The 144,179-nt window shown below is 38.2% G+C and overlaps 4 protein-coding genes across 4 annotated transcripts in view; 3 read left to right on the top strand and 1 right to left on the bottom strand.

The window, feature by feature from the left end:
• The first annotated feature begins 15,565 nt into the window (after nucleotides 1–15,565).
• On the top strand, nucleotides 15,566–27,936 carry LOC107535676 (alcohol dehydrogenase 6). The gene is made up of 8 exons (XM_087824866.1): nucleotides 15,566–15,607; nucleotides 16,537–16,638; nucleotides 18,672–18,804; nucleotides 21,826–21,913; nucleotides 22,026–22,242; nucleotides 23,363–23,623; nucleotides 25,244–25,379; nucleotides 27,794–27,936. The coding sequence occupies exons 1-8, from the start codon at nucleotides 15,566–15,568 to the stop codon at nucleotides 27,934–27,936; spliced, it is 1,122 nt and encodes a 373-aa protein (XP_087680992.1).
• A 10,461-nt stretch (nucleotides 27,937–38,397) lies between these two features.
• LOC107535675 (all-trans-retinol dehydrogenase [NAD(+)] ADH4) lies at nucleotides 38,398–56,805 on the top strand. Its single transcript, XM_016211198.2, has 9 exons — nucleotides 38,398–38,484; nucleotides 40,074–40,175; nucleotides 41,236–41,377; nucleotides 42,797–42,884; nucleotides 46,093–46,324; nucleotides 49,827–50,087; nucleotides 53,581–53,716; nucleotides 54,196–54,334; nucleotides 56,472–56,805. Exons 1-9 carry the CDS (start codon nucleotides 38,467–38,469, stop codon nucleotides 56,494–56,496), a joined length of 1,143 nt encoding a protein of 380 aa, XP_016066684.1. The 5' UTR covers nucleotides 38,398–38,466; the 3' UTR covers nucleotides 56,497–56,805.
• A 10,507-nt stretch (nucleotides 56,806–67,312) lies between these two features.
• On the top strand, nucleotides 67,313–80,128 carry LOC107535684 (alcohol dehydrogenase class-3). The gene is made up of 9 exons (XM_087826476.1): nucleotides 67,313–67,339; nucleotides 70,384–70,485; nucleotides 72,338–72,479; nucleotides 73,124–73,211; nucleotides 76,278–76,497; nucleotides 76,647–76,907; nucleotides 77,677–77,812; nucleotides 79,554–79,692; nucleotides 79,840–80,128. The coding sequence occupies exons 1-9, from the start codon at nucleotides 67,328–67,330 to the stop codon at nucleotides 79,862–79,864; spliced, it is 1,125 nt and encodes a 374-aa protein (XP_087682602.1). The 5' UTR covers nucleotides 67,313–67,327; the 3' UTR covers nucleotides 79,865–80,128.
• A 7,352-nt stretch (nucleotides 80,129–87,480) lies between these two features.
• Nucleotides 87,481–144,179, bottom strand: part of METAP1 (methionyl aminopeptidase 1) — a 62,732-nt gene continuing 6,033 nt past the window's right edge. Inside the window, exons 2-11 of the mRNA XM_016211197.2 lie at nucleotides 118,092–118,143; nucleotides 113,104–113,216; nucleotides 111,664–111,724; nucleotides 107,473–107,564; nucleotides 106,347–106,430; nucleotides 104,309–104,447; nucleotides 102,534–102,665; nucleotides 99,077–99,220; nucleotides 94,202–94,267; nucleotides 87,481–92,634 (exon numbers count right to left, since the gene is read on the bottom strand). Of these exons, the coding sequence (XP_016066683.1) occupies nucleotides 92,471–92,634; nucleotides 94,202–94,267; nucleotides 99,077–99,220; nucleotides 102,534–102,665; nucleotides 104,309–104,447; nucleotides 106,347–106,430; nucleotides 107,473–107,564; nucleotides 111,664–111,724; nucleotides 113,104–113,216; nucleotides 118,092–118,143 (1,047 nt within the window). The 3' untranslated portion in view covers nucleotides 87,481–92,470. The remainder of the gene's footprint in view (nucleotides 92,635–94,201; nucleotides 94,268–99,076; nucleotides 99,221–102,533; nucleotides 102,666–104,308; nucleotides 104,448–106,346; nucleotides 106,431–107,472; nucleotides 107,565–111,663; nucleotides 111,725–113,103; nucleotides 113,217–118,091; nucleotides 118,144–144,179) is intronic.

Below are 144,179 nucleotides of genomic sequence, written 5' to 3' on the forward strand. Positions count from 1 at the left end.
TTTCATCCCAAAGCAGCAGAATATACATTCTTCTTAAGTGCACATGGAACATTCTCAAAAATAGACCACATGTTAGGGCACAAAACAAGTCTCTACAAGTTCAAGAAGATTGAAATCATATGAAGCATCTTCTCAGATCACAATGGCATGAAACTAGAAATCAACCACTATAAAAAAACCTCAAAAATATTCAAACATATGGAGGCTAAATAGCATGTTATTAAACAATGAATGGGTACCAATGAGATCAAAGAAGAAATCAAACACTTCCTGGAAAAAAAAGAAAATGAATAGACAACAACCCCAAATCTATGGGACACAGTAAAAGCAGTCCTGAGAGGAAAGTTCATAGCATTACAGGTATACTTCAAGAAACAAGAAAAAGCTCTACTAAACCTGCTAACACAACAACTAAAAGTATTAGAAAGAGACCAGAAAGTAAAGCCCGAGGAAGTAGAAGGAAGGAAATAATAAAGATCAGAGCAGAAATTAATGACAGAGAGACTAAGAAAACTATACAAAAAAATCAATGAAACCAAGAACTGGCTCTTTGAAAAGATAAACAAGATTGATGAACCTGTAGCCAGACTCACCAAGAAACAAAGAGAGAGGATCCAAATAAATAAAATCAGAAATGAAAGAGGTGATATAACAACTAACCCAATAGAAATACAAGGGATTGTAAGAAAACACCAAGAGCAACTATCTGCCAACAAATTGAACAACCTGGGTGAAATGGACAAATCCCTAGAAGCAAATTCCTAGAAGCAATCTTCCCAAAGCTGACTCAGTAAGAATCCAAAAAACTGAATAGGCCAATAACAACGAATGAAATTGAAGCAGTAATCAAAAAACTCCCAGCAAACAAAATTCCCGGACCAGATGGATTTACAGGCAACTTTTACCAAACATTCAAAGAAGAATTAACACCTATCCTCCTCAAACTATTTCAAAAGATCCAAGAGGAAGGAACACTTCCAAACTCTTTTTACAAGGCCAGCATTAGCCTAATTCCAAAACCAGATAAAGACACTACAAAGAAAGAGAATTACAGGCCAATATCCCTGATGAACAAAGATGCTAAAATCCTCAATAAAATACTAGCAAACCAGATCCAGCAATACATTAAAAAGATCATACACCACGACCAAGTGGGATTTTTTCCAGGGATGCAAGGCTGGTATAATATTCAGAAATGAATACATGTGATACACCACACAGACAAAATGAAGGACAAAAATCATATGTTCACATCAATAGATGCAGGAAAAGCATTTGACAAAATCCAGCACCCATTTTTGATAAAAACTCTCAGTAAAGTGGAAAAGGGGCACATACCTCAATGTAATAAAGGATATATACAACAAACCTACAGCCAACATCATACTCAATGGTCAAAAACTAAAACCATTTCCCTTAAAAACAGGAACAAGACAGGGACAGGGTTGTCTGCTTTCACCACTCTTATTCAATGTAGTACTGGAAGCCCTTGCCACAGCCATCAGACAGGAAGAAAACATAAAAGGTAGCCAAATTGTAAAGGAGGAAGTAAAACTGTCATTATTTGCAGATGGCATGATATTGTACATAGAAATCCTAAAGACTCCACCAAAGTACTCCTGGATTTGATAAATGAATTTGGCAAGGTAGCTGAATACAAAATTAACATCTGAAAACAACGGTATTTTTATGCACCAAACTCTCAGAGAAACTAAAAAAGCAATACCACTTACCATTGCAACTAAAAAAAATAAGATACTTAGGAATAAACTTAATCAAGGAGGTAAAAGACCTATACTCGGGAAACTACAGGACACTGAGAAAAGAAATAGAGGAAGATATAAACAAATGGAAGAACATACCATGTTAATGGATTGGAAGAATTAATATCATTAAAATGCCCATACTACCCAAAGCAATCTATAGATCCAACGCAATTCCTATTAAAATACCAACAGTATGTTTCACAGAGCTAGAACAAATATTCCAAAAATTTAAATGGAAGTGAAAAAGACTCTGAATAGCCTCAGCAATCCTGAGAAAGAAGAACAGAGGTGGAGGGATCACTTTACCAGATATCAAACTATACTACAAAGCCATCATAATCAAAACAGCCTGGTATTGGTACAACAATGGACATGTAGATCAATGGAACAGAACAGAGACCCCAGAAATAGACCCATGCCATTATGGTCAGTTAATATTTGACAAAGGAGGCAAGAGTATCCAATGGAGTAAAGACAGTCTCTTCAGTAAGTGGTGCTGGGAAAACTGGACAGAAACATGCAAAAAAATGAAACTAGATCACCAAGTTACTCCATACACAAGAATAAATTCAATGTGGATAAAAGACTGAAATGTAAGTTGTGAAACCATAAAAATCCTGGAAGAAAACAGGCTCTAAAGTCACGGACATCTCACGTAGTGGAATTTTCACTGATACATCCCCTAAAGCAAGAGAAACTAAAGAAAAAATAAATGGGACTACATCAAACTAAAAAGCTTCTGCACAGCAAAAGAAAACAGCCTCAAACTACAAAGTAACCCCGCGATATGGGAGAACATATTTGCCAAGGATGCATCTGATAAGGGGCTAATTTCCAAAGTGTACAAAAACACATACAACTCAACAAGAGGAAGACAAAAAATCTAAGTAAAGAGTAAGCAAAAGCCCTAAATAGGCCTCCAAAGAGGACATACAGATGGTCAAGAGACATGAAAAAATGCTCAGCGTCGCTAATCATCAGAGATATGCAAATTAAAACCACAATGAGGTATCACTTCACACCTGTCAGAATGGCACCATCAACTAATCAACAAATGACATGTGCTGGGGAGGGTGTGGAGAAAGGGGAACCCTGGTACACTGCTGGTGGGAATGCAGACTGTTGCAGCCACTATGGAAAACAGTATGCAGGTTCCTCAAAAAATTAGAAATGGAACTGCCTTTTGACCCATTGATCCCCCTTCTAGGAATATATCCTAAGAATTCTGAAAGACTAATCAGAAAGAATATATGCACCCCTATGTTCATAGCATCACAATTTACAATAGCTGAGATCTGGAAACAGCCCAAGTGCCCATTAGTAGATGAGTGGATAAAAAAGCTGTGGGACATTTACACCATGGGATACTATGCTGCTATAAGAAGGACCTCGTACCATTGGGACAGTATGGATGGACCTGGAGAAAATTATACTAGCGAAATAGGCCAGGCAGAGAAAGACAAATATCACATGATCTCACTTATATGTGGAATCTAAAGAACATAATAAACTGATGAACAAAATAGATTGAGTGACATAGAAGCATGGAACAGACTGACGAATCTCAGAGGGAAGTTGGAGGGAGTGGGTGGGGAGAGATTAACCAAAGAATTTATAAGCATATATGCATAACCCATGGACACAGACAATAGTGTGGTGAAGGCCTGGGGTGAGGAGTGGGTGTGGGATTGAAGGGGTCAATGGGGAAAAAGGGGACATCTGTAATATTTTGAACAATAAATAATAAATAAATAAAATGGCCTTTTTAATGAAAATAATGACATATTCTATTAAAAGTTGATAATGACTTTTTACTTAAATAAAATACACAGTAGTATCAAAGGGATGGTGAAATAGGCACTGTTATTTATGTCAATGCTTTTGAAAAATAATTTGCAGTATACATCAGGACATCAGGATACTTAAAATGTTTTCTTTTATTCTTGCAGATAGTGACATTTTTAGCAAATTTATTAAGATATCTTTGAGATCTAAAAATTGTACATATTTATGGAATATAACGATGTTTTGAGATATATATATATATATATATAGTCAAAAGATCACCACAAGTTAAATAACATATTCATCACTTCTATGTGGTTACTATGGTGTGTGTGTGTTTGTGTGTGTGTTGAGATTTAACTTAAGATTTATCCTCGTAGCTAATTTCAATATAATATTGTTAACTATAATTACCATGCTGTACATTAGATTTGCAGAACTTATTCATCTTGCATAACCAAAACTTTGTACCCTACTTAAGAATATTTTGACATTTTCACCCTATAATTCCATATTTTAAAATCTACTTTAATAAAATGCTAAATTCAGAAAAATTCTAATATAGATTAGAAATCATCATAGCACTATTTATAAAGGGAAATATGTAAACAATATGTGCAAACAAATATGTAAATAATAATAGAGAAATGATTAAATAAACTGTGGTAAATCTCAATGTAATATAGTAAGTGTTGTAGGTCTAATTTAACATATATTTATGCCTAATTCAGAGTCAGCAGTTATAATTACTAATTCTCATCATAAAAACAAATTAAATCCACCAGGTAAAAGCCCCACCAGTCATTCAGGCTTGAGTGTGAGCCATTGTTTTAGCTGCAAACACTGAAGAAACCAGGCATGTCTTGCAGGTATCATCACACAAAGTTAAGCAGGTGTGGACAAAACGGGCATTCTGAGTCTCAGCCTTCAAACCAAAGAAACCAAACTTTATCTCAGCAATGAAAGGTTGTTTACTCATGAACAAAGGAAAGGAATACCAACATGGGTGGTGCCAGTTCAAATACAAAAATACTCATTTGGTAAACTCCCTCTTAAGGCCTTGGCACAACCTTGTAACATATTAATCTAAAAAAACAAAATTTTATTTTAAAAAGTGTTATTGAGTGAGGTTTAATGTCTGCATAATCTTTATGGTCCTAATCCCTTCTCCAGGAGAACTGATTGGATGATAAAATGTCAAAAACTGCAACGTGGAAGGTAACCTATTTTTTTAAAAAGTTGAGCTGAAAGAGTTCACAGTAGGCTTGGGTAATATAGCACATCAGTCCTAATTTGAGGTTTGGAGAAGCTGCAGCTAACTCTCTGCTGCAAATCTTTTCACAGTGTTTTTATGAAATTCTGGGGCCAAATATTTCAGGGTCCTGAATCTCTTAAATGCTGTGAGCTTGGTCAACTCCAAAAGTTTCCAAGAGCCTCCAAGAAAACATGCATATCTCTAAGTACCCATGCAACTCTAATTTTTTCAGGATAGAATACACCAAAAAGAACTTTGAGAGTCTCCTGCAGGAGTAAGGGCTTTGGTGTCAGATACACCTAGTTCAGGACCTGGAGCCTTGGGGGCAAATGCAAGATTTCAGCTACCACATTTGTAAAATGGAAATAACCATCAATAAGTTGCACACATGTCCTGCGGATCAGTGGTAAGGATCTTAAGGCACTTCTATACAGCCTGGATCATAATAATAGCAAATAGGCCCGGCCTGTGTGGCTCAGCCATTGAGCATCGAACTATGATCCAGGAGACTGAGGTTCGATTCCCAGTCAGGGCATATGCCTGGGCTGCCGACTTGATCCCCAGTAAGGGATGTGCACTGATATGCAGCCAATCAATGACTCTCTCATCACTGATGTTTCTGTCACTCTCCCTCTCCCTTCCTCTTTCTGAAATCAGTGAAGATTTTTTTTTTTAATAGTAGCAAATAGGATTATTATCAATTTGGTTCCCATTGGTAACCAAAAGTTTACATTTTTAAAATACTTAAAATGTAACTACGTGGAACAAAATGACCTGGAGTCCAGGTTCAGTAAAACTGTCTTGCTGAAATCAACTGTGCGGACCCAGAAGCCTCCGCTGAGAGCTTGGAGCTCAGAATCTTCTCCTTCTGGAGGTGCTACCAGATATTCAGGTGGAATCAAGGGGGCAGAATATGATCCACATGTGTGTTTGCCCAGGACTGAGGGGGTTCTTAGGATACAGGAAAGTTGGTGCTAACCCCAGGAGAGTCCCAGGCAAATGAGGGCTGTCATCTGTGCACACTCTGAATCACCTCAAGTCTGTGAGTGTGTGGGGTCCACGAGGTCATGTCAGCTTCCGAGCGTCAGCCCTCCTCTCTAACAGCCCTTCAGTGACAGCCTTCTGTCATGGGCACAATTCTGATCCCCCCCCCCCCCCCCCCCCCCAGTCTCAGAGGACAGCAGGAAAGAGAAAATGGCTATTGCAGTCAGAAGTAGGTGAAATACCAGCTCCAGCAGAGACTGGTAAGTGCTGTGGCAACACACTCAATGCTCTGAACTTCACAACTGCAAGGCATGTCTTGAGCCTGAGGTCATGTGTGGAAGTGTTTATTAACTGTCAAACACTCAAAAAACAAAAATCACAGTAAGTGATATCTCTAAGACTGAGCGAATAAGAAAAGGGCCATTGTGTGCACGGGGAAATGGCCCCTAGTTTTTTGCTGAATCATTCTTACTAGCAGAAATAGTTATGCAATTTTAACACTGAGCAGCACAAAACTGGTAGTCACCAGGAATCACCACGAACACTAACTTTTGCTCTGCCTTAGCCAACGCCAAACATTCTGGGTGAGGTTTCATTTGTTCCTAAAGTTTTCCCTCGCCAACACTTCAACACAGGTGGCTGCAGGCTGGAACCCATCCTTTGATCCTTGAGCTCTGCCAAGCCCTGTGAGAACCAGGCCTCGCTGGAAAGCAGGGTCAGGTGGGGATTCCGCAGCTCTGCCCAAATTTGGCAAATCCTTTCCAGGCTCATTGGGCCAGCTCTCAGCACTGCTGTGTGAGATGGTGCTGGGCAGTCTCAGAAATTTTCTTCTTCATGCACGCGTGCCCATGAAAAGAATCCAACGCAGATTTTTCATAAGGCAAGGGCTGCACCTCTGCTCCACATGAACTCTCCATTGTTCTGAGCTCACCAACGAACTACGCTGGCTGACCAGAGTTTCCATTCAAGATTAGGAATTGTGCAAAAGTATCAATAAATAAATGAAAAAGCCCACAGAGAAATCGGTTGTGCCAAGTGTCTGGCTGAGTACAACAGGAAAATAAGTCAGGGCACCAAGGCCTGGCCATCCTTCACTACACAGAGGAGCCCAGGGGCTGTTCCTCACAGAGACGGTCAGGCCACAAACTGTCCCAGCAACTGGAAGCGAGTGTGGCTGAGAACTGGAAGCAGAGGCCTCGGGGGGAAGGCAGGCATGGCTCCGGAAGGCACTGCGTGCACAGTCAAGTTCAGGGATTTGTTCTCTCTCGGCATCTATATCCAGAGCTCCCCACAGGGCTTCTCAGTAAACACAGGATTCTAGAATGTCAGCTCCAGAAGTGGCTGCAGACCTTCTCCACTGCAGAGTCCACTGCAGACGTCCCGGGGGCCAGGGCAGGCCGGCGAGGAGGCTCATCAGCCTCATGCCATCTCAACTCCCAGAGTCTTGCTTTAACCTGTTTTGTATTGGCAAGCCTGTGGGGAAAAGTTTTCTCTGGGCCTGTGTGGAAGGGGGAAAGAACTGTCTTGTGTTTTCTGCAGCACAGAAGTAGAAACATGGATGAAACTTTTAAAATTACTTGGCCTCAGTCTAAGGAAGAATTTTCCAATATTTAATGGGTTAACTAACTAAGTTTTTGAGCTGCTCACCGTTAAAAGGGCAGAGAGATCTGCAAGTAAGAGTACAGAGCAAACTCCTGCATTGTTCGGGAGGTCAGACTAGCCTTAGTATCATCTAAGACAGGAACATACGAACTGATCATGGGAAAGGCAAGGACCAGAAGAGACAGCACACTCACGGGTGTGAGCCCATGGAGGTCACTGTGAACTCCTTCCTTCGCTCAATGCACTGCTGTTTCTGCTGCTGGAAATGGGAAGCCAAGCCTGAGTCAACATATCTCAGCAGGTAAACTTCAGGGTCCTTGGGGTCTAAGTCTTATAAAACAATCATATAATGTTAACCTTGAAATGTAGGCTTGTCTGCAAGGAGGGGTGAGGAAAGTGAAAGGGAGGAAGAGAGGATACACAAAGACTTAAATTGTATAAAAACCATAGTGTATTTTTTTTATCTTAACACTCTTAACTTCTCAACTGTTTTTTCCATCTACCTGAATCAATGAAAGCTTTTGCAGACACAATGGGAATGCTGCTCTCACAGTGAATCAGCTATTTCTGTGTGTGCTGCTCCATCCAGACCCTCTTTGTGTGTTATATCATCTTTAGATGGTTAGAGAGTAGATCCAGGATAATGTTGAATCCCAGCTACATGGGATTCTGTAATAGGATGAGGTTATCTGGCGTCTAGAAATGTCTCTGCTTTGCAAGTTCAAGAACTTAATTTTATGAGTATGCCTAAATTTGATTAGATCCTGAAGGCTGATTCACATGCATCACACTCATGAAAAATTGATATGCTAGATACCAATTTATTAATTTATAATTTACTAATTAATAATGCTTGGCACTATAACTTTGAACAGTCTACACAAGGATCATGATGGACAGGTGTAATATTCAAAATATTTATCATGGGCACCTACTAATGAGAATGGATCCACAATCCATTATACTAGATGCCAGTTGGCTTGCAATTTCAGGTCACATTAAAAAGATGTCAGTTCTAGAAACGGGGGCAAGAGTTAATATTGAGTAACCCTACTACCTGCCAGACACTAAAATAGTATTCTCAAGTTAATTTGTGGTGATGTTTGCAAATATCTGTGAATGTACAAAATAATTGAATGGTATCCTTTAAATGAATGAATTGCATGGTAGGTGAATTATATATCAATAAAGCTGTTTTAAAGACAGAAATTGGCATAGTGTATTTTTTTTAATTTATCTTTATTGTTGAAAGTATTACAGATATCTCCTTTTTTTTCCCCCACTGACCCCCTCCACCCTGCATTCCCCTCCCCCCCAGGCCTTCACCACACTATTGTTTGTGTTCATGGGCTATGTATATATGCATGTAAGTTCTCTGATTAATCTCGCCCCACCCACTCCCCCAACCCCACCTTCCCACTGAGATTTACATTCTGTTCCATGCTTCTATGTCTCTGGATCTATTCTGTTCCTCAGTCTACTCTGTTTATGAGGTTCCACATAAGAGTGATATCATGTAAACCTGAATCAGGGGGACTCAGAAAACCTGAATAGGCTAATAAAAACTGATGAAATCAAAGCAGTAATAAAATAAAATAAAGTCCCAGCAAATGAAAGCCCTGGTCTGGATGTTGTCACAGGGGAGCTTTCTAATTCTTTAAGTTATAGGGTTAGATAGTTTATTAAAAATTTTTCTTCCTTTTTCCCGGCCGGGCGTGGCTCGGCGGTTGAGCGTCGACCTAGGATCGGGCGATCGGGGTTCGATTCCCGGTCAGGGCACATGCCCAGGTTGTGGGCTCGATCAGTGACTCTCTCATGGTTGATGTTTCTGTCTCTCTCTCTCCCTCTCCGTTCCCCTCTCTGAGATCAATGGGGATGTGTTTGAAAAAAAAAAAAAGTAAAATTTTTTCTTCCTTTTTGAGGTAGGCCTGCAGTGCTATGAACTTCCCTCTCAGGACTGCTTTCGCTATGTCCTACAGATTTTGGGTGGTTGTGTGTTCATTTTCATTTGTTTCCAGGAAGTTTTTTATTTTTTTCTTGATCTTATTGGTAGCCCATTCATTGTTTAATAACATGCTATTTAGCTCCCATGTGTTGGAATGTTTTTGAGTGTTTTTACTGTAGTTGATTTCTAATTTCATGCCATTGTGATCTGACATGCTTGATATGATTTCAATCTTCTTGAACTTGTAGAGACTTGTTTTGTGTCCTAACATGTGGTCTGTCTTTGAGCATGACCCATGTGCACTTGAGAGGAATGTATATTCTGCAGCTCTGGGATGAAATGGTCTGTAAATGTCAATTAAATCCATGTGATTTAGTGTGCTATTTAGAGTCACTGTTTCTGTAATGGCTTTTTGTCTGGAAAGTCTATCCAGGGAAGTCATTGGGGTGTTAAAGTCCCCAACTATGACTGTATTGCTGTTGACCTCTCCCTTAAAGTCCTTTAGGTTATTATTGATAGGTCCTTATTTATTGCCATTTTAATTCTTCATGCCTATGTTTCTCTCTCTCTTTCTTCTTATTACAGCAGTCCCTTTAACATTTCCTGCAATGCTGGTTTGGTGATGATAAATTCTTTTAGCCTTTTTTTTGTCTGGGAAGCTCTTTATTTCCCCATCTATTTTGACTGATAGCCTTGCTGGATAGAGTAGTCTTGGTTTCAGATCCTTGCTTTGCATTACCTTGAATACTTCATGCCATTCCTTTCTGGTCTGTAGAGTTTCTGATAAGAAATCCGCTGACAGCCTTATGGGACCTCCTTTGTAGGTAACAGATTGCTTTTCTCTTGCTGACTTTAAGATTCTCTCTTTGTCTTGAATTTTTGGCATTTTAATTATGATGTGTCTGGGCATGGGCCTCTTTGGATTCTTCTTGCTTGGGACTCTCTGTGCCTCCTGAACTTGTGTGATTTTTCTCCTTGACCAGGTTAGGGAAGTTTCCTGACATTATTTCTTCAAACAAATTCTCTATCCTTTGCTTATTCTCTTCCCATTCTGGAACTCTCATAATGCAAATATTGTTACATTTCATGTTTCACAGCCCCATTTGACTGTCCTGCTGTTTTTTTAATTTTTTCTTTTTGGATCTCTGGATTTCTGGTTGATTTTTTCTTCCCTGTCTTCTAATTTGCTGATCCAATCCTCAGCTTTCTCTAATCTGCTGTTTATTCCTTCCAATGTATTCTTCATTTCCTCTGTGTCTTTCTTCATTTCTGACTGGTCATTTTTCATAGTTTCTATCTCTTTTCTCATGCTGTTGAACATCCTTACAATCAGTATTCTGAACTCTGTATCTGATAGGTTGCTTATCTCCATTCCATTTAGCTCTTTTTCTGGAGACTTCTCTTGGTCTTTCATTTGCGGCTTGTTTTTGTCTCCCCATTTTGGCTGCCTATTTGGTTTGTTTCTATGTATTAGGTGGATCTGCTAGGACTCTGTCTTTTTGGAGGGTCTCTGGTGCAGGCCAATCTCAGACACTCTTTATGACTGGCCTTGAGTACCCTGTTTGGAGCTATCAACAACCCATGGCTTGTAGTTCGCTCTGCTGGGCTGGCTTATTGTTTCTTCTGCTGGGGCTGGGTGCATTTGGACAGGACCAAAATGCACAGCAAAGTCTGCTTTTCCAAGGCCTGAGTCCATAAGCAGATCCGGCAAAGACTCAAAGCTCTCAGAAGTCCACCTCAGACTGCAGGCTGATTGATCTTATTCTCTTAATGAGCCTCAGGCTGTAGACCATAGCAAGGCATAAACTCCACAGGGTGGGGTGAGAGGTTTTCCAGTGGGTGGGGCAATTGCTTCCCCCCAGGCAAAAGCTGCCTGGCTCAAAAAGGTCTGACTGTGAAAGGTCCCCTCTGCAGTATGGGAGAATGACTCAGCACAGGAATCCAGATGGCTGCGCTATGAGCTCCACCTCCAGAGTTGAAACCCCAGATTCTTCTCACACTGTTGTAATTCACTGTGCCTTCTCTCTGCCACACAGTGAGTGTGTATTGGCCCTTTAAGAGGATGCCTGCATTTCCAGCCATCTCTCCCTGGCAGAAAGAAACCCAGGTGCTTTTCACAGCCAGATGTTATGTGGGTACCTTTCTCAGTTCTGGTGCTCTGGGCTGGGAAGCCCTACTTGAGGCTTAGTCCCCAGAGTTCTCAGTGGGAGCCTCCCACAGCTGAGATATCCCTCTGGACCTTCAGTTGCTGCCTGTGGGAGCCCAGCCAGCCTCTTGTGCCTCTGTACTTCCTACCAGTCTCTATGTGGTCTCTACTTTTCATCCTTGGTTATGAGGGTGCTCTCCAGCTCGTCTTCTGTTGATTATTCAGGATGGTTTTTCTCTATTCTAGTTGTAATTCCAGTTTGGTCCTGGGAGAGTGTCAGTGTAGCTTCCACTCAATCCGTCACCATCTTGGAATACAAATTTTTCAGCAGAGTGTACTTAAAACCATGATTCATTGTACATTGTCTATGAGAAACTCACTGTGTATATAGACATACAAATATTAATCAAAAGAAAACAGGAGCGGCTATGTTAATATTGGAAAAAGTGTACTGAGGAGAAAATAGTTATTAGAGACAAAGAGGAACATTATATAGGGTGGGGCAATGGTAGATTTATAGTTGTGAGTACACAAAACACAGAATTTATTCATTATTATTTATTAATTATTGTATTATTTTCCACACGAACAATTGTAAACCTACTTTTGCCCCACCCTGCATAATGATAAAAGGGCAAACTACCAAAAAGAGACAGCAATCCTAAATGTGCATGCACCAGGGCTGCAAGCTTGTGAGGCAAACCCTGATGGGACTAGAAGAAATAAACAGACAAATTCACAGTTTTATTTAAAGACTGCAACATCTCTTTTGGAAAAGAAGAAAAATTAGACAGAAAGAAAGTCAAGGTATAGAAGAATTCACAACACCATCAACTAAAGGGATCTAAGAGTCATTTTTGAACACTCTGCCCAAAGGCAGCAGAACACACATTCATTTCAAGCACCCACAAAACATATCCCAAGATATCCTGAGCCGTGAAACAAATCTCAACAAATGTAAAATAATTTAAATCATACAGAGTGTGTTATCCGACCACAATAGAAATGAACTGGAAATCAGTATGAGAAGTTGAACTAGAAATCAGTAACACATAAAAGGAAAATCTCTAAACACATGGAAGCCAAACAACATACAAATAATCCATAGTTCAAAGAAGACTCAAGGGAAATTTTTAAAAATACATTGAACTGAGTGAAAATGAAAAAACAATGTATTGAAATTTGTGTGACACAGCTTAAAGCCACACTGAATCCGATATTTGTAGCACTAAAAGTTTACATCAAAATGGAGGAAAAGTTTCAAATCAATAATCCATGCTCACACTGCATTATCGCAGAAATAAAAGAGTCAAAACAAACAGAAGGAAGAAAAGAAAATAATAGCAGAAATCAAAGAAATTAAAAAGAGAAAAATAGAAAACAATCAATGGGATAGAACTGGTTCTTTGAAAAGATCAATAAAATTAACAAACCTCTGGCAATATTGACAAAGAAAAACAGAAAGAAGACAGAAATTACCAGCATCAGGAATAAAACAGAGAATAGCACGACTACACTGCAGATATCAAAAGAATAATAAGGAATACTATTAACAACTTTACACACAAACTTGACAACTGAGATGAAATGGACTAATTCCTCAAAACTCACAAACGACGACAACTTACCAAAAACGAAATCGATCACTTATATAGCCCTATAAATATTAAGGTAATTGAATGCGTAATTTAAAACATCCCAAAAAAGAAATCTGTAGATCCAGATGGTTTTACTGGGGAATTCTACCAAACGTTTAAAGAATTAACACCAATTCTACACAGTCTCTTCCAGAAAACAGAAGTGGAGGGACCGATTTTATGAAATTAGTATGATTATGACACCAAAATCAAAGACAGCGCAAAGAAAGAAAACTAACACAAATAACTCTTATGAATATAGACACAGAAATCGTTAACAAAAATTAGCAAAATGAATCTGGCAAAATGTAAAAGGAATTATACACCAAGTGGGATTATTCCAGATACATTAAGGCTGGTTCAATATTTGGAAATTAGTCAATATGATCCATCATATCAACATGCTAAGAAGAAAAATTATATGATCCAGATAGAGCAGTTGACCCAGAAAGAGCATTTATTCTTCTCTTCCCTTCTAGCTAAAACCTGCCCACTGGTGTTGCCATTCATTGGAAATGTATTTCCTTGTCCCCACTGTTCACCAGGGTCCTGGGTCTTGGTCAGGACTCTTAGTTCACATAAAGAGATTTTCTCAAATCCAAATCCTGATTGTGAGGCTCCTTATGCAAACTGGCTCCACTTTCTCTGAGTAACCAGCTCAGCATACCCAGACGTGAGGAGTTTATGCTAAACTACCAGATTAAACCGTTTAGTAACATCCTAATTTCTCAATGAAACACACCTTTGGAAAATAAAAAGGATTACTCAAGTGTAGAGACAAAGATGATCATATCCACATTTAAAAAATAAGATAAAAGAAACAATTTTATGCACTCTACTAGAAATTTTAACCCTGTACATTTAAAAGACCAAATTTAAAACTCAACAGAGAAGCCTGGCTGGGCGTGGCTCAGTGGTCAAGCATCAACCTAGGATCCAGGCGATCAGGGTTCGAATCCCGCTCAGGGCACATGCCTGGATTGTGGGCTTGGTCCCCAGTCGGGGGCATGCAGGAGGCAGCCAATCAATGACAATTCTCTTATCATTGATGTTTCTCTCTCTCTCTGCTTTCCTCTCTGTGAAATCAATAGAGAGATTTTTTTTAAAAAAAAGCTTAACAGAGAACATACTAACACTAATGATTGTTAGAAGGTTCAGTCCAGTTCCTCTGCACCTGAGGAAAAAAAAAATCATTGTTAAATGTATGCCATATGAAGGCTCCCGAACCCCAACCCACCTTTTCTTGTATTATCAGTCTTTGTATTCAAATTAGTTTTGCGATACTAATTATATTTTACATGATTGAAAGAAAAAAGATTTTGCAAAATGTCACTTTTTGTGCACTTTCACTGAGCTAAATTTGTTTCAGATAAGAAACAAGACAGTGGAGTTTCAGGTATATCATTTACCAGGTCACACAAAGAGCAAAGGACCCAGCCTTTTGATCAACCAGTGACCTGTGTACTCTTGAACTTCCCACGGGGAAAGTTGTAACTAGAATCTCCCTTTCTCAATATATTCATTTGTGGCAAGAAGAACACGAAGAAAGTCAGCATGAATACCACAGGGAAAGTAAGTACAGTTTTCTTTATGTCATGTCACAGTTTTGTCAGTTTGTGTGCTTCTCTATTTAATAACACCTCATCACCCAGCTAGTCTCTGTACTCCTAAAGGTGAGAGGCTGTCTTAATCTTAGTTCCTCTCCTCCTTTCCCTTTTCTTTTACTCCCTTTATGTGTTTGCCTTTCCGTAGTGTTTTTAGTCCTTCAGTAAGAAATATATCAAGTCCTAGATCAAACTTTCCAGAATTGAAGACACATCCCCTCCTTCAAAGATCTCACAGAGACAGAGTAATTATAAAAGACTGTGCAAGTGTTTTTTACAGCAACATCCTGGAGAACTTGTTACTGGTGCCCCCCAGAGTAACTAAGCTTGGGGGTAGGGCCCAATAATTTGCATTTCTGACAAGTACACAAATATTGACGCTACTGGTTTGGGACCATATCCTGCTTATTTTGCTAAGACTTCAAAGACATTTCTTTGTTAAACCAGCAGAGGGCAACAGGTATAAAATGTATCTTCTAAAAATAAACTGCCTTATGCTACTTTAAAAAAAAAAAGTATGCAGGGGTAGAAAAGAAAGAAGAAGTGCTGGCTAGAAATCTGGCTAGACTTCCCACAGAAGGGGCCACTTAGCATGAGGGAGAAACATAGGAAGAAAACAATATCCCATATGAGAAACTCCAAAACATTTTTTGTGCCAGGAGGGTAAAGTCAGAGGCAAAATGTGACCAGGAATAAGGCTAGAGAGACAGATAGGGAGAAGCTCATGGAGAGTCTTAAAGACCATGTCAATAGATCCTGATAAGCAACAGGTAGCCATATCATTTTTAGGTAGGGGATTAGCATAATCAAGATTATAGTTCAGATGGCAATGATATAGAGGATGGATTTGAAGGTGAAGAGCCCAAGCCAGGTAAAAGCCAAGGTAAGGACCTGGACCACACAGTAGCAGCAGGAATGGAGAAGAGGGGACAGATTCCAGAGGTGAAGAGATAAAAATTAAGACTACTTCCCAGGTTTCTTTCTTTCTTGAGTGAATAGGTTACTTGGCCACTTGGAATAGAGAAAGCAGAGGGAGGGTCAGGTTGTTTTGTAATGTCCACCACTGGCAGGGAGGGGTGGGGACAGGAGAAAGAAATGATGATGTAATCATGTTTTAACGTGTTGAGTTTAAGATACCTGAGGATATTCAAATAGCAGATGAATAAATTAGTCTAAAGCTTAGGGACAAGTCTGTCCATAGATACAAATTGTCAAAGTCACCTGCATAAAGGTACTTGTGGAATCTATAAAAATAGGTGAGACCATATAGGAAGAGAGTTTACAGTGAGAACAGTGGCGGGCTGAAATCAGAACCCCTAAGAACTACCTTGCCACCAACAACTTCTCCAACCTCAACCTGCCTATGACCACCATTTGATGAATTGCCACAACTAGATGTTCTCCATTCCCTGCTCCATAACATACCTCTCCACCCCAAAACTGATTCTAAGATCACACACCTAGGATCACAAATAACTCCCACACTGCAATGCCATTCCCATCCTGAAACAGCCACTGGACAACTTCAAGATCAAAAGTATGACATCTATCCTCCTGATTATGTGGCATTATATAAATATATAAATATAATTAGTATTGCAAAACTAATTTGAATGAAGAGACTGATAGTAAAAGACAAGTTGGACTAGGGTCCAAGAAGCTACACAGGGAATATATTTAAGCAATGACTTTTTTTTGGAGTGGGGGCTTGAGTGTGGAAGAACTGGACTAAACTTTCTAATAATCATTAATATGGGAATCCATCTCCCAAGTTTAAAGAGTTTCCCTTTCTGCCCATATTCCCTTTCCCAGGTTATCAAGTGCAGAGCAGCCGTGCTCTGGAAGGCAGGTGCACCATTTTCCATTGAGGAGGTAGAAGTGGCCCCACCAAAAGCAAAGGAAGTTCGCATAAAGGTAAAGAGAAAAAATACACATTTCCACACCAAAAAATCAGACCTGTTCACTGTAAGTTATACATTCTTTTCACAATGTTAAATTCTGAAAGAAAACTACATACTCTTCTATTTCTTTTTCATTAAACATCCATCTGTCTTTAAATTCTGCCAAAGAAAAAATTAGGGTGGTATAGTGTGGGCTAAATGCCCAAAGGATATGTATTCACAGCTGTAGTGTTAAATACTAATCAAAGGAAGTTTCTATCCCTGAACCATATTTTAATCTGTACTTTTAAATTTATTGATGATATTCTTCATGATATTTAAGTTATCTTGAAATTTGATATATGAAAAATTTGTTTGATTACAGATAAATCAAGTCTAAGTCCTAGAAGGTCAGGTTAGGAATACCTGATATTTTATAGATGAGAAGATTTAAATCCACTGGGGTGAAGTGACTGGTCACACAGCTAAGTAGAGTAAGAACACAGATGTCAACAACTTTTCTCAAACTTAGTTACACATTTGGAAGCACCTGGGCACTTTGAAAAATGCTAATAACTGGTTCCCACCCTCAGACAGTCTGAATTTGTTATGTAATTGGTCTGGGGTATACTCTGGTCAGGAGAATTTTTAAATCTCCCCCCAAGTAATTCTAACAGGGGACCACCAGACCAGAACATTGTTCACCTGACTTCACTGTTATTATTTAATTTTAATAATGATGAATAAGTACTCTTTGTAATGGATTACAAAGAAGTGGTCCTTTTCCAGTCACCTGTGCAATCCATGCCCTCTTCTCAGAGCCTCCTAAGGCAGTCATCCCATGCAGAGTGCACAAGAGGCCATGTGGCTGTCTCCATTCCCTCCTACCCGCAGGGTCGCCACTCACGACAAGCTACAAATATGAATCTCTCACACATGGATTTGCACAAGATACAGAGACTGAGTAAAGCAGGAGATGGTGCGCACTGGGGAGGCTGGAAGGACTCAGAGCTGGTAGCCATTTCTAACCATATGATCATGAGAAATAAGAAAAAGCCCGCCCAGCCGGGCGTGGCTCAACGGTTGAGCATCGACCTAGGATCCAGATCTCGGTTCGATTCCCAGTCGGCGCACATGCCCGGATTGCAGTCTCGATCCCTAGTGGGGGGCGTGCAGGAGGCAGCTCTCTCATCATTGATGGTTCTGTCTCTCTCCCTTCCTCTCTCTGAAATCAATAAAGATATATTTTAAAAAGAAGAAAAAGCCCATCTTCAGAAAATAGTAAGAAAATTCAGCTTTGCACATGTTGAATCAGAGTACAGAGATGAAGACAAAGTCTGCTGGATGGATTTCTAGACCCACGAAGTCTGACTGCACTTCTACAGTTGGGTTGTAAGCAATTGTACAGTATTCTTCCAATAATCTCTTGACATGTGTGGGTGTGCAAGCACACCAACCTCATACCAATTTAGAGATGAAGAAACTGAGACTCATGAAGAATAATTTACCCCCAGGTCACACAGCGAAGAAGGGCAAGGCCAGGACTGCAGCCTTTCTGAACCTCTGCTCTGGATGCCTCCATTTCAAACTGTCTGGCTGATTTACAACAAAAAGTGGGATTATGACTTCTACCAATAATACAACTATACAGCCCTTGCGTGAAATAATTTAAGGCTTCAACTATAATAGAAGATAGAATCCTTCCTCCTTGTGTTCCAATTCCTTCATTTCTAAAATTGGTCTTTCTCTTCCACACTCCCACCTGCAAGCTCCAATGAAGAACAAAGATCTTTGATGTCACACTGTGGTTTTACAACTGTCTCTGCTGAACCCGCTCTGACCTCCCCAGTAAGCTTTAAAATCATCATTTTGATTCTGAAATTAACTAGTGAAAAATATTGCTTTGCTTTAAGCAAATTATTTACACTCATCTAGAAATAAAACTAAGAAATGAGTGCATTGTTAATGTAGCATATCAACCTAGTGAAATGATTTAAAGCATTAACAATTCTAAAACACCTTTATTTGAGACAAAGGAAACTATATTACTCCTTGCCTCCCATACAGATCGTGGCCACGGGGCTCTGTGGTACAGAGATTAAAATGTTGGAGAATCAAGTGCCTTATCCCATCATTATGGGCCATGAAGGGGCTGGAATAGTCGAGAGTGTGGGAGAAGGAGTGAGCACTGTGAAACCAGGTATGAACTGGCACCTAGAGTTAGGAAACAGCAGCAACTTCGAACCTACATCAGGAAAATATGAGATCAAGTGAATAAAAGGTGAAACGTTGACCATTTCTTAGAAAAGGAATAATTATGTTATACACAAAGGTTAAACGTATTACGTTCTTTGTATTTATTTTTTATATTAATAAGAACTAGAAATAGAATTTACTGAAACAGGATCTGAAAGTGTAAATAAGACAAAAATTTACAAAAAGAGGTAAACTGTTGAAGAATTTATTTCAATAAGGCATATGATAAATAGTCAAACACATTAGTGGAACTAAACAGAGGAGCCCAGAACTGGGTCAAATATATATAGGAATTAAATGTACAATTAGGTCTGCCTTTCAAATTTGAGGAGAAAAACATAATTATTCAATAAATGACATTGAAACAACTTGATAGGCATCTTGGGGGGGGGAGGTTGAGTTGCTATTACATTCTTTATATAAAATAAAAATGCTATATGAATCTAGGAATTAAATGTGAAAAGTGAAAGCATAGAAGTGTATAAAAACCATAAGAGAATATTGTATTATTTCAAAGGAGAAAAGGAAATTTTAATCAGTAAAAAAACCTAGAAGATGTAAATAATATATAAAGTTGATAACATAAAAAGTTTTTAAAATTTTGTTTATAAAAAATACCCTCCCAGCCTTAGCTGAGTGGCTCAGTTGGTTTGAGTGTCGTCCCACACACCAAAAGGCTGCAGGTTCAATTCCCAGTCAGGGCACATAGCTAGGTTTTGGGTTTGATCCCTGGTCGAGGCGCATACTGGAAGAAACCAATCAGTGTTTCTCTCTCACATTGATGTTTCCTGCTCTCTCTTGTTTCCTCTCTCTCTAAAAATCAATAAGAACATATCTCCCAGTGAGGATTAAAAGATAAAAATACCCTCCCCAAATCAACAAACAAATAAGACAATGGGCAAATTTCTTTCATATATAAAGAATTTTTTAAAAACATTTTTTTTAAAAAAAACAGCCCAGCAGAATAATGGGCAAAGGAAATACACATCTAGTTTGGAGGGGGAAAAATACATACATATGTATGTGTGTGTGTGTGTGTGTGTGTATACATATATATATATACATATATATATATATATATGTTGCTTTGAAGATTCACAAATGCTTTGAAGCATGTGAAAAGGAGCCCAACCTCAAACATATTAAATAAACAAAAATTTTTAATACAGTGGTAAAACACTTTACTTAACTGATTAGAAAAGATTTAAAAGTTTAATAATATATAAGGTAGACAAGACTGTACGCAACCAACTCCTTCATACCTTATTATTTAAAAAGTAAATTTGAAAAACTTTAAATTGAAAAATATGTGACATCATTTATATACACCTGTTATGGACCCAATACTTCCAATTCTAGAAACTTGTTCCATAGATATATATACCCATATCTTAGCTTTCTATTGCTAATGTAAAAAAAAATCACCACAAAGTTAGCAGCTTAAAACAAAATAAATTTATTATCTCTATTACTGTAGGTCAGAAGTCTGCTTAGGGTCTCACAAGATCAAAATCAAAGCGTTGGCCAGCTGGGTTCTTATCTGGACACTCTGGAGAATCCAATTACTTGAGGTTGTAGGACTGACCAGCTGTCAGCTGGGGCTGCCCTCAGCTCCCTGAAGCTGCTCACATTCCTTCCTGTGAGGTCCCTCCACCCCCTTACAGCCTCAAAGCAACAATAGCACATCAAATCCTTCCCATGCTTGGAATTGCTTTGTCTTTCTCTTCTGCTTTCCTCTGGTCTCCTTTCAAGGACTCATGTGATTACATTGATTCTGCTTAAATAATCCAGGATACTCCCTATTTTAATGTCAATTGATTAGTAACCTTAATTTTATCTTCAAAGGCCCCTTTTCCATGTAACATACTCACTGGCATGGTAACAACAAATTCAGTTTCTGGGGATTAGGACGGGATGTCTTTGGGGGGCCATTTTAGAAATTCTGCCTACCATAACCCACATGTGCACAAAATATTCATTGCACTGTTATTTCTCATCTCAGGAAAAAATAAAACAACACAAAGTTTTAAAGGCAGGAAATAACTTAAATGTCTATCAATGTCCAGGGGACTGGTTAAATAAATTATGACATATCTAACAACATAATACTACATAACTATTAAACAAAATGATAGAGTGCTATATGTACTAAAATAAGAAATCTGCAAGTAAAAAACCAAAGGTAAATAGTATGCTACTCTTTGTATTTTTAAAGGAGTTATATCTCTGAAAATACCGTGGACACTGAGAAGAGTAATTATCTCCAGGGTGGAGAAAGGGGAACTGGAAACTAGGGAGCTAATCTTCATATTTATGCATTTAAGTTCTTACCATATGTCTGTAACTTTTTAAAAACTAGAAATAATTAAAACAAAAGAACTGTCATCCTACAAAGGTTTTTTAACTAAAAATATGAAATAAATTGCTCGTTTACAGTGGTAGACAATGGGGCAGTCAGAAAGTCCATCACAGGCAAGTTATTCTGATCTTCTCCTTATACATTGAACAATCCTAGAAAAATCTACCTACCTTTGGTCTCCACAGCCAAGGAGAAAGAACTGATGTGAAGTACACAGAACAGCATATAGGCAATCCTTTCTCCCTAATCCAGAAGCTCATATTGTGAGCATGTGGTATCCATGCTACTTTAAATACAACTCCCAACAGCAGAAGTTAGTGTGGAGAATGAAAGATAAGATGTGGCTTAATGGCTACATGATAAAATCATTTGAAACTTCAAATGGAACTTACAAAGAAGGCAAATCTGGGGCCAGCTCCTTGGGATTCAGCCGCTGAGTCCAGGGGACTCTTAGTAAGTATTTCACATTCTCCATAGTATTAACACAGTTAAATGTGGAAGTTGCTCTCAGTACTCATATTTTCTTGGGTGCCTTGCTGTTTAGGTCTTGAGAAACAGCTATCTCTTTACTTTAAAAGATAACATTAAATGATTTTGTTCTCATAGGTGATAAAGTGATCACACTCTTTCTACCACAGTGCGGAGAGTGTGCCTCTTGCCTTAATTCTGAGGACAATTATTGTATACAATTAAAGTAAGTTTTTACTAATATTTTCTTTTTGAAAAGTTAATTCAATGTCCTTGGGAAGACTCTAAGCTTTGTAATTTAAAATAAAATAATTCTGTTTGTTGTTTGATCTATAAAGACAGTCGCATACCAGCCTGATGACTGATGGTACCAGTAGGTTTACCTGCAAGGGAAAACCAATATATCACTTTGCCAATACGAGCACCTTCTCTGAATACACAGTGATTAGAGAAATCTCAGTAGCCAAGATTGATTCAGTGGCTCCTCTGGAGAAAGTATGTCTCATTAGCTGTGGTTTTTCCACTGGGTACGGTGCTGCGATCAATACTGCCAAGGTGAGAAGCATTTATACTCATTATGAATGGAATTCTTGGTATGTGGTGTTGACAGGCCTCATGCACCTGGGTCATGTCTGATCATACAACCTGAGGAAGATTCACAAACCTTCCTCTAAACATCCTTGAGTTCTTTACTATCTGTCTAGTCATCCCATACCCTCTTCAACATCTTTCCCATTCCCTTCAGCCAATAATGACAAATTATATCTGGATTCCACTCACAAGTGAAGACATCAGGAATTCCTGGGAGTTAAACAAAACACAGTCACAAAATGACTATGTGTCCTTCCACATTGTAGTTCATTCTTTTTTTCATTCAACAAACATTTATGGAGTCATTCACTGTTCCAGGTGAGGAGATTCAGCAGCTAACAAAACTCATCGAGTTTCTATTCTGTTGTATAATGCATCAGGTGGTGATCAGTGCTCATAAAAAGAAAAGGACAGTAGAAAGACCAACTGACAAAAGGGGTGTTGCTCTATAAAACAGATTGGTCAGTAACCCCACTCTGATTGAGTGGATTACTGTCATACATCTGTTTTGGAACCTCACCCAATCCTGCCCAGCTCCATTCTTTAATTGGCTGTTGAATTTTAGTTCTTTATTTTTCCCAATTTCCATTAGTCCCAATACTATACAGAGAGATAGGGTATAAGGTGTTCCATTTAAATTAGTCTCAGCTGGGACTCAATAAAAAATAAGCCCTTGCCTTCATAAGGCATTGACATTGTAAACAATGCAAAGTTTACAGATATTCACAAGAGAAAGAAAAAAGGGTTGTAGGAAGATGAGATGGTTTTAAAGATCTCAAAAATATCTGAAGCTAAATAAATACTGTGCCAAATAAGTCTTAAGATTCAATGAAAGTTCATTAAATTGCTTCTACCCATGCTAATTCCTGGGTTGAAACACTCTCTTTGCAGGTAATTTTTTGCTCTTCTGGTAAAAAGTATCCCACATTTAGAAATACCTTGAGAAACTACAAATTTAGTTATGTGTTTTATTTGAAAATATCCTTTGTTTTATGTCTCAAAAAAGTATATACAGACTTCGTCTTTCCAACTGAATAAATCTCTGTGTTCTCCTTGCTTCTGTTTTATGCTTTTATGTGCTCAGGTGACCCCAGGCTCCACCTGTGCAGTGTTTGGCCTTGGAGGAGTCGGCCTGTCTGTTGTCATGGGCTGTAAAGCGGCTGGAGCGGCCAGGATCATTGGGGTAGACGTCAACAAAGACAAATTTGAGAAGGCGAAGGAAGTGGGTGCCACTGAGTGCATCAGCCCACAGGATTTCAAGAAACCTATCCATGAAGTTTTAGTTGAAATGACAGGAACTGGTGTAGAATTTTGCTTTGAGGTCATTGGAAATCCAGAAATGGTGGTATGTGAGCCTCTGGAATGAAAATTACCAGTATTTCTACCAGTCATCATTGTAGATTTTACTTGAATGAAAATTCTAAAATTTCTTCCACATTCCTCTAGTTAATTTTCCTGTGCCCCGTGACATCTTACCCGTTACCCTCTGTCTGCTCCTACAAATCTGTTCATTACCCCAGACACTGAACTCCCATACTGAGTTTTCTCCTCCCTCTGTTCCATCATGCCATTCCTTCAAATAAGCACAAAACCTCCAACAGGCAGAACAAAAAGGCTCTGTAAAGAATTCTCACTGGATTGTTTCATAACAAGCAAAACCCAGTAACTTAAGTTCTAACCCAGAAGATTTCGGCAGGGTAAGGACAATATTGGATTAATGATCCTATAAAGCGATGAGCTTTGCACTTTCAGCAAAGTCTTTTCAGGTTGGATGTGAGATGTTTCCAAGATAAATATTTACCAATCTTGATTAAATAGAATCATTCCAAAAAAAAAAAAAGTTGTTACTTTTCTGGCTAAACATGGTTTACATAAGAGAATATGAATGGAGAAAATGTTACTTCACAATTTGAGACCTGCTTTCCTGGGGGATTTGTAGAAACGTATTATTGGGTTACATGGCTCCATCTTCTAGTCAGCTGAATGGAAACCCAAGAACTATCTCTTCTAGCTGAGGTCCTTTCTTTAGCTTACAAAATCTTTTCATTCCTCACTACACATACGTTTCCTCTTCTGTTAAAAGATATAGGAAAACGTTTCTCACAGTCTTTCCCACAGACAGTCTGGCTCTGAGAAATAGCTTTTAAAAATAACTAATGGGAACATTAGTTTATCTCTTTGCTAATTCATGATGCTATACAAATATCCAATTGTACTCTTTGATGTTTAAAAGAAAATGTCAACTCTAACCATTAGTATCAGTAATGGTTCTTAATTAGAAGTAGAAAGAAGGAACTCTTACCCTTTGAGACAGCATTGAGGGACCTGGAGACTTCTAAGCTGAACAAAATAAGATGGTCAGAGAAAGACAAATATCACGTGATCTCACTTATATATGGAATCTAAAGAACAAAATAAACTGATGAACGAAATAGGACCAGAAGCATGGATAAATGGAACATAATGACAGATCTCAGAGGGGAGGAGGGTAAGGAGGAGAGGAAGAGATCAACCAAAGAATATATATGCATATATGCATAGCCCATGGACACAGACAATAGTGTGGGAAAGGCCTAGGAAGGGTGGCAGCAGGGTGGAGGGAGGCAAAGGCGGGGGAAATGGGGGGCATCTGTAATAGAGTCAACAATAAAAAAATTATTAGTAGTAGCCATAGTAGTAGTAGTAGCTACAGTAGTATTACTACCATGGGTACCTTTAGTATTTTCATTTTTTAATTTCTATCTGTTGAATCTAAAATGCCAGATACTATATATACTTGGCAGTACACAATGCCTTATTTATGTTTCAGCATTTCCTTATAAGATAAATGTTATTTCAGAGGACAGAGAAAACCAGAAAAGAAGGCCACAGCCCACTCAGCAGTCAAGTTGAGGTTTAGACTTAGGTTCCTACCTCTGAGGCACATCTTTTAACCCCTGCATTGTCTTGCATTGTTTTACAACAGGCAGCTGCCCTGGCCTCCTGCCACGAGAGCCATGGGGTCTGTGTGATTGTTGGGCTCTTGGATTATGGTGTCCAGCTCAACATCAATGGCTACTTGTTCTTCTCAGGACGATCTTTGAAGGGATCTGTTTTTGGAGGTATGGAAGAGTGGAAATCTGTGGGGGTTAAAAGGGGGGGTAATAGAAAAACGTATCATAAATGCTTGAGGAGACACATAAAACAAGAGCTTTAGACTACAGTTTTTGTTTCAACACATAAATATCCGAGATAAGGGGATGGATATTAGATGTCTACAGTGGCTTCTTGGTAAGCTTTTTCTCATGCAAAGAGAGAGAAGAGACTTAAAACTTGGTGAAGAAACCAGTGTCCAAAGTTTAATGCAAATTCTAAATTGTAAAGAAAAGGCAATTCTGCAATCAACAACTGTATTTCCCTTGAGTTATACACCTGCCAACTAGGGTTCTTTGGAGGATATATTGAACCATTAGTAGTCATTGTTCCACAGTGTAAATTTTATCTGAAACTGAATTGTCATTATACCAACGCAAACACAATGGATTCATGACTGAAAAGAAATACTACTGATAAAAAGCAAATGAGATTTATGTTTTTGAGGGAGAAAAATCATAAAATAATTTGTTTTAGAAATATTTTTATAGATGTTAGAAGTCTTTTATTAAAAAGTATAAAAAAGCTAAATTAAATAAATCTGCTTAGGATCCTGGGCATATAAGCAAGTAATCTGATATTTAAGAAGAAATGTATTTAGCTAGCAATTTGGGGCAATCTGAATTCCTGGGCAAGAGAGATGAGAATTAGGAGCTATCTGCATTATGTGAACCAGTGAGCTCACTGTGGTCTCCAAATTAGCTATGGTGGTGTATGCCTACAGGTACTAGGATCTTACCCTATTCATTTACAAAAAGTAGATAAATGACAGAGCCAGGGAAAAAAAGTAATAATTCAGTTTAGACTGTAATTTTAATTCCTTCATTTCATTCCAAATACAAATATTCAGCTAACTCTTATAAAATAAGATCACCAATATTTTAAATAATCCTAATAAAGAAACTATTTCACACGCCACTTAAACATTCATGTAATGATCATTAAGTTAATTCCTTTCTCTAGTTCAATAGTTTTCAATTAAGGATAGCACTGACTGCGTGTTGAACAGGCCTGCTAAACTTCCTACAACGTACACAGTGAAGAATTTTCCCACCCAAAATGCCATTACTGCTCTTGTTAAGAAACACTGCCTAGCCTAGTCTGTGGTCCTGGAGCCTTCCTTTTTAGATTGTTTGGCTGAAAGAAGAAACAAGAAACAAGTGCAAGTGTTTCTTATATAGATATGAAAATGCTTTATTAAATCACCAATCAAAAAATAAAAACAAACAGATCTTAAGAGTTGCCATCACAAGAAAAAAATTTGTAACTATGTGTGATGATGAATGTTAACTAAACTTAGTTTAACAGTAATCATTTCACAATATAGACATACATCAAATCATGATGCTGTGTACTGAAAACTGATACCATGTTATATGTCAATGATATCTCAATTTTTGGAAAAAAGATAAAAACAAACAGAAAAATATACTAGCCCTTCATGTCATGACATACAGCATGTTAGAATTCTTGATTACACATAACAGAAACCAACTTAAATGCAAAATATTGGGATAGTTTTAGGTAACTTTGAGAATAAGAGGGAAGCATGAAGAACGTGGCCCAGGCTGCAACCAAGAAAAGCAAGTAATGGCCAAGATCCTGTCACAGAATAAGCTGCTTAGGACACTGCTATCTCCTTGCCCAATTACACCACACACACCCTCTCCAGAAACAAGCAGGCCCCCACTTCTGTGTGGTGACTTGCTGGGTATGTCACTTTGCACAGTCGTAAACATAAAAGTATTTCTTGAAAATTATGAAAACAGAGAAAATACAATGCTAAGTTTCTGTTCCCTTGGCTGACCCCATCTTTCCCTGTGCAATTCTTACTTCCAGAAGGTACATTTCATTCTTACCTTGCTTTTGTCCAAAGCTGTCACTGAGATCACTGCCATGGCAAAAACTCTTCCTTTAAGATATTTGGCTCTTTCATGAAACTGCAGATCAAAACACACACATGCACACACACAGACATACAGACACACAGACACACACACATATATGAAATGTCCTATTTCTCACCTTTGAAATGCTTCCTTTCATGGTTCCCAAGACTTGGCCCTTGGTTATACATTACATGTGGGTTTACAGCTCTCAGACAGTGCGACTTAACACCAAGATCATCTAAAACAAGGTCCACAGTATACTTGCTTTAAGTAAATTCTCTATTGTACCAGAGGTCTCAAGATGTTCAGGAAAACAGCCTGCTATACAGGGTATATGTTTGGGACAGGCATGCTCCTGAGGACTGACACAAGTGAATGGGGAATCCTTAGATTTCCTCAGTCAAAGCCAACACCTCTAGCAACTGACCTGAATGGCCCTTCTTGTAGAGTGAGCCTAATGAATAAAATCTGTTGTTAATTTGTTGTATTTCCAGGCTGGAAAAGCAGACAGAACGTCTCTAAACTGGTTTCTGATTATATGGCAAAGAAGTTTAATTTAGATCCACTAATTACCCATACTATGAATCTTGATAAAATCAATGAAGCAGTTGGATTCATGAAAACCGGAAAATGGTAAGTTCCTGCAATAATGTTTATGTCTGAGTGTTTGCGGCCAAGAGAAAGGGCGTGTGGAAGTTGGGGAGGCAGGGGAAAGGAAGCCACAGCTGGCAAAGCCACACGCAGACAACTGAAGAAGTTTTCAGCAATTTGTAAACATCTCCTCCCCCTCTTTATTTCATTTCCAGTTTACAAAAAGAAAAATGTTATCCTGAAAATATTTAAGTGATAGTCTACCCCTACCATTAGCATTTTATTTCCAATTTGGCATTTTTATATGAAACATTAACTAATGAGGCTGGCAAATAAAATTTTAGCTCAAGTTTAAGTTCATAGTTTATGAAGAGGCCATTGTTGTTCTATTTCAAAGAAATTATCCCTAGAATTTCAAATTCTGACACCTGTCTTTGGCCCACAAACTGAACACCAGCCATAAACTGGACACTGGCAACCCCACAAGGGTACAGGTCTGCACACATATTCCTCACCCTTGGAACTCCATGTAATTTTGAAAAATCTCACCACTGATTTAATCTGCCCATTTTTCACATAACATGAAACTTACTGGTCCAGAAAGTGAAAATGTGAAACCCAAAACACAAATGTTGTTTTGGAAATTTTTCCATTTATTTTTTTTTTTTCTTTCTTTTTTTAGTATCCGCTGTGTCCTGTTACTTTAAGTACAATGCGATGAACGCAAGATCTGCAGCATATTTCACCAACTAAATTGCATCCTGTACAATTTCCATGACTTAGAAGAATTATCCACTGTTTCTATTTTCTTGCCTCTGATTCATTCAGTAGGGGGCTCATATCTGACTTCTGCTCTCACCACCTCATCAAAATTGGTCTTATGTGACCCATTCTCACCCAGGAACATCCTCCCTGTTAGGGGTAGATTAAGGTTGATTTGAATCACCCAATTCCAAACCCTTCAAACAAATAGTCACCCCAAGATACTCCCATTTTCACAGTTGCCTCTAACTCTGGGCCCCTGTTTCTTTGCACACTATGTCTCTCATCCCCATGAAGCTCTGCTCATTTCACACGAAAGAAAAAAAACTCAGCATTCATGAGTTTATTGAACATTCAGGTTGAAGCAAGCTGATTGGGGAAGGGGACTTTATTACATCAACTTAAATAAATCCTATTAAACATTAAATATTTCATTCTTAATATTACCCCAGAAACATCTACTGGCATTACACCTCATATAACCCAGCCTCAGACCATCACTTATAATATCTCAAAGGCATTCACCTCTTCTTTCATGGATTGCCAAAGAGACTTCAAGTTCTTCTTTAATTGGCCAGGACAGTTTAGCTCTCGGCAGTTCATATTACCTGGCTTCGTAACCAAGACACCTAGAATTCAGCAGAAAGGAAAAAGGGCTTGAGGGGGAGTCGTATTAATTACCAGGATTCATGCTCCCTAGGAGGCAGCTGTGGTATTAAGCAACAAAACTGGCTTTTATTCCACTCTCCAAGGAAAGAGAATAGTTGTGTAGTTCATTACTAATGTATGTCATAGATTCTTTCCTCCAGGAAGTGGATGAGAGAAAGACAAGATCCACTCTCTACCCATGCCCCCCCTCTCTGCCCTAATCCTTCTTAATTCTCCTAGAACCTGGGTTAAGACTGAGCCCTCTTGGGATATGACTTCGTCTCTATCCCTTAGACACAGTCCCTTTCTAACTCTCTCCCCCAGTACACTCACCAGGAGCTCACTTCCTAAAGTCTCTTGTGCTCCACCTTGGGCTCCCCTAGGTCTCGAGCCACTGGATCAGACAGGGGTCCCCGTGGGTCAGCAGACCTTGGCAGACCTTGGGAGACCAGGAAATGGGAGGTCATATTTTTACCTAAGACCAGTACCTTCATGATATAAGATCAGCCAGAAAGGTGAGCTACATTCCCCAGCCTGTCTCTGTCATCATGGCCACCACATGTGTCAAAGGGCTCTCCTGAGACTCTGATTCCCAAACTGAAAAGAAGCATCATGAGGAGGGCATCCTGTCCTTCCTTCAGGATGTCTGCCTCCTACAAATAGGGGGATAGATGCTCCTGAACATATTCTTTCCCTTCCAAACTGTGCCACCAGTGGGAGCAGGAGCTCTCCTTCAGTGGGTTCAACCCTTAGCCTCCAGCAGAAAGCTTCAAGTCCTAATGAGAGAATGGATAACCGTGCAAGGAAAAAATGATTAACTTCAATGCCAACTAATAAATTGTTTTTGCATTTGATGTGCTGTTGACTCTCAACACTTTGTACAAACACAGTGGTCCTTAGGCCCTTTACCCCTGCCACCTAGAAATAGAAAATGGCTTGTATATTGGTTTTATTCAACCTGTTGTCTGCATTAGAATCAGAGAAGGGGCCTGGGTCCTCGTGGACTGCCCCTGTGGGCTGCCTCCTCTCCGATCATCATAAAGAGTATTTGGGCAGACAGAGGGCTCGGAATAGGGCATGCTTTATCAGGGATGCTTCTGCCAACAAGGAAGAGGCTCTTTCCTTCTCCATCTTCCCAAGTCCAAGCTGGAATTTCCAACCCTGCTCTGCTTTTCTATTCCCTGAGGGTCACCTAGGCGTGTTCCTGCTCTGCTTCATGAATTAACCTTACTAACAGTGAGAACTTGGATAAGTATTCAGGTCTTGGGAGGTCTGTCTGTCCAAAAATATTTTGCTGTAAACAGCACCTACACTCTGCTCCAATAAAGCCCAATGCTTTAAGCTACTTCAAATGTCTCTTGATGTTATAGCTCATTGCAAAACTCTCTCTAATCCAATCACAGACGCAGGCTTTTTCTCCTTTCTGTTGATACATGGCCAAAAACTTTACACAAGTACCGGTGACTACTCACATCATTGTATACCTACCCACTGTGATTGCTGGCCACATTTAAGTGTCCTGTTCCAACCACAAACCAAAATCCTTCTCTCTATTCCCGGGCACTGCACTGCCCTGGACTGTCACTCACAGGGGCAGTGTTTGGCCTCCAGCAGGGCTCACCTCATCCCCAGACCCACAGTAGGAGCCCCGCCTCCAGGGAGAACTACAGTCCACATCCCTTGCCTGCAAAATGACAAGCTTTTAAGTATTTTCAGATTTTTACCTGAAAACAAGAATAATTACATCTGGGCTATCACTTAAATAAAATAAAGTGTGTCTATACAATATAGAAGCCATCAATTAACCCGTGGTATGCATCCTGATGCCTGCTTATAGCACTGTTGATAGTTAACGTTTCCTGATAATGCACAAGTGATACCATGATCTCCTGCACACTCACAAGGAAGCCTTCATATTGGTGTTGGCCCCAGCTGCTGAAAATGTGTCTATATCCTATTCACACACATACACCTCAATTTCCTATTAAATGTTATAAGTTAACACTAGCAGTGAAATTTTGAATTGGCCTACACTATAATTTCAAAAGAACTTTTATTGCTCCTACTTATTTCACTCTAACATCATTCATATGCCAGGTGGCCAGCTATTAGAATGACTGACAGGATCCTGAAGAAGTTCACCAGTTTTTCATGGCCTTTTTGATGAGCTTTGGTGGTCAGTCACTTAACTAATCACTTATTCACTCAGGAAAGATTTACTGAGTAAAAATGTATAGGGAGTGGGAGATCCAGAAATGCCTGGTACAGCCCAACATCCAGGAAGAGAGACAGATGTGCTAATAATTAAAACAATATAATAATCAATATGGGAAAGGCAAAACCAACCAGTAAACAGGAGGAAAAAATTAGCCCAGCCTTCAGAGAGATGAGAGAAAACGTCAGGGATGTTTGAGCTGAGCCTCAATGATGCATTGAAATCTGCCACATGGATAAAGAGTATTGAGAGCCTAGAAAACAGCATGAGCCAAAGCTCAAGGTGGTGAGAGAGTACAGTCGATCGTAGTGTCTATGAGAAGGTGGGGAGAGAGGTATGGCTGGGCCTAATAGTGAAGAGGAGGCCATGTTACTTGGGTAAGTGATTGGTAAAGTAACTGACTGTCAAATTCTACACACCAGGTTTTCAAGGAAAGGATTGGCATGTTTATTTTTATTTTTATTTTTTTCTAAAGAGAGCTTTTCTTTTTTTCTTTTTTTTAAATATATCTTTATTGATTTCAGAGAGAGGAAAGGAGAGGGAGAGAGAGAGATAGAAACATCAATGATGAGAGAGCCATTGATCGAGCCCACAACCCAGGCATGTGCCCTGACCGGGAATTAAACCCGATCGCCTGGATCCTAGGTCGACGCTCAACTGCTGAGCCACGCCCGGCCGGGCTAGCATGTTTAAATCTGTGTTTCAGAAAAACATGACTTTGGCAGCATTGTGGCCGATAGCGCAGAGAGGAGAGAGACTGGAAGCAGAAAGAACATTTGAGAATTTGTGTGTTAAGATGGATTAGAGAAAAACCTTGGAACTAAAACCAATGGGTGTGATCATGATTGGAACTAAAACCAATGGGAGTGATCACGATTGGAATTAAAACCAATGGGTGTGATCATAATTGACATGATCATGATAGACATGATAGGGGGTGGCTGGGGCCTCATACGTATCCCCAGGACCTTACCACTTCCCCTGTTGGCTTCTGGCCGTCAGCGTCAGTATTCCCCTGCCAGTGGGTTTTTGCAAGAACAACAGAATGTTGCCCTGCCTGCCCTTGGTTAAGAAGTTGTACTTTCCAGGGAAGTTACCTCTCTCAAGCAGCCATCAACCAAGGACTGACAGAAGTTGCTATAAAACAGGCAATCCGCAGAGTGTCCTTATGGAATCAAACTCCAGTTGCCCACTATGGTAGCTGGCTTTAAAAATGGCTCTTACATCCATGTTTGTGGCAGCACTATTCACAACAGACAAAGGTGAGAGCAACCCAAGTGTCCACGGACAGATAGATAAATGGATTTTTTAAATGTGGTATAAACATACAATGTAAAATTGTTCAGCTTTAAAATGGAAGAAAATGCTGACACATGCTACAACATGGGTGAACCTTGAAGACATTATGCTAGCTGAAACAGCCAGTGAAGAAATTACAAATAATAACTGATTTCACTTATATGAGGTACCTAGTCAAATTCATAGAGATAGAAAGTAGAATGGTGCCAGGGACTGAGAGCTGGGAGAAGTAGGAAGTTAGTATTGAATAGGTAAGCAGTTTCAGTTTGGGAAGAGAAAAACAGTTCTGTGAGAGGATAGTGGAAATGGAAAGGTGGAAAAATAAGGGAAACAGTGTAACCTGTGAAAATAGCCATCAACTCATCAGCTGCGCTGACTTGACCAGGTTCAGGATGCTAAAGCTACTTTCATTCTATTTTATCACCTTTTGTGGCGTCAAACTTAGCTCAAGCTCCAGTGCTTATAAGCATTATTGGGCATAGTCAAAGCACACAAGTTAACCAGCCCAAAGTCCTGGCCTTTGGCCTTTGCTATATTTCAGTGAGGATTCAGTCAGGAGACAGAAATCATAATAGTTCATATGAGGAATTGTTAGGTAACAAAGTTGTTAACGAGGCAACTCAAAATGCAAGAAGAGAAGACTAAGATGTCATTAAGGTAGCAGCTAGAATAAGCTGCTACAAGCCTTAGTGCTGAGAGAACAAAAGGACAATGCTGGGATTATTAAAATTTAGAAGCTTGAGAGAAGGGCCCAGCAGAACTGAAAATCAGACCTCTGAGGAAGGGGCTCTGGGTAGCTGGTGGCCCTCGGGGTGCATGATGGGCTACTTTTGCAAGGACTGGAAAAGCTTCTAAGTGAATGTAGCTACTACTATAGAAAGACACCACTGTCACTGGGGTGAAGAAATGATGCTGGGGGAATAATCACAGGAACTGCAAGTATCTAAGAATAAAACGAAACTCACAGGACAAAACAGGAAAGAGAAAGCCCTCCTTCCTGAACTTGGCCTCTGTCCTTGGCCTGCTTAGACCAGTTTTAGCAAGAATCCTGCCACCTCAGTTTAGCAAAAGTCTCCCTCCCTTGATATATGATCAAACTCCTCATCCCCAACCCTCCACAGCTTATCACTCTTGCCTGGCCTCAGCAAGGAGCCAGTTAAGTCCTTGAGTCGATCTAGCAAGAGTCCAAATCTTAAAGTTTTCTCTTAGTAATTTTCCTTCCACAGACCCCCACCCTGCTCCTTGGTTATAAATCTCCACTTGTCCCTGATGTATTCAGAGGTAAGCCCAAACTTTCTCCCTAATTGCAAAGCCCACACTGCAGTCATCCCTCTTGAATAAAGTCTTCTTTACCAGCATTGGCAAGTGTCTGAATCATTTTTTTTAACAGAAGTCAACTGCAACTGAGAGCTGTTAGAAAGTGAAGGCATCCCAAGAAAGTGCCTGTGTATTTTCATTGAATCTTCAAAATATTCTGAATTCTAAATAACATGAAATATCAAAAAGTTGGTTGGACTTAAATTCATAATTTAAAGAGAAATTAAGACAAGAATTAATGGCATGTGACTCTTCAAAAATGTCAGTGTCATGAAAGAAAAAGAAATCCTAAGAAACTGTTCACAATTAAAAGAGACAAGTGAGATATGACAACCAGGAGCAATACATGATCCTAGTCTGGATCTTGTAGTACTCATGGGGAAAACAGGCTATATATATATATATATATATATAATGTATACACATACAGAGTTTCCCACAAAACACTCTGAATAATTATAAAGGCAGTATTTATTAAAATACATTTCATTTTCAAAATGTAAAAGACAGAGAGAGTAGAAAGAAATAGCATTCACTCTTGATTTCCCACTAGCCAACTGAATTGTCTAAACTCTGAATTCTGCCATGGCCAGTTTGGCTCAATGGTTACAGCACTGGCCCACTGATTGAAGGGTCTTGGGTTCCATTCCAGCCAAGGGCACGGACCATCCGGCCGGGCGTGGCTCAGCGGTTGAGTGTCGACCTAGGATCCAGGCGATCGGGGTTCGATATCTGGTCAGGGCACATACCCGGGTTGCGGGCTTGATCAATGACTCTCTCATTATAGGTGTTTCTATCTCTCTCTCCCTCTCCTTTCCTCTCTCTGAAATCAATAAAGATATATTTAAAAAAAACAAAACAGGGCACGTACCTTGGTTGCAGGCTCTATCCCTGGCCCTGGTCTGGGTGAGGGAGGCAACCAACCGACGTGTCGCTCTCACATCTATGTTTCTCTCCCTCTTCTTCCTTCCTTTCTCTCTGAAAAGCAATGGAAAAAATATCCTTAGGTGAGAATTAAAAAATTAATAAATAAATAAACTCTGAATTCTAATCTGAGTTTCATAAATGGGCCTACCAATCAGCAGAAGGCCAATACCAAGCATTCAGAAGAGTGTGTTAATGGCTATAGTATTTCCAAGGTAAATATTCAATTTAATCAGCATTAATAACTATCTAGTAGTTTTTAGGTCTTGGAGGCACACTCCGCAGGATTTGGAATGTAAATAAAATGCAATCATTACAGTTAAGGAGTCTGTGGGAAAGGTGTCCAAAAAGGACACAAAAAATAGAACATGAAACAGAATGAGTTTTCTTTAGGAGGTCTATGTATGTGTGAGCAGTAAGAGGAGGGGTACAAATATAGTGAGTGCTATGCGGATTCAAGGAGGGAGAAGATCTCATCTGAAGAGAAGGACTGGAAAAGGCAAAACAGGTACCTGGAGATGGACTTCAAGCATATGTTAGAATTCAGAGGGAACAGATGGCAGCAGTAGGCGTTTCAGTCAGAGCAAACAGTTTGAATAAAAGCATGGAGGCTTCAGGAAGACGTGCAGTGCATCTGAGAAAGGTCTACCTACCTTGGGTTGAGACAAAAAGAATAATTGGGAAACCTGGAAGGAAAGCCTTGAAATATAGGTTGGGTTGTAGGTAAAGTGTCTTAAATGCCACAGTAAGAGTTTTTTGTTTAATCCAGTAGGAATTAGAGTTTTTGGTGGTTTTAGACTGATATGATAAAAACGATTCAGTATACTAATCTAGCACCACTTTGAAACATGAACTGGCAGAGGGAACTCTGAAAACAGGGAATCAGGAGGAGAGCTACTATGATAGTACAAGCAAGAACCAATCAGAATTACTGCAGTGTATAATAAAAATGGAAAGAAAGAAATGAAAGGCACATGACAGGTAGAATACACAGAGCTTGTAAACAACATAGAAAATAAGATCAAGGCAGGTTTCAGAACAATAAGGAAAATGGAGGTGCTAGTGTCAAACAGGGGAGCCCAAGATAGGAGTCTGGAGCCGTGAAAGAAGATAAGGTTGTTCCATGAACAGGAATACTGTTAAAATAGAGATGTCTAGCAGAGACAGAAACTCCATTCTAATGTTCATACCAAAGGGAAAGAATTCATAAAAATATGATAAGAAAAGCTAAAAAAAAGTAAATGCCACAGAGAAATTTTTTATTTATTTCAGAGAGAGGAGAGGAGAGAGAAAGAGAGAAACATTGATGTGAGAGAGAAACATCGAACCGTTGCCTCCCACACATGCCCTGACCAAGGATGGAACCCGCAACTGGGATATGTGCCCTGACTGGGAATCTAACCTGCCACATTTTGGTGTACAGGATCACACGACAACCAACTGAGCCACCTTAGCCAGGGCTACAAAGACATTTTTTTAGTATGTTTTTAATGATGTTTTGAGAGAGAGGAAGGGAGAAGGAGAGAGAAAAACATCGACATCAACATCAATCAGCTGCCTCCTGCATGCCCCATGCTGGGGATCAAGCCCTAAACCCGACATGTGCCATGACTCAGAATTGAACCAGAACCCAATGAGGCATAGGTTGACACTTAACTGCTAAGCCACACTAGCTGGGCTACAAAGAAATTTTTAAAGGTCATTTTTTAAAAATGAGTTCACTAACGACATTCAAGAGAACCGTTTTAATTGAGAAATAGAGATGGAACGGAGAGAAGAGTGTGGGAGTGAGAAAGTAGAAGCAAAGAGTATAAATTCTACCTCCAAAAAGTATAAAAGAACAACTTAATTAGTCTACAATAATATATTAAACTCTGGAAGAAATAGAATACTATGGTAACATTAAAAGAAATGCTTTAAAGAAAACATACTGACAGAGAAAGATGGCAAAATACATTGTTAAACTCTTAAAATACATACAACAAAGGATACTTGCATGCCTCAAAGTATGTAAAGCAAAAAGTAAGAAATGTAAGAAATGACCAGATTTATATAATAATGATATTTAAACATCTCTCAGCAGTTAACATAATAAGCAGGCCAAAAATCAGTATGACCTGGCTCTGGTACACCACTGGTGCTTATTCTCATTAATAATCACAGAACTACAAATTAAAAACAATTACTTATCATTCCACACCACAGATCATCAAAAATTGTAAAGCCTGGCCATTCCAAGCATTGGCGATGATGCCGCCCAGGGCAAAGTCCGATACTTTGTTGCTGGAAGGTGAAGCCATGTTGCAAAACACTTTGACCTTGTCTATCAAAATTGAAGACTCAGCAATTCCAGCCTAGTCAAAATGTTTAGCGACCTATAGGACACTGTTTCCCACATCAGCCATGCAAGTGTGATTCCAGGGGAGCTCTGGCCCACAGCATCTGTGGTCACAGCCCCAGAAGGCTAGATGCAGCACCGGGTTCTTGCCACCGGCATCCCGGGACCACTCTGAACTGTGCACACCCAGAGACCCAGAAGCAACAGGAGGTGCACGATGAGCCTACACAGCCACTGGGCCAGCGTGCTGCTCAGCAGTGATGAAAAGGTCTCCCCAGGGCTGCAACAGAGTTGAAACGGACTGGATTTTACCAGCTGCAACAAAAGTATTTCCATTTTGACTGTTGGCATCACGGTAATAGTGCATACTGGTTGTGTATTAGTCCTGAATTTTCCCAAGGAAACTTTTCAATGCAACCACTGATTCACCATAAGAAGAAAAGCAAAAAGCAAAAGACAAAAAGCAAAAAGCAAAAAGCAAAGCAAAGAAGAAAAGAGAAAAGAAGGAAGTTAAATGATAATGAAAACAAACAGTTTCAAGCAATGTGGCTGAAAGAAACATGGAGTTGAGAGAAAAGACATGAAGGAATACATACACTAAGATTTCATTCATATAAAGTTTTAAATAAACTTACATAGGAACATAAATCATAAAGAAATGCAAGGAAGTAATTATTAGGGTTGTGAAGGGGAAGGGTGGGTACAGGAAGGATTCTGGAGCAGTGGAAATGTCCTTTATAATTTTGTGTTAACTCATATGTATATGTTTCATAAACTTCTATTATCACCTTATACTTTGCAATAAAAAGAAAGAAAGTAAACAAAAATCTCCAAGTAATGACTGGGAGCAAAGGCTGCTGGCAGCTGAAATACGATACCACAAATGATGTGGTGAAATATGGGCAGAGATGTGGATCACAGCAACAAAAAGGAAAGTGATTGGATAATAAAAGAGCGGGGATGGTATTTATGCAACGACAGTTCAATCCAGAGAGAGAGAAAGCATCCCGGACAGAAGTGGAAGAACTTCTTAAATCAGAAAGAAGCTTCCAAGGCGAGTTTCCCAAAGAAAAATGGGCACTACAGGCAAAGTAAGCAAATGTACTTTTTCTTTGTTCAAGTCTTCTTTTTGTATACACTTGCTAAAAGAAGCTTGAATTTAAGCCACTCTCAGAAAGAAATTCATGTAAAGTTGATCAAAATATCCCCCATGCTAGAAATTTACTCTAAGAAAATTACTGTGGATTTGCCATAATGCTTACCACAAGGGTGTTAAATTAAATGTTATTTATAATGGACAAAAAAAAGAGATTTGGGTAGCTACATTATAACTATAAAATAGAATGCATATTTGTTAAAAGTAGTGTTAGAGAACATTATGGAAAGTATTCATAATATATAATAAGTAGAGAAAAGTAGATTAAAACTATCACATACAATAAGATCCCATTTGGCGATGGCTCAAAGGACTTACCTCATAAATTACAGGCGATTTTATTTCTTCTGTTTTTATTTGTATTTTCAAACTTCCCATAATTAATATATATTGCATTTGTAAATAAAACATTTTTAAATATAACTCAAAATTACATAACAAATATCAAAAAATATGTATTCATGTTGTCAAAGGCTGGGAAAATCACATCAAGAACAAAACTAGTAGCATTAGAATGGAGAATTATAGGTGTGTTTCTTTCTAGTTTCTTTCAATGTTACTTATATTTAAAACTAAAAATATGTGAAGAGGCTGAATAAAATTTTAATTATATAATCCTGCTTAATTAATAAAATTAATTTATAGACTCCTGCTTAATTTCTTTTTATACATTTTTAACCAAATTCTTGCAGAGACCAATTTTTTTAAATTTATATTCTACTGATAAATTTACTAATTATTTAAGCCTCACTTCTCAAACTTTCATGTGCATATGAATCGCCTGAAGCTTGTTCAAACGAAGATTCTAATTTAGGGAATCTGGGACAGGGCTTGTAGCTCTATCACTTACCCTAGTGATGTCAGTAACTTCTGGTCCAAGCAACAATCATACTACAAACTTGTAAAAAACACATCTATGCTCTAGCAATAAGGACTCAGGTAATTCAGAGCTGATAACAAATCATTCAGTCAACAAATACTTATTGGACACCTACCCTGTCCAGACCCTATAATGTCTCCTCTCTGTTGCTGAGGGGGAGAAATATCAAGGCCTTTTATTAAGGTAAACTGTAATGCACTTGTTCCTTTCAAAAATTAAAAGACTGCCCTGGCCAGTGTGGCTCATTTGGGTGGGCGTCATAACGTACACCGAAGGGCTGCCTGTTCGATTCCTGGAGGGGGGACCTGCGGGAGGCAGCCGATCATTCTCGCATCAATAGCTCTCTCCCTTCCAATCTCTAAATATCAATAAAATACTATTTTTTAAAAATTAAAATGCAAGCACTACAATGTAGATTATCTTCATATTTTCAATGAACACACCTTTTCTTTAAAATAATATAATTATATATAACATCCAGCCACAAACGCCATAACTCCTTTTCATGAAATTATGTATCAATATGTTTTTTAATTTTTCCAATAATATTCTCTCTTTCCATCTCCCTCCCTCCCATCTCCCCTCCCCACACCTCTCCTTGCCCTCTCCTCTTCTCTCCCTCACTCTCCCTCCCTCTCTCCCAGGTTATTAAATGCAAAGCAGCCATCGCCTGGGAAGCAGGCAAGCCCCTTTGTATAGAAGAAGTTGAGGTAGCTCCCCCGAAGGCACATGAAGTTCGAATTAAGGTGAGTGGGGACTCTCCCTGGGCAGGACAGACAGGCACTAAGGTCAGACTTGGATTCTGCCAGGTCAAGCCTATGTGAGTTGACTGGGAGGCCCTGGAGTTCTCAGAGAGGGAATCATATCTTAGCTTCAGATAAGAACAGGCCTTATCCCAGCAGGGCTAATGATTAATTTTTTTCTCACTAGTTATTGATAATGGCCTTTAAATTTAACTAAAGTACCTTAAAATTAATCATAAACCTTAGGAATCAGATTAAGGAATTCATATTCAATTAGAATTAGTTATGCTTTCTTTTTGTTTTGCAGTTGCCAATTAAAAGAGAGCATTATTAAAAGGAAGATAGAGAATTTGCTTAAAAACAAGGGGAAACACTGAAGTGCTGCCCAGGGCCGCATAGGGTCTGGGTGCCCAGATGAAGGGGCAGGAGTGGCTGAGCAGGGAGAAGAGCCCACACTGAGTAGACAGATCATACAAGGCAAACTGGGATCCTTTCTCCATTTTCCCCAGAGCTGGCTGGCCCGGCTTATGTTTTCCCTCCAACCCCCACAGGAAGGGTTTCTACATGAGAATGAATGCAATAGCCTCATGAGCAGAATCTTGAAAAATAAATAATATAAAGACACAACAACAATTTAGACAAACTTTTACCTGATATCTCACTTTTAACTATAAAGTTTTTATTACCTCTATTTCATTTCGTGTCATTTCAACAAAATTTGAACAAAGCCTATAATCCTGTGACCTCTCCATTCCCTCTGCCTATTAGACTTTGTTTAAATTTTCCCTATTACCTTTGATTTCTCCTTCCCTGGAGACAGTAACTGCCAATTTTATCTCTTTTCATTATTTTTCCAATAACAGTAAAAGGCAGAAAACAAAGGTATAAGAGGAAAAGAATATATCCTAATATATATTTGGTGTTTTTCAAAGTATTATTTTTTTATTGAGTTCTAAGAGTGTTGTTAAGTCTCAAAGTGACATTGAAATTATCCTAAAATTATCCACTTAACAACCTCAGTGATATATTTACAGAAATAACTCAAGTATTCGTTGCTTTGTAGATAATCGCCACTGGCCTATGCCACAGTGATGCCCATATCCTCAATCCTAAATTCACGAACACTCTGTTCCCAGTGATCCTTGGCCATGAGGCGGCAGGAATTGTGGAAAGTGTTGGGCCAGGAGTGACCAGCTGCAAACCAGGTATTTTATTTTCTGATTCCAATTAAGTGGAAATGTCAGGATATTTCAGGGATAATTCCTGATAGATTCCTTTGCATGCTATATATTTGATCTCTGTTTACATAAGGGGGCCCTCTTTAACAAAGCAAAAGTGAGAACCACAATCTATCACAGTCCAAAAATGAGACTGAATGCTTGAAATCAGAATCATCTAGTACACTCTGGGGGCTATGGTCACTTTATTTACATAAAGCACTAAGAAATTGCCCTATGAAGCTAAGCAACAAAGTTAAATTAAACTGAAGCATCCATGGAGCACAAATGACAACTAATAACAACCTCCTCTAAATAAACAGAAAACTAATTTAATATTATAAAGAATTCAAAGAATGAGGTAGCTCATTCTGTAGGTAGCTTAAGTGAGAAATGTTATACATATGCCAGTGTTAGCTTAAGGGCCTTTCTGGAAGTTTGAAAACTAAAAATAACATGTAAATGAAACATGCCAATGACTGAGACTGTTAACTTCAGATTTCATAACAGATCCACAAAATACGGAATATAGGCCATGAATCCTCACTTGTCAGACAGGATGGCCATTTCATTCTTTCTTCCTTTAATAAGAATGCTCCAAACCTTGAGGTATATTAGTATCTTTCCATTCCAAACAAGATCATAAAAACAATCACTTCTGAAAAGTTTGCATCCATGAAGGAATCTAGTGGTCCCAGCTCTGCCACTTACTGGCACTGTGACCTTAGCCAGGTAAGTCACTTTTCTGTGACTCAGACTTCTGTTTTCTAAAGTGGGGACAATAATACTACCCATCTCAAATGGTTGTCCTGAGAATTAGATGAGACAATACAAGGAAGCAGTTAGAATGGTGTATGGCACATACTAAATGTTGAACAAATGTTCATTATGACTGGACTTTGGTAATCAGAGGATAGAAGCCATTTTTATATCAAAATTGAATAAAAAGTAGAAAATGTGGTATCTGAGAGTAAAACAAATGGTGAAACACGGTTTTGGTGTGAAAATTACTCTCCGTATCTAGCCTGTCACTCTCCACCTCTCCTATTATATAAGGATGTTCTATTCCACACAGCAGTTTAGAAATATAATAAATAATAGTTATGAAGTAGAGAGCTGCAAGGACAGCAGTCTCAGGTAGGACTCTTCACCGGATGCTAACAATACAGATTTGTTCCTTGACTGCCTAGCAGGGGAAAAAGAAAGAAAAAGTGTAGGTAATACTTGGGGAAATCAGCAATCTTCTAGAGTAACAAAATGTTGTAGCCGCCTATACTTTCTGCTGAACATAAATGTATACCATAAAGAATGGTGTTTTCCACTGATTCATCTGGTAGAAATTATTTATAGGTCACATTTATAATTAACACTTATAGGCACCATCTAACATACGGCTTTTCTTTCTAGGTGACAAAGTAATTCCACTCTACATGCCTCAATGTAAAAAATGCAAGTTCTGTTTGAGTCCACTCACAAATTTCTGTGCAAAACTCAGGTAAGCTCTATATATACTGTTAGTAAGATTATAAATTGGCACAGGTATTTTGAGCAGTACATTGGCTAAACCTAATGAAGTTGAACATGGGCATACTTTCTACCCACCAATTCTACTCAGGTGCGTTCAAGGAACTCTTGCAAAATCACCCAAGGAGACATGCGCTACAATGTCCATTGCAACATTGTTTATAGGAGCAAACAACTGAAAAGGCACAAATGTCCATCAACAAGAGAATAGATTAACACACCCATTTTCAACCTTTTTCATCTCATGGCACACATAAACTAATAACTAAATCTGCAGCACACCAAAAAATATATTTCTTGCCAATCCAAAAAAAAAATAGGTATAATTTTGATTCATTCACACAGATAGCTATTGTTGTGTTTGTCTGTTGCCATTTTTCTATTTGACAATCTAAGGGAGAAGAGGTCAGTGCCCTGGACTAAATAGCTAGGTATTGCATATTTTAAAAATTCTTGCAGCACACCAGTTTGTCAAGGCACACAGGTTGAAAATCACTGGATTAACAAATTGCTATGCAACAACACAACAGAATCCTATGTGGCTATGAAAATGGCTAAACTTGATCTACATATATCAACATAGATTACAGTTTTCCCCCTTAACTATGGTTTCACTTTCCAAGGTTTCCATAACCCATGGTAAACTGTGGTCTGAAAATATTAAATGGAAAATTCCAGAAATAAACAATTCAGTTTTAAATTGCACGCCATTCTGAGTAGTGGGGTGAAATCTCACTTCATCCTACCCCAAAAGTGCATCATTTCTTTGACCGGCATATATACTCCCTGACTGTTAGTCACGTAGTAACCATCTTAGTTATTAAATCAACTATCACAGTATCTCAGTGCTTGTGTTCAAGTAACCCTTATTTTACTTAATAATGGTCCCAAAGAATAGTGATGCAGGCAATTCAGATACACCAAAGAAAATCCTGAAATGCTTCCTTTAAGTGAAAAGGTATGTACGTATAGGAAAAATCATAGTATATACAGGGTTCAGTCCTATCCAAGGTTTCAGCCATCCACTGGGGGCCTTGGAACGTATCCCACAATAAGGGGGGACCACTGTGATCTCACACAAACAATGTTAAGGGAAAGAAGCAAGTTGCTGACAAATATGTTCAGTAATGTGTCACATACAAAAGCAATATCATACATTGTTTATGGTTACATGTGTATTAGTAAAGGTATAAATACATCACTGGAATGATAAATGCCAAGTTCGGAATAGCAGCTACTTCTAAAGGAGAGGAGAGAGGAATGCAATGAGACACAGTAAAGTAATTTATTCCACCGCCACATAGATATGTCTTAGAGCTAAATTTTGTTGTTGTCTTTTGTTTTGTTTGTTTTTAAAAAACATATCTTTATTGATTTCAAAGAGAGACAGTAACATCAATGATGAGAGAGTCATTAATTGAGCCCGCAACCCAGGCATGTGCCCTGACAGGGAATCAAACCCCGATCACCTGGATCCTAGGTCAACGCTCAACCGCTGAGCCATGCCCAGCCAGGCTAGAGCTAAATTCTGAATCCAGGCCATAAGTTCCAGAGTCCAAAATCTTTTCTTTTTCCTTAAAGATTTTGTATGGATTTTTAGAGAGAGGACAGGAAGAGAGCACAGGGAAAAACATCCACTCGAAAGTGAAACATCAATGGGCTGCCTCCCACATACCTGAAACCCAGGGGACTGAGCCTGAAACCCAGGAATGTGCCCTGACCCAGACTCAAGCTTGCAACCCTTAGGTGGCCGGGATAACCCCAGCCAACCGAGCTACATCAGCGAGCCCAAAGCTGAATCACTTTATTCCTTACTTTACTGAAACTATAGAAAGATCTATTTGTCCTTAATGGTTACTAAAACTAGTGGTCCTACACTTACATTTATTCCTCTGCCTCAATCTCCTCATCTATGAAATGGGGATAATAATAAGGCCTATTTCACAGGGTTGTTGTAGATGTTCAAAGAATTAATACAGCCTTTTGCAAACATTTAATGAAATAACAGATTTGGACAATGACCATCAATTCTTCCTGACATCACAAAAAGGCAGATGAGGCATTATGTGCCTCCAGATGAAAATACACACCACCACCTTTGAAGTAAGCCTACAAAAATATAAAACCCAAATCAGGTCAAGCATTTAGATAAAACATACTAGAGGAAATTCAGGGATGGAGAAACATGTTAAACCAGATTATAGCGATGCAATCAAAAAATCCAGAATGAGGAAAACTACAGGACCAATGACTCTTCAAAAAATAAACTGCAAGAAAAAGAGGGGGGAGAGGTGAAAATCTGGAAATTAAAAGGGATTTAAGAGATATATCAACCAAATGCAATCTGTGGACTTACACAAAATTTTTTATCTTTTAGAGATATATACTGAAATACAGTGTTTCTCCCAAAAATGTGTACACACTTTGAATGATAATAAAGTCAGTGTTTATTAACATACAGCTCATTTTCAAAATTAAGTGAGCTGTTAAAGTGTGCACACATTTTTCAGGCACATCCTGTATTTATGATGAAATAGTGATTTCCTTCAAGATAGTCCAAAATGGGGAGAGGGTAGTTGGTGGTGTGGGGGATGGAGGTGGGTAATGGATGAAACCAGATCAGCCATGAGTTGCTAATTGCTGAAGATGCGAGATGCTTACATGGGGATTCATTGTGCTATTCTTTGTATATTTATATTTGTTTGAATTTTCCATAATAACAATTTTTAAGAATACATGTAAAGCCCTTAAAAGGGCTTCTGGCACATAAAAAGTATTCAATAAAATGTTTACTATTCTCATCATTATCATCTTTAGATGACTCCTACTACATATAATATATTGTGTATTATATTATACACATTATTTACATATTTTATACATTTTTACATTATGTTTTTACTCTACATTATAGTATATTATATATAATAATTATATAAGATTACATGTTATTTAAATGATATTTAATTACAAATTTTATTATATATAAATATGTGTGTGTGTGTGTGTGTGTGTGTGTGTGTGTGTGTTTGGACAAAAAGTCTCAAGACATTTTCTCTATGTCTCCATATCACAAAACTGTCATAACTAATACATAATGCTTAACTTTTTTTTTTTCAGGAAAGTAATCAGTGATCCATTACTTTCTCTTTTTTGTATATATTTTTTTAACTCTCTAGTCCATTCAAAAATCCTCTGGTTCAGCAAGAAGTAATGGAAGACAAAACCAGCAGGTTTACCTGCAAAGGAAAACCAGTTTACCATTTCTTAGGGGCCAGTACCTTCTCTCAGTACACTGTCGTATCAGATGCTAATCTTGCAAAAATAGACGATGATGCAGATTTAGAGAGAGTCTGTCTGCTTGGATGTGGGTTTTCAACTGGCTATGGAGCTGCAATCAACAATGCCAAGGTAAAATGGTTAACCACCAGCTTCTATAAAATAGAAGTTATTAGGAGGCAGCGTGATAAAGCAGCTAGCATTGACTTCAAACCCTGGCTCTGCCTTTTATCACCTCTGTGATTTTAGGCAAGTTATTTAACCTCTCTACTCCTATCTCTCTATAATAATATCTACTACAAATTACTGTGGGAATAATTAAATCATATTACATATGTAAGACATCTGGTCCAGTGCCTGTCATAGATTTGGCAACCAATTCATGTTAATTTATTTTTCTATACTAGTACGTTATATTACAGACTGTCCCTAATTTAAATACAGCCTGCTTAAATATGTCCCCTAAATATGAATTCTCATCCTGGGACAGCAGACCCAGTCAAGAGACAACAGAAACTATAGAGACCCACCCATCTGCATATGCCCACTCCTACCTTCTCCCTGATGGGACAGATTCCTCTCCCTAAACTGCAGTAAGTCATCTCTGCTTCTCACCCTATCCTTTTGTGGCTCCAATGGAGGGTCTCAGATGGCAGCCTTAAAGGTGACAAGATATGCCCCTGGAATCCCATATTAGAGTTTATAAGCTTTTCAAAGCTGTTTAAGAGACTAGAGAGATATCAGTATCCCTCAAATAATTTCCTTATTTAAATCTCCTTGACATCAGTCTTCATCCCTTGACTCACAATTGCAAAATGCAACTAAAATTGGTCTTTCTAAACAACATATCTGCCTATTTCACTCCCCTTTCATTACTCCTCTTTTCCTTAACTGGTTCTCCTTACTTCTCCTTGCCCAGGCTCACTGTTCCCCCAGCCTTGCCTCCAGTCACTGGGGCCTCTGGGTTTTGCACACCTTGCTCCCATCAACATGCCTGGAAAGCAACCCCACCTCTCTGGCTGACTTTTTGTATTTGTCAGTTCCTGTTGGAAAATTATTCCAGCCTTTTAGGCATGCATTAGGTGCCCTCCCAGTTTTCTCCAAAGTACCTGTGTTTATTCCTGTCTACCTTCTTATTACACTATAGAGAGACTTCCCATTATTTCTCCTTCCTATGAGACTATTTGTTCCTTGAAGGCAAGAACTCTCTCCTGTTCATTGTGCTATCTCTGGAGCCTAGCCCTATGCCTGGCACATAGTAGGAATGTGACAACTTTTCAGGGAATGAATGAACAAAGCTAGGTTCATATGCAACCCTCAAAACATTGGGGTGGGGTTTGGTCCTCAGTTTTGTGACAAAAATTCCATTTTATCAAGTTGCCTGCAGTTGTTCGGTGTCAAGGAAGCAAAGTCGGCCTAATGAAAATAAGAGGTTGATCTAGTAGCCAGAATATCAAGGCATGACTTTTCATTGAGAATTATATTGGCCAAGTACACAAGGATGATACTCTTGACCATCAGCATATCATCTACCTCCAAAACATCATTTGTTCATCATTCATTCACTCACTCATTAATAAAAATTAAAAGGTGTATGGGAAGCCACACTACAATCTGAAGGCTCCTGGAGGAAAGGTGTTAGTGGGGTGGATTAACAGCCCATGTGACTTGGGCAGTCAGGGCACATTCTCCTGTAGATAGCGCTGGAGTCCCAGGGAAGAGCTATTGCTCTTTGGGCTACACACATCCCCTTTTCTGGACTCCATGCAGACTCTCACCTTCTACTACTATAATCTTTCTTCGGGAATACTAACACTAGAGCTTCAGCTACTGTTTTCTTTTAAATCTACTCAAAGTTGATCTAAATTCCCAGGACATGTTCCTCTTGCTGCTGAGGAACAGCTAAACCACCTCAGGGTCAGAAGCAGCTCTAGAAGAAAAATAACTCCTAGAACCAAGTAAACAGAAGTGAAGTAGCAATAATTCTAGACAAAAGGCAAGACGCTTAATAAAGTTTAATTTACTTCTCGGAAGAAAAGTGATGCAACAACTCTGTATAATTATTGGGGACCTCCCACAGCAGCACCAGAACCCGGGTTCATTTTAATTTGCTCATATCCTTGATGGCCAAATTAATCACATTTCACAGAGATCTTTGGAAGTATGCAAATGTCCTGAAACAGTGTTGTGTGCAGATAGAAAATCAAATGGGGAGGGCGTATTTTATAGTGACCACCCCAGTACTGCAATCTAAAGCGCTTTTACACATTGGGGTCTGGCTATATGATACAACTAGTGCAGTGTATTCAATTTGTACACTGTTGTGAGCTGGCCTGAGAATCCAACTACTGCACACAACATTGCTGCAGTGGGAAAAACGCATTTCCACTCTCGATGAGACGGGCAAGCTTCTTAGCACACTCTCTGCAGAAATATACACAGTGTCCCAAAAAAATGTATAAACACTTTAACAGCTCATAGCTCAATTTTGAAAATAAAATGCATTTTAATAAACATTGCCTTTATAATTACTCAAAGTGTGTGCATACATTTTGGGGAGATACCCTATATTTGGAAATAAACTAAACACATGCCACAATAATACAGTAAATAGTACAGTGTATATAAAACATTATTCTGAATATTTACACATATATTTTTATTCCCCCTAAATAGCATACCCAATATCATGCATAAAGTAAAAGCGCATTCTATTTCTTAGCAATTCTGTTTCCGATACTTCTGGAGGGCACATATTTTTCTTTCCCTTTTGTTTATGCTTTAATTTAAATAGTTTCTCTTCATCATTAGAAAATATTAATTAAGCATCTCTCTATGCAGCATTTTTTTTTTTTTTGCCACTACCTCACTCTACAGAGTAACATATTCAAGTTGGCACTACTTTTTGATTGAAGAACCAAGGAAAGTTTGTGGGGAGAGTGTTATTTACGTCAAGCCAAAAATATAGATTATACTCTTATTAAAGGAATTAAGGCGAAAAGTACAGCAGGCTGAAGGAACAGCATGAACTAAGACATGAGGAAAAGAAAGTGTGACAGTTTGTTTTGGCTATAGTACTGAGAATATCACGGAGATAAAATCGGAAGGTGATAGGGGTCAGATAGTAAAAAGCCTCCAATGCCATGCAGCCATGCAAGGAAATGTGGATCTCATTACATTTAAATAAACTGATCATTGGGATGACTGAGTTAATTCACATTTAGAGAAATATTAGTGGTCATTCAAAACTGTGACATTAACACAACCAAATAAGGCCCATTAAAAATACAGAAATCAAATTACTTCTCATCTATTTAAAAGGACAAACAATAAAGCCTTTGTAATCTGTGAACTTTCTAATTTTGTTGTGATAACACTAAAAAAGAAAAACAAGGAAATGATTTCCACTTGGGCTTGTTCCTTATAAATTGATGATCCTAATGGCCCTCAAACGATTCTCCAAATTTAGTCAGTGACTCATTCATTTTCCCATGATACATTTCCCAAGTGTGGCTACATCACTTAGTCTTAGTCTTAGTCTTAGTCTTAGAATATTCCTGTGCCCACCTCACCCTGCACCTTTAAAAAATGTGGGACCAGCTGCTTTAAGTTAACATGATTTTCCTGTATGCAGGTTACCCCAGGTTCTACTTGTGCCGTCTTTGGCCTGGGAGGCGTCGGCCTTTCTGCTTTAATTGGTTGTAAAGCAGCAGGAGCTTCCAGAATCATAGCTGTTGATATCAACAGTGAGAAGTTTGCAAAGGCCAAAGCCCTGGGAGCCACTGACTGCCTCAATCCTAAAGACCTACAGAAACCCATCCAGGAGGTCATCATTGAAATGACCAATGGGGGTGTGGATTTTGCACTTGACTGTGCAGGTGGATCTGAAGTCATGGTATGTATATTTGTATAATACTACATAAGAAATAATATTTATTAACATCAATCAACATTGATAGTATGTATTAATGTATTTATTCATTTCATATTTAATATTAATATATTTATAGGTCTATAAATTATGTTTATATATTAAACAATGTTTATTAATAATATATTAGCTATTGTGTAGTGTATTATAATTGGTATTTCTCTATTAATAATTATTACTGATTACTACTCATATGTTATTATTAATAAATATTTATTTATTAATATGTTATTAATATTTATTTTTCCACATGAAATTCAGAGAAAATTTAGAAATGAAATTTGTTAAAGAATTGTGCCTGGAAGAAGTGAGCAAAAAAATGATAAAAGGATAGGCAGATTTTAAGGAGGAGTAAGAGAAAGGACCTCTGTCACCCTAACAGCAGAAGGTACCCCCTCCCATCAAAAGCAGAGCAGGGAGAGGCCAGCAACCTACACACAATCCAGTTCTGTCCATTGGACTCAATAAATGGGCTGCAAAATTAGGTCCAAATTACTTATTCTAATTTTCAACATACTAAATACACACACACTGCAAAACTAAAAACTCAGTCTTTTCTTCCTAAACACTACAATTTTGTATCACTCAGATTTCTTCTCTTAGGACAGGCTCCCTGACTTGCAGGGCCCGTGAAGCTACCCCCGTCTATTCTATTCTAACCTGGAAAGCGGAAAGAGCCAACCTCAGGGGCAGCAGATAGAAAAGTTAACTTGCCAGAGTGTCTAGGCTTTTATTTACACTTTCGTTCAGCATGGCTCCTAACACCCTCCTCTAGGGAAGGTATAAAAATAAAATTCTGTACTTCAATCAGGAGCTGGTGAGGTCCCAGAACAGAGCGAGGACCAGGAAGAGCTGCTGAGAGCAGCAGGCTGCCATTCCTGATCTTTCCTCCCAGAATGGTTTCATTGTAATAATATAACTGGTTGAAGGAGGATGTGGAAGGTAATAAGCACTCAGTAAATGTTAGCTCTTACTGACAATTCATGCATTAAGAGCTCCTGTCCTGCACTGCTCCCTGGGTTCAGAGATTCAGGGCCTGTCCTTGGCACGTGCAGCTTGCAATGTGCCACATCCATTCCTCCACTTTTCACAGCTCAAATTTCTTATAAACATTGAAATTCAGCCTATTTCCCTTATTTCCGTAGTACAGATATTCTCAACACTGGCTATACTTTTTAAGTGCCTGGGGAGTTGTTGTTTTTTAGAATCGGTGAATGGACACACCTTAGATACTCTCTAGAGTTGGGGGCCTAGGTGCCAGTATTTTTTACAAGTTTCTCAAGGTGGGAACCACAGACCTAAAACTTCACTAGTTCTATTATAAATAGATTTATTATACCAAGAAATGTATCATAATTCTGGAATAAAATTACACTAGAGAAAGCAAATTTTGAAACATGTAGGTGATTTAATCACAAAAAGATGAGCTAGTTACCTATCCTTTCACCAAAAGTTTCCATAACAAAAAAAAGTTTAATTTCTGGGTTATAGAGGATATTACACTAATGGCTATGAACTTGATTTAAATGATCTCTCATGCTCTAAAGTAGCCTAAAGAACGCAAGAGAAAAATAGAAAGTTACAATAATTGACAATATTATAAGATTGTGAGAATTCAAAATAATTCTCATCAAAAATTATCAGAGGCTACTAAATCAAAACCTGAATTTGCATATAATACCCATTTAAGTCATTATGGAGGTTAATTCCTTGCTTGGAGCAAAACTCAGAAATGTAGAAAAAGCAATAGGAAAAACATTTAGAAACAAAACAGAAATCAATGTAAGTGACCCAATCTGGTTTGGCTTGGGGTTAGAGGGTTGGCCCTGGGACTGAAGGGTCCCGGGTTCAATTCCAGTCACCGAAGGTACCTTGGTTGCAGGCTCAACCCCGGCACCGGTAGGCACACGTGCGGGAGGTGACCAACTGACGTTTCTCTCTCTCTTTCTCCCTTCCACTCTCTCTGAAAAGCAATGGGAAAAGTATCCTCGGATGAGCATTAAAAGAAAAAGAAATCAATGTAAGCAGCTACCTTAAGGTGACCAGTATTACCTGTGGTCTTTTCCCCTCAACATGAATCTATGTTGTTACATAAACAAAAATGGTTCTGCCATATAAAAATTGCAAAAGGTGGGAGTTTCTATTTAGAAATATTACAAATTCTCAAAACAATAAACAAACACATAATCAAATAAAAATTTCAATATATAGTCTTAAAGCTCTAGAGCACTATCTTCTGTCATTAGCATGACACAGAGAGAGAAGAAGGAAAGAATTTACTGGACTTCAAATTCCTTGTTGCACATAATGATCAGTGATGAAAAGGAACTCTACTTCCTACTGGAACTTCTGCAAAAGTAAAACTGCCCCCACAGGTCAGAGTCTAGCTGCCTGCTGACTACGGCAACGGATGGGGGACAAAGTCTACATTCCTCTTCTACAACACTAGTCTCAAAACATTCTAACTGTTTATTTACCATAGGACTCTTAAGTGGAATGGCCCTCCACAGGTTGTCTTCTTAAATTTATTTACACTTCCAGTCTTCAGAGTTTTATCTTCATCCCAAACAGGCAGCAGGCTAAGATAACAATGTTTTCTCTTTCTCTCATGCAAAGCTCAATGCAACTCCCCCAGGCCACTGTGTTCTATGTGGTGAGCCACCAATCAAGGAAGTTCAAATTTGTGGCTTCACCATCTCAACATGAGGTCCTCCTGGTTGTTACATAGGAGAAGGGACAGGTGGCAGGATGTACACTAGCTGTTCTGTTTTGGCTATGAAATGACACATCACTTCTGCCGAAGCACATTGGCCAGAACAGGTCATACAACTCCACCTAACTGCAAGAAAGCATTAAAAAAATGGAGGGAAGCAGATGAAATGTTTCATGAGAAGCCAGTGTCATTTTAACTGTTTTGCCCTCTATTTTAAATGGCATTTATTTTCATTTATCCTACATTGAGATCCACTAAATTTACAGAATATGCCTCATCTTAGATTCTTTTGAATAATCACCATCTCTCCATGACTTTAAAGATTTTGATTCTATGTCCCCGGAAATTGCAAAATTTTACAATACCTTGTCAAATACCAGGTCAAAACCTTGTCGACTTGATTTTGCAATATCGTCTATTGATCTTTCTTAATTTCATATATGTGTATATTTCTTGATATACAATGATATGAATTCAGCATAACTATGGCATTACACAGGCTGAAATCATATGTTCTGTTTCTTTCTAACATCGTTTTTGATGAAGCTCAAAATTTTATTGAATGCTCTGTGTGAAACAAAGCCTCAAGCCTCAGTCTACAACATTATGACCTCATGAGACTGACTCCCATGATCTCATATGCAGAGTTGTTTAAATTTTCCCTAAAACACAGTACATATGCACACTAAAGGTATGTTCTACTTGTCTATTTATTCAGCTAGCCTTTTTTGTTTCACTTTCCAGAAAGCAGCCCTGGATTGCACAACAGTAGGTTGGGGATCCTGTACTCTCATTGGAGTAGGCGTTGATGACAAAGGATTGACTGTTTCTCCAATGGACATACTAATGGGCCGTACTATCAATGGATCAGCTTTCGGTGGTCAGTTGTTTTTTCCTTTTAATTTTCTCCATACTGGTACTCAAATTGTTATAGCAAAGGTTATCGAATAAAAAGTAAAATAACTTGCTTAAATATTGAGTCCCAAGAATAAATCTAAAGACTACACAAAAGCTATTCTATTAATTACTTGAAAGTAAAGACTTTGACCAGAAGGATAACTAAAATTTGCAAACTGAAGTTCTATTTGCACGAAAATGAACAAACATAGAGGAACAAAAGGCAAACTTGGACCAAGTAGACATAAATTCTTATCTAGAAATAAAAAATAATCTTAACTTTTTCCTATGAAGAAAATTTTAAAGTAGGTAAAATTATAGAAAATTAAAAATGATAGGGGTTTTCATCTCTTTGGAGCAAGCTAAATCTGACCAAGTAATTTCATTCATTCAACAAACACTGATAAACTACCTGTTCATGTCCAGCACCATGTGTTTATTTGGACTTTTGGCCAAATACAGGTTGGAAAGGCAGAGATTCTATTCCAAAGCTGGTTACTGATTACAAGAATAAGAAATTCAACCTGGATGCATTGGTGACCCATACCTTGCCTTTTGAAAAAATCAATGAGGCATTTGACCTAATGCACCAAGGAAAAAGGTAAATTACCAAACAGAAGGGTAAGTGGTTTCAAAAGCCTTTATAATGACTCTATTTTTATCTGATTTTAAAAACTAATCAGTTTCTTTTCTGACATTTTCCACATCATCAGACAAACCAGAGGTGTTTAAAAAATGAAACAGTGGCCATTTGGGGTGGGGGACCACTTCCTAGGTTCCTACTCTGTTTCCATAATGAACACTGCCATACACTGTTCCAACATCAAAGGGTGGTGTAAACGGACACATATTTTCCTTTCACAAACAATCACTTAGTTGAGGCCGCTCCTTAGAGAGGTTTCTATATTATACCATCAGGGCAGTCAGTGCAACATAGTCATGACTTGAATCATTACATTCTACAATTTGACAAAGAGTGCACACTGTAGGCCCTTCTTTACTAGAATCAAGTGAAAACCATAGAGATGTGAGGAGTGAGTGGCAGGTATCAGATGCTTAAAGGATGTCCCAACTCTCTCATTACCTTGCTTTGTCATAGGTCTCCTGTAACATACATCTCATCCACAAGTTTAGCTCTGTTGTGCTCCCTTGGCATGGACCCTGAGAACTAATTTATCAAAATGTCCCAAGTGGGGGATCCCTAGCAACTGAGGAGTAAGACTAGGATCAGTGATTTTGGTTAAAATGATGGAACAGAGCCTTGATCAATAGAAATAAAGGGCAAGACACCAGAAACAATGTTGCACAGAGGAGATGCAGGACAAAAACTCAAAGAAAAGAGAATACTTTAGAAAAGAAGGGGAGAGAGGGGAATCCTAAAGTGAAATGACAGGAGTTTGAAATAGAGAAGCAATGTGACAAACGAAGAAAATAGGTCCATGGTGTAAGGACCTAGGCTACTTCATGGAGTAGAAACCTGAGAAAATGTCCCTACTGACTGATATGAACTCCCTAATTTGAAACATGTTAGCTACAACATATCAAAAAGATGTTCAATGAAAAGAAAAGAAATCAACATTATTTTTTAAGCTACACTAAGTGACTTAGTGTAAAAGCTCAGAAATATCTTGCACCATCTCAAAATCCCTGTATTCCTCAAATTAGGAGTTGGGTTGGGTTTGGGGCCTTGGACCTTGGCACTTATAGTTCTTCCACCAAAACCCATTTGCCTCTAGCGTTCTCAGTCATGGATATACCCAACAAGGAATGCTAAGCGGCAGCCAAAGGGAAAATGTTGCATTGCTTTAGTAATAACTGGTCAAGTCTCCCATACTCTTAAAATAGGTCTGGTAATCACTGGTAGAATGGAGACCTAGGGGAAACACCTGAATGAGGCCTCCTGCTCTCCCTCTGGCCCACTGAGAAGACCACCTGACTGCCCACACAGATGGAAAGGTGGCAACAGGCAAGGCAGAGGGTGGGCCTTCCCACGTGTGCTTACCAGATGGGTACAGGTAACACAATTGAGGACAGGCCCTCTTGTCATACAAACTGCACAGTAGCAAGGAAGTGGAGGAGAGGAGATAGGATACAACAATGGACTGGTCTGTTAAGGTGCAGTGACGCTGACTCATGGTGAGGAAAGGACACAGAGGTTCTCCCTCCACAGGGAGGTGGAGCTTCCAGTCCCTGAGTGAAGAAAACACTTATGCATGGCAACCCACAGCTCCAGCAGTAAGGTCCAAAGGAAGGAATTCCTTATCCTTCAGGTTATTCCCCATTTTGCTACTACATGTAGAAGGACTTAATCAGGGGGAGGAATTTGGTTTCTCAGAAAGTAGCTTCCCAACATACCAACCACCTCCTCTTTTATGCCCAATGTGCCTTGGGCTACAGAAGAGCCAAGAGCAGGGACTATTCCAAGACAAAATAGTCACTACCACATGGCTATGCTCTACTTCTCCACAGCACCACTAGGCAACAACACCACAAAGTCCTCCACTGGGGCCAAGTGAGGGTCCCCAATTCTCACCCAGCTTATGGGTACTATATATAAAGTATTATCAATGCCAGAAATAAAAGAGTATAACAAGAGAAAAGAAATTAGGCTTACCAAATTGTGTGTCTATAAAGAAAGATTAAATCAACTCCTGAAATGAAAACACTAAAATTATTTGTGAATTTTGGTTAAATTTATGATGAAAATTATACATAATTTTCAATATAATTGTTGACAGCATTCGGACAGTCCTGATCTTCTGAAGAACCCAGGAACAATTTGGAAGACTATCTGACTGAATCTGAACCTGTCTTCTTAATTTATCATCTGATATGATGAACCAAGGATCACCATGAATTTAAACAAATATTTACAGTTAACATCTCAATATCAAATAGCTATAAAGATTACAGCATTTTAATAAAACACATTCATATTTCCTGTGTTAAATAACTATGAGAACTGGTGTGTTTATGAATAGAATCATATGATGTTTGGGAATTGTTAAAAATTAGTTCTGGAGAAGAGGGAGTAAAGAATAAAGGGGTAATAAAAAAACTACATTGCCTACATAGTCACAATTTTTTAGGGTGGGTGATACATATATGGGGCTTCAGTATACTGTCTACTTTTGTATATGTTTAAAATTTCCCATAACATGCCCGGCCGGGCATGGCTCAGCGGTTGAACATCGACCTAGGATCCAGGCGATCAGGGTTCGATTCCCAGTCAGGGCACATGCCCGGGTTGTGGGCTGCAGCCGATCAATGGTTCTCTCATCATTGATGTTTCTATCTCTCTCTCCCTCTCCCTTCCTCTCTCTGAAATCAATAAAGATATATATTTAAAAAATAAAATAAAATTTCCCATAACAAAAAATTTTACTAGAAAACATCACATATAGTGCAAAACATACATATATCTTTAAAATATGTATCACATATATATAATGCTGTTATGTAATTTCTGAGTTCCAATAAACTACAAGCTACTCTTTGTTAATGAGCTGCTAAGTACTTTCCTTTCTAACATCTGTTCGTTTCTTTTCACTTAGCCCCATTTTACCTCCGTGAACTATAATCACAAGTACTAGGATATCAGAAGTTATACAAGTAAGTAATATGAAACTGAAGACTTTTAAAAAGAAAATACACCTCTATACTCTCAAATTTCCATCTTTATTAGATAATTGCCCTTTTCATCTGTGATCATTTTTATAGCATATGTTTAGAGGTTTACAGAGTTTAATGATCTGTAATTGCCACTAAGTAATCTATTTTCTATGGCCAACTAAAAGTGAAAAAAAGCAATGTACTTAAAGTAATGTAAACAGGATATTTATAGCTACAAGATTTAACAGATAATAAGATTTATATGAAAAACAAAATGAGAGTTTTCAAATGATTACACTCATAGATTGCACATGACCAGTTTAAGGATAAAACAAATGATAATTTGGGCCAAGAAACAAAGACTAGTCCTCAGCTTAGCATAATCTCTGAAACCCACCAGTTTTTAAAAAAATGTTTACCACATATTGACTTCTGAGAGAAGATAAACTTCCCCCAAAGCTTTGGGGGAGGAGGGTGATATAGCAGGCAGTTAGACAAACATAAGCAGAGTAGGAACAATGGGCCAGGTTGAGAAGGTCCCCAGGGCAGATAGCCCCAGGTGCCTAGCAACAGGCAAAACTGAGCAGGGACCTCACCCTCAGGGTAACCTTTCCTCCAATAGCGATCATGTGGTTTAGACATCCTGACCTTTCATATCACTGGTCATACCCTCCCCCGACCTTTCCTCCCCCACCTTTCCTCCCCTGCCATGTCACTAGTCATGTGGTGTACCTCTTAAAGGAGAAACCGGTGGGGAGGGGCAGGATAATAGCCTCATTTGACTCTGGTACTAGCCCTTGCACAACCACTGCCTTAAGCATTAAGCCCTAAGGACAATGAGGTTCTGGCCCACATCAAATAATCTTAGGAACAAAGCCTCAGGTCTGTTGACCACAGAGACCAGGAGTTGGTCCAACTAGAGATAACATCTAGGCCTCAGCTGTGTTTCAGCTCCAGGCCCAGAACAGCAGTAAGGCCAGGGCTGAAATCAGGACCAGCTGCATTGACTAATGATCCCCCTGCCCTGACTCTGACCAATCAGTGGAGAACATGACCCTGAGAGGACACACCTGGAAAGCTCAATATTCTCTTGAGATCCCCCACCAAACTCTCCAGAAAAAAAGCTCTTCAGAGGAAGGACCCAGCCTGGCTCTTGCTCTCTCTCCCTCCCTCCAAGCATGCCCATGCCTTTCTTCCCTCTCTCTTCCGTCAAGGCATGTATCTTTGCTTTCTTTCCTCTGAGTTCTAAGTGCCCTTCTTTTGCTGCTGTCACTTGTTTCATGAGTCCATGCAGCTCTCCTGGTTCACTTCTTCACAGCTCACTTCTTCTACCACTGTGATATTCTAAATAAACTTTTGCTTGTATCTGAGTCTTGCCTCTGAATTTTTTCTTAGCCAAAAGTCAATGACCGAGGTCTAACATCTGGTGCCATTCGCCGTTAACAGGTAGTAATATCTCAAAGTAGAAATTTATATTCCTGCTCATTTAAGATCCTCTTTCATTAGGATTGGAAGCACCTAATCCATTTGTAAATGCTTCCTTTGTTAACATTGTGGTGAACGGAACCCATCCCGAAGATGGTTGGCCTTCCTCAGTCTTCCCCAGGTCCACCTTAAGACCCACATCCTTTTCAGATCTTGGCAGCTACAAGGCTGTTTTCCTTCTCTGATCTCCTTTGGCTCTGAGTATCTTTATCGAACTTTTCACACATGCTGTGTCCACAAAACTGGAATAAGACTTGACCCCTCCAAATGGGAGAAAATAGTTATTTTAAAGGGTTGGTTTCTCTAACATAAGATATACAGAGTTGGGGGGGGGGGGAGGGTGTTCTGTGTGTTGTTTGTTGTTTGTTTTTTTTTAATGATTTCTTTGGTCTGAAATCATTGCACATCTTTAAGAATGCCAGTTAATAGGGTGAACAATACTTGACTTTAAATGGCAATACAATCACAATAAATTCTTCTAAGAAGAAAAAATATGCAGTTGTAAGATATATTAACTGTCCTTTCAAACATCTTAGACTCAGTTTTCTAAATGCTACTGCAGCGCCCTCTGGTGGTTTTTTATTTAACATTTTCCATCTCCTAGATCCTACCTGAGAATAAGAATTCAGGAAGAGAGTAACAACTTTCATTTACACCATAAAGTTTTAAAAGTACTTTCATGTGCATTATTTTGTCTGATTCTCTAGATTTTTCACTTGACCTCTGCTCCTTGTGGGAAAGGCCATTTTTTATATTCTTTGAGTGCCTTACAGATAGCAGGCCTTCCAACAATGCAGCCAGTGAGGTAGGCAGGGCCGAATTTATTAACTTCAATGAATGAATCCTATGTTACAGGGCAGAAAGACACTATTTATGATATTTTTCATAAGCAAGTCAGAAAAATCTTCAAGCTGAACATTATTACCTTAATGATGGATTGTAACAGTTAGGAAATGTCCTTGTTCTTAGGAGATACTTGCTGAAGAAGTTAAGGATGAATTTTATGAAATTTGAAACTTCCTTTCATATAGCTCATCCAAAGTGTGTCTGTGTGTGTGTGTGAGAGAGAGAGAGAGAGTAAACATGACAAAAAATATTAATTGGTTCATTTGGTGATGGACATAGAAGTATTTATTGTCCTGACTTTTCAAATTTTAAAATAAAATGTTGGGTTAATAAAAGATGAATTGTTTTCAATCCCAAATTCAATAAATAAATTCTTTTTTGAAATATAATTGGTCAACCATGGGTTAAACACCTTCACAGGTCACCTTTTTCCTTATGGTTAAGGTTAAAGGGTGCCCCCCCCCCCACCGTCTACTCTCTGAAGCATCACAGAGTAAGTTCAGTCCCTCTGATAGTTGAGGACAACTAGCATATCTCTTTCTCCCTACCACCATATCTTCTTTATTCCTAATTAAATATTTCTAAGTATACTTAAACTCAATATTCCACATGTAGTCGGAGTAATGTACCTATTCAGAATAATATGCCAGTAAATGTAGGCTATATTTATATATTTTAATTGTTCAAAATATTACAGATGTCCCTTTTTCTCCCCATTGACCCATTCCACCCTGCCACACACCCCTCCCCAGTTTCTAACCTCACCATTGTCTGTGTCCTTGGGTTATGCATATGCATATAAATTCTTGGGTTAATCTCTCCCCCTCCACCTACCCATTCTTTAGTCAGTCATCTTCATTGTCGAAACATATTGAGTTGTATAAAATGCCTAAATATTTCCTCTCTGGAATGCTAATCCAGAATGCTCCTATTCTATCACTTTAACCCAAAGATAGACCATCAGTCTTTTCTTAAGTCTCAAGGTATTTTGAGATGGAAATTATAAGAAAGTAAGGCATTTAATAATATAAAAGAAAAACTACAGCCTTCTTATTTTATTGCTATTTTATCCCTTTCTCCATTTCTGCCAATAAAATTTTGTTCTATAGGCTTGCTTATAATATAGCTAATGAAACTGCAGAACCTGACCTTAAAAATGAAAATCTTAATAATTAAATGAAAGAGTCTGAGACAGAGATGAAAGACATGTCCCTTCTTGCAGCTATAAAGAGAAATAAAAATCTACATCATAAGCTACTTTTAAAATCCTGATTGATAAGGTTTTAAATTAAGAATGCTCCCAAGAATATCATTTGTTCTCCTTAGCACAATGGAGACATGTGTGAATAGTCATAACTGTTACTAGAATGTCTTTTGTTTATTGTTCAAAAGAAATCCATTCTCTGTTAATATGTTTTTTAATTCAAAAGGTTTTTTATGGCTCCAAAGGCTTTACGAAGTGTTGCCTTGTCCCGTGAAAATAACCTCCAAGAGGAATCTGCAATTCTGGCTGCCTTATTGATAAGGTTTTGACCTGATAAGAATATTGTAAATGACCTCTCTGTATTCCTAAGTAGTCTTTTAATTATTCTGACAAATTAAAAGAGAATCATTAGCACTTTCCTTTTCTCCAACGTGCACAATGTGGGATTAACTGTTCCATAATAGTGGAATAATTAAAAGCCTATGCCTTTGCTGTAATTACTTTTTTAAAATCTGAGAATCTGAATCTATGTTTCATTTATATTAATAAACCCATGGATGATGACACAAGTGGAAGCATGACAGATAGGGAAAACAATTCTAGACCCAGGATAAGAATTCATCCCAGTGAGAATAATGAGGGGGACCCATATAATCAGTCATAGAGGGGCTGTCTGGTCCCCCTTAGGTATTGTACCATACTGGGGACCTAGGGGCGGGTGCTATCAGTCTGGGTGTTCAGCAATGGCACAGCCAGGAAAGCCTTGGTAGGGAACATCTGTGCTCTTGGGCCCACGCTCACCTCTATGGCCACTACATTTATAAAAACACCAAGCAAGCACATGGAGGGCTGCTGAACAACATCCCTAGGATAGATCACCTTGTTCACCTGATTACTGACAATCTCCTCCAAAATCAGACCTTTTGGTGAGATTCACACGGAACATAAATTTCCTCACACAGTGCCTGTTATGAAAGTTCCATCCCCATATCTTTTCTAGTCTTCCTTATTACCAATCTTACAACCTCATTCCTTCAAAGACCCTCATCATCTGGCCAAATCGTTAATTACTGCCTCTTAATCTATGTAGATCCATACTTCAGACCATGTCATTCTTGTCAAAGAGGACTCAAAGAGATTTAATACTTAAAGGTTCTGTACCCTGGGAAGATTTCCCAAGTCTACCCCTACCAGCTGCCAAAATATTATGTAGAGCGCTGTAAATCAAGCTGAAATTCTCTTCCTCCTCTCCAAACTTATCATAGGAAATCTCTCTGAGGGGTGGAAGTGCAATAGGAGTGTGAGTCAATTGCTGAAGCAATTTACTCTGCCCTCAGAATCTTTGGTCCAGTCCTACATCGATTACCTCCACTTGATAATGCTGTCCTCCTGAGCATGTCCAGTCTTATAATTCTGGGGATCATGGTGAGAAATTCAGGTAGCATGATCACCTAGTGTCTCATGCCCAGGCATTTTTTAAAAATATGTTTTTATTGACTTTAGAGAGAGAGGAAGGGAGAGGGGGAGAGAGAGAGAGAAACTGATCTGTTGCCTCCCTCCCATAAGCATGGGACCAAACCCGCAACCTGGGCATGTGCCATGACTGGGAATCGAACCAGCAACCCTTTGGTGCACGGGATGATACTCAACCAACTGAGCACACTACAACTATACCCAAAGAGCATCAATACCTGATTGTAATTTTAATCAAAACCAAGAATGAAGCAAGCATGACTTGCTCTAAAACTTTAGGTTTTCCATGATTCTTGTATTGGAGCTTGCAATAGACTCCATACAACATTCTGCCAAAGACCCTTAAAAACCATTCAGTCCATAAAAGGAAAGCATCAGAGTTGTTCTCATAGCAATCTAGACCAGCTGGACTTCTCTTGCTCTAGGTACTCTGCCTTAGCTCCAGAAGTTAAACCATGATTTGTCTAATCCCATTCCCATTTGGGGTTGACACATGACTCAATGCTGGTGAGTGAGACATTAAGGGACATCTGCTGGAGGAAGAGGGGGTGAGAGTGATTCCCCTCTTGATTAAAAAAAAAACAAAAAACAGTGGGGGAGGGTAAAAAGAACACCCTTTCCTTCCTGCTTCTGGATGTCATGTGAGGACATGGCAGACTGGAGCTACAGCTGCCATCTTGCAACCATGATGAGAAAGACAAGAGAGTGGCGGAGCAGCTGAACTAGAGCTCTGACATCAATGAGCAGCAGAATTCACCCTTCTCTTTCATTAAGCAGTCCGGAACTTTTAGAAGCAAACATCTACCCTCACAGGATTTGAATGAAATGCACTTTAATACTCTTCTATGGCAAAATCTTGTGGTTCCCAAGGCTCTGCCTTCAGTACTTTTCACTCCAGGAAATAAGAGTTGACTTTTTATTAACTGTTCCACCCCTGCATACCTAGAGATACTCTACTTAGAGTCAACTGAATTTTCACTGCTTTCAGCCTCAACCAGGTCAGATAGTTAATTCCAGATTGACCCATTTCCCTGGTGGTCTATTTTCTTTCAAAATTCCTACTACTGTTTTTGATAGATTTCATTGCAAGTCATAGAAATCAATTCTTACTCACTTAAAATAATAAAGAATGAATTAAAAGGATATTGGGTAGGTCTTAGAATTATCAAGAGGACTAGAAAATACTTTCAGAAATAAACAGCTTGATATTATGTCCAAACCTTGCAGCAGAACTGATCTGGTCACCATTTTCCTTGCCCTCAGGCCATAGACGCTGCAAACTGAACCACCAATACTACCCCTGGACACAGGACACCACCACTGGCTTGGCTGCCAGTGGTGCCACAGGAAATTAAATCCACAGTAAGGAAGGAAGGAGAGCTTTGCTTATTCTCCCTCCCATGTTCCGTTTCTCCCACCATTTGCAAGCTACTGCTTCATGCCCCCCTCCATTGTCCAGCCTAGAAGGGAAGGGATATTTAGAGGAAAAGACTACACACTACATGACCAGTATTATTGCAATCAGATAATGCTCTTTGGGTACAGCATCTTTGAAATACTGGATTCCTTCCTGATTGGGGAATTTCTGCGGGTTTCACAAAGAACCCTCTGCCTCATTAGGAATCTCCTACCTCCAATTTGTTTATAGGGACGATTCTATCCACAACAGGCCAGCTAAGCCTCTGCCTTCAGCCCTTGGCCTCCACCAGTTACCTTACCTCTCCAGGTGGGTCCCTTTGGTAAAGTTCCTTTTAAGACAACCTAAAACTGCTTCCCTTTGCAAGGTCCACATTTGGTCCATGGAAAACACATTTGTGCCCTTGTCTCCACTAAACCCTGCTCTACTTCATTCTGTTACCACACAGGCTGTTCTACATGCCTCTGGCCATAAATTTCTTTTCCTTATTTCAGATACCAGACCTTGAGTCCTCCAGGTTCCAGACAAAACATCTGAAGCTTTCTGAGTGGTTTTCTTTCTTGGCTTCATATGAGAAGGAGTACTTCCATCATCCTCACCAGGAGGTAGGTTGGGAGACCTTCCCTCCCAACCATTTACACCTTTCCCCAAGGGTTCTTTGCCCTTCCTTACAAATAGATGAGCTAATGAGGGCAGATGAAATTTTGTGTGTATTACCATGTCCTACATATAGGGTAGTCTAGTACTCAGCCTTAGAACGTGGGGCTAATTTTGGCACCCATATTGCTTGGCCCTGGAATTCTTAGCCAAAATTGAGACAATGTGAAAAGTCCCCTTTGAATTTCCTGTTACATTTAATCATGGAATTATACCTTGTACTCCTCCAGCCTGTCAGGTTCTCCAGAGGCTTTGGAGTCCCTGTAAGGAAAAGATATGCTCAGGTTACTTACAATAATGAATAACTCAGAATGTATTATTGCCTACAAAAAATACAAGGAAAATTTACTTCTTCAGGATCACAGAACCACCCTGAGGGAGTCTCTGACTCCCAATTCCGTGATCTGTGTTTACCTTGAAAAGTAGCAGGAAAAACTGCACAACACAATTGAGATCTGCAGCTGCAAACTAGATGGCCACCAGCTCTGTATGCCATGTGTATGAAAGAGAAAGGATTTGACAGGTAGCTTTGGAACCTCAGTATTGAACAGAATTGGTACCAACCACTTCTGTCTCCATCCTATTTGACCCATTAGGGGCTTTCTTCAGTTCAGACAGTTTTCTGTTACAATTCATGGGGGCTATAGCAAGGTCTGTCTTAACCTGTCTAATGAAGTATGTACCCAAGCAATGCCTACTAGAGCTGGGGGAGGGGCGCAGTTTCCCTCAAAATGTAGCAGACATTTATGGCTTCAGGGACTGATCCAAGTTCACTTCAAATAGCCTTATACTGCTTCACCGGTAGGAAGCAGTATAGTGCTATTATTGTATTACCTTACAATAATAACATATTCCTAATTCCTCCTTCCCATCCTTTGTAGCACTGCTGTCACTCATTTCACTTACATGTTCAGTACTTATTTTCCTTTCTTGTGAGCTCTAAAAAATATGCTTCAACTTTTTTGAAATCTGCTTGACTATGACAACTGTACTCTTACTTGCCTGTTACAAAGTCTAAAATGACGGTCCTTCTTACCTATTAAGTCCTTCAGTTCAAAATAAACTGAACTCTTTTCTTTTTTAAAAAAATGGTACATCTTATAATTGACAATATCTTTTTGTTTTAATATATCTTTATTGATTTCAGAGAGAGGAAGGGAGAGGGAGAGAGAGAGAGAAACATCAACGATGAGAGAGTCATTGATCAGCTGCCTCCTGCACGCCCCCGACTGGGGATCGAGCCCGCAACCCGGGCATGTGCCCTGACCGGGGTTGATCGCCTGGACCCTAGGTCGACACTGAGCCACGCCCTGCCAGGCTGAACTCTTTTCTTAAGAGTCAGAATTAAGTAAAAGTTAGCACTGTCACTCGTTTCCTCTCTTCTGCGGGCAGAAATGGAGCACAAGGTTGGTCAAGAAATTTACAGATTCTGCTTCCAAATGATACAAGAGCATTGAGGTTCTCCAACTCTCTCTCTTCCCCTCCTTCCCTTCTTTTGGCTCTCCCTAGAAGTCAACGGGAAAAATGTCCTCAGGTGAGGATTAACAACCACCACCAAAAAAAAAAAATCAATGGGAAAAGAATATCCTCAGGTCCTTAACAAAGAACAAACAGAACCGAAGAAAATGGCCAACACTTAAGGTATGTACTGAGGACACGGAGCCACGAAAAAGACTGAGAAGCAGAGAAAAGGGTGGTTTCTCTGCTAGAGCTGAAGTACAGCACCCCATCTTCAACCCTTACAACCGCTACTTTAAGATAAACAAGAGCAACAAAATTTATTAAGTAGAAGCAATGAGCTCCTCTCCTTTCCCCGCGCTGTGTAAAGGACTGCAGCCCACAAAATTCCACAGGACAGCTGACTGTAGAAAGTGAATGGACGCTTATCTTAGCTTCTGTCTCCCGCTTCGCTCGGTCCACCACCTGTGTCCCCCTGACCGAACCGCTCCCCCTTCGCCAAACAGAATGTAGTTTGTATGTTTTTCCTGCCTTTATATTCTCCCTACAAAAACTGTTGGGGCTGCGAGTTTGTTTAGGGCATGAGCCCATTCGCAGCTGCCGCCGCCAGCTAAATAAATGTCCAAGCGCTCAATTTGGTCTCTGTGTGAATTAGTCTCGAGTAACCTGGGTATAACAGAGCTATTTTAATAAAATTCAGCACCCACAACCACCAAAGTTCAACAGTCCACTGACAAACACTCCACTCTCCCTCTCTCTCAACTCTGCGCCCCACTCTTCAAACGCATCCAACGCAGCCTCACGCCTGAGACCTTTCACTCCCCACTTCTCCCCCAGGCCAACGCCTCTCCCCCCTTCTACTGGCCACCAAACCCCTCACCTTCCAGGAGCAGCTGGAATAGGAGCCTGGGAAGTTTCCCCAACGGGTCCCCCTTTGCGTCCCCTTTCCTCATTCTCACGCTGTTTCCCCCTCCACGGAATATCCTGAGGGGCTGTCTGTATCTTCCTCACCCTGCATCCTCACAGGAAAGAGCACGAAGACTACGCAGTCCGCCCAGTTTCTCACGTGCTTCCGAAGAAATTCCCGGTCCCTCACCTTCCCCATCTCTCCTGACACACGGTTTGCAGCCCGGCGTCAGGATGCCCACGGAGCCGAGCCATCCAGCCTCGTCCACGCCCCCTCCGACCTCGGCTCGAAACCACCATTACCGCTGGAGCGCGCCGCGCGCCTCGCCTCAGGCCCCGCCCACCGCTCCAAGCCTTCGCAAACCCCGCCTCCACGCCCTGCGCGCGGCGCCCGAGGAGGCGGGACCGCGCCGAGCGCAAGCTCCACCCACGCCGCACCGCGCCACGCCCCCTGCGTAGGACTCACGCCCCGCCCACGTCCCCGAGGGTGCCGCACGCCCCGCGCGCCCGCCCAACGCTGACCCGAACCGGAGGGCATGGCGAGCCAGGTATCGCGGGGCCCTGTGGCGGGCCCGGGTCCGAGGATGCGAGGAAGGGCAAGCGTAGGGTGGAAACTGGCCGCTGGGTGCCCGAGCTGGACCCGGGCCTCGGGGCAGCGGTTCAGCGGGAAGAAAGCTTTGTTTCGTCTCCTCGGGAGGGTTTTGCTGCTTCTGGGCCGCTGGAGCGCGGTGGGGAGAAGTGGACGGGAGGGGGGCCAGGGGGCCCGGTGCGTATTCCGGTGGGAATGGCTCAGGGAGAGTCAGGCTTTGCCTACTCAAAAATAAGCACAACAGGTTCTTTTGTTCAAGGTTATTTCACTAATAAAGTTGATGAGATGCGGTAGGAACTTAGCTGTTGTTTATGTTAATTAGCATATGGTAAAATTGGTTTCCTTATACCTCATTTTGCGTAAAGTCACAGAACCTATCCAGGGCTTACTGTGACTTGCCCAGGGTCATACTTGCAGGTGGAAAATTATAATTCCTGTTATAGTTCAAATGTCCAAGTAGGGAAATTGCTTGTGATTTAGAGTGGGGCTTTGTTTTGGTTAGAATTGTCATTGGAAGTAGGAGTTTAAACTCCATTCAAACATTCTTTAAAAGTGGAGGGGAAGACAGCATATTATGGATTAATTCTTTATCCTTGTTGCTTCAGATCTGTAGTGTACAACATGACTTCCTTGTTAATATTCTGAATTTGAACTTTGAGGTTTACGGTACATTGAGGTGAGAAAGGATTCCAGTGCAGTGTCTGAATTTTTTGTACCATCAGATTTAATATCTACATTTTAATTTTAAAAGCAAAATTTCTGGCCTCACCAATTTACACAAGCCACTCATCTCTCTATATAGTTAAACTCTCCTTTCCCTCCACTCTTTAGTTTACTGCTGCTAATAGCTGCTAACTTATTTTTGCAAAGCTACCCTGTGCCAAACACTGTATTAGGGGCTTCATATTCATTCTCATTCACTTGTCACAATCACCCTCTGTGTGGGTGTTTTATCCCCATTTGTAACTCTTCCTCCTTCAGTATCCTAGGTAAAAGTGGTGCTTTCTCAAACTCACCACCAAAGTTACACTCTCTCCACTTTTTGCCTCTCCCTTTAAATCACACTTTTTGTAATTATTGACTTTCCAGTCTGTCTCTTGTAAACCCAGTGGTTTTCAACCTTTATTCTGTCAATTTGTTTCATAACCATTATGTAAATTGACCAAAATCTTCCTCATTACACTTGATTCTCTGATAATGGAGGAGTGTACTGACTAGAATCTCTAAGGCAACATTATACTATAGAACTATAATACAATTCACATATGTAATTTTAACTTTTCTATTAGCCATATTAAAAATGGCATTAAAATTGGGTTAAAATTTAATCCAGTATATTCAAAATACAGTGGTACCTCAATTTTCTAATGTCTCTGTTGACGAACATTTCGGTTTACAAACGCCATAAACCCGGAAGGAAATGCTTTGGTTTTCGAACATGCCTGGGAAGTTGAACGTGCCCCACGGCTCCCGCTGAGGGCAAGGTCCTGAGACCCAGCTGTCGGCTCTGGATCCCTCAGTTTTTGAACATTTCAGAACTCAAGTGGTCTTCCGGAATGGATTACATTAGAAAACCCAGGTACCACTATATTATCTCAACGTGTAATCAATATTTTATTATTATTTTTATTTTATTATTTTATTTATTTTATTTTATTAATCCTCACCCGAGGATATTTTTCCATTGCTTTTCAGAGAGAGTGGAAGGGAGCAAGAGAGAAAGAAACACTGATGTGAGAGAGAAGCACATCTGTTGGTTGCCTCCCCCACACGCCCTTACCAGGGCTGGGGATGGAGCCTGCAACCAAGGTACGTGCCCTTGGCTGGAATCAAACCTGGGACTCTTCAGTCCTTGGGCCAATGCTCTAACCACTGAGCCAAACCAGCCAAGGCTGTAATCAATATTTTTAAAATAGTATTGAAATATTCTTACCTTTTTGTGTACTAGTCTTCAAAATCTTATAGCTTAACTCAGTTCAGACTAGCCACAGGTGGCAAATGGATACTGTATTGGATGGCACAGTTAAAAAGGATAGGTATAGTTTTTTGTGTTGTTTTTTTTTTTTAATCCTCACCCGAAGATATGTTTTTCATTTATTTTAGAGGGAGGGGAAGGGAGAGAGAGAAACATCAATTGGTTGCCTCCCTAGGTGTCCAAACCGGGATCAAACCTGCAACCTAGGTATGTGCCCTGATGGAGATGTGCTCTGCAACCTAGGTATGTGCCCTTTTGGTATACAGGACGATGCTCCAACCAACTGAGCCATACCAGCCAGGGCTATAGATATAGTTTTTTAAAGTTGCCTCATTCTGATGTTCCTTACACTCCTTCCCATCCTACAGTTTTATACCAATGTTACTAGTACCAACCTGAGCAAAAGAATTTCCTAGGGTACGTATTAAGCATTCAGATTCCTTGGGCCCTATGTCAGACCTACTGAGTCAGATTCTCTTAGACCTGTATTCTTTTTTTTTTTTTTTTTTTTTTTTAGCTACGTCTTTTATTGATTGCAGAGAGAGGAAGGGAGAGGAACAGAGAGAGAAACATCAATGATAAGAGAGTCATTGATCGGCTGCCTCCTGCATGCCCCCTACGGGGGATCGATACTGCAACGTGAGCATGTGCCCTGACCAGGAATTGAACCTCGATCTCTTGGATCATAGGTTGATGTTCAACCACTGAGCCACACCAGCTGGTCCTAGACCTGTATTCTTAAGCTGCTCCTGTAGAGGGTCATTAAATATTCGATGGATAAAACTTCTCAACCAGAAGAGGCTTTTATATCTGACCATGTGGTCATCTAAATTAAATATTTTTATGAATATTATTTGTATGAAATCTAAAAACAGGCAAAACAATTCTCCATATCACTTAGAGGTACATGTTTCTTTGTGAATCTGTGATATACTTTCTAAGGTTAGTATTCATCAGTATTTAAATTAACTAATAAGCAGTTTATTATTTGTTCAGGTGAATAAACAACTTTTTTCCCCCCATTTCAGGTGATCAAGTGTAAGGCTGCGGTTGCCTGGGAGGCTGGAAAGCCTCTTTCCATAGAAGAGGTAGAGGTGGCACCCCCAAAGGCTCATGAAGTTCGAATTAAGGTAATGTTACATCCAAGGCAATGGAAAAAGATTTACAATTAGGTCTCTGGATAGATTACTATTCTGAGTTCTGCAGAGCATAAATCCCAAAAGAGAGTGTCAAGAGCAAGGTATTGGAAGTCATCCAACCATAGAATCACAACCTCCTCTTATTTCATCTCTCTCACCTTTGCAGCACTCCTCTCCATCTTTTAGCTTTGATGTTGGGCTGAGCAGCCTTCCCCAGGGATCACTGGATTGCTGTAGTTTATTTGTGTAGCCTAGGTTTAAGGATGTTCCCCTTTCTGCTGACCCCATAACTTAAAATGTATGGTGACACATTAGAAAAAAGAAAATGAAATGGTACTTCAGTTTTGTTAGGTGAGACTTCCAGTAAAGTTTAGGAAGAGGCTCCTGATCAACTGGAGTAACAACCAAGTGAAGTCAGCTTGAATAGAGAGCTTTAAATATTGACCCTTGCAGACAGGGCCCGAGTTCAGGGGATGCATTCATTATTTCACTGTTTTTTAACCTCTGCTATGGCAGAGAAATACAGTTTTCCCAGGAGAGAGGCAGATTGCACAAGGCAACCAGCTGGATGTTTTTAGCATTCTCTGTATTTGTTTTGATGTAAAATTAATCATTTAAAGTAGTGACCTTTGCCCTGGCCAGTGTGGCCTAGTTGATTGGGCATCATCCCAAGTACCAGGAGGTCACTGGTTCAATTCCCAGTCAGGGCGCATGCCCAGGTTTCAGGCTCAATCCCAGGTAATGGGTATGCAGAAAGCAGCTGATCAATGTTACACTCTCATATCAATATTTCTCTCTCTCGCCCCTCCCTTCCTCTCTCTCTAAAAATCAATAAAAATATTTTTAAAAATAAAGTAGTGACCTTTAAATAAAACTAACATTCTAGAAAAATCAGTTCATTTTGCTGTTAATGGGAGTAACCATCCCCAGTCCCACCTCCAAACAGACAGCACATAAATACGTACTGGCTTGTGCTCCCAGGGATCACACATATCAGGTCAAGAAGCGCAGGGCCAAGTAACTTTTCAAGGTCCTTTTCAACCCAGACCCAGGAATCTGAAATATTTTAATAGTTAAGTTCAGAAATTAACCTAATTGTGATTTTGCCACTGAAAAAGAAAATGTTTGTCATGAATGTACTGTTTGGGGCACACTGAGTTCAGCTGTCTTCCCTGGCAAACTGCTAACAAATAGCAAAGAATGTTATATTGTAAGTGAGTATGTAGGTGAGAAGCAGAGATGCATAAATCCACTCCAAGATTTTTTCTTTCTGTGCTTTTTTGGTGGTTTGGAAAGATAACAGATACTTGAAAGTGAGAGAGAGAGAGGGATAAAGGGCTTATTTAAATTTCTGTGTGCTGCTAAAAGCTCTGAGTTTTGTCGCAGACCAAGCAGGCTGGCATATTTCAGAAATAGTCCAAACCTTTTTAGAAATCACATTTCCCAACAGTCATGCGGAGGCCAGCAGTGAGATGGCTTAGCACCCAGGTGCTGTTCCTTTTCACACCTGAAGACACAGGTGCTCATATAGTCACCTTATTCACACTTTGTCTTGCTAATATGCACTGAAAAGGAGAATAGATGTACCATCTTTCATTGCATATAAATACACTAGTTCTTTTGTTATGTACTAATAAAAAAAATGGGCTGCCAATTCTGATTCTTAAAGTGTCATCTATTTATAAGCACATACTGATTTTAGAGAGGTTAAAGTTTGAAAGAAATGTATCTTAGAATCAGTGAAATATGGTATTAAAGTAAAAGGGCCTTTCCTTTGACCAGTGCCTCACTCTGAATTACATGCGCACACAATGAAAAGCTCTTCACCTTAATATCCTGATAGATTATTGCTACTGCCGTGTGCCACACTGACGCCTATACCCTGAGTGGGGCTGATCCTGAAGGAAGTTTTCCAGTGATCTTGGGACACGAAGGTGCCGGAATTGTGGAAAGTGTTGGTGAAGGAGTTACTAGGCTAAAAGCAGGTAAGAGGGTATTTGAACCACTTATTTTATAATTTTGCCTTATTTCTATACGGAAATAACATTTCTGATAAACTACACATTATTTATGAACCCAAGAAAGCTGTGAAGATTGATTTTATTCTTCACCCAGGAAGCAGATACAGGGTGAGCAAAAGTAGGTTTTACAGTTGTTCATATGGAAAATAAAACAAAAATTTATAAATGACAAGACAAGAATAAACTTTATGTTTCTCATACTCACAACTGTAAACCTACCTTTGCCCACTCCATGTTTGATGGTTTTTTCCTCTGATTTTGCAGACTGCTGTTCATCTGAAACTGTTCAAAACATTGCCCAAAGCCAATTTTGCCCAATTAAGCAAGAAGTTTTAAAGATGCATCAGTGAGTCAGTATTTTGAGGCGCATGACTCCTTTTTCTCCAGTTACTGTTTTTAAAAGTTTCCTTTAATAAAAACTTTGAAAACTTGTACTTTTTGCAGAGTTGAGGCAGTGTCTGAACGTTATGTAGGTAAAGTTCTAAGCCTTGAAGTTGTTAACTTTCCAAAGTCAAATGCGCTGACAGGAATGGGAGTTTGCAGGGGCTGATACGTTCATTAGAAACAGATGCTACCTATCCAAGATAATGACTGCGCTTGTTTTCCAGGTGACACTGTCATCCCACTTTACATCCCCCAGTGTGGAGAATGCAAATTTTGTCTAAATCCTAAAACAAACCTTTGCCAGAAGATAAGGTTAGTATCATTTTATTCTTAAAACAGGAGGTCATCTTAATAATTACAATAATAAGTATGTGGCAATTTATACAGAGCTACATTAATTACTCCATTCCACCTTTATAGCAAGCTTACCATCATCATTAATACCCCAATTTTCATACACGAGAAAGTTAAGACCCAGAAATTAAGTGGTTTGCCCAGTATCATCAGCTATTAAGGGCAAAAAGGAAATTTCCTGAACTCATTCTCTTTCCGTAGCACTAGGCTAAATTTGCCAACATGTGTAACAAGGAGGGAGATGTTTATGAAATTCAATGAAATCATTTTTATGTCCATTTCATTGTCCATGAAATCAAAGTAAGAGAGAACATAACTCCTTAACACAGAAAAGGTAGTTACTTTATCCTAAGGTAACAGCTCTTAAAGAGCTACTTCTTTGAGGCAGTTTACGGTCCTCTTATATTTGTTTGATTTCTTTTTTATTGAGGTAGAAAAGACATAAAGTACTTAAAGCATACAAATCTTATGTGTATAGCTCAATGAATTTTTATGTATATACATACCCAATGGTTATAACCATAACCCAGTTCAAGGTTAGAGAACCCTTCCAACACCCTGCAAAGTCCTTCATGTCCCTTCCAAGTCAACACCTGCCTCCCTCAAAGGTAACCACTATTCTTATTTCTTTCACTGTAGAACTTCATATAAATAGAGTTACATATTATGTGTCTTTTGTCTGGTTTCTTTCATTCACAATGTCTGGGAGACATATCCAAGTTGCTCTGTCATTCCAAGTACCACTACTGTACTGTCTCTTTGGTATTTTCCTAGGATTGGAATGCTGAGTCATAGGATACACTCCCACGAGCAGCAGTACATTGGAGATCCGTTTGTTCTTGCATTTGTTTTCTAATGCCACTGACAAAATTGGTTTATATTTTTAGAAAACAAGACTCCATTTGTTTTATAACATACATTCAATTACTTTTGGCAAAGCTAAAACAAAACAAAACAAAAAATTGTTTTTCAAAGGGAATTTCAAACAGCCTGAAAATTTTTGTAACGCGTCAAGTATAGATAGTAGTGGGCTTTCTGTGGCTATCTGATACCTTTTCGAGGGACAAGTCCTTTCAGAGCTTAAAATGTATCCTATATCACCTTTGTCTGACTCCTCTGGGAAGACGTGGTTACTCATTAAGGAGGGCTAAATAAGCAAGTTGTTCTCATAAAGATAGAACAGTCGTTTATGGTGGAGCTTTGTCACCTGTTTGCTCTTTGCTTCTCATCATATTTTTGTTTTTCTCTTCAATCCAGAGGCAATCCATTCTCTTCATATATTTGTTTATTCATATGTATTCCAAAGAATTTATCTAAAAGTATAATCATATTGTTACTGGATGAGGTCTGGGCCCAGAGCAGGTCTGCCTCTGGCTGGCCCAGTAGTGTGTGGGTTTTTTACTTCGTGCAGGAAAGATTTCACAACACAAGTGCAGGTGACTTTGAGAGTATGTTTATTAAAGCTGGGGACAGTGAAAGGAAAGAAGGGCTTAGAGTAGAAGAAGTAACAGGAGACAGCCTACTCGGAGCTGCTTTGACTCGCTGAGAAATAGAAGTCACAGTGAAAGAGCCAAGGTAGGGCTGCTGTTAGCTCACTGAAAAGTCAGAGACAAAGGAGGCTTTGGAGACAGGTTCAGGAGGTAAGCCCAGGACAAGCTGCCACTGCCTGCTGCTCCCTTGGTTGTAAGTCTAGTGGAGCCCTTAAAGTTTACGAGAAAGAGAGCAGAGATACAAGGCGTGGGTGTGCTCTAGCGAGAGCATGTAGTGGGCCCTTTAACTTGAGACTTTTTATCTCCTTTGGCCAGTGGGAATCCTAGGGGAGGTCTTAGGGGATGTTCTTAACAGAACATTCATAGGCTTTCCAGGTGTGTCCTTAGATATGTTGATTCATCAAAATGTACCTGTAGAGGGGTCAGGGTTATCTTCCGGTTTCATTTTCAAAGAACGTCATCGAACAGGGAGTGGGACCGAGGCCAGTCTGCCAGAGGATGGTCTGGAATGTGTAAACCATTTGTTCCTAAGTGCCCTTGGTTAGGGAAGATAAAACCTTGTGATTCATTTGCTGGCTGTAAATTGCTCAAATTGTTTGACCTTGTTTAATTATTTTGTCTCAGTTTCCCTTATTCCACTTGTCAAGGAATTTCCGTACTTCTTACTATCCTGCCTCAAAATTATTGTGTTTATTTTTTATTGAAAATAACAAATATTTATTAAGCACTCTGTGCCAGGCACAGTACTAATGCTTTACATAACATTTCATTTTTTTTTAGCAATCTTTGAGAAAGATACAATTGTTCTGTATTTTCTAGTGAGGAAACTAAGGCACAAAGGTTAATTAACTTCCCCAACATCACACAGGATTTGAACCCAAGTGTTTCTGACTTTAGGGCTCATCCTCCTAAATAAGACATTATATCACCTATATGTATTTAGAATATAAAATAATTTTTGTTACCATATATCATATTGGTTGCCTTTGTGAGTTTGTTCTCCCGCCCCCATCCCCTTTGCTGTAACCAGCTACATAGGCAAAAAGTAAGGGAAGAGAGAAAGTAACTTGAATCCTTGAAGATTTCTGAAATATCTAAATTAGCCAGTTTGGCCATCTGTTTTCCTCAGCTGAATGGATCATTGCATGTGGTCTCTGCTTGTGTAGATGCTGGACTTGGCTCTATGCTTTATGAAGTTACATTTGCTCACAGAGTTTTATGATGGAATTTTAAAATAATTTCATTTGATCCATAAGTTGTATCTGTTAAAAATTATTTCAATACTCTGGCAGTAAGATCCAGAAGGATATGGAACCTTGGAAAAGATATTTGAGGTCATAAATCTCTTATAAGTTTCCCTAATAAGACATTGCTGAAAGATGCTAAATTATTAATACATACATTAGAAATTGGACTTATAGTCTTAGCAGACTTTTATAACTATTAGTCATAATTTTTTAAACTAAATTCTTTTTCTTATGGGTTTTAGGAAACCTAATTCTACCCTTCCTTTTCCCCTTTTTGTTTTCTTTAGAGTCACTCAAGGGAAAGGATTAATGCCAGATGGTACCAGCAGATTTACTTGCAAAGGAAAGACAATTTTACATTACATGGGAACCAGCACGTTCTCTGAATACACAGTTGTGGCTGACATTTCTGTTGCTAAAATTGATCCTTTAGCACCTTTGGATAAAGTCTGCCTCCTGGGTTGTGGCATTTCAACTGGTTATGGTGCTGTTGTGAACACTGCCAAGGTAAGTGTTGGTATGGCTTTTAGCTTCCACCTTCTAATTTGATACGACAAAGCATTGCTGGAATAATGAAAATGGCCCCATCTATAAGAAACCTAGTGATTTTCTTGACTCTTGTGGAAGCAGTACCTCATAGACTGTCTTACTATTAGGTGGAGCCTGGCTCTACTTGTGCCGTCTTTGGCTTAGGAGGAGTTGGATTGGCGGTTATCATGGGCTGTAAGGTGTCTGGTGCATCCCGGATCATTGGTGTGGATATCAATAAAGATAAATTCCCAAGGGCCAAGGAGTTTGGAGCCTCTGAGTGTATCAACCCCCAGGACTTCAGTAAACCCATCCAGGAAGTGCTTATTGAGGTGACTGATGGAGGAGTGGACTATTCCTTTGAGTGTATTGGTAACGTGAAGGTCATGGTAAGTATGCTTGACTTCAGTCCTTGCTGTGTGTGTAACTGCTTTTTTAATGCATTTTTCTTAATTAGGATTTAAAATTGTTTTGTTTTTGGAAAGGGAAATTCTCTTGATAAGAATTATTCTGATAGAAGGAAGGAAAAATAATGATTTGAACTACAAATGGGAAATGACACGAGTGACTCGGGGAAGGATGAAGAAAAATGTTTCTTTGCCTGATTTCATTGTATGCTGAATCTTAGAGTATGTTTGTTTAAATAAAAAGGCAGAATGGCACAGTTGTAGAGAGCATGAGCTTTGAAATTAGATAAACATCCACGTACTAAATCAGTGACCGTGAGCAAGGAGGTAATTTCTCTAAACCTCAGTTTCCTCATGTGTAAAATACAGACAGACAGTAGCAGCACCTACTTGACACAAAGTAGGCATTCAGCAAAAGTGTTAGTATTACTTCTCTGCCTGCTTCTTTTATTATAAAAGTCTTTAGAATTTTGAGCTAGTATTTACTTTTAAAAATGGACAGCAAGTAAAAGCTCTAAATTCTTGCCGTTTGTGTTACTATTTAGCCAAGTTAGTAAATTTGTTTAAAGACCTGTTAAAATAAAATTGTTCAATAAAATTAAATTTACTAAGCATTCCATTTTATCATTTTGCTGCCATATTTTTAGAAAGCTTTCTGAAACCACCTTCTCCCTCCCCGAGTTTCTGGGGAAGCAGATATTCTCAGCAAAATGCTCTGACTGCTATGATTTGGTCATATTTCTGCCCACAGAGAGCTGCGCTGGAGGCCTGCCACAAAGGCTGGGGCGTCAGCGTGGTGGTTGGAGTAGCTGCTGCAGGTGAAGAAATCGCCACTAGGCCCTTCCAGCTGGTAACAGGCCGCACGTGGAAAGGTACCGCCTTCGGAGGTAATTGTTGGGTACATTTTCCCTCTCATTTCCATTGGCAGACTTTTAATTCCAGTCCAGTTTTCTTGTTTTAACAATAATGTTCATGGGCTGCCTTCTCATCTTGAATTGTTGCATACCAAGTTATTTTAATAGAAGGGTTTCTCACTCAATCAGTATTTCCTCCTGAAGCTCAAGGCCACATTTTACACACAAAAAAAAGAAAATATTCCATTAATGAGGCCATAGTTAGGGGTAGGGCAGGCATGAGAAATTGGTTGTAAGGTAAGCAAACAACATTGCCATCCATAGTGTCACTTGTGGAGTTAAAAGGGTTATATGCATTTTTTACTCATTTTTCCAGAGAGTGTAGTGATCACTGGGTGCAGTCAAACCTCTGTCTGAAGAGGGCTGATTTCAGCAGTAACCAATACTGAATCTCAATTTGAAAATGTTAAATTAGAATCTTATAACAAAACTGAAAAGCTGCCAGCCTGATTATTTTTCCCTTATATGATCCTAAAAAGTACATGGTTGTTAGGGGTTGCCTACGTTTTGATAGGTTTTTTAAAAAATATATTCTCACTATCCTCTTACGAAAAAGATCACATAGCATGAGTTTTGAATGACTTGTGTTTAACAAGTATCTGTTAACATCCCCTACCTGATAATTATGCCAGCTTTTTTGAAAGTCAGAAAAAGAAATTACAAAAGTATGCTAAACGAGGAGTTTGGCCAGTTTTCCTTCTTTATGCTACCGATACTGCTTAGAGAAATGTCAAGCTGACTGAACCCTCCTTTCCAAAGCCCTGGATATATGCCAAACCTCAGTATCTTAGAACAGACTTTTAAAGCCACGCGTGCAATGCAGAGGCATCATCTCAGGACCCACAGTTGGATTTGAAAGGGCTTCTAAGCCCACGTGACTGAGCCAGGGTGGCTGGTAGGAACCTCTGACTGAAGCCGCATCCTAGCACAGTGCCGTTTGGGAAATTAGCTTGAGCATTGGATTCCCATGGGTATTGCTAAACTGTATAAATAGAAGTTGTCTAGAATTTAAGTCTCAGTTAACGGGAGTTTTAAAGGAGAAAGAAAAAGCCCTCCATTTGTAGAGGGAAAAATAATTGATAGAGGATTTAATGAGGGAGATTTGGAAAAAGCTCAAAAGAGGTTTGAAATATGGTCCAAAGCATCTCAGCTTTCACAAGTAGGAGGGGTGTTTTGTTGACTTACTGCTTCTTTCAATAACAAGTGAAAAATTGAAGCGTCTGATTTCCTACTTTGTTTTCAATTTCAGTTTTGTATTCAGGTGCTATCCCTACTCGTTATTGATTTAAAAACCAAAGAAATTAGCCACGTATCACGTTATTGATTTAAAAACCAAAGAAATTAGCCACGTATCACGTCAATGTTTTTCTTCCTTGAATTTCATTACTATAGGAATCTCTGCTGTTGTGGACCTAATAAATAAGCTTGTTCTAAGACTTAAGAGTTCTGTCCTGGGTAGTCTAAGTCTCAATTGAGACTTAATGAGATTTTAGTTAATCAATACAGAAAAAGGAAAATACTAAAAAGTCAATTACTTTTTTCTTAACTAATGATGTGCACTGAATTCTCTCTTATTCTGATTTTGAACGTTTTTTATTCCTCTGTAATGAAAACATTTATTTTCTTAAACACCTTTGTTTAACCCACAAGGTAATTAGCATACTGTAGGGATTTGTGGAAAAAAATTAATGAAGAGATGTATGATTTCTTTTAGGATGGAAGAGTGTAGAAAGCGTCCCAAAGTTGGTGTCTGAATATATGTCCAAAAAGATAAAAGTTGATGAATTTGTGACTCACAATCTGTCTTTCAAGGAAATTAACAAAGCCTTTGAACTGCTGCATGCAGGGAAGAGGTAAGCTGTCTCTTTGGTTATGTATTATGGGATGGAGGAGTGATGTGTGGTTTATAGAGGAAGAAGGCTTAAAAAAATACAATTTTAATGTTCTTAAAAGAAAAGATACCATTCAAAACCTACACTTATTGTTTCTTTCTCTTGCAGCATCCGAACTGTTGTAAAGTTTTAAATTCAAAAGAAGAAAATATGTCCATCCTTATAACTGAGTCATGTGATCTGATTGGAGCAGCCAGACAGGCAAGGAGAAGCTCTTCCAAGTTCACAGCCTCTTAGATGTCTGTTTAGTAACCTACTCTAGGGAATAATGTTTTCTGTATCTCCAATCAGGGTTAAGGCTAATACAGTCATTAATCTCTTCTCTGGACTCCTTTACATGAATAATTGCTGGCTTATTAAGGAATTTTTTAACATAATAAAAGTAATTTCTGCATAAGTGTTTATCTCTGTTTTATGCTGAATTTATTCTCACAGTTCTTTCCCTGTTATCTTCATTCTTTAAAGGAAAGACGAAGGAAGCAGGGCAATAGTGGATTTTGAACCTTGTCTGCTGCTCTCTCAGTAACTTTGGTTTAAGGATCTCAGGACCATTTACTAAAGAACAGATTTCCTTAGCCATCAGTGGCAAAGTTCATCAGAACCCAAGTCGGCTCCTGTGAGATTATCTTCTTGAGGGCAGGTGCTGTGCCTCGTTCACACTTGCATCCCCCAGTTCCTAGTATGGTATGTAGCCCACAGTGCACTACAATCCACCGTTGAAACTACCTTCTGTACTTAAGTAGGTGTAAGTGTGCTGTTAGCTCTATGATCTATTTCAAGATTATAAAAATTATATAGTTATTTATGTACTGAATATCCAAGTTCCCAGCATTTACTTTTATCAGATCTTAACATTTTACCACTTACAGACCACATTGCCTTTCCAGAGGCGGTCATCCAGAATTCAGTGTTTCTCACTCTCATGCCTGTTGTTACGCTTTTACTACACAGGCATACAGTAAGTACTTGCTTAATGTCTGTAGGCTCTTGGAAACTGCAACTTTAAGAGAAAGGACACATCACGAAACCAATTTTCCCATAGGCTAACTGATATAAACAACAGTTAAGTTCCTACGGCATATTTCTGGTCACAAAAGCATCACCAAAATTCTAAGACTCAAAACACTTTTATGATTAAACATTGAAATAAATGTGAGCTTTACATACATTTAAGAAAGATTCTTAAAAACAAATCAGATAATGATTTTCTAACCCACTTATTCCAGCTCAGGGTCATGGGTAGCTGGAGCATCTCTGCAGCTCAGGGCACAAGGAGGGACCCGCACCCTGGACAGGAAGCCCTCCCATTGCAGGGAGCACTCACACACACATGCATTCAGACTGAGACAATGTAGACACTATTCACCTCACCACATCTTTGGAATGTGGAAGGAAAACAGTCCCCAGAGAAAACCCACACGTACATGGGGAGAATGTGCCAACTCCACACACACAGTGGCCCCAGCTGGGAATAAAATTTATTTTCTCATCATTACAACGAAATGAAGAAAACAAAGTTATTCATGGACCAGCTATACTTCATTTTATTGTGCTCAGATAATTGGGTTGAGTCGGATTTAAGTTTTTATTGATTTCAGGGAGAGGAAGGGGGAGAGAGAGAAAGAAACATCAGTGATGAGAAAGAATCGATCGGCTGCCTTCTGCATGCCCCCCACTGGGGATCAAGCCCAAAACCTGGGCATGTGCCCTGAACAGGGATTGAACCTCAACCTCTTGGACCATATGTTGATGCTCAACTGCTGAGCCATGCCAGCCAGGCGAGTTTTTGTTTTTGTTTTTGTTTTTTAGTAAATTGAAAGCTTATGGCAACCCTGTGTCTAGCAAGTCTTACCAGTTCCGTTTTCCAACAGCATTTTCTTACATCCTATCACATTTTGGAAATTCTCCCAATATTTCAGATAGTGATTCCTCTAATGGATCTGGGCAAAGTAAGTTGAAAGTTGAAAACCTAGAAAGTATTCACCATTCTAGGTGCCATTAAGAACATTCATGACTCATGTGAAGAGGTTAACATATCAACATAAACAGGAGTTTGGAAGAAGTTGGTTCCAAACCTCATGCATGACTTTGAGGGGTTCAAGGCATCAGGGGAGGAAGTAACTGCAGGTGTGGAAATAGCATGAGAACTAGAATTAGGAGAGCCTGAAGATGTGACAATTTTTGCCGTCTCATGATAAAACTAACAGACGAGTTGAGCAAAGAAAGTGGTCTTGAGGTAGAATCTACTGGGGAAGATGCTATGAAGATTGTTGAAATGTCCACAAAGGATTTAGAACATTACCCAAACCTAGCTGATAAAGCAGCAGCAGGGTTTGAGAAGATTGGCTCCAATTTTGAAGTTCTGTGGGTAAAATGCTATCAAACATCATCAAGTTAAACAGAAACTGTTCATGAAAGAAAGAGTCCATTGATGTGGCAAACTTCATAGTCATCTTATTTTAAGGAATTGCCACCGCCACCCCAACCTTCAGCAACCATCACCCTGATCAGTCAGTGGTCATCAATGAGGTAAGACCCTCCACCAGCAAAATGATTACAATTCATTGAAAGCTCAGATGATGGTTAGCATTTTTAAGCAATATTTTTAATTAAAATATGTACATTGTTTTTTCCAACATAATACTATTGCACTTAGTAGATCATAGTATAATGTAAACATAACTCTTATTTGCACTTGGAAACCAAAAGCTTTGTGTAACTAACTTTACTGCCTTGGTCTAGAACTGAACCTACAATACCTCAGAGGTATACCTGGACATATCCATAAACCCTCTAGTCTTCAGTATTGTTGTACATGTTTTAAACCTGATACTGTCTCATTCTGCAGCTTTCACTTTTCATTCATTGTATGCTTAATCTGTTATTTTATACTTAATCTGTGTTGTATGTGAACCTCTCATTCACTAATTTTAATACTGTGCAGGAATATTCAATTATATGAGCTACCATAATTTATCTGTTCTCCAGCTAATGGCTTAAAGTTCTTTCCAAAGCTGTTTCTGTATTGCTAACAACACTGGTGGAACATTCTTGTACGTTATGCTCAATGTGTCAGTTACTTAGGATAAGCACATTTAAAGTTTACTAGAAATTGCCAAATTGCTTTTAAAAGTTGTTGGCATTCTTTGCAAATCACATGGGTGTGAAATGGTATTGAAACCAGACACAATGGGTCCGAGGCTGCCTGTCACTACTTGAGCCAGATTAAGCAGAGACAGGGTTGAATCACATATGAGCTTTTATTCCAATAATGCTGGCACAATAGGGAGAGCAGTCAGTCGCCCTGGAAATTCTGCTCTGACCCCCCTCGCTAGCTGGCTAATCATATACCAGCGAGGGTGAAGATAACTACATGCAGCTGTGAGCTACAAGTGTAACAGGGAAAGCGGAGGGGAGGGTCTGCAGTTGACCTTCAGAAGCTCAAAATCCGATACCAAGGTGGCTAATCTATGATGTCACAAACAGCTCAGCCCATTCCTGGGACTGGAGAATGGTCAGCATTCCTGAGGCAAACTCCCAGAGGGGGTCAGGGTCCAGGCACAGCAACCAAATCAAAGCATGTCCTGTCCTTGGTCTGTTCTCAAAATGTGTTTCTTTTATGAGTAATGGACCCATTGAAGCATCGTGTCTTTTTTTTACTGCCTTGTTTCATCCCCCAGTTTCCCAAGGTCTGTAAGAAAACCTCTGTATAGATAGTAAGGTGAATACTTATTGAACAACTATGGCTCTTTTATTATGTGCCCTTCATCAGTATTTCTTCATAACTTTAGTTTTCATTTCTCTGAATTACTAAATTCCTTCATTGTACTGCCCATTTGTATAACCTTTTCTGTGAAGTAGCTGTTCACGTCCTTTGCCAATTTTTTTATTGGATTATCTTTTTCTGACTAATTTTTAGGTCTTTATTTTAGATTCCAATCTTTTGTCAGTTTTAGATTTTAATGTATTTTATGTTATTATTTTAATATAGCCAAATTATCAGTCTTTTTCTGGTGCTGTTAAGTAACACTTAGGGTTTTGTGGTTTTTTAAATCCTGAGCAGTATAAAGAAGAAAACAAAAACGATTGAGTCTTACCATCCAGGTAATCCAATGTTATAAAAATAAACATATGAAAGCAATATACCTATGAGTTAGAAAACTCATATAGTAGAGAAAATCATATGAGAAAGAAAAGCTACACATCCCTCCACCAAGACTATGAAAGAATTCAAAACTGAGAGAAGAGATAGATGCAGAGAGGGAGTTTATTATACTTTCTCCAAAGGAAAAGAGCCAGTGTACTGCTAATGTATCAATATAAGGGCAGAGAACAAAAGGCAAGCTGCTCTTTTAAGCAGGGGCTGTTGCTAGGCGACAAGGAAGCGAGGGGTTTGGGTTGTCTTGAAATTGAGCAGATACAAGGGAGGTTATCTTGAAAAGTTACAGTTTGTTTGTTTTCCAGGAGACAGTCCAGCAGATGTCCTAGGGAGGTGTCTTAGTATTTTTCCCAAGCCTGTAAAACATGCTTAGAGCAAAAGTTATGAAGAGTTCCAAGGGGGCTTGTTTGGGGGGGGGGGGGGGGGACTTTCTAGAGTCTCCTTGATTAAAGTTATCCCTGAGTTGTGAAAACAGCAGGGAGGAGGGGCATGCAAGAATGTATCCTTGAGAGTAGCTGATCTTGTCCCACAGTTTGAACTGAGAAGCCAACAATCTTAGGGTTTGATTACCAGGTGCTTTTCATAAATTGTGAAAGGTCATAGCAAATAAAGAGAGGCCTTTTTCCTGTCCTTACAACCATTGTTAACTATGTATATTCCCAGAAGTTTCTATGCATATAACAGCATTTATACAAGTCCTTTAAAATTACAGAAAGGAATACTATTAGTGCTATTCTGTGCCCTTTTGTTTTACATGCTAGAGTATTTTAGACTGTTCTTTGTATTAGCATATCAGATATGCCATGCACAGATAACCTTTGGTTAGACTGAAACCATGAGCTTTTTTGTTTTAATACTTTTGATTGATGTGGCTTAATTGCTTTTAAAAAGTTATGTTTCTGCCTGGCCGGGCGTGGCTCAGCGGTTAAGCGTAGACCTAGGATCCAGGTGATCAGGGTTCGATTCCCAGTCAGGGCACATGCCCGGGTTGCAGGCTGCAGCCGATCAATGACTCTCTCATCATTGATGTTTCTCTCTCTCTCCCTCTCCTTTCCTCTCTCTGAAATCAATAAAGATATATTAAAAAAAAAAAAAGTTATGTTTCTGAGAGCAAATTTAGTTGGTTGAAAGTGGAAGTATGGTCAGTGTTCCACTTAACTCTTTGGTGCATTTGAAGGGCTAGGCAGTGTAACCTTTACCTAGAGAGCAGGAGACACAGTAGGGGCCCAAGTGACCCTGAACTATTATCCTGGGTGAACTGGAACAAAAGGGGAAGTTAAAACTAGCTTCTACCCCAGCAGTAGGAAGTGTGTTTAATCTGGTTTGGTTTTAGCCCAGCCTTCTAGGAACAAAGTATGTCACTGCCTTGGGCAATTGCGCTAACAAAATGCTCATGTAGGGTAATAATGGAGAGCTAATAATTCTTTAGTTATTTTTTCCATGTTTTTTTTTTCCTACTATAAGGATTCTTGGATTATGGGACTATAGGTAAAAAGATTCCTTGTTTCCCAGCCAGTGTGGCTCAGTTGGTTGAGCGTCATCCCATGAACCAGGAGGTCACAGTTCGATTCCCATTCAGGGAAAATGCCTGGGTTGCTGGCTCAATTCCGAGTGGGGGGTGTGCAGGAAGCAGCCAATCAATGTTTCTCTCTCATTGATGTTTCTCTCTCTCCCCTTCTCTGAAATCAATAAAAACATATTTAAAAAAATTTTAAGTATTTGTTAAGATTCTTTTAATACACCCTCTTGCGTGGCATCTAGAAATGTCATGTATATTGTTGTACCAGTTTATGGAGCAAAGTATAGATACAGCACAGGACTAAAAACCATTCACGATGTGCATGTCAGCAAATCTATCCTGACTGTACAAAATTAGGATTCTACCACCTTAGAAATGTTGGAAATTTTTTGAAAACATCTTGGACCAAAGGTATAAAATTTTAACACATATGGCTGTAACTTCCACTGTATATTTCATGAAAACTAGTAAAATATATTTAAGAATCTAAAATTTTACAATATTAAGAACCTTATGCAGTTTCATTTTTATTTTTTACTGAAAATTTTTCACATACCTAACATTTTTCAAATCTCTGCATTTCCATTTTCAGCACATTGGGCCAATCTGCTTTCTATTTAACCCACTCCATGATGTTCACTGGACAGTCTGTCCATTTACAGGCATGTCCGACTTGGAACAAGTTCTTTATTACAAGCACAGGGAACTAACAACATATAAAATAGAACGTGTAGAATGATGGGTGATTTTTGGAGGTGAGGGAAAAGCTGCATTATGTCCAAAAATTCTGTCACGTGGGACGGGGTAATGTGTGTAAAATACCAAACGAAAACGGCTCTAAAACATACACATAATGCCACTTCCATTTGTCCATTTTGGATGCAAATTATACGTAATTCTCAAAATGTTTTGTTGACTTGGGGGAGGGGGGCATATTTTACATGCACAGAATGCTTCAGAACATTTTCTGCTTGGCTACCAATCTGCAAGTAGGCTCATGAACAAAGTCTAAAAGTAACTTTGGGCCTAAAGACATTTTGCTGACCCTGGGAAAAGACCAACTTTGGACTCAGGCAATTTTGTTTCAATTAACATGCAAGATCAGGTTCTCTGTCAGCAAAGACTTTTAGAAAAAAGTACACCGTGAACACATTTGGAAAACATTTTATTAAGTATATTTCAAGTTATTTAGGTAACAAATGCATAGAACTATACCAAGGAAATCATGTCTTTAGAGAAACAACTACAAAGTGAACAGGATATACAAAGTCCTCCACTCTACCGATTTCTTTCGGTGGAACTTTTCTTTATGGGAACAAAGCAGATGGGGAGGGGAGCTTTTAAGCAGATTGATTGTTACTGAATGAGACACCGCAATGGAATTCCTTGAGATGAGGTAAATATGCACATGCTGCTTCCAAGAAAGGAGTGCTAATCCACAATAGAACTACCTCCAGTGTAGACATGGACTGAAATACCAAAAATAGGGGGGCGGGGGCAGGAAGAGATTAACCAAAGAATTTACATGCATATATGCACAGCCCATGGACACAGACAATAGTGCAGGAGGCGTGGTGGGAGTGGGGGGGCTGGGGGGTGGGGGAAGCCTGATGGAGGGAAGCAAAGGGGGGAAAATGGGCAACGTCTGTAATACTCTCAACAATAAAAAGAATAAAAGAATTTTAAAAAATCAAGCTATGTTAAGGCAAAACAGTGAAAATGTGGATTAAGAATATCTGTTGACCTCCGATACAACTACTAAAATAAAGCAAATTTGCTTTACGGTCACACTGTATCTAGCATAAAACAGTTGCTAAGTTGCAGTATCATCCCACAAAAAGGAGATCAAGTATGACTTGTCCTCCTAGACAAACCACCAGTGAAAGAATCAGAAAAATCAGAGACCTGGTGTCCTGACTGCTGGTCTTTGCTCTTCTCATGACACCAGAGGGCAAATGTGCCTACACGCTTTGGAAAGTGTGGGCATGCATTTGTTGCTGGGGATGGGATGGGAAGGGAAGGCTGCAGTAATGAGAGTAAAAGGGCTAATAACACAGGAGATGGGAGCTTTACAAGAGTAAAAAGCACAGGCGTCCATAGGAAAATAACTAAAATATTTTGAACTGTAACACATATTACTGACAAGTGAAAATCTTTCCAGGAAGCCCTTCTTGAGTGCTCCACATATTGACTTTTTGGCACATTTTATTAAAATATACCAGGGTTGACACATTTAATGTAACCAAAGAATTGCCATATAGATAGTTGTCGCTCACACAGTCTCCAAAATGAAAGGCAGGTAGCAAATGCCATCTTATTACTGCTCTTTTGCAAAATACCAAATGCAAACTACTATTTTTCATTGGCATCCTTTGCACCAAAATGAGGCTGCCACCAAAGACTGCCTGCCCCTCAGAGTTCAAACACTGAGGCCAGAGAATTTCCATGCATGGAGCATGTGCTGCTAAGCTGACCTTTCCTTAGATGTTCATTTTTAAAATGAAGTTAAACACATTCACTTTCAGAATATTATCATAATGCAGCCTACATTGTGAAACAATTTGTTCCTAAAATATTAATGCCCAGATGATTTTTTCCCCTCCTATATTGGGAAATCAGCCACACACATCCACAAGTGGCATAATTTGCTCCTCTTGTAGCTAGAGACCCTGGTAGAAGTCAGACACCATCAAATGCAGACAGAATCTTATCACACTACCTCAAATGGTTCCAATCTTTCGAACTCCCAGACCACTAAAATATCCTCCCCACTCCTACTGGACGTTCTGCCCCAAGGTTCACTGCATTCATTGTTAAAAAGTAGCTCACAGTTTATGAAATTTAGCACACAGTAGGATCGAAATTAACTACTTCAAATAATTCTAAACCAATACTCTGCACACCTTAGTGACATGTTCCGAGAATGAAAAGGATCACAAAGTTTGCACTTAATAACATTATTGTTGGTGATTTTCATGTAGTAATTCTAAAATAATTTTACATCTTATGGGATCAACCAAGTAGTAAATACTGATGTTATTTAAAACTAAAGTTCTCACCATCAGAGAAATAAGATACAGATAGGGAACAGGGAAGGGTGAGGAAGACAGGTGAATGTGAGACCTGAAATGAAAGAATCTGAAGGAACTCATGGTGCATAAACAATGCATTTTCTGGCTCTGTTCCCTGAAAGGGCCTAGAAACAATGACATCCCATTAGCACCCAGATCTTGATTTCCAAATACCATTCCCCAAGGAAAGAATGTAGGCTTTTCCTTGAAGAAATAGCCAATCACCAGTCTGGGGCAGGCAAAGTGTATGATAAATCTAGAATATCTTGCTATAGCAAAAGGGAAGAAAGTGCTCAAAGACTGGTAGGCACAGGTCAAAATAATCCATGAATAAGCTTAAAGGTGTTCTTGCTGACCAAATTTGGAACAATTACAGTAATTTAAATAGAATGTTTAAAAAGAATTGATGAACCCACAGACACTCAAAAAAAAAAAGTAAGAGGTAGGGGAAAAAAGTGCTTCTTTGTAAGAGTGCCAGCTAATAATGCAGATGAAATGCTGGATTCAGCAAGTCCCAACTTGCAGCAACCAATGTACTAAGAGAATGGGTTCTGGCAAGGATTATCAATGAACACTAAAAACACCGAGTGAACAGGATCTCCACTTGGTCTCTATCTCCTTCCAGATTATTTGCTTAAGAAAAACAGTCTTAAAATATAAAGATCTGACAGAAACTCAGTGACAAACTTATGTTGGCAATAATGTGATAATAACATTATGTGCCTCCTGATGAGATGTCACTCAATGAATGGGGCATACCACATGCCATTGTAGTAAATGTTTATCCTGAGCCTGTATGTGAGAAACAATCAGAGAAATACAGAATTCTATAAGCTAACTGGCGTTTGTCAAGTGTCAATTTCATTCTTATTTTTAAAAAGTGAGAGAATTGGTCTAGAGTAAAGAAGGCTACAGATACAGGACAACTGAATGCCGTGGGTTTGGATCCTGGAGTAAAAAAAAGCAAAGCTTTAAAGAGCATTTTTGGGAGAAAGTGAGACTCAAGTTTGAATATGTACAATCCATTAGACCACAGGCCAGCAACTTTCAAATAGTGTGTCACCAGTGGAAAGAATGTTTAAAACACGCAATATATGACTATTTAGTCAGCAGTACTGAATTGTTTTCCCTTAGGCTGTCAAATAAAAAAATGAAAACCACCAACCCAACAAGAGCCGTTCAGTGAGAATGAATCAACTTTATACTTTTTTTGGTCAAATCAGCAAAAAATATATTTTTTGGTGTGCTGCAGAATTTTCGTAATTAATTCTTATGTGCCATGAGATGAAAAAAGTTGAAAATCTCTGCATTAGACAATTCTGTACCAATGTTAAATTCCTGGGGTGTGATAACTGCATTATGATCACGTAGGAAACATCCTTATGCTTTAAGAGACACGCTGTAACAGTAATGAGTGAAGTGCGAAGCCACTTCTTCCAAGTGAAAAGCGTGCTTACATAGAGATTATGGCAAAATAACAATTGTTGAATACAAGAAAAGGATATGTGATTATTTCGTGGTACTGCACTTTCAACTTTTCTGTAAACTTAAACATTTCAAAATAAAAAATCGGAAGTAAAAAAATAAGGGGGGGGAAAAAGCTTACTGATACCATGAGGGTGCTTCTGGGGGCTTTAGCAAAGTGGACCATCCTGCTCTCAAATTTAACCAAACTCAATGAAAAAACAGAAGTGATTATAGAACAAATTGAGAAATCAAGCTAAGATGGCAAACAAATTTCTAAACCTCCTCTTCCTATTAACTTAGACATGTGGGAGGCAAGTGGTATAAAGATGTTGGTAAATGAGTTCTAATGAACCTTAATTCATTTATCAGCAAAAGTTATAAAATAAAATTAAAAGGCTAACATGTTTCTCTTCTTCTAAATTATAATTCCAAAGGGCCATGAAGGGCTGACAGGGAAAGAAAGAGTTATTTTTAAAAGTTAGTACAAAAAATAAAAAGTTAACACAGTGGCTCATTTTGAGAAGTTGGCAGAATGATGAAACTAGATGTTTTCTTATCTAAAACTAATAAGCATTTACAATTAGATATATACAATTAGAATAGGGCCCATATTATTTTAAAATCTCCCAAACCGAGAAAAGCATCATCACCAGTATGGTGTTTTATCTTTTAACAAAAAAACTATCCCACCAAGACCTTTTCCTGAAGCTTATTTTGTAATGATAGACACTGAATCAGCTCACACTTAATTCCATTATCAGTACATAAAATGCTCCCCTAAATATTTAGCATTCTGTGTGTTATTTAACAGCTTTCAAAACCACAGTTGCATCTCAAATGCTGCTGGTAGACTCTGCTGACCTAACTACAGTACTGGAATTTTTATATGGCCACTGAACTTGAAAAAGTATTTTTATTCAAATGGTCATGAGTTTATTTTAGATTATGAAATGAGCCACCCCATTCCCACCATTTCCCTCTGAAATCCCAAAGAGATGCAGCAAAGTTCATGACCACCTGGCAGGATAGTCACTCAAACTTTTTAATCTCCCTTTACACATTATATTAACATTCATATCGCAAGGCATTCCATTCACAAATATTACAGTGTGATAAAAAACTTCCCACACATACCCCCGAAAGTCGATACCAGATTCGGTCACTTGACTAAATCATTAAAATAATAAAATGAAAACATTATCATAATTCTTTTAAAGCAATAAGGTCTGAGGCACTCTGGGAAAGATGTTCTCGTATGAGTATAACATGTCAGTGGTATCAAATTATCTTACAAGAGTCACCTGAAACCCAGTAATCAAGTACACTCTAATGACAACGACTTTCATCTGATATGCCTTCACTGGATACAATCCCATTGGGACTGAACTACTAAAAGGAGCATAGGTATTGGGCAGCTGAGGTCACTTCTAATGAGGCTCCCAGCAATGTAAAGGTGAAGTGTTTTCAGCACCCCGGGGTCGTCTGTATCCCTACTGCAAGGAAACAGTACAATCTTCAGAGGTTCCTTTCTCATCACAACCAGGTTTACTAAATGTTAGGACCTAACATCTCACCTGACTTACTCTGCTCACTGCGGGAGAGATTTCAGAACTGGCTTTCCCCATCAACTTCCACAGTGAACCTCCACCCTTCTCTGAACATCTCCAAGGTGTGCCCTTGAAATAAAAAAAAGTGTGGAAGGGAACTTTTCCCCTCCCATTTTGACCAAATAGAGGTCTGAAATAGCAATGTATCAGAAAATCCTCATGCTCTACGACAGCCAGCTACCACCTGGAACATGGCTATTTTTGCCATAAGCTAGATTTTTTAAAAACCTATTATCTCTTTCCAAAGTGGATTTTGCCACATCCAGTCATTGACAGAGTCGGACCGAGTGCTTCCTTACACACAACTACAAGGGTAAATAATTAGCATGGGGGAGGAGGGAGGCCAATTCCCAGCCGGGAATTAAATCACTGCACACTATGGGTCCATTTATGACAGCATATAATCCTGTCAGAGCAGAATCAACACAAACGCAGGGCACATAGTGTTCAGTAATTACATATATGAAATTTAAAATGTGTACATATATATTTCCTATATAATAAAAAAAATCTGAAGCAACATATGTTGCTGAAGTTTCAAGGATTCTCATCTTCCACATTCATCTATCTGGAAAGCAGCTGGCTCTCGATGGCCCAGTTGTGGCAGTGATAAAAGCAACTAGAAGCAGGTTTAAGTAAAAGTGCTCATAGGGCAAATGAGAAAACAGGGGTGCAGAAATTTGGGGAGTGGGTGGTAGGGGAACACTGAAAGGAGTTGAAAATGTGTCCTTTACTCTTCTCGGCTTTTCCAGACCCAAGGTAAGTTCTTGAGGATACATGTCAAATGCTGTAGTCCCTCCTTTATCTACAGTCAAAACAAAACAAGTAATAAAAAACTTCCTCTTCCATTCTGTAATTTCAATAAAAAGCATGGTACAGCCAGGAGGTGTTACTGAGATGTGCCATCTCGGGGAAATTAAAACTGGGACATGAAGTGAGGCCGCTCGCTATCCAGTCGCCGGGTTAGGATTTCACAGCCAGTGTCCGTGACCAGCAGGGTGTGCTCGAATTGAGCAGACCGCTTCCCGTCTCTCGTCACTGCAGTCCAACCATCTGGCCAGGTTTCATCCTGCCATCCACCTGAAACAACCAGAAACAATTCCTTAATCCAGTCACTCAGTTTTCTAAATAAGCTCTAGGTAAGTGTATTTGTGTATCCTATATCCTTAGATATCCCAGAAAACCAATTAGAAAATTCATTATTAAGAGTCCTATTTACACTTTAAGTTTTACCTAAAGTCGTTGATATTTAAATCTACATAGATGTGTTATAACTTGACATGTTTTATACTTCCCAAATATCAAATCAAGATGGTATTTCCAAAATAAAGGCACTTGGTTTCATTTTAGAAAATATAATGATACCACTCATCACAGAACTATAAGAAAAAAGGCTGAAGGGATGAATTTAACTCTTTCCTGGTATAACCCTGGTATCTGACTGAACTATAGCCAGTGTTAATACAGATCATCCCACTTAATTCTCACAGCAGCCCTGGGGAGGTGGCAGGATACAAATTGTAATTTCCATTACAGAAAAGAAGGCAGCCTCTCAAACAACCTCCAATGCTCCCCTCCGCCACCTGAGTGAGGGCTGGATTTAGAGCCTCACTTCTAAGGAAGACAATTGGAAGGAAGTGATGGGATGTCTCTCCCAAGATTAGGTCATAAAAAAGACTGGAAGGATCCAGAGAGAGAGGTATATCCTTTCACAGGGCCCAGGACACATACCTACCACTACTGCCTCACTCTGCATCTCCTAATCCCAACAAAGAACTGACAGAAAAGGAAGGTGGGGGCTTCATAGAGCAGACCCTAGTTATCACATCTCAGTGAGGAGTGCGAATCATGACTGAGTCTACCTATCATCGTTGCTACATGCCTGCCACAAAGAATAACAGCAGCGAGGACATAAAACTGCAGTGCTAAGTGTGTCTGTGCTGTGCTTTCTCCACAATAGCTGTGTGACACCACCTGATGACATAAGTGCAGACCGTGAAGAGGAGAACAATTTAACCTCTTCAAGGATCAGTTTGCTCTTCTGTATAACGGGGACAGCACTACCTCGTAAGTTGTGGAGAATTAAATCATTTAACTGTGCCTGCCTCAAAGTGAGTGGCTCTACTTCTTTTCTCCTACTCCTACTCTCCACTCCCAACCCCTCCCCCACGTCAAGCAAGAATTTCTATGCAGATTTGATGGAGGCTTCTAATTATTACAATGCAGGTCCTGGCTGGGTAGCTCAGTTGGTTAGAGCATTGCTCCAATATACCAAGGTTGTGGGCTTGATTGCCCGTCAGGACATATACAAGAAGCAACCAATGAATGCAAAAATAAGTGGAACAGCCAACCTCTCTCTCTCCCCCCTCCCCTGTCTCTAAAATCAATCAATAAATAAAAATTAAAAATTACTACAATGCATCCTTTGACAGGATCTTTATGAAAGGGACCAAGATTCAAGTACTTCTGCATCTACTGACAGAAGGACATACTGCTTCCTTGCCAACCCTTTCAATGTTTAGTTCTCTACATGACACTAAACCAAATTCAACATAGGACAGGGAATGGAAATGCTAATCTGTACATCAATAACCAAAAGTAAACAAAAAATTCAATGAAAGAACAATACGGCATCCTTTTTTCTCACCTTCACAAATCATTGGCTCAATTGTAAATACGTGGCCCGCCTTCATCACTCCAACTGCTTTATTTTCTGAAATTAAAGAAAAAAAAAATCTCAGAACATAGCAAAAAACCAAATGTACTGTTGAAAGCTCACTGGAAAGAGTACACAACTACATTCCCATCAGTCATTCTCAATTACCTTGTCCTCTCCCAATTCTCCTTTCTTAAAGTAGATCATTCAACAAATGAAAACCACCTACTCTGGAGCAGATACTGTCCTAGGTGCAGTTCATTTTGCTTATGGTTTTTCTAGGAAAATACACAGATATCTGGTAAGCTGAATTTTAGATGTGGTTATCACTTTTACAAAAGGAACAGTGCCACCATTTATGTTATGGCAGGATTAGAATTGCAATCATAGAACCAAGCAAAATTCCTTACTCATCCAGGTATAACAGTTTAGGGGTGTGTGTGGATGTGGGGTGGGAGTCAGGGCAGAGCCAACAGAAACAGCTACACGATTTTCAAAGTTTTGTAAGTTGTCTTCTTTTACTTATCTTCAAAGGGAAACAAAGCCTATTTTTTTAAATGCTGATAAGGTTATCCCTTTTTATTTGAAATCAGAAATTCCATTTCTCCATCCAAATACTATTTACCTTTCTATCCAAATTCACTAATATAAGAGTATTTTCCAGGACCATCATGAGAAACACAATTATGAGTTAAAGTGTCCAGAACTGCCATTCCTCCACCCACCTAAAATGTCATAATTTAAAAATAGGGATAGTGCCCTGCCCATGTGGCTCAGTGGTTAGAGTGTTGGACCACACACTGAAGGGTCCCTAGTTCGATGCCCAGTGAAGGGCACATACCTGGCTTGCAGGTTCACTCCCCACCCCCAGTCATGGTGTGTGAGGGAGGCAGCCAGTCGATGTGTCTGTCTCACTTCTATGTTTCTCTCCTTCCCCCTCCCTCCCTCCCTCCCTCCCTCCCTCTCTTCCACCCTCTCTGAAAAGCAATGGAAAAAAATATCCTCAGGTGAGGATTAAAAAAAAAAATAATAAAATAAATAAAAATAGGGATAGGCCTTTTTAGACAATCTCAGACAAAAATAGAGAACCAGTTAAATTTCAAATTAAAAAACAACTGATAACAGCCCCAATAAATGAATGCCTGCACTTGCACAGTCAGACCAGCAGATGGCAAAAGCATGGCTTCTGGGGTTTTTTGGTCTGGTTGTTGGTCTTCATCATGGAGCCTTTGGTAATGAATGACACGTGTCCCCTGAGGCTGAATTTACTAAATACCACACTTTCTAGGTATGGTCTAACCTCACCACAGCTTTCCTAGTGAATAGCTCTCATGCTGCTTTCCACTACCTTAGGTATTGCCAAAATCTGAGGAGCAAACATAATTTTGACTTTTTATTTCTAATTTCATGAACTTTCTCTCTCCAACTGACACGCAATTACTATATATAGAGAACTGGTCCTATTCCCGAGGATATCAAAAGGAAACATCGCGAATGTCCGTGTGGTGTCATGGGAAGCAAAAAGGATGGCGAGATCTAGAGCACGCTTCTGACAGTGCGCAGCTACTGAGACTCGGCAGGCGCTTGGTCAGAGTGAGATAAGCGGTGCGAGTAAAACTAGGCCGGTTTCAGAGACAAAAAGAGGACATACTCTCAATAATTTTACATTCATTAAATGCTGAAATGCTAATATTCTGAATGTAAAAGGTTAAATAAACTATGCTATTAAAATTAATTTCACCGATTTCTCTTTCCTCTTTGAATATGATCATGAGAAATTTTTAATTACATATGTGTCTCATCTATTGGACAACACCGATACACAGCATCTGAGTTCCACTCCCATTTTTACCACTGATTCATTATTCTAGAAAAGTTACAACTCCCACTCATCTTGACTCATGGTTTCGGTTTCTCAACATAACTCACTCAACCAATACGTATTATCTGAGTGACTTACACTATTACAGGTGCTAGTGTGCTAAGTACTTTGTAAAAAATTTGTACCTGCTCTATCATCTTATTGTAACATACACTTTAAATGTAGGGTATTATCATCATTGCTTCCCAATCACTAACAACTTAAAGAACTAAACAAACTCTCACCTAACAAGGACTTCTCTTACACAGAAGGGGGTGGAGGGAAGTTGCCCAATTCCTCGGTCCACCCTCAGTTGGTCAGGGACATGGAGTTACAAACCCACGCGGAGATCATTTACATTTCGAAAGGCCTCTCCTTCACTATGGCTCTCAGCAGTTTCCTCTAACACTTCCCTAGAGTGATCACAACATACTCTGACTTATATAAACCAAATTTACACATGACTTTTCATAAACATATCCAATGTACGAAATGAAGCGGACCTAGCTAGTCCTTACCTCTTTTTTCAGATTTTTTAAATTTCAAATTAAATGGTTTTAAAAAACTCAAGTGGCATCTCTTGTGTATCAGTGGCATCGTATTTTGCTGACCCCAACATCATTGACACATATCCCCTTCTCCCAGAAATTTTTTCTTCAATCTCTCTTTGTATAATCCATACCTAAACCTGAGCTTGTCACCTCTGCAAGTGAGGGCACTTTTTTCATTCCCTCCCTGCACACACTCTATTTACACGCACGCACACCACTGCAATCATAATAGCTACTTCCGTTCTGAGAGAATGCACATCGGCTGATTACAGGGCTTACCAGCAAGGAATGAAGTCAGCTACTAATTTTCTGTTCCTAGCTTTTATTTCAAGCACAATTCACAGCTTAAATAAAAAGAACTATGTGGTCTGCTGATAAATGCTTATTGATCTATGTCAAATGCTGTGCTCTAAATGACTTCTTCAGCTCCTCCTGTTAAGTGGTTTCTCGCTCATTTCCCTTCCTCTTCACAAGTACCAATGTCTAGGATTTTAGCACCTCACAACTGGACCACTGCCAGTGCACTGGGCTATTGCACCTCCAACACATTCTAGATACCACTGCCAAATCAGTCTTCCCAAAATAGCAACTTTACCTTGCCATCCCTCTGCTCAAAAATGTTTCTGCAAATCTCTACAAATAAAGTCAAAGTTTCTCGGGCTGGCACTGCCTATTACTAACTAGTTCTTAACACATAATACTAAGCCAAGCTTATATCGTCTGTGCTCAGTCTCAACTGAAGGACTTATTCATGCTTCCCCTCCACCTGGAACACTCATCCCCTTCTTCTCCCCGACACCAAATCACAGCCATTCTTTATTTCTCCTACAGGGCCCAGCGACAAATTACTTCAGTCTTTACTAGGCAGCACAGAGTACAGAAGACTGACTCTAGAAAGCAGACAGAACACAGGTACAAATCCTAGCCCTGGCATTTACTTACTAGGTTGTGTGAAGTTGAGTAAATAAATTACTTCTCTAAGCACAGTTGTGATGATAAAATGAGGTAATGCAACAATTCTCAACCTTTTTCATCTCATGGCACACAAACTAATTACTAAAATTCTGCGGCACACCAAAAAAATATATATATATTTTGCTGATCTGACAAAAAATAGGTATAATTTTGATTGACTTACAAAAATAATAATAATTACCTACCCTTTTTCGCCAGGTGACTTTTTAAAAAATCAGGTGCCTATACTTGTATATAAGAATTTCTGGTACCAATCAGATGCAACCTTATTATGTGATGTGACCAATAAAATGCAACTCTACTTATGTTTAAGACAGGACATTCACACCAGATGGCTATTATTGTGTTGGCTGTTGTCATTTTTTTAATTTGACAATCTAAGGGGAGAGAGGTCAGTGCCCCTGACTGAACAGTCAGGTACTGCATGTTTTAAAAATTCTTGCAGCACAACTGTGTAAGGCGGCACACTGGTTAAAAATCACTGAGATCATGTATATCATCACTACATTAAGTGCTTTCCATGTGATAATATCTCACTTAATCCTAATAATAGTTCTAGGGTAGGTGCCAGCATTCCCTACTATTGTACAAATGAGAAAACTTAAGCACAAGGAGATATATGAAAGTGTCTACGTAGCACATATATAATTGTTAAATTCCTTAGGTCACTTACCAAAAAGAGCTTTCATTTCTAGCACTAAATAACAAGCCTTATTCCTGCATTGTCTTATATCTCCAAGAAAAAGGGTTTCTGGAAAACATTAATTGTCCTACACTTTCTTTGTTATTCTATCAAACAGTACTCAACTTGAAGAAAGGTACTTTGTCTATTCCCCTCATTTATAACAAGAAATAGTACAAAATCTGACATATACTAAGAACTCAAGTCAAATCAAGCTGGACAATTTCATTTAAGGAATCAGAATAGTGATGGCTAGTCATGTAGCAGAGATTGTTGGCTATTGATGAAAATTAGTTTACTTTTCTTCCAGAGTACTCAGCTGGATGACATTTCTAACTTCCCTTACAGTGTAGCTATGTGACTAAATTCCTGCCAATGAAAATAAATGCTAAGTGATTATCCCAATTCTAGGCTGGCTTATTAAAACCTCCCAAGCATAGCCCCCTCCATGCTTTTCCCCTTCCTCCCCAATGTCTACAGATTAGGAGGGTAACTCCCAAAGTGCTCCTGAAAGCTAAAGGTTGAAAATGACAGGGCCTAGGTCACAGAGTAACTGCCCTACTTCCCATAGTGGCCAAACACACGTTTTGGACTGTTACGTGAATAAAATGAACTTGTGTGAACATGTATTGTGTTTGAGCAAACATACATGTTGAGGGGTCTATTAAATCAGATGCAATTTATAACAGCTAATCGATTACTCTAATAAATATGAAATAATAGACCCTGTTAAATGTCTGAATAAATATTTGTTGAATAAATGGTTAGTAAATACCAAATCTTTGGACAGTACTTACTGGCATAGTGGGGTACATTGGGGGCTGTATGAAAAAGCTTATGGATCCCATGCCCACAGTAGCTTCGAACAACTGAAAAGCCATTTGCTTGAGCATGCTTCTGAATAATGTTTCCCAATTCTCTGTATCGAACACCAGGCTTCACTAAAAGGGAAGGAGAAGGCTTATGAAAGAGTAATAATAACTAACATTTTACTAAGCAATTACTATCAATGTGCCAGGAACCATTCTGAATACTTTATAGGCCAACACGCTGAAACTGTCAGATGAGGAAACTGAGGCACAGAGAGGATATTCTGGCAGTAGATGGAAAAGGGGAGATTCCAACCAGTAGCACCTGTACTTCCTCCTTTGATGTGTAAACGGACAATATGCATATAGTGAATGGGGGGAGGCACCTTTGGCTTTCTGAACAAACAAGAATGGAAAACACACTTCTCTTCTCTTCCCCTTCCCTAAGGTCAAGTGTGCTATTCTATTAAAGTGAGCAGAAGAGAGAAGAGGAAAGGATATCAAAGGAGAAAGGAATGTCTAAAAAATAACTTGACTGGTCCTGAGTTTCGTTCTCATCAACTTTTCAAAGAATTACTTCCTCGGGGCTTCTTTATCCCCATGAAAATAGTTCTCAAATTATTCATAGTTGCCCCTGGGGGTAAGGCGTACAAAGGTATCTCACTAGTACATACTTCCTACTTCGTTTAATTTTTATGACTTTTAGGTCTGTTTCAATAAAAACCAAAACAAAAGAAGTGGTTCTCATTGCTGGTAAGGCTCTCCCAGCACTGAGACCCCTGACAATGGGCCTGCCAGACTCCTGGGGAATCCAGCCATGGTTCTGGCAGTCCTCAGACTCTCTAGTCTCCTCCTCAGCCTGGGCTCTAGGTGCTGTGGTATAGCAGGTGTCCCATCACGTGAGATCCAGCTGCACCTTAAACTTGAGCAAGAAGAGCGTGGGTGCAACTAAAACATGGTGAAGACACAGCAGTCATTTGTGCAAAGAGCTCCAACTGAATGTTTTGAAATGTTAAATGTTTCTGAGGCCACTGAAGAGCTCAGAATCCAGAATAAGTCCTACCTGGGGTTTGTCCTCTGTCTTCCCTTCCTGGCCTTGTGTGGTCTCGGTATTATGCTGCCACGAACAGTGCGTTTTATTCAAGTGCAATAATACGAGCTGCACCTTTTTTGGACTCCTGGCCTGTTTTATGTCCTTCATATAAATGTGATTTTTCAGAAGTCGATTTTAAACACTATTCTAATCTGTTCATCTGAACTGTTAATTTTAATTAACATTAAGTGTTAATGACTAAAAAAAAAAAGGATAAAGTGTTCAATGTTTATATTCTTTTTGCTTCTTTCTGACTTCTCAGGATTTCAACCTGAGGTTCAGGTACAACAAACCTTCTCCAGCCAATCAAATTTCTGGGCAAAAAGCTCAGGATTCATTTTAACTAACATTTACTTGCTTTTAGCCAGATGTTCCAACTTGACATTTTTTGGGGGTGTGAGGTTAATGATTTTTAGGAACCAGACTGTCTTCCATAATGATTTTCTTGCATTCCCATTCAAGCCTTCCAATCAGCCCCAGTCAATGGGAAGAAAAGCAATATTTTAATCCATGTTGCACAGTATAAAATAAAGAAAATCCCTGCTCATCAATAATGAGGAAAAATAAAAGGGGAGATTCCTCCCTAATTCTCAAAGCGGAGGCAATTCTGGTCCCAAGGGTGCACTTGGTAATATCTGGAGATATTTTTGGTTGCCACAACTAGGAGTAGTGGTGCAAATGGCATCTACTGGGTAGAGACCAAGGATGCTACCAAGCAACTTACAATGCACAGGGCAGGCCCCTAAAACAAAGAATTATCAAAGTGACATTAATATGTAGGCTGAGAAACCCTATTCCAAAAGGCTAATTTCAACAACTGGTCAAGCTCTCCTGTGCTCTGCACCAGGTGGGTAGCAAAAGTAGTGGAAAATGGGGCAGGAATGATATATATAAAGGCGTTCCACACCTTCCAGAGACTAAACAACTTTTGTTCTTTCCTGGCTATGTTATGAGGACTTTGGTTTCTGGTAGTTTCTGGGCGACTCTTTGTAAAACATTTCAGCTGTCTGGTTACTTCAATCAAGTCAGAAAGAAGCAAAAGGATATAAACATTGAACACATTACCTGGCAGAAACCCTAACAATTTAAAACTAAAGCTTCCACAAATGAGAAACTAAACACTAAAGTTCTCATCTCACAAAACCATCAGTTTAGGACTAAAGTTTCTAAATAACCAATAGTGAATACATAAAAAGAAACCACACAAATACTGATACATGAGACTATCACATGCTTTCATTTTTCATTCCTCCAATTTCATTAAATTAGTAAAAATTTCATCATCTCCCATGAATGTTAAATGAACTAAAAACAATAAAGGCAATGGATCTCAGTTATTAGAGATAACTATATGTTTGCCAATGAATCCTGTCCTGTCCAATACTTTGTTGATGACAGATCAGGGTTATTTTATTTTATTTTATTTTTTTGTGGTGGTGGAGTGGGTGTGGAAAGATGCAGATAAAACACTAATAAAGCTGAAATGCTATGGATTTCAACTGAAAAGTTGTTTGCCCTCAAACTGTCCTGTTTGGGAACAGACTTAACATTTGCAACAAGCCTTTCCTTCTCTCTCCTCATAAACTGTAGCATAAACAAACAAACAAACAAAAAAACCTGGATGAATTGTTTGTATGGGCAAAGAGACCCTGAGAAAAATCCTACAGAAATACACCTCTACACAAAGATATTATTCACTGTAATAGCAAGACAACTAAAAAACATCAAAATCCAACAGGGGAACAGTTGTAGAAATTTTTACATAAGGAATATATAGCCATTAAAAGAATGTGGTAGAACTATGCATGCAGGTACATGTGCTAATTTGGAAAGATCCCTAGGATATTATTAGTTAAAAAGTACCAAATTACAGAATATTACAAATATTATGATTCCATTTATCCTAACATTTAAACATAGTTGTGTGTGTTAATGCATAGGAGAAAAAACCTGGTAAAAGTGAGCATCTCAGGAGAAGAGAGAGATATAAAAAGGAAAGAGAGGAAAGTGTAAAGAAGGATCATTCTTTTCCCTCATAATCTAGCATCTTGTTTTATATTTTTATGAGACGGTAGTATTTATGAAAGAATAAAAAAGTAGGAAAAAAATTACACTCAAGAACTATCTAGAAATTCCTCATTTATCAGCCAAAGAAAGACAGAGAACAGACGAAACAAAGGATGACAAGCCATCGTTTGGCCCATCCTCATCAAGGGACCCCAAGTCATCCTTAAACCATCACTGCGAAAGCCCACCGTTAACTCAGCGAGGGGAGAGGCAAGGCTGGCACGGATAGTCATTCAAGAACCATCAACACAGGCAGTTCCGCGGGTGCCCAGCGTTCAGGCTGACCTGCGTCGATGGCCTGCATCAGGCACTCATACGTGGTCTGCACCAGCTTCCGTGCTCCCTCATCCACATCTCCAACAAAAAACGTCTCGTTCAGGTCCCCGTGATAACCGTTGCGGTAAAGAGTGATGTCCACTGCAAAAGAAGGTGCAAATATAAAGACCACATTGGTGTTTATTTCAAACTTGAAGTAATTCCTCCAACATGAGAGCATCAAGCAGCTTAATGAGAAATGTAACTTTTGCATTCTCAAATTAGACCCCAGTGGGTATACAGTTACTGCCCGATAGACACTCCTTGGCTATAATGCAACTGAACTCACTGTGGACAACAGACATGGTCACGCAGAACAAGCCAGACGGTGGGATTTTAAATATTCTAATTAAGGTCATGTATGGCAGAAGAAAAATTCATTCAGGATACATTCATGCAAGATCAATAACCTGAGTTAACATTAAACGGAAGACTATACTACATTTGACATTAAACAGAAAATACTGCTTTAATTTAGTGTCTTCAACCAGTTTTTCCTCTTCCTGGTGAATCAATAAATAGAAAAACACTATTCTTCACTTATTTTTCAAAAATCTCATTTGTCTTTCACTTATTTGTGAATATTCATCCTTCTCTTGGTCCCTATGTTTAAGAATAAAGATTATTACTACACCACTATAATACACTAAACATATACCAGAGAGCACATTAAATGAGTATTTTTAAACCATGAATTTTCAATCAACTCACAATATCACAGTACAGATGTGTTGGTTCTAGCACAATACACACATTCCTAAAAAACCTCTTGCATTATGCATGTAACAAATAACAGGGTTTATATGGAAAACAGGGTGGGGCAGACCCCTCAAAACCTATGGAATTTTATGAAAAGGTACCCTAACTAAAGCAGTAACAATCCAAATGGAAACAGTGTTTCCACTATCATTCACAGCCAGCATCACCGACAGTGCACTCTCTGCAGCCTTCAACACTTGGGCTCATGCTTCCTCATTTGATATGTAGGTTCCTGGAGATGCCGGATTACTAAAGAGATCAAGTTCATCAACATTAAAAATACCATCTAGCCCGGCCCGGCGTGGCTCAGCGGTGGAGCGTCGACTAGGATCCAGGTGATCGGGGTTCAATTCCCGATCAGGGCACATGCCCGGGTTGCGCGTTCGATCCCTAGTCGGGGGCATGTAGGAGGCACCCGATCAATGACTCTCTCATCATTGATGTTTCTCTCTCTCTCCCTCCCTCTCCTTTCCTCTCTCTGAAATCAATAAAGATGTATTAAAAAAAAAAAAAAGATTTAAAAATACCATCTAGGGGAGTCTGCTTCACCATTTTTGTTATTTTTTAATCACAGAGGAAAATGTCTGGCAGCTTCTTCCTCTGCACTTGGAGCTTCCCAAGACAGCTTAACTTCTTATATCAAGGAAGGCACTTCTGCAGGATTTTTAGCTTTTTTTCTTAAGATCTTCATATATTACTAAGGATTTCTCTTTATCTGTAAGAAAGTCTGCCCTGAGCTCTTCCAAACCATTAGTGGACTAAAAGAAAAAGGGAAAAAAATCCCACTTGAATCAACATTACTTCCACAATTCACTGACACCTTTCACCCATTTACCAATCACATATGATAATCTAGATTTTAAATTTTAAATATGAAAAAGGAAAGACAGGAAGCAAGTAAAGAAAACATAAATCACTATCGGACTCCCCAAACCTAGCTGTTTCTCTGCTCGTGGTGACAAAAGTCACACTTACATATTTCTTACCATTAACAATATCACCTTCTTGCAAGGGCCGTCTGTCTGGAATTCCATGACAGATAACTTCATTCACTGAAGTACAACAAGACTTTGGGAAATTATAATAATTCAAGGGAGAAGGATAGCAGTTTCTTGCAATGCATGCCTATAATAAATTAAAATACAGAGAAAATAATTTGGCATGTGTAAAAGAAAAAAACCTTATGCAATTAATCAGATTTTAAAATTTGAAAACTGTGATAATATCTGTTGCTCTTAATGAAGAATTTGCTTAATATTTTATTTTAGAAATAGCATTAGCTCTTATCTTAACCAGTATACAACAGGGTTTGTGCCTGTCGGACTGTAGGCAAAACCAGTTTACTGACAATAGCAAAGGAAAAGCAAACTTACATATTACAAATATATACAAATATGAACACTCTAGTTTAGAATTAACTACTTTTGAAAAATGTATTATTTCAAGTAAAAACATAATATTTAAAGCAAATATTAACATGCACTTTTAATGTAATTATAATTTCTTATATAGAAACCAGCCTATATCCCTATGACATTTTAATCACTACAATCACATGGAACAACAAAGAAACCTCTAAGAAAACGGTCTGGTTTTCAATAACAAGTCCTATTTTACTAAGATATTTTTACACAGTGGTAGTCACAGAATATATAATTTTTCTTTCCATACTACTAATAATATTTAAATAGTTGCACATAACACAACTTGTGGAATACATAATAATTTTATTGACAATTACACTTACTGGAAATTTAAATTGTTTCCTCAAAAAATATCACTCCTTGCCAATAACTACAGGCCTATCACTTTCCCCTAACAATATACTTCTATTATTTCTCACAGTAGACTCTTGACTAAAAACATCAACCCCATCACAAGTTGTGTAACCATAGACAAGTTAACCTCTCTCTGTCTCAGTTTCTTTACCTATAAAATGGAGATGCTAGTAGTAGCTACCTCGTGGACTTGAGGATATTAAATGATTTAGTAAAAGCATGTAAAGGAGCACGTGGCCCATAGGAAGTACTCAAGGTGCTATTACTGCAAGCTACCTATTTTATAACATATGGAACAATAACCAAAAATCAGGGTTTATTCAGAATTTTTTCTAAATATCAAGTCTTTAAAAAACATTTACATGCTCAAGGCACATCATCAAATTTCTTTTCAAAAGGGTTGTCCCAATTTATAGTAATACTACCTCATCTCATCATCCCCACACAGCAGTGGATATAAACATTTTAAAAAAAACTTAATAATTTAGTAGACCTTTATGGTTTTCATTTGTTTGATGACCAGAACAAGTTTAATTAGTTTTCCATGTGATTTGTTAACTAGTCATTGCTCTTCTTTGGTGAACAATTTATTTATATAATGTGTACACGCATCTGCTATAGGGTTTTTAAGGTCTCTCCTTGATGGATAGGCAATCTTTATAAAATAAAGATATAGGGATATCTATAAAGATCCCTATATCATACTTACTACAAACACAAGGTGGGGCAAAAGTAGGTTTACAGTTGTTCACATGGAAAATAATACAGTAATTAATAATAATAATACAAGAATAAACTGTGTTTTGAGTACTCACAACTGTAAACCTACCTTTGCCCGCCCCACCCTGTACCTGATCTATTTACTGTCTTGTTACTGTGGACATGAAAGGGAACATTTTCCCCCACTAATCTAGTTTCAGAACTTGTATTCTTTTTATTTCAGAATATGTCATGTATGTAGTGGCATGATATACTTCAAGCACTAATAAAATTAATCATTTTATAAAAGCTACACCATAATGTTAAGAAATGTGAGGTTTCAGAAACAAGGTATTTCATAGACACTTAAAGACGGGAATAATGACCAATGAATAGTTTCTATATTTGAAGCAAAGTAAAAATATGCTTTCAAATTACCTTAGCCAACTTACTTTAGACATTCAGAACTTAAGTTTACTTAAATTTTAGAAGTCTAAAACATTAAATAATGTGAAAAATTTTCAAAGCGTAAATGTAAAGTCCTTACTAAGTGTACAGAATGATCTATTTCTTCAGTAGTTACACCTGGTTTAATCATCGCAGCGGCAATGTCCAGGACTTCTCTAGCAAGCTGTAAAAGAAAAACCCTTAATACATTCCAGAAGAAATGAAATAAAAACAGAAATCTATACCCTCTGCACTATCACAGATTTTGTGAAGATTCATAAAGCGCAAGAAAGTTTGACTGATTTCTATGTGGAAATGCACATCTTAAGTAGTCTAAACAATTTATCAACTGGTAGAGGTGGAGTCCTGTCATATTTCTATAATGGGGGAGGGAAGGGAGGCAAACAAAATAGATGAGCCCTGGCTAGTGTGGGTCAGTGGTTAGAGTGTTGGCCTTCACACTGGAGGGTTTTGGGTTCGATTCCCTGTCAAGGGTACCTGGGTTGCAGGCCTGACCTCCACCCCCGTCAGGGCATGTGTGGGAGGCAGCCAACTGATGTGCCTCTGTCACACCAATGCTTCTCTCTCTCCCTCCCTCCCTTCCATTCTCTAAAATGGATAGAAAAAAATCCTCACTCCTTGGGTGAAAATTAAAAATGATTTTCCTCAAAGAATCACAGCACATAAGTGATACAAATAAAAATTTTCCAGATTATTGAAGAAAATTAGTATCTAAGCACTGAATAAAAACATTAAGGATCATTTCTAAATAAATAATATCAATTCTTCAAATTTTTTTCCTTAAAAAAATGTGAACATGTGACTTCACTTAATAAGTATTAGCCACTAAGACCACGCTACATAGGTATTTCACAATAGGAGCTTTCACTTAGCTTTATATAAGCCTTAAACTCTGTCCTATGTTATGACTTGTGAAAATAAAATGACAAAATATCATAAAAATTTGGTTCTTTAAAAATATAAGGGGCAACAGAAATAGACTCTCAAGTAAATATACATTTCCTAACATACTAATTTTCAAATAGGTTATTTAAGAAGAAAACAACTGTTGCACAAAATTATATACTAACAAAAGTTTAATGAAAAGCATGGCTAGTCATATCCTTATAAGAGAACATGCCCGCCTTTCATAAATCAGCAAGTCATTGCCTTCATGACTAATAACTGTGAAACATGTCCTACCCAATGATGAAAAAAATACTTACTCTACATACGAGTCGCATCCCTTCTATATCTTCAGATGAGAGTAATTTAATTTGAGAAGTACCTTTAAGAGCCTGTTCAGATTCAGACATTCCTGGAAAGGAAAATCAGTACGTAAAACCAAATGAATGGAAAGAGATAGTATTAGGCCTAAGTATCTCCCTGATGACATAATAATAGTCAAGTTTCACTATTTCACACAATGGTATTTCATAATTTAGGAGGGTCGAGGTTGGATTTTTTGAAAAAATATTTTCAACATGTAAAGGAAATGTGCTAAGTAAACTGAAGGAAGCATTCTAAAGAATAAATTTAGAGATCTATTCGAATTCAGTCAATATGGAATACTTATTTTTAAAAAATATACCTTTATTGATTTCAGAGAGAGGAAGGGAGAGGGAGAGAGACAGAAACATCAATAATGAGAGTCACTGACTGGCTGCTTCCTGCACACCCCCTACTGGGAATCGAGCCTGCAACCTGGGTATGTGCCCTGATCAGGAATCAAACTGTGATCTCCTGGATCATAGGTTGATGCTCAGCCACTGAGCCACGCCTGGCTGGACAATATGGAGCACTTATTATATGACAGGCAGTGTGCTAATAAAGGTCAGTAAATGATTCACATTTGAGTAGTACCACACAATTTACAAACTGTTTTCAAGACCATCATCTCATAATAAATCTATACTCCAACAACTGATGAATCAATTATACACATTTATTTTTTTAAGCAGGAACCTTAGTCAGTGTTTTTCAAATTGCTGTTTGTGACCAGTAAATAAATGGAATAGAAAGTAAAAGATTATATCATACATAGAATAGGGGTAAGAGCTGTTGTGAAATGTTTGATTGTTAATTTATACATACACATTATATTATAAAATATATTTTTATATTATATATTATAAAATATATTTTTAATATATTATAAAATATATTTTTCACTCTGGGTTACAGTAAAAAAATATTGAAAAATACTTGAAATTTTTGAAAATATTGCCCTAAGAATCTTCATTAATAAAATCACCTTAACTCAAATTATTCACATTTAAAATATTTTAAAGTTAAAAATATTTAAAATTTAATATTTAAAAATATTTTTAAACAATAAAAGTAACATTTAAAATTAGAGCTAGCATAATTATTTCAAAATGTGACAAAAAGAATATAACAAACCATAAACTAATATTTTTTAATAAATGTGGATATAAAAATCCCAACTACAATATTAATTAACAGAATCCAAAATACATATAATACACCATGACTTAAGTGGAAAGACAAGGACAGTTCAATATTAACAAATCTATTAATATAATTCATCACAGCCATAAATTAAGGAACAAAAAGTAAATAAATGATCATCTAGAAAGATAATTCTGATAACATGGCCAGCATGATAAATATGAATCTCAAGCCAAAAGCCCACATCATGGAATGCCCACTATCAGCACCATGATTTAACACTGTCCTGACAGTACTAGCAGGTATATTAAACAAGAGAAAGAAATAAGACATATAAAATTAAAAAGAAAAGGAAAAAATCCTTACCAATTTCAGGTAGGATTATATATATCCCTAGAATAATGGGATACCTGGTAAATGACTAGAAATAAGAATTTAGCAAGTTGGCCGACAATAAGATAAATGTCAAAATCAATAACTTTCCCATACACAATGAGCTAGAAAATATAGAAGATACTATTTATAAGAATAACCAAAAAAGAGAAAGTATCCAGAAATAACCTTAATAAAAGACCAAATGAAGAAATTTTAAAAATACCACTGAAAGACATAAAAGGAGACTTAAATAAATCAGAAAAGCACACCCTGTTCTTGGATAGGAAGACTCAATATTGTAAAGGTGTCAGTTTAGTCTATAAATTTACTACTATCCCAATAAAAAATGGCAACAGGATATTTTGGGGACAAGCTAATTTCAGATTTCACATGGAAAAACGAACATGCAAGAATAGCCAGGAAAATTCTGAAAAAGAGGAAAGGTGGGGGCAACAAGGGCTACCAAATATTAAAACATCATATAGCTTAATAATTAAGGGTTTGGCAACGACACAGGATTAGACAAATGGGTAAATGAAACAGAATAGAATCCAAAACAGACTCAAAGACTTGTGAGAATTTAATATGATGGTATATAGGCTGCATTTTAAATAAATAAATAAATAGAAGGACTGATATTTTAAATAACCAGTGACGTGACAACCAGATACTCTTCACAGGAAAAAATTAAGTTGCATCCATATTTAATACCTAATACTAAATAAAAATTTTATTACACATAAAAAGAGTGAAACCATAAAAATAATGGGGGGAAAAGGGGGAAATAGTTTTATAATCTCTGAACCAAAAATATCTTCCTAGGTCATTAAGCTATACACACCTTAAAAGAAAACACTGATAAATTACAGAAAAATGCTGAAATTTTGTCATGAATGTAATGCTATACACAAAGACAAAATATAAATGTTCAATTGGGAAAAAACATTTATAGCACATACATCAAAGGACTATTTTCCTTAGTATAGAAAGAGTGCTTACAAATCAATATGGAAAAAATTAGTAACCTAATTGGAAAAAAGGGGAGGGAACAGGCTAAGGATGAACTAACAGATGTATAAAAAGACGTTCAACCTTCTTCATAATTTGAAAATACAAATTAAAATAACAGCAAAATACCATCTTTCATCTTTCGGATTAGCACAATTCATAAAGTTTGATAATACACTATACTGGGGAAGATAAGGGGGGAAAAAGAGACTCCTATGTGTTTTTAATGGAAGTAACAACTGGCAAAATCTCTAAAATTTGTTATATCTCTCAAAATAAAAGATGCATGTACTCTTTGATCTAGCTTTTTTACTTTAGACAATTGACCTACAGAAATATTCTCACATGCAAAAATAGTTACTGCAGTCAATCAAAGAAGTAAAAACGTGGAAATAATCTAAACATACACTAGTAGGAGGAGTCTGGTTTAATAAACTATGACATCCACACAATGAAACACTTCAGCCATTAAAAAGAAAGAATATCTTCAAGATCTATTAAAAGAATATAACAATGTGAAAAGGTGTATATAGTTTGATTCTACTATGTATAATTGGAGTGAGGGGTGATGTGTGTAAGCACATAAAATATCTCTGGAAAGTTCTACAAAAATCTGTTAATAGTGATTCTGCCTATGGGAGTAGGACTTACTCTTCACTGTACAACATTTTATCCTATCAGAATTTACCATGTCTATGTATTTTTTAAACTGCATTTAAAAATATTAATAGAGTAATGAAATTATACATCCTCAAGAGCTATCACTCAGGCTATCTTTTCCTTCAGTGTATCTGAAATAGTGAAGTTTAACTAAATTTTTAAATTATATTCATAAAATTGTAATATGGTTCCCCACTTCTTAGAGAACAAAACAAAGACAGCTTAGCTTAACAGATTAAACCACAAGAAAATACTGATATTCAACCATTTTTGACATGCAAAATCAGTAATTTCACTTAATTCAACTTAAGGTATGTCTACAGGCCCTAAGATCAGAGATTTTCTTTTTGCTTGTGCTGCAAATTACCTATCTTCTCTGGGTGTCTCACTATCATTATCTACAAAATGGAGAAGACAATAGAACCCACCACAGGAGTAACATGTGAGACCTTAGCACAGTGCCTGACATACAGCTGCGAAAAAATATCACTTATAGAATCATCACCATTACTACTATAATCATCACCACTACTAGTCCTATTATTTCTACAGCCCACTCTTTAGTTAGGCAATCATTTGCGGCCTCCACAATCTGTTTTTATCTAAATATATATTATTTAATTAAAGTAGGAGGACATGTTAAAATCAAAATGTGCTTTTAATCTAGAATTTGATAAAACAACACAAAATACAATATTATATTGAATGTAGTTTTAACATCTAAACAATGTTTTCAGAATTGGGTAGATTTCTTGGGAGAAAATAAACTTTAATTCAAATATTCCAGTGTCTCTTAAAAAGCCATGTTTACATTTATTAGAAATATAGCACTAAAACTAAAACAAAAAATAAACAAAGAAATCTGGCACTGAAAAATTTCTTCACAAAAAGCACTCCTTTCTTTTGCAGTGGTCTTCAGGCTCACAAATGAAAAACTGAGGAATCAGCACAGCACAACTTACCTAAAGGGTGATCAGCATAATCTGGTCTTTGAATATAACTTGGCACAGGCCTCGTTGGCATCTAAAAACACCAAAGATGTATGCTAGTTAAAATCAATTAAAATACTTTCACTATTAAACTTTCACTATTAAAATTTATTAACAAAGGAAATAAAAGTGGGGAAAAACACTAAAAAGTTCATTCATTTCATTTAAATGAAAAGTTTTAAATGATATCTTAATCATCACAATACATCTATTTCATGAAGATTAAGCTTCATTTTCCTAGTGCTAATGCCACTTAGATATCATAAGGGGGAGAGTGACCAAGGACATTAAGGATTTAAATCACACGCAGACAACAAGGTGCTCACAGTGTTCCAAACAAACTGACAAACCAACAACAACAATAAAATAATGTCTCTAAGTAAACATACACCACTATGTTCCTGATCATCATCTCTGGGAGCTAGGATTAAAGAGAGGTTCTTGCCCTAGTCGGTACGCTCAGTGGTTAGTGTCAGCCTGTAGACTAAAGGATCCCGGGTTTGATCCTGGCCAAGGGCACATACCTTGGTTGCAGGTTCTATCCCCGGCCCCAGTCAGGGCATGTGTGGGAGGTAACCAATCAATATGTCCCCCTCTGTCTCTCTCTCCCTTCCACTCACTCTGAAAAGCAATGGAAAAAAATACCCTCGGGTGAGGATTAAAAAAAAAAAAAAAAAGAGTTTCTTAAATTGCTGATATTTGTCCTAATTTTTTAAAGATTTATTCCTTTTATTTTAAAAAAATCAGTAAAAAAACTAAGTATTTATGGATGACAAACCGATTTCAACTTAAATGGATTCCTATGTTAACACCCTAAAGCCCACCAGACAAGAACATAGAAGGGATAGGAGTGGAGGGAAAGCCATATCAAAATTAAGGTCAAGCCCTGTCAAGTGTGGCTCAGTGGTTGAGGGTCGACCTAGAATCCAGGAGATTACAGTTCGATTCTCAGTCAGGGCACATGCCCGGGTTGCGGGCTCGATCCCCAGTTGGGGGCGTGAAGGAGGCAGCCGATCAATGATGACTCTTTCATCATTGATGTTTCTCTCTCTCTCTAAAATCAACAAATATATATATATATATCGGGTCGAAATACATCATGCTAAAAATTTTCAGAAAAGTAGTAATATACAATACCATCATGCCAGCCAGAAAATATCTATTCTCTCACTTTCTTTTTTAAGATTAAAGAAGTTTTAATCCTTTCATCTAAAATTTTTTTTGCTTCTTCTATGATTGCCAATTACCCCTATTAACTTCCAAATAATGTACCATAAAAACTGAAGAGCTAGAATGCAAACTTAGTCCTGAATGTATGATTCATAATCAGAATACAAATTTATAGGTATCATTTTTAGTAAACTGAAAATTGGTTTAAAAGAATGTTAAATGTTTATTACCTTATTTACTCACCAGTGGATAATGTGGTCGGAGTTTACCAGTGTATCGATAACCTGCCCATGGGTCAGTGTTAATATCACCTTCTAGACTCCAGGAAGACACTTCTCGCTTTGCCTTTTCATCTTCTACGTGATGGATGAATGAGAGAAAAGAAGAGAGAGGGAAAAAAATGCTTCAGTGGTCAAGCTACTGAGCAGCAGAATTCTTTAACTGTCACCTCTTTGAACAAACACCACACCAAAGAGCCCAGGCACAAAAACCCAAGTAAACTCCCACCTTAGCTTGTATCACCAAAGCTACTGTTTCTTGCTATGTTCACAACCCTATGATACCTCAAAGATCTAAGTGTCTTGTGAGAAAAAGCCCAAGCTAACCACATTGTAAGTTTTTATATAATATCAACTAGGAACTGCTCATAAAACTTCTTTTCTCAAGTAAATGCTAACTTGTATCCTCTCTACAATATCAATTTAATTGTATCCTCTCTAAGATATCAATTTTTAGGAAGCCCATTTTGAAATATAAAATCTGAGCCTAGGCAAAATTTCTGAAGGCAGGTATTACAAATAAATTCTGTGCACTTACCAAAAGAAAGATTCTAAGTAACCCCAAAGCAAATTAAAAAAAAAAAAAAAAATTCCCACTTAGTTGATGAATATTAAGTCAATATTTCAAATTGCTTTAAAAATTTTATGAGCGTCATTTTTCTCTTTTCAGGACAGGGGTAGTAGAAGGAGGTAGGAAAAGGTAAAGATAAAGGGAGGAAACAATCAGTAGAAAGTTACTGAAAACTCAGTAGAAAAATGTAAGAAACACACACACACACACACACACACACACACACCCCCACCCCCACCCCCAGGTTAGTTATTAATACATAATGTTGTGTTTACTGAAAGAATCCTTCCACACAGAACAGATCCTCTATGGTATCTCACATCAACCAATTGCACTTCTATCTATAATTTAAAATAAAACAACTAAATAGACCTTAAATAGCAGGAATTCAAATCCCTCCCAGTATCTACCTATACCTTCTAAGCACACCCATCTTTTCCTGATTACTGTCACGCTATCACAAGTTTTGAAAGTCAGGCTTCAAATAATTTTAGAAGCGTATGAAAAAAAGAAAACCTATTTAAAATACAAAATGGGGAAGAAGAGATAAAATCATACCACATTAAGCAAGTGAGGAATGGTGAAATGGTGAAGGTGGCCGAAAGGTAGAAAATTCTAGGTACAAGAAATAAGTTCTGAAGATGGAATGTATAGCATGGTGACAAGTTGACAAAAACAACAAAAAGCCAATCTAGTCAAATTTCCTCTTTTACAGATGAGGAAACTGAGGTAAGGGGGGTTCATGTAGCCAATCCATTCACATTATTCTGGAGGAGAATACAATTATAATATTACATATAAGTTAAAGAAATAGAAAAAAATAAGAATGGAAAAACAAAAGCAAAGCTCTACTGTGCTACTGAATTTTAAATCTCTCTCTTCCCTCTGGAGTTCAAGAAAACCATTGTGAATGCTAATGTTAATAGGAAAACTGTCTTTCATCCCAGTGCAAAACTGGACTGCATTCACTGCCACAGGGTCAAACACTATAGAAAACTGTTAGAAATGCAGGCCCACTGATGCCTGCTTCAGCTATGAATTGCATCAAGTGCTTCTGTCTGAAATATGAACCTCAAAATAATTTTCACCTGGAACCTAGGACAGACTAAACAATCCAGAGGCAGGCTTTTGCTTTAACATACTCCTGGGGAGGGGAGCAAGGAGAAGGGAGCATATGAAATCTTTCAAAGCTTCCTGCTGATCTGCATTCCAAGCTTTCCACAACCTATTTTCAAAAAAGAATTGAAAGCAGACCTCAAACAAATAATATAACCAAAAAGCTATCTAGATGAGATTGAAATCCGGCAAGTTCTTTTCAAATAATTTACTTAGGGAAATTTACACTTCAAAAGTCAGTTCATTTACATTTTAGGATCAATTTGACCTGAGCCTTAAGTGCTAGACATATAATGGACACCTAATTAATCTTTTTCAAAAAGCTGTGAAAGCAGAGGACAGTGTAAATAAATACCTGGAAGCTGTATCTCAAACATCTGGATGAAACAGGGCCAGGTAAGATAGAGGCCATATCAAAGAGTACCTGCTACACCCATCGTGTAGCTCAAACACATCACATCCAAGCTTTTAGTCTTTAAAAGGTTCTGTGCAGGCTGCCTCCTCCAGTCAGCTGACATAAAACAACTGCATATACCTAAGCTTTGCATAAGACGGGATCATCTGACCACAATTCTGACTCAGTTCTTCCAGAAATGGCTATTAAATAGTTGTGGAACACTTATTATGCACTATACATATGCTAAGCACTTTACATGGATTTGTTCACTTAATCCTCACAAAAAATTTAAAATTTCAGCATTTTGAAGGTGAAGCTCAAAGTAACACATGCTCCCAGAGCTTGAAGGAACCAATTCTGAAACATTACATAAAACTTTCGCTCTGCAATCCAAAAATCAAGCACACTACTTTGGAGGGCAGAGGAGTGGAATAAAAGTATTATTTAGTTTTGGTGTTTTTTTAAAAAGGAGTTTTTATAGCTTATTTCTGGCTACTCAAAAGACATCTGTTAAATGCTTCCACACCTTACTTTAGGAATTGGGAGACAAAGAAACACACTGAATATATCAGTGGTACATAAAAAGAGTGTCGCATAAGAGAGTAAATAAGGTGTGAAGTGCTACAACCTTTACAGATCAGACTAAAAGCAAGCACTACACTATGTCCACTCTGGCAGGAAATACGGCGTAGGAAATATGCACCCAAGCATCAGCATTATGTGCCTTTAAGGGCTTTGTAATCTAACTGGTCCTTACTATGACACACACACACACAAAATCCTGCCCTTGAATCATTTATTTAACTCACACTTGAAATTTTCCTAAGGCTTGATTAGCTCTGCAATCCAAAAAACTCCAGGTCCATACAGTTTCACTGGTGAATTCTACCAAACATTTAAGGAAAAGATAATACCAATTCTACACAATCTCTTCCAGAAAACAGAAAAGGAGGAGACATTTCCCATTTTATTGGAAATAAAATTACTCTAATGCCAAAACCAGTCAAAGATATTAAAAGCAAATTACACAACAATATCCCACATGCGCAAAGATATAATCGGGCATCCTTAATTAGAGATCAGTACACATTACATGTTAAAAAAAGAAAAAGCCTAAGCATATCATCTTCATAATATGAACTGCTTGATTTGTTACCTCACTATTGTTTCTTGGAATAAGTTGCTATCTTTTATGATGCCCCATTCCTTCTTAACCCAACATTCTTTCCCCCTAATCCCTAGCATAATGCTCTTCTTAGCTCTGGAGATCACCCTTGCCCAGACATTCCCTCCTCTAGGACTGTCATCCTCAGTGGTGTAGTCAGGATCAGTGGAAAAGATACAGGGCTGGCCAGCTGGGGGTTGTCTCTATCCAACACAGCCCCAAAGGATCAAGAATATTAATTAGGCTCACCCGCTGAAGAAAACCATCCCAAAAGATCCAAGAGGGCACCATACTAAACACTATAGTACAAGTAAAACCCAAATAGCTTCAGTTCAGTGCAGTAATAATTATGTTCTTTTCACTTAGGGCACATCAGCTGTTTAACTCTCTTGTAGTATAGGTCTTAATGAAATAACTCTACCCTTGGAAACCCAGGACTGAAGAAACAGGCACACTTCAGTGAGTTAGCAAATGCTTAGGGTAGCAACCAACTCTAAGCTCTTTTACTCACATACTGTTTCTCTTCAGCCCTTCACTCACCTATGCTTTAACTTCCTGATTATAAAATAACTGGCTCAAAGAGCTCTAAAAATACCAAACACATTAGAAATACAGTATTTATTATATAAGTGAATAAAATTAAATGGCATTACATAAACCAATTTTATATTTGATTTGAGGTAACAAATTCTGCCATTTATGCTTTGAGAAACCCATTTATTCACAATCCTTTTTCCTCCTCTCTAACCACATTTCCTCCCACACTAGCCTAGAATTTCCATGAAATGTAGGCTTCACTTTATACAGTCACAGAAAATATCTTTTTAAACTGTTGATATAAAACAATCTACCAAACTATTAGATCAGCAAATTCCTAAAAAAAAAAACCCAAAGTACATGAATAATAAAAAATATATACCAAAATCAGTAAGCTGAAACAGAACCTTATAGCAAGAACACGTGCTGTCTGCCAAGCCTTCAGCCTTCATCCATCAGGATGGCAATGCCATAAGAACAGAAACCCCTTGTCAATTTTCAGGTAATTGTGACAGGTTGTCTGTCTTAAGCCAGCACACTAATGACATGAATTTACAAGATGAACGGCCAGAACGGGAAAGGCCATTTCAAAGATACATTGCTGTGGATGACAGCAACAGCCAAGAAGCAGCCCATAGTTTCACTTTGTGATGTTTCACAAAGTAACTTTGAAAGAGCAAATTAAACATTAGACTGCAAGTAATAAAATTAGATGACAGAAAAACCAAAAAATAAACACAAAGTAATATACTTTTGAGTAAAAAAAGCCATCAAAATTCAAACTAAACAAAAACAAGAAATCAGGCTAAATGAAGCTAGATAGCTCATGTGCCCCAGCCCACAATATGCAAACATTTCTAGCAAAGGAAAGAGGGTGCCAAAAGATTAGATATTCTCAGGTATTGCTCAAGCAAGATCCATTTCATGTCTTCATGTCATGTCATACAAGACCAACAAAGATATTACTCAGCCACATTTTATTTACATTACACAACACAAAGAATAAAAAATAAGTTCAAATTCTATCTTTTGGATTGCACTCTCAGAATATTCAAATACACACTTTCTGATTATTCAAACACACACTTTCAGAACTGGAAGAATTCTTGTCTTTTGCACAAAAGCCACTTAAAGGCATACGGTATAGAGATGTGTGATTTCACTTACTTGCTTTCTTATGTAGTAACTTGTGAGTAGCCCAACTTCCTTTAAAACATTCCTAAAAGAGCAAACATGAAAATTAGTGTCAGGCCTTCCTTAATTAGAAACATCTTAAGGAACACTGTATATAAGAAACAGTTACCGGAAATTTCATTTGCAAAAAAACAAATCTTTGACTTCACTAAATATTGAGAAAAGCTTAAGAAATGACACCTGCTTAAAAATTCATTTCAGCCCAGCCGGTGTGGCTCAATGGTTGAGCACTGACCCATGAACCAAGAGGACCCTGGTTCGATTCCTGGTCAGGGCACGTGCCCAGATTATGGGCTCGATCCCCAGAAGGGGGCGTGCAGGAGGCAGCCGACAGATGTTGATTATCTCCCAGTGATATTTCTCTCGCTATCCTCCCTTCCACTCTCTCTAAAATCCATATGCATTTCAAAAAGCATCCTAAACTTTAGATTACTTCAAATAAGCAAGAAACATTAGTCTATCTTATAAACAGCAATTACAGTTACATTTCAAATTTATGACACCAAATTATTTTGAAGTATTTTTTAAAAAATCATGAGCCAATTAATCATAAAAAAGACAAGGAAAATGTTGCCGATTCTTCCATTTCTAGTACTTTGATTCTCAGTCATACCCATTGTTTACTATGTGTTGACAGTCCTACTAGACTGAGCTCTGTGAAGGAACCAATATGTCCCCAAAGCCAAACAGAGGGCCTGGCACATAGTAAAACTTGAGTGAGTACTTGTTGATTGGTCAAATGGATGAATGACTAGAAAGACTAAACTTTTCACTTAGGAAAATACGTTCACATAACATACTTCAGACACAAGCAAGAAGTACTGAACTGGAAAAAATGAGTTCAAGTAATAAATTGAATTAAAACAATGAACTCAAGCAATAAATCAAAAAATGATTCAACCACAGATATTATTTATGCTTTGATTTTTAAAGTCTCTCCAAAGAATTTAAAATCACTCAAATACAGTAGTCCTCCTTATTACAGTTTCACTTTCCATTATTTAAGTTACCTGCAGTCACTTGCAGCCCAAAAAATATTAAATGAAAAATTCCAGAAATGAACAATTTGTAAGTTTTAAATTGTGCTCTATTCTGAGTAGCGTGATGAATGCTACTTGCACAGTCTCACCCTGGACGTGAACCATCCCTTTATCCAGCATATCCATAATTGTATACACTGCCTGCCTATTAATGACTTAGAACTGTCTCAGTTATCAGACTGACTGCCACAGTATCATAGTGCTTGTGTCAAGTAACCCTTATTTTACTTAATAATGGCCCCAAAGCACAAGAGTGATGCTGACAATTGGGTATGACAAAGAGAACTCATAAACTTTATCATGGATCTGTATGTATAGGAAAAAACATAGTATATACAGGGTTCGGTACTATCCATGATTTTAGGCATCTACTGGAGATCTTTGAACATATCCCCTGTGAGTAAGGGGACTACTGTAAATCATTACAAATACTAAGAAAATTCACAAAGTCCTATAAATGTTTTGACTATGCAAACATAAAAGAATAAGTCATGGATAAGAGTAAGGCTAAGAAAAAATAGAAAATGAAACATCCCTAGAATTATGTAGTCATTGCATCAGTGATGCTAAGGCTACTCTCCCTACAGGTTGACCCAAGGGCCTCTGAGAGGTGAGATTCTCCCTCTAGCACCCACATCTTCACTATTTCCCCTTTACTCTCCCTGTATCCTCATAGCCTGCAGCAGTTAATAAAACCCAGGTCATACCTATTTCTTCCTACTACAACATTGACAGACTTCAAGTGTATAAAAAGGTGTCTACAACATCCTTAAGACTTTTTTTTCACTTTTGAAGCTAAAACTGAGTTCAGTCTTTTGCGGAGGATGGAGATGTGGTGGGCAGAATGGTGCCCCCAAGATGTCCACGTCCTAATCCTCAAAACCTGAGACTACGCTAGGTCGCAACTACGGTAAAGGGGATTAAAGTTACTAATCCGCTGACCTTGAGATAGGGAGATCATCTTGTTTCATCTAAACGGGCCCAAGGTAATGATAGGTGTCCTTAGAATGATGGAAGGGGGAGGCAGAAGTCAGAGAAAGATGTAATAATGGAAGTCAGGTGGAGAGATAGCTGCATTCTTATTGGCTTTGAGGATGGAGGGGAGAGGGCCATGAACGAAGGAATACAGGCAGCCTCTGGAAACTGAAAAGGGCAAACAATAGGTTCTCCCTAGAGCCTCCAAAAAGGAATTCGGACCTACCACCACCTGATGTTAGTCCTGAGACTTGTGTCAGACTTCTGACCTACAGAACTATAAGATAATAAATCTGTTGTTTTAAGCCATCAAGCTTGTGGTAATTTGTTATGGCAGCTACAGGAGGGAAAACAGAGTGATCCCTATCTACTGTCAAATTGCAAAACCACTCACAAATGGCAAAAAGATCGGTTCCTCCCCATCCCAGAGTTACAGGAAGTGGGTAGAAAAACAAACTATTTAAGGCACAAGAGAGGGATATTATGATTAATTGAAAAGACTCAAGAACTAAAACAAGTGATTTCTTCAGTATTACCACACCTCCTACAGAACAGGAAAGAAAAAGTCAATGTTGATCTATAATATGAATATAGTAATAACTATAAGTTACTGTTTACTGAATAGGTGCAGTATATGTCTATATCTCGTTTCATCCTCACAAAAACCCTGCAAGGCAGGGTTTACAAGTGAAAACTCTGAAGCACAAATATGTGATAATTTGTCTATCACATAACAGAGCTATACATGGCAGAAGACTCAAACCTAGCATTACCTCACTAAAGGCGATGCTGCTTTCTCACTGCTTTACAAGGTGTGGATGGCTGGGTATGGGGGTGTGTGCACTCAATTCAAAGCATCAATTTAGCAAACATGGGTGTGATTAAGCTCTACCATGTATTAGCTGCACCACTGTAAGCTCTAAAATTTTATCTTTAAATCTAGAAAACGGTATTATTAACCATTCTCATGGAACCTCAGTTGCCTCATCTATAAAGTGGTGTTAATATCTCCAGGAGAAGATAATACAGCAGATTACAGGAGATGATGTAAATAACTGATATGAAAGTAGTTAAAGTGTCTAGCACACAGCAAGTATCAATGTACATCCCAGGTTTTCTCATTTTATGTTGGAGAATGAACTAAGGTTACTGTGATCACATATACAAAAGCCTTCTAGCTGTAGGTGGAAATGTACACTATTTTCATTACCCACTAGGACAGACTGCAAGCTGCCTACTCCATAGCCATTCCCCTCTTCCCTAACACCAACAGAATCTTGCTAGTGGAGTTGTAATGTGCCCAGCTAAAAACATTCCCAGCCTCCTTAAAGATATGGGTGGCCATGTGATCTAGTCTGGACAATACAATGTTAAGCCTAGTTGTTGGGTAGGGCTTCTGGAAAGCTTCTTAGAAAACAGGCATGCATTTTCTATTCTTTGCCCTTTCCTGCTTCAAACAGGGAGATGCTTGCTCCCTGAGGTGAAGCAGCAGTCCTGAGAACACAAAGCAACAAGCACAACCCAAGAGGCCTTCGTCCTTAATGATTTTGGGCAGAGACTGGAGTGATGCAGTAGAACCTCTGGAGGAAGCACAGCCCTACCGCCACCCTGATTTATTTTCAATGAAACTGATTTCGGGTTCCAGCCTCCAGAACTGTGAGAGGATACATTTGTTTTAAACCACTCAGTTTGTGGTGATTTGTTACAGCAGCCACAGGAAGCTAATACACTACCTGACCAGACATGGCACACCAGAAGAATGAATCCAATTAGTAACTACCCTAAAACAGGGTGAAGGACTAAGTACAGTCTTTCTGAAGCTTTTTCCATTTACATGTACTTATTTATGGAGTCAACTCTCAATTATTCATGGTAATTTAAATGGGGCAAACAAAGGCACATGACATGAAACCCAGCTTCAGCCAGCAATTTCAACTTCTTCTCTTCCTCCCCTTTCCAAGCTATTCCTCATCACAGATATGACTGGCAAAGGGATGAGGCAGATTGGAGTTTCACCTGGTTTTCCTTCTTCCTGGCTAGCCTATGGCGAAGATGTTTACAGCAGTAAGACTTTGAGCAAGGAAAAGATCAAGGACAGGGAAGAAAAGAAGTGAGAGGAAAAGTTCAAAGTAGGCCCAATTTAAGAGTCTGCCAGGCCCTAGCTGGTATGGCTCAGATGGCTGGGCATTTGTCCAGTGCACCAAAGAGTTGCTGGTTCAATTTCTGGTCGCGGCACATGCCCCAAATGCAGGATCGATCCCCGGTGCGGGGCATACAGGAGGTGGCGAATGTTCGGCTCTCCCATCAGTGCCCCCCATTCTGCTCTCTCTAAAAATCAACTTAAAAAATCTTAAAAAAAAAAAAAGAGTGCCAGGCACTGAGGCAAAGTCCCACTCCTTTTCTTCACTTCAAGGCCTTAATTCTAATGTTTCTGTAACATCAAACACTCTGCACACTCACTACACTTGGTACAATTTCCAATTCACTTTCATTATGCCAGCTTAGAATAAACCAACTGAATGCCTGCCCAATGAGAACTTTATATGGCTAAAGTGGTATACACATCTCCTAGGTACTGATATAGCCAATATTGTAGCACCATTATAAAGAGCCTTCCCTGAAAAAATTAAGGACAGATTCATGACCCGGCACATAAACCTTCTTGTCCAAAATCCTAAGCTACTCCAATTGTTAGGTAAGCACTAGCAAGTTTGTATCCTCAGCCTGGCAATCTCTTTCCCTGCTATCACTGAAATTAGAATATAAAGAAGCAGAAGACCATAAAAAATGAGGGGGAAAAAATGTCAAGAACAATATAGAAGTGACTTCTGGACAGAGCAGGGTTAACACAGATGACCTTTTAGATATTCTTCAGCTCTGCAAGCCAACAATTCTAGTTTCACAAGTAATTATGGAAGAAATTACAAGTTCTTGGAAATTTTATAATGACAGTAGAAATAATTATCTCAAAATAAAGATAAAGTTAGGAAATTCTCCCCCAAAAGGTGAGCAAAATTATAAAAAGTTAAAAACAAAGAGTAGCATTTCTTAGAGGATTAAACCAGCAAGTCTAACATCTAAATAACCAAGTTTCAGAAAGAAAATGGAGAGGTCAAAGAAATAACTTAAAAGTTTTCCATAACTGAAAAATAGGAGTTTACAGATGGAAAAGGCCACTTAAGGATGAAAATCAACTTGCCCAAGGCATACAATGTGAAATTTCATACCAGGAACAAGAGAAGGTCCAATTAGCTTACAGAGGAAAAGGAGGGAATAATATTGATTATAAATCAAAAAAATGTGCCACAAGATTATAAATCCCAGTGCCACGAGACTTTCAACAGCACTGGAAGCTAAAACAAAATGGAGCCATAACATAAAAATTCTGAGAAAACCATTTCCAAACTGGAATTCTATATCCACCCAAACGGAAAATCAAGCATCAGGGCATAGCAAGAAATTTTCAGATATACATAATCTCAAAAATTTACTTCCCATACAGTCTTTCTAAGGAAACTACTGGAGGAGATATTACATAAAACATGAGAATAAACCAAGAAAGAGGAAGATGTGATACAGACAAGACAACGGAAAAGTCAAGGGAATCTCCAGGATGATGCTTGAAGAGAGATGTAAGGATGACTACTATGAAGCAAGCCCAGGGAGCAAAAAGTTCTGGCTGGAGGAGGTCAGAGAGTTCCAAGAGAGACATTTCCAAGATAAATTTGATTAAATGTCAAATGTATTTAAAAGTATTGAGAGGAGTGCTATACAACTATGGAAGAGTTTGGAGATGAATCAGTAAGTGACCAAAGGAAACTGTTAAAAGGAAAGGGAGGAGGGGATTTATAAACTAGAAGCATTTAACTAGGTATGTGAAATAATCTGACTAACCAACTAAAAAGTTACAAAAACCATTAACCTAATTATGGACATTTTGCCTCTATGATGGTGATACAGTAAACATAAACCTAGTCAAGAAACATTTAAATTACCTTATTGCAAATTAAGATTCAATATAATGTAAAAAATATATATATATGCCCACTGCTAAAGAAACCCCTTTAAAATAAGTTTATAATATGAATGAATTAGCATCTAAAAAAGTAATTTTAAAAGGAAAACAGAATTTTAAAACTAGAAGAAATTTATAATTTTATAGAAGAAAAAATTTACGCAGTCAATTTCCCACTCAACAGCAACTCTGTTCTGCTGTCACAGATCTTATACAATAATCGACAGATTTTTTAAATGCTATTATATTGATACAACCCACAGATACTGTTCCTTAAAGTGAATTTTATGTTCTATAGACAATGTAATAATTTTAAATGTCTGCTCATAGCCATATATAATACTGTATATGTCCAGATATTTAAATGCAATTTGAGACTGAAAAGGTGAACATCTTTAATGTTTAATGATACCATCTAGGTTGAGTATCCATTTCACTGTATCAATTCCTGTAGTGTGATACTTACCCTTTTTAGATCCCTGAATCCCTTCATAATCTTGGGAAAGCAGTTATTCCCTTCCAAGGAAAACATATCCATGTACAAATAAACATTTGTACACAATTCTATTTATTCATTACTCAAACAAATATAGAACACACATTATGACCAAAGCACTGTGCGAGGTTCTGAGCATTCAGCAGTGAACAGTACAGGCCCATTCTAGACAAATACCACACAGCTAATTAGACAATTAACTACATAGTTTAAGTCATAAGGGCTAAAAAGAAGAAAATACAGTGCTATGAGAAGAGTTTGAAGAGCTAAAAATATAGCCAGGGGTCAGATCATGTTAAGGATTCTAGTGTATTCTAATAACAACAGAAATCCATTAAGGGGTTTTAAACCAGAGAACAACCTGATAAAGACTTGAGCTCATGGCATCCCCAATCTCCAACCACAAACCCAAAATTAAAACTCCTTTTTCTAAATAATACACAGAATGGTCCTGAAGAACTCCATAAAACTGGGTTTTAATACAGGGGGTCCTTGCTTTTCACAGTAGTGTAGAAAAGTAAAACTGACCACGCAAGCTATAAGCATAAAAAGCAATCTTCACAATCAATATAAAAATTAAATATAAAATAATATTGAATGTCAACTATAATTAAAAAATAAAATTTTAAAAATTACAATTGGTACCTGACATAAAATTTGTCGTCAGAACCTTAAAACTGGAAAAAAACAGTAAAACTAATATTTGTTTAGTACATTGTAATTTAAAACATTAGAAATACCTAGAATTACAGTGTTTTATTTCCTTATTTAAAGACTTATCAAGGCTAGTTTGAATAGTGTTTGCTTTCTTCCCACTGTAACTTAGCAAACAGAGTGAGTATCTTCTTTATACTTTTGTAGCAAACTGACAGGGTCCTGACAGACTCCTGTCTAGCTCTGTGGCGGCTCAACTTGTATCCTTTCCACTTTCAACGCCTCTACGAGTCCATTTAATGTAAAGCTTTTCGTTGGCGTCACTTTGCGAGACACTGTCATTCTTGTCATCACAACCATTTCCCTCATTTATGTCAGAAGTCTGCCTCACAGAGTTCCTCCGGCTGCACATCTAGAGTCTCTAGCATGGTGGGCAATGTCAATAGTCTCATGGCCAGCTAATTCTTCTACAGCTCCATTTATATTTTATTCAGATTTCACTTCCAGCATTATCAGTTACCATTCCTTTGCTGCACTGTCATCTTTGTTGGCCAATTCCTTCTTTTGGTTATCCATTTTTGTAAGCATTGATCACTGGACAATGAGAAAGCAACACAAGTAGAGGCTTTCCTGTCTGCAGGAGAACTGACAGAAAGATCACAGCAACCAGTCAGTGACAGGCTTTGAAAGCAGTGGAATGATATGGTCACTAACCGAGAGGCACACCTATGATTTTCCATAGTAGACCAAGGACTAAAGAGCTAACAGTAAAGCTTGTTCTTTATGCAGTTATTCCACGTAGATGAGAAACTGGTTTTGTTTAAATGAACCATGGTAACTAAATTCACGCATATCAAAACTGCAAAATAAGATCTGCCTTTCTATAGTTGGCAACCTGATACAACCCATTTATAAAACTTTTCTAATAGGTTATGTGAACAAAATACTTTTACATCACCCAGCACTTTTTACCTTCACAAAAGCTGACACATATTTCCTTAAATAAAATAACATCTCTTTCCCAACTGATTCATTTAGAGAACACAAAGTTTACATACCAATTTAAATTAAGAAAGGAAGGGGGAAGGAACCATCAGAGAAGTAAAAGAAGCATTTAAAATATTAGAAACAATGAGTTAACTTCGCCTAACTTTGTAATACTACAAAAATTCACTGCCCACTTATCACTAAGGATAACTCATAATTCATAAAGAGTTTGTAAGTAGAAACAACTCAAAACCTACATGGTTTTCTAAAACATTCAATTTCAAAACTAAATTTAGGGCAGTGGCTAAAATCATGGACTTTGAAGTCAGACAGATTTGTACCCTAGCTTGGTCACTTATTGGCTGTAAAATACTGGGGGGAAAGTCTTACTATCTCTAAGTTCTGCTTTCCTCAACTGTAATGTAGAAAAAATTACTGTGTAAAATGTGTGGCCAATAAGTGCTCAATTCTAATTATCATAAATTTTGTTATTTTAAAAAGCATTTTAAATTCTAATATTGATCTTTAGCATGTGTGTCAATCCTGGCCCAAATTTTTGGCATATGAAAACTTATGACAGTTAGGCAGCTAGTGATTACTGTGGGCACTGTATCTTACTAGCCTCACTGCCCACCGAAGCTGCACACTGGTGAGGGGGACGTAAGAGCCCCGTAGAACCTGAAGATCAAATGAGCTCCCCAGCCAACACACAGCCCATGAGCACAACCTGTGACAAATCTTTGACAGAATACTACATTATGCAGAAACAAAGGCAACCCTCTAGACAGCCAGGCTTTTTCTAAAAAAGAAAAAAAAATTTTAAATAAAAAATGAGCATAGACTTCAGTAGCCACACTACAAAAAAGACAAAAGTCACAGAGTTAGTCTATAAAAGCTATAAACTATAAAATCTGAACAGAATGCAGGGAGCAGCTATTTGAGTACTCTAAAAAGTGAACAGTAGCAGGCAGGTTAGGGAAGACAAAAAATTTGAGGTACCACTCAACAGCTCAACACCAGGGTCAACACGAAAGTGACCACCAGGGCATAAATACAAGAGTGCTCCCAGAGAAACTCTCTAATTCTGGCTCATGGGACAGGAAAGGGAACTCCCAATGCTCAAAGAGTACACATATCACCTTTTCTCTTTCCCGTCCACTCACACCCTAGACCTCAAGTGATCCACGAGCTTATAGGAGCCAAATTCTTGAAAGAGGTGTTTTACTCTCTTGTGGGTAAAGCTGTGGTCCAGAGAGGGTGGGGCCAAACCCCATTACTTTTTTCTCTGTGTCGTCCTGACATTTAGCCCCAGACTCAGGCATAGTCATGTAAGTGTGCAGAAGGGCAGGTAACTAAATCCCAGTTTAATGGCCAGAGGACCATAAAAGAGGATTCCCAACAAACCATAAAGTAACAAGGGAGAAACTCCAGAAAGGAACCCCATTAAGATGCTCATAACATAAAATACAGATGCTTGTGAAAAAATTACTACTAACAGATGTAGATCATCAGTCAGGTCTCAAACCAAGCACTGGGACAGATCTGAATAGAACTGAAAAGGCTTTGAAAACTGAACTGACATTGGAACCCACAGCTCAAAGAAGGCAGGTTACAATTTGCAGCCTGAATCTAACCAGATTAGTAGCCTGCTAAAATGAAAATGTCAACATTCTGCACAGGCTTTAAACAAGACTCAAGATCTCATAATATTCAAAATCTCCAGGATACAGTCTAAAATTATCCAGCATATTAAAAAAAAGAACAACTTAACTCATACGGGAAGTGAGTCAACAGACACCAATGCTGAAAATTCACAATGCTGGCATTAATTGACAAAGACTTTAAAGCAGCTATTATTAAAATGCTCCAATAAGCAACCAGAGACATAGTTGAAACCAATGGAAAAAGAGAAGATCTTTGCAAAGAAAAGAAGATATTAAAAATACCCAATGAAGAAAAAAAATTTTTCAAATGAAAAAATTTTAATTGAAAAGTACAATAACTAAAATTAAAAACTGTATAGACTCAGCAGGCAAAATGGAGATGACAGAGGAAAGATTCAGTGAACTACAAGATCAAAAGAAACTATCCCATTCAAACACAGAAAAGATTTTTTTACAATAAACAGCACCTCAGGGACCTTGTGATGATAAAAAAGAAAACTGCTGCCCTAACCAGGTGGCACAGGTGATCGAAGCGCTGTCCCATACACCCAAAGGTTGGGGGTTGGATTCAAGGTCAGGGCACATGTATGGGCAACCGACTGATGTTTCTCTCTTTCTCTCCCTCCCCCTTTCTCTCTCTCTAGAATCAATAAAAACACATCCCCAGGTGAAGATATAAAAATAAAGAAAATTGTTATGGGTAAAGAGAAAAACTGCATAATGACGTTAAAAAGGTCAATTAATTAAGATGACGTAACAATCTAAATTGCACATATTTAACAAAAGAGCTTCCAAATACACGAAGCAAAAAGTGACAGAAATGAAAGAAAGAAAAATCCACAATATAGTTGGAAACAAAAATCAACATCCAGTCATGATAAAAACTCAGTAAACAAGAAAAGAATTTCCTCAACTTGATAAAGACCATCAACAAAAACTCTACAGATTATATCATATTTAATATGAAAAATACAATGCTTTCTCCCTAAGGAAACAGGCATGGATTTTCACTTTTTTAAAAAAATATATCTTTACTGATTTCAGAGAGAGGAAAGGGGGGGAGGAGAAAGGGGAAGGGAGAGAAAAAAACATCAATGATGAGAGAGTCGTCATTGGTCGGCTGCTGCTTTCACACCCCTGACTAGGGACCGAGCCTGCAACCTGGGCATGTGCCCTGACTGGGAAATGAACCGTGATCTTCTGGATCCTAGGTTGATGCTCAACCACTGAGCCACGCCCGGCCGGGCAGGATTTTCACTCTTAATATTCCAGTTTCAACATCACACAGTAAGTCTTACAATGCAACAAGGCAAGAAAAAGAAATTTAAAAGGCACAGACTGGAAAGGAATAAAATTGTCCCCAAAGATGACAATTATCTATATAAAAATATGAAGGGAGAAAAAGCTCCCAGATCTAAAATATCAGTTAGCAAGGTCACAAATACATGATCAACAAACAAAAATCTACTCTATTTTTATATACTGACACTGTATAAATGAAGAATTATACAAAACAATGCCATTTACAATCACTCTTCCCAAAATTAAATAAACAGCATAAATTTAACAAAATGTGCAGGAGCTGTATGCTGAAAACTAAGAAACAATGATTTTTTAAGAAAATCAAGTAAGACCTAAATTAATAAAGAAATATCCTGTCTTCAAGCAACGGAAGACTAAACAGGAAAAATATCAATTCTCCCCAAATTCATTTATAAGTTTGAAGTAATTGCAATCCAAATCATAACAGGAATTTTTTAGATATAGAAAGGAATTATTCTAAAATTTATATGAAAAGGCAAACAAACTGGAATAGCTAAAATGATTTTGAAAAAGAATGAAACTGGAGGAATCTTATATTTTTTCTAATTCTACTCTTAAAATAATGTTACTAGGAACTAGTGTTGAATCTTATCAAACACATTTTAATCATCTACAAAAGCAATTATATGTTTTGGTATTTGATATATTATGTTAATAACTTTTCCTATTATTGAATTATTTTTACCTCCCTGAAATAAACTGATTATGGTTGATTATTCTTTTATATACTGTGTAAGTCAACTTGGTCATATTTGTTTTACAAAGGTGTGGTCATTTTATGTCTTTTGATATATAGTGTTGGATATTTTAAATCAGAGTTTTCTTGATCTTTCTTTCCTTTCTACCTGCCATTTAATTATTACTACTAACCCTTATTAATTATTATTACCAACCCTTATTATCTAAATCTCTCAATACATAATAAGAAGCCATTACTTCTACTTCAGAGTCTTGTTTCAAAAATAAAAATAGCCCTGTCATCTTCTTAATGAGTAAAAAGGACCAGGTGGTGAATATCTATAGAAAAAGATTCCCACCAAGCTGGGTTAGCAGGATTTTGTCACCTTCCATCCCATATAATAATAGCCTGTCAGGCCTCCATTCAACATTTGCTAGTGGGGACTCCCATTTGTTGAGAGCCTTTTTTGTATCAGACAACTTACCTGTGTATCATCGCATTCAGACTTCACACTGATCCTAGGAACTGGATATTACTATTCCCATTTTACAGACAGAAACTAAAGCAGGGAGGGGTTAAATAATTTGACAGCTCAAACAGCTGTTAGGTGACAGAGCTGACATTTGAATACAGGGCTGTCTGGCTCCAAAGTCCACTCTCTTTCCATACAGCTACAGGCTCACAGGGCAGTGCTCTGAAGAAGCAGCAGGTCAGGAAAGGGGGTAAGATACAGGTCTGCACTACCCCCACCCCCAATGTCTTGCCCTATGCATCTCTTACATTTGGCTGCCTCTAAGTTATATCCTTTATAATAATTCAATAAAAATGAAAACAAAAATAATCTAGCAGCAGATAGGGGAGAGGAAGAAACAGATGAGATCAAGGTAAAAGACAGAGTTAAGAGAAAATACTAAATAAACAATTTTAACTTAGATTTTTAAAAATACAAATATGAAAAATATAAACATTTCTCAGTATATCATAAAAATTGAAAAGGGGATAGAGTCAAAGGAAAAAACAGAAGATTGGTATTATCAAGCAGAATCATATTTACAACTTAAACATTCTACCAAAGATTAAATGTTTTCATTCACAGAGCTTATATCATTGTAAGTTAATTCTCTTACCAGCAGTAATTCTTTATTAGACACTATAGTAACCCATGTTATCAAGCACAGGAAAATAGAATGTTCCTACTGAATTCTGCCAAATAATATGCTGATTAAGAGATGTACCATGTACCTTGAAAAATCCTGGGGCTACGTAGCGATTGAGCCTGAGGAAGTAGATAAATTGAGGGGTTGGGGAGGCAGGCGCCCCTCACTTTAAATTCTTGGCAACTAACATGTATTACCTATATATTTTTAATGATTTTAGAGAGGAAGGAAGAGAGAAACATCGATGTGAGAGAGAAATATCAATCGGTTGCCTCCCACATGTGCCCCAACTGGGGATCGAACCCACAACCTGGGTATGTGTCATGACCTGGAATCAAACCCACCACCTCTTGGTGTACAGGACAATGTTCCAAACCAAGAGAGCCACACTGGCCAGGGCTGTATTACCTTTTTTAATTAAAAAAAATTATTACTATAACAAATAGCATCACAACTATACTGACTAGAATTTAACCATCTTGATGCATCAGCAGCTCCCAGAAAAGACTTCCATAAACAGGGTAAACTTGCGAACTTGTTAACTGAACTACTGAAAAGTTTAAATGCTAAGCAAGTCACACTGTTATATTACTAATCCTTTACCTTGGTAAAATGCAACCTTTAAATAATAAAAATGAGCAAACACTGTCAAATGTTATACAGCATGGTTTTTTAATCCCTCCTGGTGGGTTACAAGGAAATACTTCCTTCCCCATTTTCAAATAAAGAAAACAAAAAAAAACAAAAAAATACCTGCTTATTCTGGAAGATCTACTAAACAAGAGAGAGAGGAAGGCATACATATACATATATCAAATAATTATGTTGTATACCTTAAACTTACACATTATTATATGTCAATTATTTCTCAATAAAACTAGGGGGAAAATGTCAAAAGAGATGACTTGGTATGGGGAGGTGAGGATTATAGAATATTTGACTCTAAGTCATGTGCATGCCTTTACAAGAATCAAAACCATATTTTAAAAATTACAATTAGGCCCTGGCCAGTGTGGCTCAGTTGGTTGGGTATCATCCCATGCACCAAAAGGTGGCAGGTTCAATTCTCAGTGAGGGCATGTACCTGGGTTTCGGGCTTGATCCCAAGTACGGGCTTGCAGGAGGTAGCCAGTGACGTGTTTCATTTTCACTTCGATGGCTCTCTCTCCCTCTCCCTTCCTCTCTCTCTATCAATAAAAATTCTTTTAAAAAATTCAAAAATTATAATTAGTACAATCTCTAAAATGTACAGTGCATACATATTAAGGTTCATTTCCTACAGGCAGTATTTTAAGTTGAACGCCATTTTCCAGCTGCATGGCGATTCCATCTAAAAAACTTTTCTTCTTCTGAGTTGCATCTTGTCTCTTGAAGCACACATTATACCAATTAATGCAGCAGTAAGGCTCACAGTGTGACTAGACCGTTACTCTCTGCCCTACAATTGAGTATCTCCACAGTGGCCAAAACATAGAGCCCAACTCTTTCAACCTCTTCCCTGGGGCACATGAGCCTTCTGGTGAACTAGGCTTGACAGACTAGCCTCCAGAGAAACCACCAGACTACTTTCTTTCCTATCAATCTTATTACCCTTCAAACATTGCTGTCTTCAGTGACCCACCCCTTACAGTGGGTATGTCTACACATTCACCATTATTTGTTGATTGTTCCTAGTTTCTCCACTCAGAAAGTAATGTCATTTACAACAACATCTAGAACCCAATCATCAAATGTTCCTCAATTTTAAGTAAACAAAGACTTTCCTAATTGCAAATGTTTGCCATCTGGAGTGTATCAGAGTAGGTTCCAAACAGTTTTTTTCCATCCCTCTTGATCACAGAACTTTTTAAAAAAGAAATCTAGAGCAATCTTCAGTATTTAAGACAGAAAAAAAAGTTGCTCTGACTGAGACAGGAGCAGGAAGCTGGTGCCATCTTCACTTGTACTTATTTCCATATGTGTAATTCAAACCTCACACTTAATCAGATGTTCTTCTGTCCTCCATTCAAACTGTAACTTCCTTCAACACAGAGGATGACAATAACTGATTTTAAATACCATCTTTTCTGTAAAACTCTTGCCCCCTCCCAGTGGAAAGTGACACTTCTTCTAAACCCTTTAGCATTCACTGTCTCTACAATTCAGTTAATAATCTATTCCATTATAATCTCTACTGTTGATTTGATTTTCTCAGGTAAACACTGAACAAACTAAAAGCAGTATAAGTTTTTTAAAGACACTATATTTCAAAACCCCTCTCCCTCCTCATTTTGTGGTGGGCAGACTAAAAAACCCAGGATAATGTGTAAAGACCAACATTTAGGACACACTTCAAGCATTCACGGAAAATTACTCTTTTCATATCTACTCTGAAGAGTCATAAGCTATGGACCAATTTCGAAACTTAAAAATAATCATCCTTGCCTGGCCAGGCGTGGCTCAGTGGTTGAGCATCAATCTAGGATCCAGGCGATTGGGGTTCAATTCCCGGTCAGGGCATAGGCCCAGGTTTCGGGCTGGATCCCCAGTCAGGGGTGTGCAGGAGGCAGCCGATGAATGACTCCCCCCTCATCATTGGTGTTTCTATCTCTCTCTCTCTCCCTCTCCTTTCCTCTCTCTGAAATCAATAAAGATACATTTAAAAAAAATAAAAAATAATCATCCTTGATTCTACTTCAGCAAAGAACGCTTTCAACAAGATTAAGAACATACTCTTGAAAAAGCAGAATATGCTTTACATTTTTCAAAGTATTTGATATTCAACTCTGTCCCACATCAATTTTTCTCCCAAATGTATTTTCAATGTAGTCATTATCAACTAACATTCTGAAATTCCGCACATTCACTGAAAAGAAGCTATCCAAATAGCTTCATGTTTTCCTTAGAGGATTTCATGGTGCTTATATGTGACTCATGAAATTTACATCAAATCCCAGCTTTTTAATAAGAGGACTAATAGGATTACTCTCATTAAATCAACTGGAGAACTGCCTCACAAAACAGCTTAATTAACTAATTGCTTGTATTTCACGATATATGAGGATTTAAATAAGTGAAGAAACTAAAATTCTCACCTACATAAGAATACTCACCTTCCTCTTCCTTGCTGAGCCCATGAAGCAACCGGTTCATGGCCTTCAAAATGACTGATGACATCAAGAACATCCCCAAATCTCCTAATAGCTCTTGAAGGCTCAATAGTGTCCCTTTCCTAATCCACAATCCCACTCTTTCCTCTCCTATTCACCAGGCAATCTTTCCCTCCTTATTTCTGCAAAATGTACCAATAACCTAACCAAATTAGATTTAGAGTTCCCCAAACTCCAGACTTTCCTTTCCTTTGTACAACCTGGTCTATCTGCTCCTGACACTCACCTTCACATATGTATCCTCAGAAGCTTTACCTATCCCTTCAGGTCCATTTCAAACGCTGCCTTCTCCATAAAGTGTCTGCACTGCACACCCCCACCCCCAAGCCTAACAGGTCACGCATGTATTTATTCAGTACTCCTTGAGAGCACTTTGTCTTACTGCCTTATTCTCCACCTATTTAATAGCTACAAAGCACTGTCTATTGATTATCTTTTATAAATAGTAGGTAAAACTTTTATTTTCACCCCAAGAGAACACTTTTTCTTTACTACCAACAGGTATCTACCAATTTTAGGAGCTGATATAGGGTAGTGTGGTTCTCAGTCCTGCGACATATTAGAATCACCTGGAAAGTTTTTCTTTAAAAATACACATGCTGTTTCCCCGCCTCAAATTAAGTCAAATTCTCTGAGAATAAGCTATGTAGGTGATTCTTATTTATTTTCAGGATTGTGAATCACTGGAGAGTGAAAAAGTTCCACCAGAGGGAAGAGATCTGTGTTTTCATTTCACTGCCAGAACAAGTCATTTCCTATTTTACTCTTCTTATCTAATTAACCCCAGTATCTCCCACTCTATGTTAGGCCAACTGACTTGCCAAACTATCAAAACAACTTCCCAACTGGTTTTCCCACATCGACCCTCTTTTTTCTCTCCCTAGTCTTTTCCTATTCTGAACCATCCTACAGATTGTTGCTAGAATTAACAATAATGGCTTGCATAACGAGACCACCTACCCACTCTTACCTCCTTAAGAACCTGTATTATCTTCCTCTTTTCCACCATGTCAAAACTAAAATCAATTCATGTTGATAAGGGGATGAGCAAATGGGTACAACAGCAATGTTAATGAAAGTGCTGAGGTGGTACTGAGAAGGCTACAGGTATCAAAATATAGCATGCATTATAAATACTTAATACATAAAAACATATATGGGGGCAGAAGTAGGCTTACAGTTGTTTGTATGGGAAATAAAACAATAATCAACAAATAATAATGCAAGAATAAACTCTTGTGTTTCATGTACTCACAACTGTAAACCTACTTTTGCCCCAACCTGTATACTCACACACAAAAACATACTTTGACCCATTAACTCCACTTCCAGAAATTTAACCAAAGAAAATAACCTGACAAATGAGCAAAGATAAATGCAAACTAAATGCTCACTACAGCATTTATAATTGTGAAAAATTAAAGAGAATTTAGGTATCTATCAATATAAAGTAGGTTAGATAAATTACGATTCGACACTGCAGGTAAATTCTACAGTCATTAAAAGTAATGGTATTAACCTTAGATGCGGGCATACAAAGAGGTCTAACAATGGTTTAGGTTTTAGAAAGGCAAATTAAAAGGAAAATGGGAAAATCCACAAATAGTGAGGAAATTAAACAATGCACTCTAAAACAACCAATGGGGGTCAAAGAGGAAGACACAAGGGAAATTAGAAAACGTGTTGAGACAGATGAAAACAAAATATACAACATACCAAATACACAATATACCAACACTTATGGAATGCAGCAAAAGCAATGCTCGAGGAAGTTTATAGCTATAAACACGCAGATTAAAAAAGATCTCAAATTAACAACTTAACTTCACACCTAGAGGAAACAGAAAGAGAACTAAATCTAAAACTAGCACTCTTTCATGATAAAAATACTCAACAAAGTAGAAACAGAAGAGACTACCTCAACGTAATAAAAGCCAAATCTGAAAAAACTGACAGCTAACATCACAGTCAACGGTGAAAGAATGAAAGCTTTTCCTGTTAAGACCAGGAACAAGGAAAGGATGCCTGCTCTCATCACTTCTATTCAACTTATTATTGGAAGTCTTACCCAGAGCAATTAGGCAAGAAAAAGACATAAAAGTAAAATTATCTTTGTTCACAGAGGACATCATGTTATATGTAGAAAACTTCTAAAGATTCTAAAGTAAAAAACTGTTACAATAAATAAAATCAGTAGAGTTGCAGGACACAAAATCAGCACACAAAAATGAATTGTGCTTCTGTACATGAAAACTGGAAAAGTTAATTAAGGAAACAACTCCATTAAAAACAGCATCAAAAATAATAAAATACTTAGAAATAAATCTAACAAAGAAAGTGAAAGAGCCCAGCTGGTGTGTCTCAGTGGGTTAGAGCGTTGTCCAGTGGGTTCGTTTCCAGGTCAGGCCCCAGTCGGGGCACAGGTATGTGCAGGAGGCAACCAATCGGTTTTTCTCTCTCTCGCTTGCTCTCTCTTTTTCTCCCTCCTCCCTTTCACTATCTCTGAAATCAATGGAAAAAAATATCCTTGGGTGTGGATATTAAAAAAAAAAAAAAAAAGAGGTGAGAGACTTGTACACTGAAAATTACAAAACATTCCTGAAAGAAATTAAAAGGCACAAATTAATGGAAAGATGTGTCATGTTTATGGATTGAAAGAGTAAATATTATTAAGATGTCAATACTACCCAAGCAATCTACAGATTCAACACAATCCCTATCAAAACACCAAAAAAATTTTTTGCAGAAATTGAAAAAAATCATTCTAAAATTCATATGGAACCTTAAGGTGCCCCAAACAGTCAAAACAATTTCAAAAAAGAACAAAGCTGGAAGACTCACACTTCTTGATTTCAAAACACATTACAAAGCTACAATAATCAAAATGGTATGGCACTGCCATAAAGACATATCTAGACTAATGGAATAGAATGCAGTCCAGAAGTAAACCCTCACGTATATTCAAGTTATCTTTGACAAGGGTGCCAAGACCATTCAATGTGGAAAGGGCAGTCTTCAACAAATGGTGGTGGGAAAACTGATATCCACATGCAAAAGAATGATGTTTGACCTTATCTTACACCGTATATAAAAATTACCTCAAAATGGATTAAAGACCTAAATGTAAGGCCCAAAACTATAAAACTCCTATAAGAAAACATATGAGAAACGCTTCATGACATTGGACATGTCAATGATTTCTTGCACGACACCAAAAAACAGAACAAAAGCAAAAGTAGATAAGTGGGGACTATATCAAACTTTAAGACTTTTGCTCATCAAAGGACACAATCAACAGGGAAGAGGCAATCTATGGAATGGAAAAAAAATTTTGCAAATCCTATATCTGGGGTTAATATCCAGAATATACAAAGACTCCTACAACTCAACAAGAAAAAAAATAAAATAACCTGATAAAAATATGGGCAAAGGACTTGAACAGACATTTCTCAAAAAATGATACACAAATGGCCAATAAGCATATGAAAGGTACTCAACATCACTAATCATCAGAGAAATATAAATCAAAACCACAATGAGATACCATCTCACACCCTCTAAATATCTACTATCAAAAAACCCCTGAAAATATCAAGTATTGGCCTGGCCGGGTGTGGCTCAGCAGATGAGCATCAACCTACGATCCAGGAGATCACGGTTCGATCCCCGATCAGGGCACATGCCCGGGTTGTGGGCTCAATCCCCAGCGTGGGGCATGCAGGAGGCAGCCAATCAATGACTCTCTCATCATTGATGTTTCTATCTCTCTCTTCGTTTCTCTCTGAAGTCAAAAAAAGAAAATAAGTATTGGTGGGGATTTAGAGAAGTTGTGACCCTTGTAGACTGTTGGTGGGATTGGTGGGATTGTAAACCACTATATAAACCACACTGGGATGGTGCAATGCTATGAGAAACAGCATGATGGTTCCTCAAAAAATTAAAAATAGAACCACTTAATGATCCAGCAATTCCACTTCTAGATATATATCTAAAATAATTGAAAGCAAGGTCAAAAAGATATTTGGATGCCCATATTCACAGGAGCACTATTTACAATAGCCAAGAGGTGGAAGCAACCCAAGTGTCCATCAAAGGATGAACAGGTCAACAAAATGTGGTATATACACACCATGGAATACCCTGCAGCCTTAAAAAGGAAGGAAATCCTGTCACTTGCTACAACATGAATGAACCTTGAGGACACTGTGTTAAGTGAAATAAGGCAGTCACAAAAGGACAACTACTATATCATTCCACTTGTATGAGGTATCTAAAATAGTCAAATTTATAGATACAGAAAGTAGAATGGTGACTACTTTCTGTAGGGCTGGGAGGAGGGAGCAAAGCAGAGTTGCTGTTTAATGCGTATAGAGCTTCATTCAGTTCTGTAGGATGAAAAAGTTCTGGAGAGCTAGCTATTCTACAACAGTGTAAATATACTTAACGCTGTTGAAGAGTGCACTTAAAAATAGTTAAGATAGTCAAGTTTACACGTGTTTTTATCACAATAAGAAAAAAGGCAAACACTTTCTAAAACAACGTAAGTTACAAAACTGTGCAGCTGCACCTAAAACTAATAAAAAAAAAATACTGAATGTAAACTGAAACTGAAAAATAAAAAAATTGATACATCTTTAAAAAGCAATGATCCCATTTTTGTTTTGAAAAAATAAAAACAACAGGTAACATTTGAGCGTGCACTACTACCACAAATGTACTACTATCATGCCAACCACAGGATTTAGGCACTTGTTATGTATTAAATTATTCTTCACAACCACTTTAAGAGAGGTAGATACTATTATTACTACCCCATTTCACAGATGAGAAAGATGAGACTCAGACAGATTAATTAACATGCCCAAAAAACACATAGCTAATTAATGGCAATACCAAGTTTGAAATACAGGCCTTCTTCAGACAGTATCCATGCTCTTAACCTCTCTATAATACATACATAGAAGTCTGGAAAGATAATAAACCAAATTGCTAACATTCTTTTAGGGGATGATCATGATAGAGTTTTCACTTTAATCACTTCTGTTTTATATTTATACAAAGACCATGCACTGCTTTTTATAACGAAAAACAAAAGGAGATATTTACTTTTTGAAAAAAAATACTCAACGGGACAGGACGGTCTCTACCCCTACAAACAATCATTTCATTTCTTTGTATTTCTGTTCTTGGGACTCTTTACTACAGTAAAGCTAATCTGCTGTAACACATATGCCTCAGCTTGCTATTACCACAAACACATCCTTTCTCTGGAGAGAATGTCCTCTCCTTCCCCTAATACAAACCTTTTTATCTTTAATTTATCAAAATCCAATTCTTAACTGTCTACTTCAGGAGGCCTTCTAGGACCTGTCCCTACCTGCACCGTTTTTTTACCTATTTAGTATGCTGCTTTGAAAAACTGTGCTTTTGTATACTCCATAGAGCCATCAGCAAAGTTCCTGAAGATGTCACTACCCTTCTCCCAGGGGCAAGGACACTACAGTAGCATGGAGCATACTTAGCACCCAGATCTAGATTTATAAAGACATTCCTACCAGAAACAGGGGCTCCTTGGAGACAGGACTGATTCCAAATCTGAAACAGGGAAACTACAAGGTAAATCTGATTTGTCTTGTGCCAGAAAGCCAGGAAGCAATCAGAGACTAATGGAGGAGGGTCAAAAGGATACAGAAGCCACTTTGAAGATGGTACCACTGACGAACATTAAAAAGAATAGGACTGTAACTGATTTTAATGTTTAATGAAGGAAAAAAGCCCAAAGGTCCCTAAACTGAAAAATGAGAAAACAACAATAAACATCTGTGACCAATGGAAGTGACCAGTACTGTACATTACCATTACCTGTCTTTTTAGTAGGAATATTATATTGCCATTTTTAGGTACAATATAGTTTAGTCACCAGTTGATGAGGGAAAACCCTTACAGGTAAAAATAATCAGCTATTAGATATCAATGGGGATTGGGTAGGGGTGAGGATCACCTTTTATAACCCACACTGAAATAATTATCAGGCAAGGATCATCATGGATGCTAAAACCACTAGGAGAAAGACTGTTGGGGAAATGTGCATGTTCATAATGCCAAAGTACCATCTACAGATTACATGGTAATTGCAAAGTAAAAAATATGTGTTTACAACGGTGATCTGGTAGCAACCTCCTGTGATCAATCAAATTTAGCACCACTGGACAACCAGGCATTCTATGTCTACTAATGTGATATGATATAAAATACACAGCATCACCTATGAGTCTTCTTAGAATCTTGACATAATCTAATTAGGCCTCTGGACCTAATTTCTGGCTTGCAGAAAATACAGAGAATAAAAGAAATTTTAAAGACACTATGAGGAAATAATCAGATAATTGAAAATGTATGACATTCTACCAACTGACTAGTGTCTTCAAAAATTATTATCATGCCTGGCCGGCTTGGCTCAGTGGTTGAGCATCGACCCATGAACTAAGGGGTCACCAGTTCCATTCCCAGTCAGGACACATGGCGGGCTGTGGGCTCCATCCCCCCGCAAGGGGAGTGCAGGAGGCAATCGATCCATGTTTCTCTCTCATTGATATTTCCACTTCTCTATCTCTCTCCCTTCCTCTCTCTCTAAAATCAATAAAAACATATTTTTAAAAAAATGAACACTATGAAAATAAAAATGAGAGGACTGTTCTAAATTAAGAGACTAAGACATAACAACCAAATGCTATTTGTGAACTTTGATAGGATATTGATTCCAAAAAATAACCAAAACCAAAAGTACAACTATTAAAGATGCTTAGTGGATAATTGAGGAAGTTGAATAGGACTCTTAGATTAATTTTCTTAAATTTAATCATAGCATTGCAGTTAAGAAGAGTGTCTTTTTCATCAGAAGGTGCATGCTGAATATTTAACAGGTGTGGTTATCATGTTGAATGACTTACTCTCAAATGTTTCAATAAAAGCATACACACACAAATGCAACACACAAGTACACATAAATGAAGCAAATAGAGTAAATGTTAATTTAGGTGATGGGTATACTACAATTAGTTACAACAGTCTTCCTTACACTTCTCTGTGTTTAAAATTTTTCACAACAAAAATCAAGGGGAACTCAATAAAGTTGTAAAATAACTGAAGGGAAAAAAATAACTCCTTGTGTATAACTTTCACTTAGCACTTCCTTGTCATTTATCTTTTTAAAAGACTTTCTGTCAGTACAAGTAACCATAAGCCCCTTGAGAACAGTTACATTTTGGCAAGTTTACACATACAAAAACAGCCCAATGCATGTTATTCAGAAGTAACACAAAAGACCAGACTGGCAAAAATCAAAATGTCTGCCAATATGAAGTCTTAGCTAAGATAAGGAAAATAAAGTTTCTGATGATAGATGTATAAGCACAAAATAAAGCTGAACACATACTTATCCTATGACCCAACATTTTTCTCCTAGATGTATACCCCAAGACACTCTTGCACACGGGCACTAGGAGTTAGGTACAAGAACATTTAGAGCAGAACTGTTTATAACAGCAAAACCCTGAAACAACCCAAACTGCCATTAGCAAAGGGATGTAAATTATGTAGTAAATTATGATATACAAATTCATTGGAATACCATACGACAATGAAAATGAATGAACTAGAGCTATGTGCGACATGGATGAATCTCAAGAACATAATGTTAAAATTAGAAAGGAAGTTGCTGAAGAATACTCACAGTGATTTCATTTATAAAAATTTCAAAAATATCAAAACAAATAATGCATTATCTAGGACATTAAACATATGGAAAAGCAAATGAATGATAAACACAAAATTCAGGATAAAGGAGTACACCTCAGGGTGAGGGACATATAGGAGCCTTCTAGTTTTACTGGTTAATTCTTTTCAATAAGTTGTTGGGTCATAGGATAAGTATGTGTTCAGCTTTATTTTGGTGGTGCCAAAATGTTTTCCAGTGTGACTGTACTTATACACCTATCATCAGAAACTTTATTGTACACAGGCATCTACTGTATCACGTTTCTACTGTATCACTTTGAATGATTTACTATTAGTTCTTTATTCTACTCAACATCTAACAAAAACAATTTAGTAAAAAAAAAAAAATTACTTATACATATAAATCCTGACTTTAAGGTACTTAAGACCTCAATTCAAAAGGAATACTAAATTATTCGTGTAATAACTGCATTCATATTTTTCTCTACATTTGTTTAATAGTAAACAATGCAAAGTTATTGGTATTCAAATAGTCAAATCTGCCCAGCCAGGAGTGGCTCAGTGGCTGAGCATCGACCTAGGATCCAGGCGATCGGGGTTCAATTCCCGGTCAGGGCACATGCCCAGGTTGAGGGCTGCAGCCGATCAATGACTCTCTCATCATTGATGTTTCTATCTCTCTCTCTCTCTCCCTTCCTCTCTCTGAAATCAATAAAGATATATTTAAAAAACAAAACAACAACAACAAATAGTCAAATCCATCACTACCACCAATTAGTGAAATAATCAGGAATAAAATAAATCCCATTTGGAAAAAAAAAAAAGCCATGCCCTATTCAGGAAAAAAACCAAGAACCTCTGCCACGTCTAAAACAGTACATTTACCTATTTTACTGAATGATTTAAGCTCATAGCTTGATGAATGCAACTCTGATGCAAAGAGTTGCCCTTTTGTACCTTTTATCAAGACAGAATCATTAAATGCAGGTTCACAATATGGAGAAGTCTCTGTTGCTTGCCACTTTATGATAAGGAAATTGCTAAAGTCATAATTTCACTTATCATTTAAACCCTACCCACTCTTTAGACTGAGACATGAGCTTATGACTCAGGTAAATGCCACATTAGCAGACCCAGCTGACAGGGTTTTTAGGAATGCTTTCCCACAGATATGGCACCGCTCTGATACCAGGAAGAATTCCCTACTGAACTCTGCAATAAAACAGCAAGTTCCTGGGGACAAAAATGGAATAGAAATTTTTTTTTTGGTTAATGATAAGAACACTTTAACGTGAGATCTAACTTCTTAACAAATTTAAGTGTCAGTACAATTTTCATTGTTGTTGGTACAATGATGAATAGCAGACATCTAGAGCTTATTCACCTTGCGTGACTGAAACTTCACTCTGTGGATCAGTAACTCCCCAGTTCCCCCTCCTCGGCCCCTGGCAACCACCACTCCCCTCCCTGATTCTATGAATTTGACAATTTTAGATATCTCATGTAAGTGTAATCATGTAGTATTTGTTTTTCTGTGACTAGCTCATTTCATTTAGCATAATGTTTCACCCATGTTGTGGCACATTGCAGAATTTCCTTCTTTTTTAAGGCTGAATAATATTCTATTGTACATTTGCACCACACTTTGTTTATCTATTCATCCATCTGTGGACATTTAGGTTGTTTCCACAACTTAACTATTGTGAACAGTGGGGCAAGGAGAACACTTATTTGTGATAACTTGGAGAAAGTTTCCCAATGCCCTTCTCCCAGGTTCGACTACAGATGCCAAGCACATGTTGAGAAAGGCAGGCTGGCTTGCAAGGTATGCCGAATTGTTCTTCATTAGAAGTCAGACACCAGACTGATACCAATCAAAATCAAAAGACTTATAATTGTTGAGCTGGGAGCACTACCTGCCCACACATGAATAAGCAAACGCTTCACATTAAAACTGTGAAGTCAGGAGAAAGAGTAATAATTATATTCACATTCCATTATGTACATTAAAACTTTACTATGGAGAAAATACCAATAGTTGCTGTGTAGAGTATTCCTGCCTATATATATCTATCTACAAAATAGGTTTGCTATTAATACCAAAGACAATTTCTCATTAACACAGGAGTTACCATGCTACTGTTTCTCCCTCCTGACATCTACATGTGTCTGTCATCCCCATCAA

Source organism: Miniopterus natalensis, chromosome 1 (genome assembly GCF_054644295.1).
Source record: "Miniopterus natalensis isolate mMinNat1 chromosome 1, mMinNat1.hap1, whole genome shotgun sequence".
In the NCBI taxonomy this organism is placed as follows: domain Eukaryota; kingdom Metazoa; phylum Chordata; class Mammalia; order Chiroptera; family Miniopteridae; genus Miniopterus; species Miniopterus natalensis.

Excerpts from the sequence above, each read along its gene's own strand:
- LOC107535676 (XM_087824866.1), top strand. The coding sequence starts at position 15,566 with ATGGATTTGAAGGTGAAGAGCCCAAGCCAGGTAAAAGCCAAG. Across the intron at positions 21,914-22,025 it reads AATTATTGTATACAATTAAA|ACAGTCGCATACCAGCCTGA; the intron begins GTAAGTTTTTAC and ends TGATCTATAAAG. Across the intron at positions 22,243-23,362 it reads CTGCGATCAATACTGCCAAG|GTGACCCCAGGCTCCACCTG; the intron begins GTGAGAAGCATT and ends TTATGTGCTCAG.
- LOC107535675 (XM_016211198.2), top strand. Across the intron at positions 46,325-49,826 it reads CTGCAATCAACAATGCCAAG|GTTACCCCAGGTTCTACTTG; the intron begins GTAAAATGGTTA and ends TCCTGTATGCAG. Across the intron at positions 54,335-56,471 it reads CTAATGCACCAAGGAAAAAG|CATTCGGACAGTCCTGATCT; the intron begins GTAAATTACCAA and ends AATTGTTGACAG.
- LOC107535684 (XM_087826476.1), top strand. Across the intron at positions 70,486-72,337 it reads CTCATGAAGTTCGAATTAAG|ATTATTGCTACTGCCGTGTG; the intron begins GTAATGTTACAT and ends ATATCCTGATAG. Across the intron at positions 76,908-77,676 it reads TTGGTAACGTGAAGGTCATG|AGAGCTGCGCTGGAGGCCTG; the intron begins GTAAGTATGCTT and ends TTCTGCCCACAG.